At 43.5% G+C, this 121,896-nt stretch overlaps 17 protein-coding genes and 1 pseudogene across 17 annotated transcripts; 2 read left to right on the top strand and 16 right to left on the bottom strand.

Moving 5' to 3' along the window:
- Nucleotides 1-10,036: 10,036 nt before the first annotated feature.
- On the top strand, nt 10,037-10,993 carry LOC121451714 (olfactory receptor 7G2-like). The gene has a single exon (XM_041657433.1). The coding sequence runs from the start codon at nt 10,055-10,057 to the stop codon at nt 10,991-10,993; it is 939 nt and encodes a 312-aa protein (XP_041513367.1). The 5' UTR covers nt 10,037-10,054.
- A 20,920-nt stretch (nt 10,994-31,913) lies between these two features.
- LOC121451661 (olfactory receptor 7G2-like) lies at nt 31,914-32,852 on the bottom strand. The gene has a single exon (XM_041657358.1). It carries the CDS (start codon nt 32,850-32,852, stop codon nt 31,914-31,916), a length of 939 nt encoding a protein of 312 aa, XP_041513292.1.
- A 26,778-nt stretch (nt 32,853-59,630) lies between these two features.
- Nucleotides 59,631-61,172, bottom strand: LOC121451311 (pleiotropic regulator 1-like). The gene has a single exon (XM_041656779.1). It carries the CDS (start codon nt 61,170-61,172, stop codon nt 59,631-59,633), a length of 1,542 nt encoding a protein of 513 aa, XP_041512713.1.
- Nucleotides 61,173-63,776: 2,604 nt separating this feature from the next.
- LOC121451312 (pleiotropic regulator 1-like) lies at nt 63,777-65,318 on the bottom strand. Its single transcript, XM_041656780.1, has one exon. It carries the CDS (start codon nt 65,316-65,318, stop codon nt 63,777-63,779), a length of 1,542 nt encoding a protein of 513 aa, XP_041512714.1.
- Nucleotides 65,319-67,920: 2,602 nt separating this feature from the next.
- LOC121451313 (pleiotropic regulator 1-like) lies at nt 67,921-69,462 on the bottom strand. Its single transcript, XM_041656781.1, has one exon. The coding sequence runs from the start codon at nt 69,460-69,462 to the stop codon at nt 67,921-67,923; it is 1,542 nt and encodes a 513-aa protein (XP_041512715.1).
- A 2,600-nt stretch (nt 69,463-72,062) lies between these two features.
- Nucleotides 72,063-73,604, bottom strand: LOC121451314 (pleiotropic regulator 1-like). Its single transcript, XM_041656783.1, has one exon. The coding sequence runs from the start codon at nt 73,602-73,604 to the stop codon at nt 72,063-72,065; it is 1,542 nt and encodes a 513-aa protein (XP_041512717.1).
- Nucleotides 73,605-76,206: 2,602 nt separating this feature from the next.
- On the bottom strand, nt 76,207-77,748 carry LOC121451315 (pleiotropic regulator 1-like). The gene has a single exon (XM_041656784.1). The coding sequence runs from the start codon at nt 77,746-77,748 to the stop codon at nt 76,207-76,209; it is 1,542 nt and encodes a 513-aa protein (XP_041512718.1).
- Nucleotides 77,749-80,342: 2,594 nt separating this feature from the next.
- Nucleotides 80,343-81,884, bottom strand: LOC121451316 (pleiotropic regulator 1-like). Its single transcript, XM_041656785.1, has one exon. The coding sequence runs from the start codon at nt 81,882-81,884 to the stop codon at nt 80,343-80,345; it is 1,542 nt and encodes a 513-aa protein (XP_041512719.1).
- Nucleotides 81,885-84,486: 2,602 nt separating this feature from the next.
- LOC121451317 (pleiotropic regulator 1-like) lies at nt 84,487-86,028 on the bottom strand. The gene has a single exon (XM_041656786.1). The coding sequence runs from the start codon at nt 86,026-86,028 to the stop codon at nt 84,487-84,489; it is 1,542 nt and encodes a 513-aa protein (XP_041512720.1).
- Nucleotides 86,029-88,625: 2,597 nt separating this feature from the next.
- On the bottom strand, nt 88,626-90,167 carry LOC121451318 (pleiotropic regulator 1-like). The gene has a single exon (XM_041656787.1). It carries the CDS (start codon nt 90,165-90,167, stop codon nt 88,626-88,628), a length of 1,542 nt encoding a protein of 513 aa, XP_041512721.1.
- A 2,594-nt stretch (nt 90,168-92,761) lies between these two features.
- LOC121451319 (pleiotropic regulator 1-like) lies at nt 92,762-94,303 on the bottom strand. The gene has a single exon (XM_041656788.1). The coding sequence runs from the start codon at nt 94,301-94,303 to the stop codon at nt 92,762-92,764; it is 1,542 nt and encodes a 513-aa protein (XP_041512722.1).
- Nucleotides 94,304-96,897: 2,594 nt separating this feature from the next.
- LOC121451320 (pleiotropic regulator 1-like) lies at nt 96,898-98,439 on the bottom strand. The gene has a single exon (XM_041656789.1). The coding sequence runs from the start codon at nt 98,437-98,439 to the stop codon at nt 96,898-96,900; it is 1,542 nt and encodes a 513-aa protein (XP_041512723.1).
- Nucleotides 98,440-101,031: 2,592 nt separating this feature from the next.
- Nucleotides 101,032-102,573, bottom strand: LOC121451321 (pleiotropic regulator 1-like). Its single transcript, XM_041656791.1, has one exon. The coding sequence runs from the start codon at nt 102,571-102,573 to the stop codon at nt 101,032-101,034; it is 1,542 nt and encodes a 513-aa protein (XP_041512725.1).
- Nucleotides 102,574-105,167: 2,594 nt separating this feature from the next.
- LOC121451322 (pleiotropic regulator 1-like) lies at nt 105,168-106,709 on the bottom strand. Its single transcript, XM_041656792.1, has one exon. It carries the CDS (start codon nt 106,707-106,709, stop codon nt 105,168-105,170), a length of 1,542 nt encoding a protein of 513 aa, XP_041512726.1.
- Nucleotides 106,710-109,309: 2,600 nt separating this feature from the next.
- Nucleotides 109,310-110,851, bottom strand: LOC121451323 (pleiotropic regulator 1-like). The gene has a single exon (XM_041656793.1). It carries the CDS (start codon nt 110,849-110,851, stop codon nt 109,310-109,312), a length of 1,542 nt encoding a protein of 513 aa, XP_041512727.1.
- A 2,484-nt stretch (nt 110,852-113,335) lies between these two features.
- LOC121451324 (pleiotropic regulator 1-like) lies at nt 113,336-114,877 on the bottom strand. The gene has a single exon (XM_041656794.1). The coding sequence runs from the start codon at nt 114,875-114,877 to the stop codon at nt 113,336-113,338; it is 1,542 nt and encodes a 513-aa protein (XP_041512728.1).
- Nucleotides 114,878-117,477: 2,600 nt separating this feature from the next.
- LOC121451325 (pleiotropic regulator 1-like) lies at nt 117,478-119,101 on the bottom strand. The gene is made up of 2 exons (XM_041656795.1): nt 119,060-119,101; nt 117,478-118,998 (listed from the first exon to the last, which is right to left on the bottom strand). The coding sequence occupies exons 1-2, from the start codon at nt 119,099-119,101 to the stop codon at nt 117,478-117,480; spliced, it is 1,563 nt and encodes a 520-aa protein (XP_041512729.1).
- A 315-nt stretch (nt 119,102-119,416) lies between these two features.
- LOC121451284 lies at nt 119,417-121,027 on the top strand (annotated as a pseudogene).
- The last annotated feature ends 869 nt before the right edge of the window (nt 121,028-121,896 follow it).

Below are 121,896 nucleotides of genomic sequence, written 5' to 3' on the forward strand. Positions count from 1 at the left end.
GGACTATAGATATTATCCTTTGTTTTAAAAAAAAGAAGTGGAAGTGATGTGGAACAATTCTGTATTCTTTCAATTATGTTTTAAATAAATGCTGATTAGCCAGTAGCCAGGCAGGAAACATAGGCAGGCAACCAAACAGGAAGTAGAAGTGGGGCAATGATAACAGGAGAATTTTGGAAAGAGGAAAGACCATTCCTCTGCAGTCCTCAACTAGCCACAGAAGATGGAAGATGTGACTGCCTCACTAAAAAAAGTACCGAGCCATGTGGCTAACATATAAGAATAATGGGTGAATATAAGTTATAAGAGTTAATAAGAAGCCTGAGCTAATGGACCAATCAGTTTATGATTAATGTCAACCTCTGTGTGATTTCTTTGGGACTTAATGACCATGGGAACCAGGCAGGACAGGAAAACCTCAGTCAACAACCACACATCTAATGAAGTGCTTATATATATATAATCTGTGAAGGACCAAAAAAATGTTGAACATCAAGAAAACAAACTAATGAAAATAATGAGATACAGAACGAAGCAGAGTTTTCAAAACATGAAACACGAATGGCTTAGTATTCTTTGATGTGGGATTACCCTCTGCATACATTGGATATGTGTTATAACCATTGGCTAATAAAGAAGCCTATGATAGGACAGAATATATCAGGGCAAAAAATCCAAGCAGAGATAGATGTGGAAAGAATGTGGAGTCAGAGAGATACCATATAGCTGCTCAAGGAGAAAGATACTATAAACTTTCTGGTAGACCACCCTCACAGCTATACACAGATTAATAGAAATGGCTTAATTTAACACATAAGAGCTATCTATAAATACACCTGAGTCATTGGCCAAAATGTGTTTTATTTAATACAGTGTTTGTGTGATTATTTGGGTCTGGATGTCAAGGAAACTAAAAATCAGTCTCTGTTTACAATCCTTAATTATTAAGAAAATGATAGCAAAAACTATTTTGAAATTTTATAGTAGAGCAGAGAGACAGGCCTGGATCAATAATACACATGACATATCCTGCTGTCTAGAATGTAGTGTATGATGATTACTTATTCATTGTTGGTAGGAATGCAAACCTCTGCATCCACTATAAAATTATTTTGAGAAATGGGAATAGATTTACCTAAGGATTCATCTATTCCATTTTGGGGTTTAGACTCAAAGGATTATATATCCTACTACAGAGACAATGGTCTAGCCATGATTACTGATTGTCTATTCATAATAACCAGAAATTGGGAAAACCAAGATATCCATGTCATTGGATGAGTGGTTAATGAATAACACAATGGAATATTACTCAGATATAAAAAAATGAAATTTGCTGGTAGAAAAAATTATCTTGAGTGAGGTAAGGCAGATTCAAAAGACAAATGTGATATGTATCTGCTTAATTGTGCCTGTCCACTGTTAATTCTTTGATAAGCTTTTGGGGGATATTCAATCACAGTGTAAACCACAAGTCTGTATTTGCATTAATTAAAAAAATAATCTTGGGTCAGGAGGCTGAATTATTAACTAGTTGACAGACAGTAATCACTGACCATCAGAGGGCATCTGGAAGAGATGGGCACATCAGAAGTTATTTGGAGTAGAGATAATTTTTTCTCCATGTGGCAAATGATGCTTTCTTTTGGAGGTACCAATGGGGAGAGAAGTGTAACTAGGTGCTTCTCAACCTCTCTGAGCTAGGAGATTTTCACCTCAAACTTTGAATATTGAATCTGATTTACAAATAGAATGATAGAGATTTACCTAAAGTTATCTTTAGCTGCACCAGCAGAGCCAATACCTGTGGGAACAGAATCCCCACAAGGCTGCTCCCTGAGCAGCTGGGCCACTGCCAGAGAGGTTGGATGATAGCTGTGGAGTCACAATTGCTGACTGAAATAGCAGTAGAGTAAGGCACAATCACTAGAGATAAAACAACATTTGGTGCCCAATATTTTGCATGACTGCATGGACAGAGAAGTCACTCTAGCTGGCTTTGCCACATTTGCTGCCTGGGCCTCTCCACTTCAGCCCTAGCCAGGACCCTGGAAAGCAAGCTTGCCCTTGTATATTGTAGGAGGGGCTAGAGTTTGCTGCTGAAATCCAGCAGACTTACTTGATGAGATACCAGGGAAGTCCTTTAGGATAGTGCTAAAACATTTAAAAGCCCACCTTCAACCTGCTATTCCTTGTGAGCTTCATGGAGACCAATATTTTGTGAATATTAGAGTTCCCTTTTGCATTCCTAGCTGCCAGAAGGGAGCTGGCCTGCTAGCTGTCAATCCACCCCCATACCAATCTGTTGTTCCCTGCAAGCTCCATGGAGATCAATACTTGGTAGACATTAGAGCAGCCAGCAGGGAGCTGGCTTGCTAACCAACAATCCACCCCACCCCAATTTGCCCTTCCCTACAAGCTCCATGGATGCCAGTATTTGGTGGACATTAGAAGACTCAAATTGAAAAAGATGTTAAACTTTTGTTTATGCTAATGATATGATAGTGTATATAATTGACCCCCAAAGCACTACCAGAGAACTCCTACAGCTAAAAAAATACCTTCAGTGAAGTGGCAGAAGAAAAGATCAACTAAAAATAATCAGTAGCCCTTCTATACACAAAGGATAAAGAAGCTGAAAGGGAAATCAGAGAGACATCACATTTCACAATACCTACAAATCACATAAAATATCTGTGTGTAACACTAACAAAGGATATGAAAGACCTATTTGATAAGAACTTTAAGTCTTTGAAGAAAGAAATTGAAGAAGATACCAGAAAAATGAAATGATCTCTCATGCTCTGGATAGGAAGGATCAACATAATAAAAATGAAAATCTTACCAAAGGCAATCTATAGATTCAATGCAATCCCCATCAAAATTCCAGCACAATTCTTCATATACCTTGAAACAACAATATTCAACTTCATATGGAAAAACCAAAAACCCAGGATAGCCAAAACAATACAATAAAGGGACGAACACAACAAAGGGACCACTGGAGGCATTACCATCACCGACATCAAGCTCTATTTCAGAGCTACAGTAATGAAAACAGCTTGCTATTGGCATAAAAAACAGAGATGTTGACCAATGGAATATAATTGACGACCCGGATATTAGTCTACATACTTACAAACACCTAATATTTGACAAAGATGCAAAAAAGATGTAAAAAAAAAGATCTTCAAAATGGTACTGGCCCAACAGGATGTCAACCTGTAGAAGAATGAAAATAGATCCATGTCTGTCTCCATGCACAAAACTCAAGTCCAAATGGATTAAGGATGTCAATATAAATCTGATAACACTAAACCTGGTAAAGAAGAAAATGGGAAGTAACCTTCAATGCATGGGTACAGGAGACCACTTCCTAAATATAACCCCAGTAACACAGACAATAAAAGCAACAATAAATAAATGGGACCTCTAGAAGCTGAGAAGATTCTGTAAAGCAAAGGACACAGTCAATAAGACAAATAGACAGCCTACTAAATGGGAAAAAAATCCTCACCAACCCCATATCATATAAAGGAATGATCTTCACAATATATAAAGATCTCAAGAAATTAAACATTAAAATTCTAAATAAGCCAACTAAAAAGTGTTGTAGTGAGATAAACAGAGAATTCTCAGCAGAAGAATTTCAAATAGACAAAACATACTTAAAGACATGTTCAACTTCCTTAGCTATTAGAGAAATACAAATCAAAACAACTCTGAGATACCATCTTACTCCTGTCAGAATAGTGAAGATCAAAAACACCAATGATAGCCTATGCTGGAGAGGATGTAAAGCAAGGGGAACACTCATCCATTGCTGGTGTGAAAGCAAACTTGTGCAACCACTTTGGAAATCAGTGTGGCGGTTTCTGAGAAAACTGGGAATCAACCTACCTCAGGATCCAGCAATACTACTCTTAGGAATATAAACAAAAGATGCTCAATCATACTACAAAAGCATTTGTTTAACTATGTTTATAGCAGCATTATTTCTAATAGCCATAATCTAGCATCTAGGTTAGATGACTGATGAATGGATAAAGAAAGTGTGGCACATATACACATTAGAGTACTACTCAGCGGTAAAAAAAATAATGACTTCTTGAATTTTGCATGGAAATGGATGGAATTAGAAAACACTATCCTGAGTGAGGTAACCCAGAACCACCCCCCAAAAAAATATGGTATGTACTCACTCATTAGTGGATTCTAAACATAAACAAAGGGCATTGAGCATATAGTTCATTATCCTAGAGAAACTAAGTAATAAGGTGACCCCCCAAAAAAACATATATAAACCCATTTGGAAATTGAGAAAAAAATTGAGAGTGGAGGGGACAGGAGGTAGAAAGAAAGAAGGGGAAAAAGAGGGGTTGAGGATAACATGAAGGAATGGGATAGCCGAGATGGAAGAAAGACAGATAAGAGAGAAGGAAAGTGATATCCTGATTGAGGAAGCCATTATGGAGTTAGCAAGAATCCATTCTCTAGAAAAATTCCCAAGAACCCACAGGAATGACCCCAGCTAAGACCCTAAGCAGTAGATGAGAGGGTATCTGAACTGGCCTTACCCTGTAGTCAGACTGATGATTATCTTAAATATCACCATAGAACCTTCATCCAACAACAGATGGGAACAGGGGCAATGACCCACATTGGAGCACTGGACTGAGCTCTCAAGATCCAGTCAAAGAGTGGAAGGAGTGAGACTATGAGCAAGGAATTCAAGACCATGAAAGGTTCATCCACTGAAAATTTTGCTTTAGCTAATGATAGGTCAAAAACTCTAATTAGAGTAGGAGTGAACAAGCATGGGATCAAAAAGGCCCCTTTGAAGAAGGTTGATGGTTGGGACAGACTGTAGGGCCCCTGATAGTGACACTGTGACTTGTCTTCACTGCATATACTGACTTGGCATCCTGTATTCTTGTGAAAGGAGCAGGGGGCTGCTACTTGCCACCTGGCTATTTTACCCAAAATAATGACATGGAAACTGTATTCATTTAAACACTTCCTGGCCCATTATATCTAGCCTCTTAGCTAACTCTCACATCTTGCTTTAACCCATATCTGATAATTTGTGAATCACCATGGGGTCATGACTTACTGGGAAGATTCTAACCAGCATCTGTCTTGGGAAGGGGAATCATGACATCTGCCTGATTCTGCTTTCTTCCTCCCAGAATTCTTTTCTGTCTACTCCACCACCTAAGGGCTGGCCTATCAAAATGCCAAGGAAGTTTCTTTATTAACCAATGAAAGTAAAACATAGACAGATGACCCTCCTACACCATTTCCCCTTTTTATGTTTAAAAAAAAGAAAAGCTTTAACTTTAACATAGTAAAATTGCATACAGTAAAACAGTTATCAAGCAAGAATTACAGTTACAATATTTATATCTACTTTATCTTTTATCATAACTAAGAAAAACTATAACTATCTATTTATTCTTCAACTCCATCAAAGACTCCAGAAGAATATAGTACTACCTAAGTAAACAAGAAATAAGCAACTTCCAAACTCTAGAAGTGACAGAGATATCTCACTGCCTGGTCAGTTACCCAAAGTTCCTCTGTACTGTTGGGGCATCCATTTTCAGCCTACATACCCATAGTATCCAGCAGACATTTCTTTAGACAAATTCAGCAGTCCTCTCTCTATGAGTTCTTTGTGTTTAGTTTATGCATCAGTCCAGGATAGAGCAGTTTCTTGCCCAAATTGCTAACCAACTCCATAAGGAGCCTCTTCAATGCCCATCTTCCTCTTGAAGTAGATTGGTGCTGTCAGGAGGAGACGTGTCTCATATTCATGAAAAGCCCTAAGTTATTAAAACATTAAATGCCATATTCTGTAGTCTTTGAAAGATATGAAGAATGCCTATTTAACAGAAATATATCTCTATATATCAATAAAATCTAACTAATATGACTACAAGCTTGACTATTATTGATGATTATCCATTAACAACCTATATTTCCTAATTATACTTTACATTTTTAAACGAACTATACAATCACAATACCTTAATCAAGATCAGAAATACATATAACAAAATTGACCTTAAAATCCATACCAATCCAAATTATTTATATCTATATCATATCCCCCTTTAAATGTAAAAGAACATTTATAAACAATATTTGGGAATATGGATGTAGTTATTTCTCTCCAAACTTCTTCTTGCTGTATAGGGGCGCTGTTAATTAAGTCTTTCATGGTATAACCTGTCTGCTAGATTCATCTCAATCAGCAGTTGAGCAAAGTAATTTTTTGAGGGGTTCACAGCAACCTTTCAGGAAGGTTTGGTCTATCATACCATATTGGGATAGAAGCAATCCACAGGGTCTCATTCTCTTTTAAAACAAAAGAAGAATATCTTTTCCAAAGTATCATGTCCTTAGATCCAAATTTTGAAGTCAAGATAGCTTTATAATACACATGTTGGATTAGTTTAGCAGACCACATAATGAAATGTCTCTCTGTATTTAGCTCCTTCACAATCAAAAAATTTAAAGAAAACACAATAAAATACATAATCCATACTCTTTGTGAATTTTCCATTTTTACATGGCTTATTTTTCTTTATCTATTTTAATCTCTAACTATCTGTACTCTGTCACTTTAAAGATTTTACCATTTTTTTAACACATTAACTTTATTCTCTATTTTCTTTTTCTTCTCTCTCCCAAGCTACATACATTCATCCAACACTGTGTCCTGCAAGAGACAGAGGTCATGCTAGGAGCATAGCCCAGAAAGCTGGCATTTTAAAGCTGTGCAGCTTTTTTTCTTTGCCTCCAGGTAGGAGCCACATTCAGCAGTTTAATTCTGAAAATGAGTTTTTTATCTGAGTTACATCTAAATATGCCATGCAGAGCACTGCACAGCCTGGAAACATCTCTTTGTATGGCGGCAGAAATCCTATGGATATAAACATGTAGTAGGAAGGGCCTAGGACTTTACACAGAGGTGGATGCATGACCGTCTCTTAGGATTGGATGGGGTGTGGTAGGAGGGTCTGTGGAGGGAGAGGGAGGGTAGTGGGAGGAGAGGAGGGAGTGGGAATTTGGGGAAAAAAAGTTTAAATAAATTAAAAACCAACCAAACAAACAAAAAACATAGGGCATTTGAAAAAAGAAAAAGCTTTCCATTATTAAGAATGGGGAACATCACAATGCAGAGTGCTAGGACCCTATATAGTGCTACTATGGATGGGTTGGAAATGGAAAATTTAAATGAGGGGTTAAATGACAAACATAATGACATAATGTAGATTGTAGTTACTATCACCTTGGCAATTAGTAGTTTACCCTTCAAAAGTGATTTTGTAGTTGCCAAATAAGGTAATGGGACTGATAAGATACAAAACTTAGAAAGATTTGCCATTGATAATAATGTAATAGTTATCATTTTCCTTGTTACCAAATTCAATAAAATAAAAAAGGGGAAAAAAGAAAACAAATGTAATGAACAAATGGAGGAAGGTGGGAAGAGTGGATAGAGAAATGGTAAGGGGGTATAAGTCCAAATGCTTATGAGCAATCTAACCCATATATTGTATGTATCTTTAAAGGAATAATTGCTAATTTTGAAAATATACCTGTAGAAATTTCAGAAGTTTATCGTTTTGGAAATGTAATGTTATACTAATAATTTTCTTAATGAAACTGTACTGTTTTGTTCTTAGTTACTGTATAATGATAAGGCATATCCAAATGTACATGCTAATGACTAGACAGAGCTCAATGATAAACATTGTGGGTGAGGGGTTTTGCTTGATGTCTTTAGCCAAAAGAAGAAAATCATGTGAAGATATTCAGAAACATCCAAAAAATGAATAATCTCTTTTTGACCAAAGAGTATTATGTTGAGAAAAGTAAAAGCATAAATTCTCTAAGAAAATGTTTTGAGGTCTAAGGATATAGTTTTGGATTGGTAATACAAGTTAGAATCAGAAGTAGTAGGGGGATTTGAAGTCTTGTGTCTCTTAGGAAAGAAGTGCATTGAACCTCTCTGAGTTATTCATGTTTTCACTCCAGCCTTTGAATCTCAAGTCTTATTTATAAATGACATGATAGAAATTTAGTTAAAGCTACATTTAGTAGAAGTATCAGAGCCAGTGCCTATGCAAAATCATTTCCTGCCAAGGCTGCTGCCTGAGCAGCTGAGCTGTTGCCAGAGAAGCAGGCTGTTGAATGTGAAGTCATGGTTGCTGACTGAAAGAGCAGTAGAGTAAGGTACATGCACTATCCCAAAGATAAAACAACTATTAGTTGGATTCAATCAGTATAACCATAGAAGTTAAGTATGAAGAAATGGAAAAGGAAATGCAAAGGCCTCCCCCCAAAAAAAGGGAAAATAGAGTAGACATTTATAGACACATGGGGAAGTTTAGGACTGGAACAGGAGGATCAAATGAAGTGTGAGGACAGATGGGATGGCAAGTGAGTGCATAAAGAGGGGAATAGGTAAAACTAACAGATATTTGAGGTTGTATGGAAACCTAACAGAGTGAAACTTCCTAAAATATACACATATAAAAGAAAACTAAAACAAGTTAACATAAAACAGGGGAGAAAGAGCCAAAACTAGTCAGTTCTTGTCAGCAGATGAAATCTCAGTGCAATATATGAGTTATAGCTAATCAAGTTGTCTGCCAGAGGGTTCATATAAAAATGCCCAAACTATGCTGGGCGGTGGAGGCACAGGCCTTTAATCCCAGCCCTCGGGAGGCAGAGGCAGGATCTCTGTGAGTTCGAGACCAGCCTGGTCTACAATAGCTAGTTCCAGGACAGGCTCCAAAACCACAGAGAAACCCTGTCTCAAAAATAACCAAAAGAAAAACAAAAAAAAATGCCCAAACTATTGAGGCTATTAAAAATTCTCCCCACTATAATAAAATTATCAGACCTATGATGCACGGTGAAGATAATCTTGTTTAAGTTTTTATGATAAATGGGAACTTGGGCAGCTTCACTTTTCTATACATAAATAGAGCACACTTTTTTAAAAGAGAATGGGATCCAGGCTAAAAGAGAAAATGTAAAAGATAAAAAACATCTTCAGTTTGTGGAAGAACGTTGAAAAGAATGAATGACTATTATGAGGGCAGTGGTATGGTTCATGGATGCAAGCTAACGTGAGGGAGGAAACTCATTTTCATTCAACGGGTGTCAGGGTCAGAGAATCAAGTGTCAAACACTTTCCATTAGTGATATTTGAGGACTGGAACTCCTGGGTGTAGAACAGCAATTATATAGTTGTTCTAATGAGGAGCTTTGGACCTTGAGTCTCCAGAGATTAAGAAATCATGCATTCAGCTTGTGACCTACTCCAAACCACCTGAAAAGTCTTGAAATATCCCAGAATTGGTTCAGACTTAATTCATTTTTAATGAAGCACCTGTTCTGTCATGTAGTCTATTTGCATTTCTGCATTTCTAAGGGAGAGTTGTTAATTTGCAATGTACAGGTGAGTTATCTACAACATTCTTGTTGAAGCTAGACAAGAAATATAGACCCTACAATTAATTTCTAGAAAATAAAGAAGGCATTTTAGGAGATAATAAACATAGCAAGTTAGAACAGCATATAAAGAATAATTAGAAAGGATCCCACCCAGACGGACTTCTATTATCATCATAGTCCATCATTGATTACCCTGAATCTTTCTCCTGAAACCCAGTCTATGTCATTCTTTTGTTCTTACTCTATTTTAGTGGGGACTGCAGTTTCATTTAGAGTAGATAAGGCCCATTCTCAAATACAGCAACTCGTAATATGCATTTAGGCATGTATATACATTCTGTGATGATATTGGGTAGGATATTTTCTATATTTAAGGAACTAGTTAGCCACAACTAGGTGAGACAAACTGGTTGTTGTAGAACTACAACTGGTTTCCTCACATATCATTCCTGATGGTTAAATTGGAAAGATCAAGGCACATAAAAGATGGCTTTCTAACAAATATCATTTTAATGTTGCATGTAGTTCATGTGTTTTAATAACTTCTTACGACTCTTTCTCCTTAAGATTCACATATATCATGGATATTGAAAACAAATCTGTGACTTCTGAAATTTTTCTGCTTGGACTGACAGATGATACAGAACTGGAGTCCCTCATCTTTGGCCTTTTTCTAGGCATGTACCTCATCACAATCTTTGGAAATAGTCTTATAATATTGGCTATCTACTGTGATTCCCATCTCCACACCCCCATGTACTTATTTCTCTGTCATCTATCTTTTAATGACATGTATTTAGTCAGCATCACAGTTCCAAAGTTGCTGGTGAACATACAATCACAGGATCAGAGGATCAGTTATGCAGGCTGCCTTAGCCAGGGCTTCTTTGTTGCAGTTTGTACCATCTTAGAGTGTTTTCTGCTTGGAGTAATGGCCTATGACCGCTATGTAGCCATTTGTTACCCTCTAAGATACACAGTTCTGATGAACCCCTGCTTCTGTATTATTCTGGTTCTTATCTCTCTATTCATTAGCATTGTGAATGGTCTGTTGCATAGTCTGATGATACTAAACTTGTCTTTCTGCAATGACCTGGAAATCTTCCATTTCTTCTGTGAAATTGCACAAGTCATCAAACTGGCCTGTTCTGACAGCCTCATTAACAATATTCTCATATTTGTTACAGCTTCTATTTTTGCTGGCATTCCTCTGTTTGAAATAATTTTCTCTTATATTCACATTGTGTCTACAGTATTGAAAATGCCATCATCAGAAGGAAAATACAAAGCCTTTTCCACTTGTGGGTCTCATTTGTCTGTTGTTTGCTTGTTCTATGGGACAGGTTTTGGAGTATACATTACCTCAAAGGTAATTGATTCACCAAGGGAGATCGCAGTGGCTTCAGTGATGTACTCCATAGTTCCTCCAATGTTGAATCCCTTTATTTATAGTTTGAGGAACAGGGATATGAAGGAGGCACTGAAAAAAGTTATTGCTAGGATAACTTTCCTTCTGTGATTTGTGGTGAACCTTGGACTTGTGTTTCTAGAGTCAAAAAGACAGGATTGCAGCTGAGTCAAAATATGTGCTATCTCTTCTTTTCACCTGTCTTTCTTTGATTTTAGTTTCTAAAAACTGGACACTGAATTTAATTTTAATGTAATTCTATCTTATTCTATGTGTTTGGGTGTTTCGGGTATGTGTATGTAAGTGTATCACAGACATGCATAGTGTCCATATAAGCCAGAAGAGAGTGTCTGCTCACTTGAAGCCAAAGCTATAAATAAATGTTTTTTACCTTCCAAGTAGGATTGCATCCAGGTTCTCTAGAGGAGGAGGCACTTGTACAACCACTGAGCAATTTCTCTAACCCATTACAGTTTTGCTTTTATTTACATGCTTACATGCATGTGTGTGCTTGTGCACACACAAAGATATACATGCTACCTGTGTGAGACTAACCCCTGAGGCCAGAAGAAAACTTCAGATATCCATGAACAGAAACTATAGTGGTTGTGAGCTGCTCAAGTATAGTTCTAGAAAGTGAAACTCTGGAAAACAGCATGAACTCTTGCTCAGCTCACATTTACACACGGTTTTAATACTCTAAGCAGAATTTCTTCCAAGTTATCAAGAAAGTGGTAGTGAAGTAGAGTTTCCAATTTGAGCCAGTGTGTGTGTGTGTGTTCTATTTCTTGTGTACACTCCAATCGCTATTTTGGACCTAGGTCTGTGAATCAAAGAAATAGACATGGGCAATCTGTGAAGATATCACTGTATAAGTCTGTCTTTCTGCTCATTTTTCTTGATAAGATTTTTGTTGGTTGTTAAATAAGATATTTTAAGATGTTTGTAAGTTATTTGATATTCATCAATGTGTATTAAGACTTTTAAGCATTATTTGAGAATTTCATAGCCATGTTCAATATCTGTCTATTAAATATGCTCCTAGCCTTTTCTGAAATTTATTTCCTACTCTTGTAAACTTCATGCACTCTTGTTTTAAACCCACTGAATCCCATAGGCAACTCCAGAATAGGCATGAGTATAGAGACATACAGGCAATCCAACAAAGCCTACATCCCTGGAGAATGCTGTACATTTCTGAGAACATATACATTGAAAATATGAATATTGATACCTTTTTTAAAAAGCATGCCTGACTTAAAGAATATTCTGGAAGAAAGAATAAGGGTCCATCATCCTCATACAGTGAACACATATTTGACTGCGTTTTCCTTCAGTTTCCATAGGGGCAAGAAAATGCAACAGTTCTATCTCAGAATAGTGCTAGAGACACAGAAGTATAATCCATCTTTTGCTTAGTGATAAATTTTTTAGAGGTTAAACCAGATATCACTTTTCTAGTAGACTAGATGTGGAACCTGCAAGCATGTAAAAACTTGTTTCAACCAACATTTGCTTTTCTAATATGAGAATTGGTTATTTCTTATATGAAACATGAGAATAAGTTTACCTGCAGAAGTTGAAATTATTTATTTGGCCTCAAATACAATTATATGTTTTATTATAATGTAAAAGTATAGAAGATACAAAAACATATGAAACATGGTAATCAAGGGGAAAGATGTTGTGTTTCTATATTTGGCATTGATTATGGGTATCTGAAGATTGATTCATTGAAAAGTGCTATTTGCACATAGTGTAACACATCCTATCACCTTCATGAATCCACTTTATTGTCAACTTGACTGGATTTGGAAACATTAAGATACAACCCTGGATTTGCCTTTTCGGGCATATTGATAGTGTTTTAACTGTGGAGGGAAGATTCACTCTGATATTCCTGGGGGCTTGTGTCTTCAACTAAATGAAAAATGGTAAGGAAGAAACTCTCTGGCCACTGTCATCTCCTTTCCCTGCTTACTTTTGCACAGATGTGGGTGACCTCTATTGCCACACACATTCCACCATGTTGGACTATGTCTTAAAGCAACGAACCCCAAATATCCTTCCTCCTTAAGATTACTTCTTATTAGATATTTAGTCACAACAATGAACAAACTACTAACACATAACTCTTATAAATTTGTAATGAATTTTATAATATAAACTTGATTCATTTTGGTTTGAACTCCTAAGGTTGTAATAGAAAACAATTAATGAAACTGTCAATCTCAGTTAGGCTCAGTATCTGTGGGAGCCAAGTAATTATTAGATGTTAAGGTAACAAAAATGCTTTTTTCAGAGACATTACCATTGTTAATTAATAAACACATTTAATTCATTGTTGTGTTCTCTCTTATGCATCCATGTCTGTAATTGTATTGAGTTTAACAGTGACCCATTTGCTTTTAACTATTAGTAATGTACAGTGACAATAAAGTAAAAATCATTTTTATGTTGGTAGAAGTTTACATTTATTTTTTTCTGGTACTGTGTTTAAATCCATTTTAATATTTTCTTACACATATTCAGGATGAAATGATGTGTTGTATGTGGAGCTTTTTCCCTTTAGGTATGTGCAAAATGGACTAAGTGGTTGGCTCAACTATCTCCTGATTAGCCAATTCAGCTGTTAACCAATCATCATAATAACATATACATTTTTGTTAGGAATCTTATTCATGTGTTGTATTCAAATATTAATCAAATTTTCCCCAGATTATTATGTTGTGATCTTTTTACATAATATAAAATATTTATTTCCTATTTTGGTAAAATGTTATAACACTGTTCTCAAATTCACTATATTTTCTGTAATTTAAAAGAGGTTTTTATGTATTTGGAAGGCTAATTCTGTTACTCATCTAAATACTGAATCTTTGTTTTTAATATAGGTCTTCATTTTTAAATATATTTATATTTGTGAACCTCTGTTCAGGGAAATGCAGTGTCCATAGAGATCAGAGGAAGATATCTGATCCTCTGGAGCAACTGTTACAGATACTTGAGAGCCACCTGTTATGGGTACTGGAGCCAAAAACTCTTGTTCTTTGAAAGATTAACAAGTGCTTCTCACCACTGAGCCATTTCTACAGAATTAGAATGTAATCTTTATTAGCAAGACTCTATTTTTACTAGTTTTCTTTCTGCTTTAAGATCTATTTTATTATTGTGGTGTGTGTGCATGTATGTGTATGTGTGTCTGCCTGTCTGTTTGTTTTCAGAGGCCAGAAGTGTGCACTAAATAACCTGGAGGTAGACTTGCAATTTTGAACAATTTAAAGTGTGTGGGTGTTCAGAACTGAACTTCAGTCTATAGAAACAGCAGAGGGTGCTTTGATCTTTGAGCTATCTTTCCAGCTCACATAATATTTTTGATTAAACGATTTATACTATGACCATAATTTCTTCTTTCCATATTTCTGTTTTAGAGATTATGTACAGTACTTAGTACATACTAATCAAGCACTATATCATTGACCTTCATCACCAGGTCCACAGTGTTCAGAATATTTTTCTCATATCTCATGTCTTTTATATTCATAATGAACTAAGCTTTTAACAGATTCTTTTTTGGGGCGAAGAATTTTATTACACATCCCAGTTTAGTATGGAACTCACTGAGTAGTCTAGGCTGGCTATGTGCCAATGCCTCATTCTTCTAGGGATGAGCTGAAAAACATGGTGGAAATATTTTCCCAATATTTTGTAATGATAATTTTGACTTTAAAGATATTTACTGAAAGAAAAACAGAACCAAGTACAGGAATAAGATGGGCTCATGTGTGATCGGTTATTGTGATGAACACAGGCAGAAGGCAGTGAGGGAAAACAATGACACTGTGACACTATTCCTAGGGAGACATGAACATGGTGCAATTGACAGTATTTTGTTAAAGACTCAGGAAGCCTCAGTATTGAACATTTTACTTCCTCTATATATTTGTAGTTTTATTTTTTAGTGACAGAAATTGTTTAGAATTATTTCTATGGATCTGTAAAATATATTCAAATTAATTGTAATTATTAAGCAGATCATCTATTAAGTGAAATAGGATAATTCAAATACATAAAAATAAAATTCAAAAGCTCATTAGGGCATATATTAAATACATGTACTCCAAAATTGAAAAACCTGTACTAAATAGATGAGGTTTTGGACACACACAGGCAATCAACATTAAAGCATAAGTTTCTAAATAGAACAAACATATCTATGATAAAAAAAAACAATGATACTTACATAAGATTGAACAGTGTCATTCAGAAGGGTAAAAATTCTGTGAAATAATATATAAATCACCTTGTAAATCCCAGACTCATTTCTCATTGGGTATATGACAATGAATTTTATTACATACAATGTAAGCTACATAAAGCAAAAAATTAATAATGATTAGGTAGAGGTTAGAGAAGGTTACCCTTCTGAGTAATTTTAAAGTCGAAGTAAAATTTTATATTGATTCACACCTGGGCTTCAAGATAACACTTATGAGACAACCTCTTGTAATTTTCAAAATGTAAACATTAGAAAGAATGTATGAGGGCTGTGAGGGTGTCTCCATGGAGGAAACACTGCTCTTGCAAACCCCATAAATCCAAAGAAAAACCTGAGCAGATGTGCTGCTGTAATCCCAGTACTCAGAGATAGAGACAGGATATTAAACTTTCACCCCCCTTTCAAAGTATCTAACTAAACTAGATAGAACCAGATAACTCTGAGTTCAGCACGAGAACTTTTCTTAGTAGATAAAATGGAAAGTGATGGAAGAAGACACTCAACAGGAAATTCATGGGTCCCCTGTGCTCATGCACACAGCAGCATGAATGTTCAAACCTACATGAGTGTGCACACAATTTGTACATGCATACACATGTGTACACACAAAAACCATATTAACAAATGAAATACAGAACGATAAATTAATTTTAAAGTTCTATATTATAGTTAACCTATTACCTTAGTAACTGAATTTTATATAACATTATATTTATTTTCATTAAAGTATCAGAATATTTTAATGGTTTAACAGGTTTGTATAATATAAAAATTGGTTAAACATGGTGTAACTTCAATGATGAGAACACATTTTGTTATGTATATTTAAATAGATTTTTCTTTAAAAAATGAAAGCATAGAAATTTAAAATTCCTGGTTTATGGCTATTGAAATCTGAATCTCTAACTGCCTTCAGCAAGGATTTAAAATCTTAGTTTGACTGCTGGCCCTGAAACTATAAGAAATAGATCATATACTTAATATTTTTTCATTCATTTACTTATGCCTTGGTTTATGTGGAAGTTTTCAGGCATCAGCTCTCTCCTTTCACTTTGTGGGTCCCAGTGTTACAACTGAGGTTCTGAAGCTTTACCCACTTTTTTCCAGATTTACCCTTTTTGCCATATTTATTTTTATTTCTTTGTTTTCATTTGAGCTACACCACCTCCAAACAAATAAACATCACTTTTTAGTAAACAGAAACTATTATTAAAAATGGCAACTGGAGAAAAAATCAGAAATTAGTGGATCATGAGGATCCCAGCTGAGTAGATTATAGTTCATCTGTCCATGATCTGGGACATGCTTAGAAGAGGGAACAGAAATTTGTGCAACCCAGGATTGCAGGAAGTCTGCTGTGAAACAGCCTTTTCTTGAAATGGTTGCATAAACTAGGCCAAAAGAAAGCCCATGTTAGTGGACATGCTACCACAGAAGAGGAAGACTCTCATGGTTTCACTTAACTGAATAAAGAATTACAGGCTGAAACTGCTGAGGGAGGAAGAATTATCCTTCCTCAAGGAGAAGCCCCATGAATGGTATTCCAAAAAAAAAGTGGACATCCGTGAAAGCATCTATATATAAACAACAAAAATAGACTTAGCAGAATATATACATATATATATATATGCATACACACTCACTCACTCACTTATATATTTGAGAGTGAGGGACATGGAAGTAATTGGAGGGAAAGAATTTTTGAGGGACTTGGGGAAGGAAAAAAGGAAAAGCACTGTAACTATATTTTATTTTAAAATATATAAAATTTAGGAAATATTAATAATGAATAAATTACTTTATTATTAACACAAGAATTTAAAAAATAAGAGTAAACCAAATTTAAATCCATTGAACAGCATAAAATAATTAAATGAGAGACTAATAACATACAACGAAAACAGTATAAAAAAACCCAGTTTTTTAGCACTGGTTCTTTAAGAACCTAAACTGTTGTGGGAGGTCCTCCCACTCCTCCAGCCTATAGCAGCTGTGATACCAGCCCATTGGGGCGTGGTCTCTCTCCCTTTAAAAAAGCGGCCACTTCCCTCTCCACTCTCTCTTCACTTCCTGCTCTGCCTGCGACTAGACTCCCATCCTGGTTGCGTAGAGGGCTGTTGCCTGGGACAGTGATCTGTAAGTTTTTTCCCCTTTAAATAAATACCACCCTATTAATCATAATTCCAAACTGGTGTGGCATTGTTTGTGACTTACGCCTTCATTTTGGCGCCCAACGTTTGGTTTTAGAACCTCTCCTTTCCTGGCTCGGCTGCCAGCCGATGTTCGGCTAGGCGGGAGCCCTCCCTTCCTCAGCCACCATCTGCGCCTTGCAGCGGCGACCTTGGCCTCCCATGTAGATTTAAACTCCACAGGCCCGTGTAGTCTCTGCCCGCATGGTTTGCTCTTTTCTGAGTCGTTTTTAAATCTCCCTTGCAAGCACAGCTCTTAAGTGGCATGAACCAAAGCACATGGTTGCTGAAAGCTGCAACCCCTCAGGGTGACTCTGTCAGGTGAAGGCACAAGCGGCTACCAGGTTGCTCTTCTCTACCCCTGGATTCTGGGTTTCTGGTTCCGTCTCTGGAATTGATTTAATTACATTTACTTTGTTGAAAAACTTGCATTTTTCAGTTTTTTTTTATTGAGAAAAGGAAAAAAAAACAAATTTCCTCCTCCTCCCAGCATCCCAATTCCCTCCCCCTCCTCCCACCCTTCTCCCCATCCTCCCACCCTTCTCACCCTCCCCCCACTCCTCTCCCCTCCCTCTCCAGCCCAAAGAGCAGTCAGGATTCCCTGCCCTGTGGTAAGTCCTAGGTCCTCCCCCCTCCGTCCATTTCTAGGAAGGTGAACATCCAAACTGGCTAGGCTCCCACAAGGCCAGCACATTATGTAGGTTCAAAACCCCGTGCCATTGTCCTTGGGTTATCATCAGCCCTCATTGTTCGCCATGCTCAGAGAGTCCAGTTTTATCCCATGCTTTTTCAGTCACAGTTCAGCTGGCCTTGGTGAGCTCCCAATAGATCAGCTCCACTGTCTCAGTGGGTGGGTGCTCCCCTCGTGGTCCTGACTTCTTTGCTCATGTTCTCCCTCCTTCTGCTCCTCATTGGGACCTTGGGAGCTCAGTCCAGTGCTCCAGTGTGGGTCTCTGTCTCTATCTCCATCCATCACCAGATGAAGATTCTATGATGATAAGCAAAATATTCGTCAGTATTTCTCTAGGATAGGGTCATTTCAGGTTCCCTATCCTCAGCTGCCCAAGGAACTAACTGGGGACCTCAGCTTGGGGATCTGGGAGCCACTCTAGATTCAAGTCTCTTGCCAAACCTAAGGTGGCTCCCTTAACTAAGAATTGTGCTTCCGTGCTCCCCTATCCACCCTTCCTTTATCCCAATCCTCCTTTTTCCCCAAGTTCCCCCCATTCTCCCCTTCTCCCTTTTCTCTCCCCATCTTCCCTTACCCCCATCCCACCCCACCCCCAAGATCTCAATTTTCTCCCCGGCAATTTTGTCTACTTCCCATTGCCAAGAGGACAACTATATGCTTTTCCTTTGGTTCACCTTCTGACTTAGCTTCTTTGGGATCACCAATTGTAGACTCCGTGACCCTTGTTTATGGCTAGAAACCAATTATGAGTGAGTACATCCCATATTCATCTTTTTGGGTCTGGGTTACCTCACTCAGGATAGTGTTTTCTATTTCCATCCATTTGCATGCAAAATTTAAGAAGTCATTGTTTATTACCGCAGCATAGTACTCTAATGTGTAGATATTCCACACTTTCTTCATCCATTCTTCCATTGAAGGGCATCTAGGTTGTTTCCAGGTTCTGGCTATTACAAATAATACTGCTATCAACATAGTTGAACAAATGCTCTTGTCATATGATAGGACATCTCTTGGGTATATTCCCAGGAGTGGTATTGCTGGGTCCAGGGTAAGTTGATCCCGAATTTCCTGAGAAACTGAAACACCGATTTCCAAAGTGGTTGCACAAGATTGCATTCCCACCAGCAATGGATGAGGGTTCCCCTTCCTCCACAGCCTCTCCAGCAAAGGCTATCATTGGAGTTTTTTATTTTAGCCATTCTGACAGGTGCAAGATGATATCTCAAAGTTGTTTTGATTTGCATTTCCCTGATTGCTAAGGAGGTTGAGCATGACCTTAAGTGTCTTTTGGCCATTTGAACTTCCTCTGCTGAGAATTCTCTGTTCAGTTCAGTGCCCCATTTTTTAATTGGGTTAATTAGCATTTTAAAGTCTAGTCTCCTGAGTTCTCTATATATTTTGGAGATCAGACCTTTGTCTGTTGCGGGGTTGGTGAAGATCTTCTCCCAGTCAGTAGGTTGCCTTTTTGTCTTGGTGACAGTGTCCTTTGCTTTACAGAAGCTTCTCAGTTTTAGTAGGTCCCATTTATTCAATATTGCCCGTAATGTCTGTGCTGTTGGGGTTACACATAGGAAGCGATCTCCTGTGCCCATCTCCTGTAGGGTACTTCCCACTTTCTCTTCTATCAGGTTCAATGTGTTCTGACTGATAGTGAGGTCTTTAATCCATTTAGACTTGAGTTTTGTGCATGGTGATAGATATGGGTCTATTTTCATTCTTCTACAGGTTGACATCCAGTTATGCCAGCACCATTTGTTAAAGATGCTTTCTTTCTTCCACTGTATAATTTTGGCTCCTTTATCAAAAATGAGGTGGTCATAGGTTTGTGGGTTAAAATCCGGGTCTTCTATATGATTCCATTGGTCGACTTCTCTGTTTTTATGCCAGTACCACACTGTTTTCATTACTGTAGCTCTGTAATAGAGTTTGAAGTCAGGGATGGTAATGCCTACACACAATCCTTTATTGTATAGGATTGTTTTGGCTATCCTGGGTTTTTTGTTTTTCCGTATAAAGTTGATTATTGTCTATTCAAGATCTGTGAAGAATTTTGATGGGACCTTGATGGGGATTGCATTGAATCTATAAATTGCCTTTGGTAGAATTGCCATTTTTACTCTGTTGATCCTCCCAATCCAAGAGCAAGGGAGGTACTTCCATTTTCTGGTATACTCCTCAATTTCTTTCTTCAATGCCTTAAAGTTCTTGTCAAATAGATCTTTCACTTCCTTGGTTAGAGTTACCCCAAAATATTTTATGCTGTTTGTGGCTATTGTGAAAGGTGAAGCTTCTCTGATTTCCCTCTCTGCTTCCTTATTCTTTGTGTATAAGAGGGCGACTGATTTTTTGTAGTTTATCTTGTATCCTGCCACATTACAAAAGCTGTTTATCAGCTGTAAAAGTTCTTTGGTGGAGTTTTGGGGGTCGCTTACGTACACTATCATATCATCTGCAAATAACGAAAGTTTAACTTCTTCCTTTCCAATTCGAATTCCCTTGTTCCCCTTATGTTGTCTTATTGGTATTGCTAGAACTTCAAGTACTATATTGAAGAGGTATGGCGAGAGTGGACAGCCTTGTCATGTTCCTGAGTTTAGTGGGATGGCTTTGAGTTTCTCTCCATTTAATTTAATGTTAGCTGTCGGCTTGCTGTATATAGCTTTTATTATATTTAGGTGTGACCCTTGTATCCCTAATCTCTCCAATACTTTTATCATAAAGGAGTGTTGAATTTTGTCAAATGCTTTTTCAGCATCTAGTGAAATGATCATATGGTTTCTTTCTTTCAGTTTATTTATATGCTGGATTACATTGATAGATTTGCATATGTTGAACCAGCCCTGCATCCCTGGGATGAAGCCTACTTGATCATAATGGATAATTTTCCTAATGTGTTCTTGGATTCGGTTTGCCAGTATTTTGTTGAGGATTTTTGCGTCGATGTTCATGAGTGAGATTCGTCTATAATTTTCTTTCTTGGTTGAGTCTTTGTGCGGTTTTGGTATCAGAGTAACTCTAGCTTCATAAAAGGAATTTGGCAATGCCTCTTCTGTTTCTATATTGTGAAATACATTAAGGAGTATAGGTATTAGGTCTTCTTGGAAGTTCTGGTAGAATTCTGCATTGAAACAATCTGGTCCTGGGCTTTTTTTGGTAGGGAGGTTTTTGATAACCTCTTCTAATTCTTCGCAACTAACAGGTCTATTTAGATTGTTCACCTGGTCCTGGTTTAACTTTGGTATATGGTATTTATCTAAAAAAGTGTTCATTTCCTTTACATTTTCCAGTTTTGTGGCATATAGGCTTTAGTAGTAAGATCTAATGATTCTCTGAATTTCCTCTGTGTCTGTGGTTATGTCCCCCTTTTCATTTCTGATCTTATTAATTTGCATATTCTCTCTCTGCCGTTTGATTAGTTTGGATAGGGGTTTGTCAATCTTGTTGATTTTCTCCAGGAACCAGCTTTTTGTTTCATTGATTCTTTGGATTGTTTTCTGTGTTTCTATTCCGTTGATTTCAGCCCTCAGCTTGATTATTTCCAGTCTTCTACTCCTCCTAGGTAAGTCTGCTTCTTTTTTTTTCTAGAGCTTTCAGGTGGGCTGTTAAGTCTCCAATGTGAGCTTTCTCTGTTTTCTTTAACTGGGCACTTAGTGCTATGAACTTTCCTCTTAGGACTGCTTTCATTGTGTCCCATAGTTTTGTATGTTGTCTCTTTATTTTCATTCAATTTTAGGAAGACTGTAATTTCTTTTTTTTATTTCTTCCTTGATCCAGGTGTGGTTCAGTAGTTGACTGTTCAGTTTCCATGAGTTTGTAGGCTTTCTGGGGGCAGCATTGTTGTTGAATTCTAACTTTAATCCATGGTGATCTGATATGACACACGTGGTTACTAATATTTTTTTGTAACTGTGGATGTTTGCTTTGTTACCGACTATGTGGTCGATTTTTGAGAATGTTCCATGAGCTGCAGAGAAGAAGGTATATTCTTTCCTATTTGGGTGGAATGTTCTATAGATGTCTGTTAAGACCATTTGATTCATAACCTCCATTAATTCTCTTATTTCTCTGTTAGGTTTCTGTCTGATTGACCTGTCCATTGGTGAGAGGAGTGTTGAAGTCCCCTACTATTAGTGTGTGCGGTTTGATGGCTGCCTTGAGTTTTAGCAATGTTTCTTTTATGTCCGTGGTTGCTTTTATTTTAGGGGCATAGATGTTCAGGATTGAGTCTTCATCCTGCTGAACTGTTCCTGTTATGAGTATAAAATGCCCCTCTCCATCTCTTCTGATTAAGTTTGAAGTCAACTTTGTTAGAGATTAGTATAGCCACACCTGCTTGTTTCTTAGGTCCATTTGCTTGATAAGCCTTTCCCCAGCCCTTTACTCTGAGTAGGTGCCTGTCTTTGTGGTTGAGGTGTGTTTCTTGTAAACAGCAGAATGTTGGATCCTGTTTTCGTATCCAATCTCTTAGCCTGTGCCTTTTAATAGGTGAGTTGAGTCCATTGACATTAAGTGATATTAGTGACCAGTGGTTGTTAACTCCGGTCATTTTTTTAGTCATAGAGTTTGTGTGTTTCCCTTCTTTGATTTGTGTTGGTGAAGGGTCTCTAGATGTCTGAGTTATTGTGGTCATTGTTGGACTCCTTGGCTAGTGATTTTCCTTCTATTACTTTCTGTAAGGCTGGATTTGTGGCTGCGTATTGTTTAAATTTGTTTTTATCTTGGAAAATTTTATTTTCTCCATTTATGGTGAACGGAAGCTTGGCTGGGTATAGTAATCTGGGCTTGCATCCATGGTCTCTCAGTTTCTGCAGTACATCTATCCAGGACCTTCTGGCTTTTATGGTTTCCATGGAGAAGTCAGGTGTAAGTCTGATAGGTTTACCTTTATAAGTAATTTGGTCTTTTTCCTTTGCAGCTCTTAATATTCCTTCCTTATTCTGTATGCTTTGTGTTTTGATAATTATATGGCGAGGGGATGTTTTTTTTTTTTGATCCAGGCTGTTTGGTGTTTTGTATGCTTCTTGAAACTTCATAGGTATATCTTTATTTTGGTTGGGAAAGTTTTCTTCTATAATTTTATTAAATATATTTTCTGGACCATTGAGCTGCACTTCTTCTCCTTCTTCTACTCCTATTATTCTTAGGTTTGGTCTTTTTATTGTGTCCCATAATTCCTGCATATTTTGTGATGAGAGTTTTTTGGACTTGCTGTTTTCTTTGATCAGTGTGTTTATTTTCTCTATGGTATCTTCAAAATCTGAGATTCTTTCTTCTATCTCTTGTATTCTGTTGGTTATGCTTGTTTCTGTAGACTCTGTTCGTTTACTTAAATTTTCCATGTCCAGCTGGCCCTCTGATTGTGTTTTCTTCTTTGCCTCCATTTCAGTTTTCAAGTCTTGAACTGTTTCCATTATCTGTTTGATTGTTTTTCCTTGGTTTTCTAGGGTATCATTCACTGATTTATTCTATTCTTCAAATTTTCTGTTATATTTCTCATCCATTTCTATAAGGGCATTTTTTACATGCTATGTAAGGGCGTTGATCACTTTCATGAAGTCAATCTTTTCTACTTCTTCTTGATTAAGGTGTTCATGTCCTCCCATTGTGAGGTTGCTGGTTTCTGGTGGCTTCATGTTGCTTTTCAGCTTGTTGGGCGAATTCTTGCCTTGGCGTCTGCCCATCTCATCTTCCAAATGCTCCCTTATGGATCTTCTTTTACCAGATCAGGTCTCCTTGCCTACCCATCGCTGGCTCTCACCAATGTTGGCTTTCCTGATGCCGAGAGATCAGGTCTCCGTGCTGGTTGGGCAGATTGCAAACAAAGCACCTACCCTGCTTGCTGCAGGCAGGTCATATAAACAAAGGAACTCCCGCCCGCTTGGGTGCCCCGAGGATTCGGACCCAGTGCCCAGACAGGCTGGGCTGGGTGATGTTATGTGCGGAAAGGGGGTGGTGGGGCCGAAGTGCGGAGGTTTCTGGATGGAAGCTGGGTGGGCTAGGAAGAAAGAGGCGGTATGCAGGGAGTGGAGGCCCTGCAGAGAGCCCAAGAAGGATAGGGGCCAAGGAACCTCTGAGCTCCCCTTCCCAGGCTGGCGCCGCGGGGCCAGAAACTCACCCCAACGCTGGCTCTCCTGGTGCCGAGAGATCAGGCCTCCATGCTGTTTGGGCAGGTCCTGTTTGCCAGAATTTTATTGAGAATTTTTGCATCGATTTTCATGAGTGAGATTGGTCTGTAATTCTCTCTCTTTTTTTTTTTTTTGGATTTTTCGAGACAGGGTTTCTCTGTAGCTTTTGGTTCCTGTCCTGGAACTAGCTCTTGTAGACCAGGCTGGCCTTGAACTCACAGAGATCTGCCTGCCTCTACCTCCTGAGTGCTGGGATTAAAGGCATGCACCACCAACGCCCGGCTAGTAATTGTCTTTCATGGTTGGGTCTTTGTGTGGTTTTGGAATCAGGGTGACTGTACCTTCATAAAAAGAGTTTGGCAATGACTCTTCTGTTTCTGTTATGTGAAACACATTAAGGAGTATAGATATCAGCTCTTCTTGGAAGTTCTAATAAAATTCTGCATTAAAACCATCTGGTCCTGGGCTTTTTTGGTTGGGAGTTTTTTATGGCAGCTTCTATTTCCTCACGAATTATAGGTCTATTTAAATTGTTCACCTGCTCTTGATTTAATTTTGGTAAATGGTGCTTATATAAAAACTAGTCCATTTATTTTTCATTTTCCATCTTTGTGGCATATAAGCTTTTGTAGTAAGACCTAATGATTCTCTGAATTTCCTCAGTGTGTGTTGTTATGTCCTTCTTTTCATTTCTGATATTGTCAATTTGCATGTTCTCTCTGTCTTTTGATTAGTTTGGATAAAGTTTTGTCAATCTTGTTAACATTCTCAAAGAACCAGCTCTTTGTTTCATTGATTCTTTTGATCATTTTCTGTGTTTATATTTTGTTGATTTCAGCCCTCAGTTTGATTATTTCCAGTCTTCTACTCTTCAGGGTGAGTGTAGAGCTTTCAGCTTTGCTTTTAAGTCTCTAATGTGAGCTTTCACTGTTTTTTTAATGTGGGCACTTAGAGCTATGAACTTCCTCTCAGTACTGCTTTCATAGTGTCCCCTAAGTTTGGGTATGTTGTGTCTTTTTTTTTTGTTAAATTCAAGGAAGATTTTAATTTCTTTATTTATTTCTTTTCTGACCCAGGGGTGGTTCAGTTGTTGACTCTTCAGCTTCCATGAGTTTGTAGGCTTTCTGGGTTGGGAAGAAAGTAATGGGAGGAGAGGAGGAAGTGTAAATTTTTGAATGGAAAAAGAAGATATATTGCTATGGAAAAGAAGTTCTTCTCTTGTTCCCATAGAGGTTGAGAACCTATGGATTGTTTCAGACTGGTGTGGTTTGATGGAATAAGACACCCTGAAAGGTTGCCTTGAACATCCCTTAAAAATTTACTTCACTACAACTGCTGACTGTTATGAATCTAGCACATAGAATACACCATAAAAGATTTGATTAATAGCACCCCCAATCAACAGGGAGCAATATGAAAAAAACTATATTCCCAAATATTTTCTATAAATGTTTGTTTACATTTAAAGGGGGATATGATATAGATATGAATACTTTGCATTGGTGTGGATCTCAGTTTATTGATACAAACATAAGATCAATTATGTTATATGTATATGTATCCCTGATCTTGATTAAGGTATTGTGTTCATTTAAAAATGTAATGTATAATTAAGAATTATAAGTTAATAGATAATCATCTATAATAGTCAAGCTTGTAGTCATTTTAGTTAGATTTTAGAATTACAGAGATATATTTCAATTAGATAGGTAGTCTTCAAATGTTTCAGAGACCTTCAGAATTTGGCATTTAAAATGTTTTAATAACTTAGGACGTTTCATGTCAATGAGACACATCTGCTCCTGGTAGCACAAGCTACTTCAGGAGGAAGATGGGCATTGAAGAGGCTCCTTACGGAGTTGGTTAGCCATTTGGGCACAAAACTGCTCTTGCCTAGACTGCTTCATAGTATGCTGTAAAAACTGGACATGCAGAACCCACAGAGAGATGACTGCTGAACTTGGTTGCCCAAAGATGAGAGGATTAACAGAGTTCCTGATGCATGAAAGAGTAGCCCAGACATTCTTCAGTACACAGAAGTGACTTACAAACTGCCAAAACAAGCTGAACTGTCTTTAAAATTTCCTATTTCATGGAAAGTCTGCTGGATACTATGGGCCAGTAGACAGAAGATGGATGCCCTAACTGTACAGAAGAACTTTGGGTGACTGTCCAGGCAGTGAGATGTCTCTGTCAGTTCTAGAGATTTGGAATTTGCTTACAATGTACTTCCTGTTTACTTAAGCAATATTATATCCTTCTGGAGTCTTTAATGGAGTTGAAAAATTTATAATTATAGTTATAGTTTTCCTTAGTTATGATAAAAAATAAAATAGATATAAATATTATAACTGTAATTCTTGCTTGATACCTGTTTTTTTTTCTATGTAATTTTACTATGTTAAAAATACAACCTTCCTGTAGTGAGAGTGAGCAGGCCTGCTTTTTGTCCTGCCTGGCTCCTGCACAGCTAGCTTTACACCCGAAATAACAACATACAAATTGTATTCATTTAAACACTGTCTGGCCCATTAGTTTCAGCCTCTTATTGACTTATTCTCACATCTTGATTAACCCATTTCTAATAATCTGTGTAGCACCATGAGGTGGTGGCTTACCGGGAAAGATCCGTCTCAGGTCAAAGAATCATCGTGACTGCCTCACTTCCCTTTTTCCCAGCATTCTGTTCTGTTTACTCTATCTATCTAAATCCTGCCCTATCAAAAAGCCAAGGCAGTTTCTTTATTACTCAATGAGAGTAACACATAGACAGATGACCGTCCTCCATCACCATCCTTTTTATTTAAACAGAAAAGGGGAGGTAAGGTAGGATTTCCCTCTGTATACTGTGATTACCATTAATAAATAAATAAACTGCCTTGGCCTGTTGACATGGCAGAACTTAGGTAGGTGGGGAAAACTGGACTGAATCCTGGGAGAAGGAAGATAGAGAGGGAGACATCATGGAGCAACCACTGGAGAGAGACATGCTGAAATTTGCTGGCAGGCCACAACTTTGTGGCAGTATACAAATTAGTAAGAATGGGATAATCCACATGCAAGAGTTAGCTAATGAAAATGAATAGAAGACACGGATATTAATCCACATACCTTTGAACACCTGATTTTTGACAAAAAGCAAAAAATATCAAATGGAAAAAAGAAAGCACATTTAACAATTGGTGCTGGCATAACTGGATATCAACAGGTAGAAGACTGAAAATAAAATCATATCTATCACCATGCACAAAACTCAAGTCTAAATGGATCAAATACCTCAACATAAAGCCAGCTACACTGAACCTTATAGAACGGAAAGTGGGAAGTACTCTACAACACATGGGCACAGGAGACCACTTCCTATGTATAACCCCAGTAGCACAGACAATAAGGGTAACATTGAATAAATGGGACCTCCTGAAACTGAGAAGCTTCTGTAAAGCAAAGGACACTGTCACTAAAACAAAAAGGCAACCTATTGATTGGGAGAAGATCTTCACCATCCCCGCATGAGACAAAGGTCTGATCTCCAAAATATATAGAGAACTCAAGAAACTAGACTTTAAAATGCTAATTAACCCAATTAAAAAATGGGGCACTGAACTGAACAGAGAATTCTCAACAGAAGAAGTTCAAATGGCCAAAAGACACTTAAGGTCATGCTCAACCTCCTTAGGGATCAGGGAAATGCAAATCAAAACAACTTTGAGATACCATCTTACACCTGTCAGAATGGCTAAAATAAAAAACACCAATGATAGCCTTTGCTGGAGAGGATGTGGAGTAAGGGGAACACTCATCCACTGCTGGTGGGAATGCAAACTTGTGCAACCACTTAGGAAATAAGTTTCTCAGGAAATTAGGTATCAACCTACCCTAGGACCCAGCAATACCATTCTTGGGAATATACCCAACAGATACCCTATCATATTACAAAATTATTTGTTCAAATATGTTCATAGAAGCATTATTTGTAATAGCCAGAACCTAGAAACAACCTAGATATCCCTCAATGGAAGAATGGATAAAGAAAGTGTGGAGTATATATGCATTAGAGTACTACTTAGCAGTAAAAAACAATGACATCTTGAATTTTGTATGCAAATGGTTGAAAATAGAATACACTATTGTTAGTGAGGTAACCCAGAGACAAAAAGATGAATATGGTATGTACTTACTCATAAGTGGATTCTATCCATAAATAAAGAATATTGATCCTATATTTCATGATACTAGAGAAGCTAAATAAGAAGATGAACCCAAAGAAAAACATATAGTTATCCTCCTGGATATTGGAAGTAGACAAGATTGCCAGGCAAAAGTTTGGAGCATGGGCTGGAGGTGAGGTGGGGCTAAGGGGAGATGGGGCGAAAGAAAGGAGAAGGGGAGGATGGGGAGAGCTTGGGGGAATGGGATGGTTGGGATGGAGGAAGGGTGGATATGGTAGCAGGGAAGTAGATATCTTAATTAAGGGAGCCATTTTCGGGTTGGCAAGAGACTTGACGCTAGAGGGGTTCCCAGGTGTCCAAGGAGATGTCCCCAGCTTGTTTCTTGGGCAGCTAAAGAGAGGGTGCCTGATCTGGCCTTATCTTATAGCCACACTGATGAATATCTTGCATATCACCATAGAACCTTCATCTGGTGATGGATGAAGATAGAGACAGAGACCCACATTGAAGCAGTGGACTGAGCTCCCAAGGTCCGAATGAGGAGCAGAAGGAGGGACAACATGAGCAAGGATGTCAGGACCGTGAGGGGTGCATCCCCCCACTGAGACGGTGGGACTGATCCAATGGGAGCTCACCAAGGTCAGCTGGACTGAGACTGATGGAGCATGTGACCAAACTGGACTCTCTGAATGTGGTTGACAATGAGGGATGACTTAGAAGTCAAGGACAGTGGCACTGAGTTTTGATTTTACCGCATGAAATGGCCTTGTGGGAGCCTAGTCTGTTTGAATGCTCACCTTCCTAGACCTGTATGGAGGGGGGAGTACCTTGGACTTCCCACAAGGCAGGACACCCTGACTTTTCTTAGGTCTGGAGAGGGAGGGGTAGGGGGAGTGGAGAGTGTGAGGGAAACGGGAGGAGAGGAGAAGATGGAAATTTTTAATAAATAAATAAATAGATAAATAAACAAATAAATAAAAGACTAAGAGGAGATTTGCACATTTTAAGGGGAGCCCTTAAAATGTTTTATTCCATAATGCACAGCATTTTTCTGAGCCCTAATATATTATTTCTGCTTATGCTGATAATTTTTCAAACAGTGTTGTCAATTGTCCTGAAAGGAACACTGACAAGGTGGTGTGACCACTTTGTTCTATTGTTCGTTCAGAAAAATATGTAATGAAATGTAATACCTTCCTCCCTTTGGAGAGTAATGAAGAACAAAAGTAATCTGATAGAAAAAGTCTTAATTAGACACATCAGAATCAATTGTACCCATTTCTGTGAAAGTGTGCAATTGTACAGATGATCACCAAGTCTCCAGGAAGAGTATGAAAAATGAATAATTAAAAAAATAGTTTTATTGATTTCTCTTTCTTCCTTCTTAACTTCTGTCTGTTCAATGTGGCTTTGTTGTTGTGGCTTAATACTACATACATGAGGTTTATAATATTAAAGTAAATTAAAGAAAACATAGTTTTATTATTAAGATGATTATTGTTACTTAAGGTACTATTTGGTATGGATCATTTTTTTTCATTTTTTATCTGTTGTTTTATTCCAAATTTCATGTGAAGCACACTTTCACATTAAAAATTGTTAAAAAAAATAAAAAACATAAATTTCAATGCAAAAAAATCTTACTTTCTCCTCCTCTTGGGGCCTCATCTGGGTTGCATTTGACCTGACCTTAATGAGTGGGGCACAAATCAGTTAATAGGTTTGAAAATTGCCTCAGTACATTTAACAATTAGCCTCCATTTTACACTGATACAGACACATAAAATAATATGGGTCACAGCCAGAAAATAAAAGGAATTCAACAGAAAAAAAAAGCCCACAGAGTTCAGCTAAATACTAAATAAATGAGTTGAGTATGCTTTACTCAAAATAATAGATACCAAAGATGAACAGCTTTATTAAAAATGGTTCAATGTCATTCTAACATCCAAAAAATCTGTATAAATTTCATTGCCATATCACCTGAGTTAGAATGGCATCCAATGACTATCTATTTATAGCAAGAAATGGCAATGACACTACAGAGAAACTTGATTTTTTGTAATCCATTGTTGATTAATTTGCTAAATGCTTCTGAAATCAGTATGATGTTTCTTAGAAGCTATCAGGACAAGTACCATTTTGTACAACTATTCCAAAAATAAGTACAATTCTAAAGGAACATAGATACATGTTTATGAGGAATGTATGGATTTTCATTCAGTTGTACAATACAGCAGTTATATAAGAAATGAATAAGCAATTCTCAGTGGATATAATTGTAAAGGGAAAAAATGACACATAGACACAATAGAATTCTATTCCTCAAAAATTCATTTATAATTCTCTTAGGCAATATTAATTACATTAGAAGCTATCTTATCAAGTGAAAATTGAGACAAAAGCAATTGCCATATTTTCTCACTTACACATCAAAGGCAAAACTGATTTCACAGCAGATAAAATAATACTGATTATGACAAGTTTGGAAAGATATGGGTAAGTAACAGACAGAGAATGGTTAACAAATACATGAGTGTATTCACGTTAGATTGATTAACTTCTAGCATTCATTACTATGACTGACAAAAATGAATGACATAAACTCAAATAAGTTTCAATCTTATTGACGGAAATGAATGGTAAATATTGAAAGTAGCACTTTGCCAAATTATCATGATTTGATCATTACACATTTTCTACATGTGTTTAAATGTCTTCTTGTGTCAGTGTCTAGTGCATTGGGATCCTGGGTAAGGGTCTCGTGCAAATCAGGACACAGGGCATGCAGAGTATGAACTGTATAAGAAGCTTTATTTTGCATGGACTTTTATATAGACTGAAAAGCATTACCTCAACCCTCAAACTCCCCTTACTCATGTAGATGATCAAGAGATACTCTTACCTCACCCTGTATAAAACAATGTCTCAATAAAAAGCAGTATAAAGAATAAAAAGTACTATAAAGAAAAAAGTATAAAGAAGCAAAGCCCTTTCTTAACCTATTTCTGGGGGAGCATGATGAATTGAGCTCAAAAGCAACTACCTTATCAAAGGTACAGATTCTGACAGAACTTTGAGAAATGAACAGAGAAAGTTTGTTTCCATCTATGCTTGGTCTGCCAAGCAGTCATTTGTCAACTTCGTCTCATCTGTCCCAGGAGAAGCCTGCACTCTAAGCCAGTTCTGTGTCTCCACATTCTTGTACTTTACAAATATGTATAACTTTTACTTGTCGATAACATTAATATTCCATATATTGCTATATATACAAGTATATATACATATTAATGGACACATATTTACAAATACACATATATGCTCCACATTTATGCAATATACAGATACAGAAAACACCCACACATTTTGTCCCAGATTTTGAAACATGATAAATCGATAATAGAGTTGAGACAATTTTTCAAGCATACATAAATACAGGAAAAAAGGTAATAACACAAGATTAAATTTATTCCACATCATGCCATTCACTGAATTTGAAAGGATTAGTGAAGGGATAGTCAGAAATCCTCTTACAGTGATTTAACTATAGGAATTATTCAAAGAAGACAACATATTTATAGAAAAGAAGTCATCCTACCTATGAGTTTCTTCAAGGCTTGCTTCATATCTTTGTTCCTTAAGCTGTAGATGAAGGGGTTCAGCATTTGTGTCACCACAGTATACATCACTGATGCCGCTGCTGTTATCCTACGAGAGTTAGTTACTGCTGAGCTAATGCATACACCTAAACCTGTCCCGTAGAATAAAGAAACAACTGACAGATGAGACCCCGTGGTGGAAAAGGCTTTATATCTTCCTTGAACAGATGGTATTTTCAGGACAGAGGAGACAATTTCAGTGTAAGAGAAAATGATTCCAGCAAAAGTAATGCCACCAAATGTTAAACCTGCAATATATATCAGTACATTGTTGATGAATGTGCTAGAACAGGCTGCCTTGATGACCTGGGTAATTTCACAAAAGAAGTGGGGAATTTCCAGATCTTTGCAGAAGGACAGCCACAGCACCGTGAGGCTGAGAAGTAATGCATTTATAGTGCTACTGAGCAGGCAGAATAGGGTGAGTAGGCTACACATACGCCAATTCATGATGACTGTGTACCTCAAGGGGTAGCAAATGGCCACGTAGCGATCATATGCCATTGCTGCAAGGAGGCAGCATTCCAGACTAGCAAAAAGCATGGCAAAGCAAGCCTGGGTGAGGCATCCTGCAAAGGTGATGCTTAGGTTCTGTTCTTGGATGTTCTCCAGCATCTTTGGGATTATTGTGGTGCTTGTACAGAGATCAGTCAAGGAGAGGTTGCAGATAAAATAGTACATGGGAGTATGGAGATGAGAATCTGAAATAATGGACAAGATTATGAACAGATTCCCAATCATTGTGACCAGGTATATGGACAGAAACAATCCAAACATGACAGGTTGCAATTCTGGGTCACTTGAGAGGCCCAGGAGGAGAAAGTTAGTAACAGCTGTTTGGTTTGTGAATCCCATGGTTTTCAGATGCTGAAAAAAATAACATTGGTGATGATATGGAAAGAAATGACCATCACTTTAAAATTCAAGATATGATTAATGAAGTAAACATTATTTTCTCTCTTTGCATTGATAATTCTACTCTCCATTCATATGCACATATGTTTCTATTTGCTTCTCTCTCCTGTCTTTGTTATTTTTTTCCACTTAATTTCCCCCTTTTCAATCATCTGATTTTTTTAAAATTTTATTTACTCATACCTTCTATTCTATCATAGCATACTAAAGAAAAAGAATAGCATGGTGCATTGTATGAGGCTTTTTCATTGAAAAAAATTTAAAAACTATGATCAGTGGGAATCAAAAAAGAAAAATATACTCAATATAAACTAATACAATTACTATAAAATAAGATTTCAAGTTTAACGCATCTTATCTCAATTGTGACTCATAAAGATACACGTTGAAGTTTGTGATCTTCTTCAGTGTATTCCTTAATAATACCACAGAAAACTGTGAATCTTAGCCATGATTCGCTATAAAGGACGTGAGTCTTTAAAGAACATCATTTTAAATAAAGTGTTGTATAAGATGCCTCTAACATTTATACTGTGGTTTTGTTTTGCCTTTGGCATACCAAATGATACATTCCACTCATCCTCTTCCTGTCCTCATCTTGCAATCACTGAAAAGATTAACTTTAAAGCACTGGTACCAACGGAAAACATTAAGTCAAAAGCCTTCAGAAAGCTTGGGTGTCACCATGATTAAGCAGCACAACTTCTTTCCCTAATGTAAACTATGCTTCACAAGAAACACACATTTGGCAAAGAACCCACCTGTTGTACAGAACTGAAGTGATGGTACCTGAGTCGAGAGGCAGTCATGCTGACTACTAATCTGAGCTTGATTTCAGGTTGATATTTACAGCCTCTGTAGCTCCTTGGGGTTTTAACAATAAAATGCATTCATTAATAAAATTTTTTTAGTATCATATGATTACATGGCAGCACAAATCCTTATGGGAAAGACCTACCTGATGAAAAATTTTCTTCAGTTGATTAACTCAGGCAGAGGGCCAGATAGGAACCATGTTCTTCTGTTCCATGGTTTTGTGCTGACATTCATTAACATATTGTGCCAACTTCAATGCCTCCTAATTTAATTTTAATACTTGTGATAACAGCAATGTGAATAGTTTGATTACATCTTAGTTTATAAATATATTAACATATATATATATATATAAAGAATGAATTTCAGATTTGTGAATATGATCACATCATTGAGCGGCACAAATGCAAAAATTGGGTTAACTGGTATCTTATATGACTCAGAAAATATTTTTAAATTTCATTTTTCATTAAATAACATAATACACAGTATGTAATCAGTTACAAGTTGATAATTCATCCTTGCCATTTGGGTTTGGGGGTATATTTGACCTAAATAAGATGCACATATTTATTTTGTAAAATTCAACTTCTATCTATCATGATAGCCATGACAAAGTTTGGTTTATAAAGTTCATATATCAATATAAAATGAGACAAGAACATGCACAACATTGTGCTAATTTGGATATACCTGAAAATATTTTAAGAGGAGCAGAAGGAGGGAGAACATGAGCAAAGAAATCGGGACCACGAGGGATGCACCCACCCACTGAGACAGTGGAGCTGATCTATTGAGAGCTCACCAAGACCAGCTGGACTGTGACTGAAAAAGCATGGGATAAAACTGGACTCTCTGAACATGGCGAACAATGAGGGCTGATGAGACGCAAAGGACAATGGCACGGGGGGTTTAATCCTACATAATGTGATGGCTTTGTGGGAGCCCAGCCAGTTTGGATGTTCACCTTCCTAGATATGGACGGAGGTGGGAGGTCCTAGGTCTTACCACAGGGCAGAAAACCCTGACTGCTCTTTGGACTGGAGAGGGAGGGGGAAAGGAGTGGGGGGAGGGGGAGAAAGGTGGGAGGAGGGGGTGTAGGGGGGGAGGAGGGGGAGGGAAATGGGAGGTTGGGAGGAGGTGGAAACTTGTTTTTTTTTCTCCTTTTCTCAATAAAAAAAAAAGAAAAATATAAAGGAGTTGACTCTCAACCCAAAGCAATAATAGTTACTAGCTTTAGACCCATACAATGCCCAAACTGTAAGTAATACAGGGAAAATAATCAACAAACCATGTTTAGGTATAATGGCATTATATTTTAAATTGACTGAACATAATTAAACTCAAAATATACATTATTACCAGTATTTCATAGCACTTTCTTCAAATTTGAGCATGATTTAGAAAATTAAGCAAATATAAAATTCAAAATACCTTAATGCATTTTAATATATAGCAACAGAATGGGGGAAATCTAAAGAGAAATTATGGTAAATGTAAAATTTTCACTGAGACATGTAGTTTTGAACAAATATTTTGCCATCAAGAAAAAATGTAATTTATTGAATTTAATGAAAGTGAAAATTTTAAAATGCAATAACCTAATGATGCAATTTTTATATTAAGAAAAACAAGAATAAAGTCACACTTAAGTCAGTGACAGTTCAAACATTGTTATAAGAAACGAAATTATATTTACAAATTATATAGTACAAAAATGGATAGACTGGAAGGTACACTGAATGGGGCAACCCAGGCTCAGAGAAACAGAAAAAAAAACTTTTTTCTTTTGCTTATTTATTTGTTTATTTTTGTAAGTATATTTATTTTGGATGGAGGTTCAGGTCAGTAGAGACCAAGAGGTAGGAAAGTAAAAATGAGAATTCTAAAGAGCCTTAAAGCCAGGGGGAGGGAGTTGGTAAAACACATATGATATCAATGCAGGAAAAAGACAAAGTGGGGAAATATTAGCCTGCGTAGAACCAGTGAAAATAATATAAATATTTTATGATAAAATTAATTTTAAATAATTACAAACTTATATACCTGTATAAATAAATTCATGAATACAGATAAGAATCTGTGTAATACGGATCTTATAGCTTACAATATTTAAACTAGTTATATCAATAAATTACCTTTTTATCAAGCTACTTCAATAATAATGTGTTTCTTTTTATTTTAAATAATTCTGAAACATATAGGGAAAATTATGGAGTACTACAAAATATATGACTATGTAAGGACTTTTTGAGTAAGAAGCACCTGAGGTTGCTAAGAAAATGAAACCAATAATTTACAAATGGCTCAGTATAAAAGGGAAAAGCTTTTTGTATGGCAAATGAAACTGTCAATCAAGTGTATAGGTACTTTAGATAATGAGAGAAAATCATTGCCATGTATGCATCTAATATAATATCAATATCAAGATTATACAAATACAAACTTAACATTAAGAAAAGAATCAAACAAAAATAGACTATGATGTTGTGGTATGCACCTTTAATAACAGCACTCAGTAGAAAAAGACAGGTAGATTTCTATGTGTGTGAAGCCAGCCTAGTCTATATAATAGAGTTAGACTATGTCTCAAAAATGGGGAGGTATACTCCAGCCAGCGCAGCAGGTAGGCTAATTGAAGACCTTCACCTCTCCTTCTGGCCCTCCAAAACAAATATTCCAGTCTCATCCATACTTCTACAACCAAACATCTGTTGCAGCTGTACTTTGCCCCATCCTTCCCTCTTTAGGGGCTCCAACAAGTCTTCTCTTAACCTCAGTTCACCACCTCCTTGTTTTAGCCCAGTCCCTTACTCTAGAAGGCACTTCATGGGAACCCACAGGCCATACTGGGCAGAGGAAAAGGCAGACCAATTTAGTTCTGTGCATCTTCCTCTGTTTCTCCAAATTTAATTCCTCAGTTACTTTCCGAGTTCTGCAACAGACCTGCCACAGACTTCCTTCTCCACCGACATCCACCTCCAGTGCTTCACAAAGAATTTCCCCTACATGTTTTCCCCAACCCATGGCTTTGTCCCAGGCACAACTCCAGAAGGCACTCCCTGGAAGCCCACATGCCATGCTGACCACTGAAGAAAAGAGGCTAAATGCAGACCTTCACATTACCCAGTCTTATTTCCTGCTCTGCAGCACACCTTCTGTTGTGGCATCTTCTTTCTTTTTTTTATTTTTTTTATTATTATTGAAAAAATTTCCACTTCCTCCCCTCCTCCCTTCTTATTTAGCTTCTGAAGGATCACGGATTATAGGCTCAATGTCAAAACAACTTTGAGATACAATCTTACACCCGTAAGAATGGCTAAAATCAAAAACACCAATGATAGCCTTTGCTGGAGAGGTTGTGGAGAAAGGGGTACACTCATCCATTGCTGGTGGGAATGCAAACTTGTGCAACCACTTTGGAAATCAGTGTGGTGGTTTCTCAGGAAATTCAGGATCAACCTACCCCAGGATCCAGCAATACCACTCTTGGAATATACCCAAGAGATGCCCTACCATACTACAAAAGCATTTGTTCACCTATGTTCATAGCAGCATTATTTGTAATAGCCAGAACCTGGAAACAACCTAGATGCCCTTCAATGGAAGAACGAATGAAGAAAGTGTGGAATATATGCAAACTAGAGTACTACTCAGCAGTAAAAAACAATGACATCTTGAATTTTGCATGCAAATGGATGAAAATAGAAAACACTATCCTGAGTGAGGTAACCCAGGCCCAAAAAGATGAACATGGGATGTACCCATCTCCTTCCTTTTTATCCCAATTTCCAGAGGTCTAACTGGACATGGTAGTCTGTGGAAGTCTGTTTCCCCCCCTCTTGTGAAACCCTGTCATACTCCTGACCCATTCCCATTCCTAAGCATCACTCAATCTCCACTCCTAAGTGTCAGGTTCCAGTACACAGAAAACCATGTCACCAGCATCCTCACCCCACAGCACCCATGTTTATCAGGATCCCAGAAAATTTTTCTACCAAACACTACACAGCTTCCACACTCTTCTAAGAGCCATAGAGGAAACAGAAACCAAGTAACAAAACACTCACCCAACAAACACAAAAACAGATATCAGAACACAAAACTATAATCTTCCCAGTTCCAGATTTCTAGATGCCAGTCTGAAAACATAAGAAAGAAAAACAATATCCAGGACATTATGTCTCCACATATTGTCAGCAACTTTACCATAGCAGGCCTTGAGTATTCTCATACAGCTGAAGCACAAGAAAAAAATTTAAAACAGCATTTATGAATATGAGAGAGGTCTTCACAGAATAAATGAGCAAATATTTTAAAGAAATCTATGAAAACAGAAACAGTAGAGGGAAACGAATTAAATTGTTCGAGACCTGAAAGTGGAAATCAATAAAGAAAACCCAAATGAAAGGAAATCAGAAAGTGAAATATTTGCAAAGTTTAAAGAAAGCCACAGAGGCAAGCTTCACCAACCGAATAAGAAGAGATGAATGAGACAGGTAAATGTCAATCAAAATGACTCTGAGACTGCAATTTACTGTAGTCAGAATGGCTAAGATTAAAAACCCTAATGACAGCTTATGCTGGAGAGTGTGTGGAGCAAGGGGAAGACTCTGCCACTTCTGGTAGGAGTGGAAACTTTTACATCCACTTTGGAAATCAGTATGGCAGGTTATTAGTAAACTGGGAGTCAATCTACCTCAAGACCTAGCTCTACTACTCTTGGGGATATACCAAAGAACGCTCAATCATACCACAAGTACACTTGCTTAACTATTTCATAGTGCTATTATTTATAGCCAGAATCTGGTAACAACTTAATTCATCCTCAACTGAAAAATAAAGAAAACATGCTATATTTACACAATGTAGTATTACTCAGCTTTAAAAAAACAATAACATCATAAAATTTGAAGGCAAATGGATGAACTAGAAAAATTCATTCTGACTGAGTTAATCCAGACTCAGAAAGAAAAACATGGTGAACACTCACTCATACGTAAATATTGGCTCTAAAGTAAAGGATAAACATGCTATAATCCACATACCCATAAAAGCAAGCTAACAAGGAGGGCCCAAAAGAGAATGCGTGATTTTGACACTACTGGGAACTCTGCCAATTTCTCAACAGAGATGGAGGAGGAATGGATTGGGAAAGAGGGTAAAGGGGATGGGAAAGAGGAAATGAAAGGGGGGGAAATGGGAGGTTGTGTTTGTTATGTAAAATAAATTTAAAAAAATAACTAATAATGAAGTAAGAAGAGATGGAAGAGAGAATCTCATGCATTTAAGACACCATAGAAAAAACTGAATACCTTTGTCAAAGAAAATGTTTAGTTTAAAAATGTCCTGTATAAAATATTCAGGAAATCTGGGATACTATGAAAAGGACAAATCTAAGAATAATAGAATTAAAGTATTCAATATAATTATTCATTAGGGAAATGCAAATTAAACTATTTCAAGACTCTAGCTCATCAATTAGAGTAGCTGTTACCCAGAAAATAAATGACAGACTTGAACAGATATATAAACACAGAGAACACAAATAGAGTGCCAACTCCGACAAAGCAAGTAAACATTCCATTATAAGATCAAATTTAAGTACTATCTCCATACAAATGCAGCTGTACAGAAGTTACCAAAAGAAAAACTACAACCAGGAAAGGTTAACCAAACCCAAGAACACACAAGAAAGAAATGGTCTCAGAACAGGGAAATAAATCCACACTGCAACAACCTAACAATGGAAATCAGCAAACGCTGCTCATTGATAGTTCACAGCATCAGCGTTGTTAATTATCTAATAAAAAGACCCCAAATAACAGATTGGGACAAAGAACAATTCTCCCCCTTTTGATGCATCAAAGAAACACACATTAGCATAAAAAACAAATCACCTCATTGGTAAAAATGAGAAAAAAAGATATTCTAAGCAAAAGGCTCCAAGAAGCAAGCAGGTGTAGCCAGTTTAATATATGATAAAATAGACTTCAAACCACAACCAATGACAAAAGATATGCAAGGACACCATATATTTTTCAAAGGAAAAATTCTCCAGGAAGATGTTGCAATTCTAATATCTATGCACCTGAGTTTATAATAGAAACACTGCTAAGGCTAAAATCACATACTGACACATAGTGATAGTGGGAGACTGCAATACCCAGTTTGCCATTAGACAAGTCATTAAGAGAAAAATTAGAAAGAGAAATTCTGGAGCTAAATGTTGTCAAAAACAAAATGGACCTAACATATATTTTCAGAACATTTCACTCAAATATAAAAGGATATACCTTCTCAGCACCTCTGGGCACTTTCTTTAAAGTTGGCCTCATACGTGAAGACACAATAAGCCTCAATAGATATAAGAAAATTAAAATAACTCTGCATCATATTTGACCACCTCTGCTTAAAACTGAATATCAACAGCAATCAAAAACAAGAGAAAGATTAGAACCTCATGGAAACTGAGACACTCACATTGAATGAATAGAACAAGACAGAAATTAAAACTTTAAAAAACTAAATTATTGTGAACACACAGCATACCTAAAGTAATGGAACACAATGAATTCAGTTTTAACAGAAGAGTTCATAGAACTAAGCACTTACATTGAAAAACTCTTATATTAGCAACCGAAAATAGATTCTTTTCTCATACAATACATCCCAACCACAGTTTCCCCTTTTTTTTAACTCCTCCCTTCTTGCCCCCACCTCTCCTGTCCCACAGATCCATTCTCTTCCATATTCTCTTCAGAAAAGAGTAGACCTACAAAGGATGAAATCTAAACAGGATGAAACAGTATACAATATTTAAGATGGATGTTAAAAAGAAACATGCTATATTTACACAATGTAGTATTACTCAGCTGTAAAAAACAATAACATCATAAAATTTGAAGGCAAATGGATGAACTAGAAAAATTCATTCTGACTGAGTTAATTCAGACTCAGAAAGACAAACATGGTGAATACTCACACATAAGTAAATATTGGCTCTTAAGTAAAGGATAAACAATCTTTAAGCAACTATGCAGCAAATGAGGACAATGACCTCAAAATGTAAACAATGTATAAGTATCTTGATCAGAGGTTAAAATGTATAGTGCAATATAATAAATACATTCTAAAATTGTATCAATATACAAAATGTCTTAAGCAGCAGTAGAAGTATGCATGCATACAATATGACAAAATAAATTTGCCTAGGTGTATCAATACTGTAGACAGAAATAGGGACACATTCAGTATAATTTAAATTTGTATTAATATGCAAGAATCCATACAAATGTAAATTGCCTATAAATAATAGCTCACAAGTATTCACTTTATTACACACTAGTATTATTAGTGTGAGTAAGCTCATACTAATCTATTATCCCATCCAATTTCCCTCTTCTTTTCAAAAGAGATTCCTGAGCCTACATAATTTTCACCCCAACCTAAATCTCATACCAGTTATAATCAACTCCTAAATGATGACCCTAATCCTGAGAACAAACTTTGTTGGGAGAGATGATGTTGTCTTCTAGAATTACTTCCAGCTGTCATGAGGGTGATATACTTTCTATGGTATCCTGTGAAAGTAAAATGATGGTTAAGTTCCAAGATTACTGCCTGGTATAATTGCAAATAGACTCTGAGTATTCAGTATTGTCTTTCTGAAGATCCTATTTGGAGCTCTGGCCAGAACACTGTAAAAAGGTGCACCATTTCAGCTAATCAAGTTGGAACCACCTTGAGCAGCTGGTACTCAAAACAGGTCTTATAGTATTGCTATCAGCATCATAATGTCATATAAACCAGGAAGATTTGTTGTTGTGGGGCCCCATCTTCCTCCTGGAAACTTCAAAGATTACTGCAGAAAAATTCATTGCTCATCTTGGGAAATTTAAACATTATTTATACAGACATATATTCTATGGAAGGTATGATAGAGACAATAGAGACAAAATTACATATGAAGAAAAGTAAAATATTTCCTAAATTCTTTCTTCTCTCTGTCCCATACCAGATGGCCCTTGACATGAGAAAAAAACTCTGAATTACTTTTTAACAACACACTTGGATTTAGAGGACAGAGCCATTGTCATGACTATTATTATAGTAGGTATAACCATTATTATAGTATGTGCGCACACACACACACACACACACACACACATTCGGTGATTCTTATCCTTAAATGACCTGTCTTCCAAAGTCATAATTCTCCTTTCCTGATAATCCTATCTAGTTAATTATTGTTTCCTCTTTAGGTATTTATATGTCCAGGGTCTCTTGACATTTTGAAGATGAGTATTTTCCTGCAAAGACAAGAACAGAACTTTGTCCCAACCCTTATGAGTTTTCCTTAAGACCTGTATGGTTGTCACCCATGTGGATGAGCCATCATTTCTCCTCCTCAAGAGGTTTCTCTTTTTCAAAATGAATCTTTATTAATTTTGATGATATCATTAGCTATTCTTCTCCTGTGGAAGCAAGAGTGAAATCCCTTCCCCAAGTAGCACATCTCCTGTTCCCATTTTGGGGTCAACACTTCCTTGAAATACAACGGCTGATTTAATTCAGAAGTTCTTTCTATTATCCAATGTCTTTCTGCTGCTGTTGTTCATTTCTCATTAGTGTTAAGAAAATTCAAGGTTAATAAAGCACTATGCAATCTATTTCTGGGGGTATTTTCTATCCCCTTCTGTGTGTTTAGCATATCCTTTATAGCTCTATCTGATCTCTCTACAACTGCCTAACCTGTAGCATTGTAGTATTGTTTGGTGTAGCTGTGATATACTTTATATTATAATAAGCAAAAAATATTTCATTTTTCAAGACATATGCTGGACCATTATCTATCTTTATTTGTGAAGGTATGCTCATGATGGCCCTAACTTTTAATAAATGTATGATTACTAAATCAGTCTTTTCTGAGTTCAAAGCAGTTGCTGATTAAAAACCTAAATAAGTGTCAATGGTATGGTATAAATATTTTAATTTTCCAATATCTGCAAAGTGGAAAACATGCATCTGTCAGATTTTATTTCTTTGAGTACCCTTTGGGTTACTCCCTGTAGTTAATGGTGTTTGATTATAGAAAGAGCAATGAGGACATCTCTTAATAATCTCCTTAGATTGTTGTCATATAATAGGAAACTCTTTCTTTAAACCTTTGTTATTGACATGATGTTTCTTATGAAATTCTGAAAACTTCAGCACACTTCCAATCAAGAATTGATCAATTTCTGCATTACCTTGTGCTAGAGGACTGAGCAGACTCATATGGGATTGGTTGTGTGTTGTGTACATGAAATAGAGCCTATTCCTGTTTGTGTCTTGAATCTGTATGAATAATGAAGTTAATTATGTATCATCTTGTATAAATTCAGCAGTTTCAATATACAAGACAACTCTTTCTGCATATTGTGAGTTAGTAACTATATTGAGAGATTCTTTAAAATTCCTTAGTACTTTGAGACTTACATATAATTCTACTTTCAGACAAAATTATTAGGGCTTTGTTCCACCTTACTGAAATCTTCTGATTTGTAACCAGCCTTTCCTCATTTATTTACATCAGTATAGAATATATGGGCTCCAGTTAATGGTGTGTCACGTACAACGCATGGAAGGAACCAAGTAGTTTTCTTCATAAGGTTAACGCTATAACTTTTGGGATAAATGCCACTAATCTCTCCTAAAAAATTAGAACAAGTTCTTTGCCAAGGTTCATTGTCTTCACATAATTTTTAATTTAATCAGTAGTAAAAAGGCACTACAATCTCTGCTGGATCTATTCCTGCTAGTTGACGATGTCTCAAATTTTCTTTTATGATTATTTCAGAGACTTTTTCCACATAAGTTTTTAATTTTTTACTTGGCTTATGTGGCAAACATATTCTAAGATAATATCTTCCCTTTCCATTAAAATTTCTGTAGGGGAAATTCTGGAAGGCAATATGACTAGAATACAATTAAGACTTAGATTCACCCTATGCACACATGACTCCTATAATTTTTCTTCAACAACAATCAATTTCTTTTCAGCTGCAGCTCTTATTTCCCTGGAACTATTTAAGAGTTTGTCCCCATTTACAGTGTTGTTCAAATGAACTATTAGGTCAGGTATTATCCCAACACTTGTTCATAGACTGGAAATGTCTCCTAACAATCTTTGAAAATTGTTGATGGTCTGCAATCTGTATATCTTAATTTGTGCCTTTTGTGTTCTAATTTTCTGTAAACTTATTTTATAACCTAGGTAATTGACAGAATCTCCTGTCTGTATTTTTTTTCAGGAGAAATATGCAATCCTCATTTTGGCAAAATTTTCTTTACTTCTTCAAATATTCTCTCTAAAGTACCTACATTTGAATTAGATATGTAATGGTAAATTATAGATTTAGGAAATTGTTTACATATTATTTTCAATGGCTGACTTACAAAATATTTGCACAGGGTAGGACTATTGAGCATTCCCTGTGTTAAATGGTCCACTTGTATCTCTTACTAGACTGAGAATTATTATATGTAGGCACTGTGAAGGAAAACTTTTCTCTATCCTTTCCTTGTAAAGGTATAGTGAAGAAACAGTCTTTTAAACCAGTAAGTATAGGAGGCCATCCTTTTGGTAATAAAGAAGGCAGAGTAATTCCATATTGTAGAGTTCCTGTAGGTTGAATTACTTTGTTAACAGCTCATACATCTGTCATCATTTTCCATTTACCAGATTTCTTTTTAACAACAAATACAGGAGAATTCCAAGTGCCGGATGATTCTTCAATATGGTGAGCATCCAGTTGCTTCTGTACAAGCTGTTCTAAAGCTTGCAATTTGTCATTTGTTAACAGACATTGTTTGACCCATATTGGTTTCTTCATTAACCATTTTAAAGATAGGATTGTTGGTGCCTCTAAAGGTTTGCTAGTTGCTTTGTGTTCTTGTACAGCCAGAATGGCTCTTGTACCTTATAATATCCTTCCCAGAAATATAAGTATTTGGGACTTCAGGAATGTTAATCTGGGTATTCCATTGCTGTAGCAGGTCATGACCCCATAAATTCACTGCAATATTAGCCACATATGGCCTCAGCCTTCCTCTTTTCCTTCTGGCCCTATGCATTCAACCTATCTGGAGCTTTGTTTCAATTGAGATATGTTTCTAATTCATAGGAATTGAACATCTGCTTCTTGAAAAGGCCAATTTGGGTGCCAAAATTCTGGAGTAATAATATTCATTTCCACATCAGTATCTATCAAACCCAGAATTACAATGCCATTTTAGGTACTCTTAGCTTTCATCTATAAGGTTGATATTTTTATTTTTGCCATTTCCAGAGGAGACATTATTTCTAGGAATTCCTTATCTAAAATCCCTTCTCAAATGTCCTTTTCTACCACAATTAAAACATTTGGCATTTTGATGTCTCCTCTTTCTTTTGGAAATTGCTTCTCCTACACAAGACTCAGTACTATAGTTAAATGTCTCAATGGTCATTGTATGGAGGATCCATTCATTCATTGGTGCTGATCTAACCTTTTTGAATTCTAAGTTGGCATTTTCAGAGGCCAGAGATCAATAAGTACATGTCTAGTTTTGGGTCTGTTACTCCTACTTTTACAGCCTCAGTTAATCTTTGTAAAATGTCACTAAAGGATTTTCTGTGGCCATGTTTAACCCTGGTATATGATTCAATTAGATTTCCTAGTTCTTAAATCCTGTCCCAAGAATTTAAGGCTGCTTTGTGGCATAGAGACAAGATTTGTTCATTATAAAATGCTTTAGCCCGTGCATCAGCATAAGTGCCCTTGTCAAGAATTTGATTTTGGGAAGCCCCAAGATCTGCTTTTTCCTGTTGTTCTAAAATTTTTGCCTTGGGGTGCACAAACCCGGAAGCGGACCCCGGCGCACAGACCCCTTTGGCGGATGTGGGATAGTTCAAACCTGAAACAGTGAAGCCCACACTGAGAGCAATTTGCCACACTACAACTAAATCAAGTAGGTTTTTGGGGGCCTGGCCTGCAGAGTGGTAGACCTTTTATAGGTGAGGTCCACGGGCGAACAAGGAGCCTGGTCCTGTCCCTGAAGATCAGCCTGAGTGGGGAGAGTGTTCCTGGCCTGCTACGGGACACAGGAAATGGAACAGGGGCATTCCCCAACTCCCTTGACTCCCCGGTTAGCCTGCAAGGGCTGGTCCCCTCTGCTGGGGCTGCTCCTCCTCTGCTGTGACATCTCTCTCCCTGGCATATTGCAGCTTGCACCCAGGGGCCTCCTTCACTCCCCCTCCTTTCCGTGGGGCCACAGGATCACCCAGTTTAGCCTATTTGGGCGCTGGATAGGGAGCTTGGGGCAGAGGGCAATGGGAGTTTCCCTGTTTTGGTGGCTGGCCTGCAGAGGGGTAGGCCTTTTGTTGGAGAGGTTCCTGGCTAATGGGGAGCCTAGTCTGGTCCTGGTCCTGAAGACCCTTCTGAGTGGTGAAAGAGATGTTGGCCAGCGGCAGGACCCAGGAAACGGAGAGAAAGCATTTTGTAAGTGGGGCCCCTGGTCAGCAGGAAAACCTGTTCCTGTTTTAAAAGACCCATTAGATAGCATCAATAGGAGGAGATGGGCAGGCGCTAAGGCAAGAATTCACCCAACAATCTGAAAAACAACATGAAAACACCAGAACCCAATGATCTTACAACAGAAGGACTTGAACAACCTAACACAGAAGAAGTGGAAAAAAATGACTTTATGAAAGCAATAGAGTCCCTTAAACAACATGTAAAAATCGCCCTTATAGAAATGGATGAGAAGTATAACCAAAAGTTTGAAGAAATGAGTAAATGCGTAAATGATACCCTGGGAAACCAAGAAAAAATGATCAAACAGGTAATGGAAACAGTTCAATAATTGAAAACTGAAATGGAAGCAAGGAAGAAAACACAAACGGAGAACCAGTTAGATAGGGAAAATCTAGGTCAACGAGCAGAGCCTACAGAAACAAGTATAATCAATAGAATACAAGAGATAGAAGAAAGAATCTCAGATTCTGAGGACACCATAGAGAAAATAAACAAACTGATCAAAGAAAACAGCAAAGAAAACAAATTCTCATCACAAAACATTCAGGAAATATGGGACACAATAAAAAGACCAAACCTAAGAATAATAGGAATAGCAGAAGGAGAAGAGTCACAGTTCAAAGGCCCAGAAAATATTTTTAACAAAATTATGGAAGAAAACTTTCCCAACATAAAAAAAGATATTCTTTTGAATATTCAAGAAGCATACAGAACACCAAACAGACTGGCTCAAAGAAAAACATCTCCTTGCCATATAATAATCAAAACACTAAATACACAGGTTAAAGAAAGAATATTAAGAGCTGCAAAGGAAAAAGGCCAAGTAACTTATAAAGGCAAACCAATCAGACTTACACCTGACTTCTCTATGGAAACCATGAAAGCCAGAAGGTCCTGGATAGAGGTACTTCAAAAGCAAAGAGAACATGGATTCAAACCCAAACTACTATACCCAGCCAAGCTACTGTTCACTATCAATGGAGAAATCAAGACATTCCAGGATAAGAACAAATTTAAACAATATGTAGCCACAAATCCAGCCCTACAGAAAGTAATAGAAGGAAAATCGCAACCTAAGGAACCCAACATTGCCAACACTGCCTACAATAACTGAGGCATCTAGCGAACCTTCATTAGCACAACTCAAAGAAGGGAGACACACAAACTCTACTACCTAAAACAATAAGAATAACAAGAGTAAACAACCACTGGTCATTAATATCACTTAATATTAATGGGTTAAATTCACCTATAAAAAGGCACAGGCTAAGAGATTGGATACGAAAATAGGATCCAACATTCTGCTGTTTGCAAGAAACACATCTCAACCACAAAGACAGACATCTACTCAGAGTAAAGGGTTGGGAAAAGGTGTTTCAAGCAAATGGTCCTAAGAAAAAAGCAGGTGTGGCAATACTAATTTCTAACAAAACTGACTTCAAACTAAAATCAAACAAAAGAGATCGAGATGGACACTTTATACTCATAACAGGAACAATTCATCAGGATGAAGTCTCAATCCTGAATATCTACGCCCCTAATATAAAAGCAAACACTTTTGTAAAAGAAATATTACTAAAACTCAAGGCAGACATCAAAACACACACACTAGTAGTAGGAGACTTCAACACACCTCTCTCACCAATGGACAGGTCAATCAGACAGAAACCTAATAGAGAATTAAGAGAATTGTTGGAGGTAATAAAACAAATTGACTTAACAGACATCTATAGAATACTCCACCCAAATAGGAAAGAACAAACCTTCTTCTCTGCAGCTCATGGAACCTTCTTGAAAATTGACCACAGACTCGGAAACAAAGGAAACCTCCACAGATACAAAAAAAATATCAGTGTCCACCTGCGTCTTATCAGATCACCACGGACTAAAGTTAGAAGGCAACAACAATGCTACCCCCAGAAAGCCAACAAACTCATGGAAACTGAACAGTCAACTACTGAACCACACCTGGGTCAAGGAAGAAATTAAGAATGAAATTAAAGTCTTCCTTGAATTTAATGAAAATAAAGAGACAACATACTCAAACCTATGGGACATGATGAAAACAGTTCTAAGAGGAAAATTCATAGCACTAAGTGCCCACTTAAAGAAAACAGAGAAAGCATACATTGGGGACTTAACAGCACACCTGAAAGCTCTAGAAAAAAAAAAGAAGCAGACACGCCCAGGAGGAGTAGAAGACTGGAAATAATCAAACTGAGGGTGGAAATCAACAAAATAGAAACACAGGAAACAGTCCAAAGAATCAATGAAACAAAAAGTTGGTTCTTGGAGAGAATCAACAAGATCGACAAACCCCTATCCAAACTAACTAAATGACAGAGAGAAAACACACAAATAAATAAGATCAGAAATGAAAAGGGGGACATAAACACAGACACAGAGGAAATTCAGAGAATCATTAGATCTTACTACAAAAGCCTGTATGCCACGAAACTGGAAAATGCAAAAGAAATGGTTTTTTTTTTTTAGATAAGTACCATATACCAAAGCTAAACCAAGACCAGGTGAACGATCTAAATAAACCTGTTAGTTGCGAAGAACTAGAAATTGTTATCAAAAATCTCCCTTCCAAAAAAAGCCCAGGACCAGATGGTTTCAATGCAGAATTCTACCAGAACTTCCAAGAAGACCTAATACCTATAATCCTGAATGTATTTCACAATATAGAAACAGAAGAGTCATTGCCAAATTCCTTTTACAAAGCTACATTACCCTGATACCAAAATCACACAAAGATCCAACCAAGAAAGAGAATTACAGGCCTATCTCACTCATGAATATTGATGCAAAAATTCTCAATAAAATACTGGCAAACTGAACCCAAGAACACATTAGAAAAATTATCCATTATGATCAAATAGGCTTCATCCCAGAGATTCAGGGCTGGTTCAACATACGAAAATCTATCAATGTAATCCACCATATGGATAAACTGAAAGGAAAAAAAACCATATGATCATTTCATTAGATGCTGAAAAAGCATTTGACAAAATTCAACACCCCTTTATGATAAAGGTCTTGGAGAGATTAGGGATACAAGGGTCACACCTAAATATAATAAAAGCTATTTACAGCAAGCTGAAGCTACCATTAAATTAAACGGAGAAAAACTCAAAGCCATCCCACCAAAATCAGGAACACAAAAAGGCTGCCCACTCTCACCATACCTCTTCAATATAGTGCTTGAAGTTCTAGCAATAGCAATAAGACAACATAAGGGGATGAAGGGGATTCGTATTGGAAAGGAAGAAGTTAAGCTTTAGTTATTTGCAGATGATATGATAGTATACTTAAGCGACCCCAAAAACTCAACCAAAGAACTCCTACAACTGATAAACACATTTAGTAATGTGGCAGGATACAAGATCAACTCCAAAAAATCAGTGGCCTTCCTATACACTAAGGATATGGAAGCAGAGAGGAAAATCAGAGAAGCTTCACCTTTCACGATAGCCACAAATAGCATAAAATATCTTGGGGTAACTCTAACCAAGGAAGTGAAAGATCTATTTGACAAGAACTTTAAGGCACTGAAGAAAGAAATTGAGGAGGATACCAGAAAATGGAAGGACCTCTTCTGCTCTTGGATTGGGTGGATCAACATAGTAAAAATGGCAATTCTACCAAAGGCAATTTATAGATTCAATGCAATCCCCATCAAGGTCCCATCAAAATTCTTCACAGATCTTGAGAGGACAATAGTCAACTTTATATGGAAAAACAAAAAAACCAGGATAGCCAAAACAATCTTATACAATAAAGGATCTTCTGGAGGCATTACCATCCCTGACTTCAAACTCTATTACAGAGCTACAGTAATGAAAACAGTGTGGTACTGGCATAAAAACAGAGAAGTTGACCAATGGAATTGTATAGAAGACCCAGTTTTTAACCCAAAAACCTATGAACACCTGATTTTCGATAAAGGAGCTAAAAGTATACAATGGAAGAAAGAAAGTATCTTTAACACATGGTTCTGGCACAACTGGATGTCAACCTGTAGAAGAATGAAAATAGACCCATATCTATCACCATGCACAAAACTCAAGTCCAAATGAATTAAAGACCTCAATATCAGTCAGAACACACTGAACCTGATAGGAGAGAAAGTGGGAAGTACCCTACAACAGATGGGCACATGAAATTGCTTCCTAGGTATAACACCAGCAGCACAGACAATAAGGGCAACATTGAATAAATGGGACCTACTAAAACTGAGAAGCTTCTGTAAAGCAAAGGACACTGTCAATAAGACAAAAAGGCAACTTACTGACTGGGAGAAGATCTTCACCAACCCCGCAACAGACAAAGGTCTGATCTCCAAAATATATAGAGAACTCAAGAAACTAGACTTTAAAATGCTAATTAACCCAATTAAAAATGGGGCACTGAACTGAACAGAGAATTCTCAACAGAAGAAGTTCAAATGGCTAAAAGACACTTAAGGTCATGCTCAACCTCCTTAGGGATCAGGGAAATGCAAATCAAAACAACTTTGAGATATCATCTTACACCTGTCAGAACGGTTAAAATCAAAAACACCAATGATAGCCTTTGCTGGAGAGGCTGTGGAGGAAGGGGTACACTCATCCATTGATGGTGGGAATGCAATCTTGTGCAACCACTTTGGAAATCTGTGTTTCGGTTTCTCACGAAATTCGGGATCAACCTACCCCTAGACCCAGCCATACCACTCTTGGGAATATACCCAAGAAATGCTCGATCATATGACAAAAGCATTTGTTCAACTATGTTCATAACAGTATTATTTGTAATATCCAGATCCTGGAAACAACCTAGATGTCCTTCAATGGAAGAATGAATGAAGAAAGTGTGGAATATATACACAGTAGAGTACTAAGCTGTGGTAAAAAACAATGACTTCTCGAATTTTGCATGCAAATGGATGCAAATAGAAAACACTATACTGAGTGAGGTAACCCAGACCCAAAAAGAGGAACATGGGATGTACTCACTCATAATTGGTTTCCATCCATAAATAAGGGTCACGGAGTCTACAATTGGTGAACCTAAAGAAGCTAAATAAGAAGGTCATCCCAAGGAATAACATATAGTTACCCTCTTGCCTATGGAAAGTAGACAAAATTGCCGGGGAGGAAAGTGGTATCTTGGGGGTGGGGTGGGTTTGGGGTAAGGGATAGATGGGGAGAGTAAAGTAAGAAGGGGAGGATGTGGGGAACTTGGGGAAACAGGATGATTGGGATAAAGGAACGCTTGATAGAGGAGCATGGAACCACAATTCTTAGTTAAGGGAGTCACCTTAGGGTTGGCAAGAGACTTGAACCTAGAGTGGCTCCCAGGAGCCCAAGGCGATATCCCCAGTTAGTTCCATGGGCAGATGAGGATAGGGAACCTGAAACGACCCTATCCTATACTTTTCTAGAAATGAACGGAGGGGGGAGGACCTAGGACTTACCACAGGGCAGGGAACCCTTGCTGCTCTTTGGACTGGCGAGGGAGGGGGAGAGGAGTGGGGGGAGAAGAAGAAGGGTGGGAGGAGGGGGAGAAGGGTGGGAGGAGGGGGAGGAAAATGGGAAGCTGGGAGGAGGAGGAAACTTGTTTTTTTCTACTTTTCTCAATAAAAAAAAGTTAAACAAAAAGAAATACTGACGAATATCTTGCATATCACCATAGAACCTTCATCTGGTGATGGATTGAGATAGAGACAGAGACCCACACTGGAGCACTGGACTGAGTTCCCAAGGCCCCAGTGAGGAGCAGAAGGAGGGAGAAGATGAGCAAGGAAGTCAGGACCACTAGGGGTGCACCCACCCACTGAGACAGTGGGGCTGATCTATTGGGAGCTCCCCAAGGCCAGCTGGACTATGACTGAAAAAGCATGAGATAAAACCGGACTCTCTGAACATGGCGAACAATGAGGGCTGATGAGAGGCCAAGGACAATGGCACGGGGTTTTCATCCTACTTCATGTTCGGGCTTTGTGGGAGCCTAGCCAGTTTGGATGTTCACCTTCCTAGACATGGATGGAGGGGGGATGACCTTGGACTTTCTACAGGCAGGGAACCCTGACTGCTCTTTGGACTGGAGAGGGAGGGGGGGAGGAGTGAGGGAGGGGGAGAAGGGTGGGGGAGGGAGAGAATGGTGGGAGGAGGGGGAGGGAAATGGGAGGCTGGGAGGAGGGGGAAACATTTTTTTTCCTTTTCTCAATAAAAAAAAAGAATTAATAAACAAACAAAAAAACAAAGAAAAATAAATAAATATATATATATTCTGGAATTCAAAAAAAAAATAAAATAAAATAAAATTTTTGCCTCTTCTCTCAAATAGCATTTCTATTCAGTTGGGGCCCATCTTCCTGGACTGCTTAAACTAACTGAAGCCATTTGTGTAAGGTAGCCTTAATGCCTGGAGCCTATGTTGTTACCATCTCTCTAACAAATATGGAATGCAAGCCATAAGATAATACTGCTTGCTTAATTTATTTTTTAGATCACTCATTCCTATTGGTATCCATCTACCTTCTTTGGATCCTATTGGGCATTTAGAAGTTGATGCTTTTTCAGAGTTGGTTGCAGGGTAGGAAGCTAAAACCCTGGGTAAGTCATCTCTGACAACTACTGGTGATGTTGAATCTTGTCCTTGTGCCTTCTTTTCCTGCTCATCAGCTCCTATAATCTCCTCATTTTTTCTCAAACTTTTGTACTACTGTCTTTTGTCAAGCCTGGATCTCCTGGCCTGTATATATTTCTAGTAATTTCATTGAGGCACCCAGCCTCTAGTCCTCATTCTGTGCATGTGGTTCCAAGGCATGAAGTTTTTCTTTTAAAGATAACATATCATCCTTGGACATTATTTGGATAGTGTACAGATTGCCTTCCTGGAGAGATACTCTATCTACAAACCTTTTATAACTTTTTAACAGATATTGATTGTCAAATTCAGCAACGTGAATTCTTTCAGATAATTTCTCAGTACCTTTTGACATGGATTGAATTTTGTCTGTCAAATTAAAGCCATCCTTTTCAACGGTATTAAGTTAACTTTTGATTTTCAATGATATTAATCTTGTCTTCTAGCTGTCCATTATTAAACTGTAAATACTATATCATTTCTAAAGTACATTCTTGGCTCTGTTATCAAACCATTTCTTAAGGATATAATATGAAAATGCTTAGTCCCAATATCCAATAAATGGCTATATTGGAAAAACCATATAAGCCTTACAGAATACAATTCATAGTATAAGTAAAAAGTTTATTAAATTCTTGGATGGTAATACTGTCATTATATGACTTTCAAATTTATTAATCAAATAGTTAGCTTAGTTATGAGATTTCAGTAAATTGTTGAAGGTGTAATAATCTTTATTGTCCAGCAGGTTTCACAGTTTCAGCCACATGGCAAAGAGATGCAATTGGCTGTGTTGTGACTGGTGGTGACACAAACAGTCCTATGTACCACTTTGGTTTCCTGCCTTGGTGCCTGATAAATACTGACAAATATGATTTGCTTCACAAATTAAAAGCAATGAAATCAGTTCCATACAGGGAGCAAGGAGCCCAGAGTTCTAGAGCAGGGAACACAAACTGGAAGCTGCACAAGTCAATATGCATGGCAGGGAAAGCGGCAGTGTGGGGAGAAACATTCACAAGCCACTGTGCTTAGCTCTGCTGTGCCATGGTTTTGCAAAAAAACTGCTTAGTAGGTGAAATCAAGCCAGGTGGGCTGAGGTGGGAGACCTTCTGAGCCATGGACCTTTTGGGCCTTTTAGACTTGTCTACCCAGTAGATGTGAAGTTGGAATCCACCTTGAGCACCAGATGAAGATGAATTAAAATGAAATCCTACACTAGTTCAAAATTGAGTATAATAAAGGGTTATTTATTTAGGGGTAGACTCACAGATCACAGTCATCTGCATGAATGGGGAAACGGGAACAAAATCCAGCAACAAGAAGAGAGAGGGAGTGTGTACTTTAAATCAGCATTTATAGTATAAGAGTTCATGCCCAAGTGGGCTGGTAACTTAAAGGCTACTGGGTGAAGGATTTCCTACAGCACAATATGACAAATCAAAAGCATTTATATCAAGGATGGACAATGCATCCCAATAGAGGATAACAGTCTCAAGAGCAGGCAAAACAGTCAGAGATATACCCTCTCCTTCTGTTAGGAATTATACAAAAGAAAACACCAAATTAATAGTCATAACATGTACAGAGAGGACCTGGTGTAGACCCACACAGGAACTATGCTTGCCGTATCAGTCTATGAGGCCATGTGGGGCCTGTTTAGTTGCTTTGGTGGGCCATATTCTCTTTGTGTTCTCCATTCCCTCTGACTCCTATGATCTATCCTTCTACTTTTCTGTGAGGTTCCCTGATCTCAAAGGGGAGTAATCCAATGTTGATTACCAATTTAGACCCTGTCTTTCTGCCCGTCTCTTCATTCAGTCCAACCAGCTACTGGAGGAAGCCTTTCTGATGATGAGACCTATAATAGGATGATGATGACCATAATGTATTCATTATGCTGTATGAATACAGGATAATATTATTAGACATCATTTCAGTGATTTTTTTCCAGTCATGTTTGGTTCTACTCTAGGTCTTCTAGGTCTCAGGGATATACAGTCTATGGTTCAGGGTCATCTAGGTGGTATAGGACATGGGCTCCCTCTTGTGGTGAGAGTCTCAAGTTACAACTAACATTCGTCAGCCACTCCCACAAATTCTAATTCTAAAAGTGTATGTCTCTGAAGAAACTTGAGAAAGACTAGAAATAGAAAGGTTGTCTATGATCATTATCGGTTGAACTGATATGGTCTAAAGGAAAATTTTACAAAATAAATTTAGCATTAAAATAACCTCCAATTAAAATATCTAAAACATTCTTTACAGAAATAGAAAAAAATTGTGAGGGAAATAAAAACAATACTGGGGAGGACTTGCATTCCAGATTTCAAGCTATATAACAGAGCTATAGTGACAAAAACTGTATGGTCCTGGCACAAAGATAGTAATGTAGATAAATAAAAAACAGTAGCTGTATAGAAGAGAGATATGTGTGTATGAGGGATGTATGTGAAGGAAGAAGTATCTGGCTTTGTGGAGAGTGTAACTAATTGGGTGGAAAGGGGTGTGGCTGCATAAAGAAGAAGTATGAAGGCATATAGCTGCATGAAGAATGTGTGGAGAATGTAACTATATGAAATATATGTAACTGCATATAGAAATGTGTGACTGTGTAGAAAGTAGATATAGCTGGGGGAGAGACTGTGTTTAAATATGTATAACTGTTCAGGAGAGCTATATGTATGTAAAGCGAGATATGTAATTGCATGAAAAGTGATATAACTGTGTAGAAAGTTTGTCAAAAAAGAGAGATTATTCAAGATGAAGTAAAAAAGAAAGTTACCATCAGGAAAGTGTGTGATTTCCCCCGTTTTCTTAAGTTACTACCAGAAAGCATGTGTTTCCTTATTTACCCAAAAATAGAACAGTCTAGCCCAAAGATAGAGAAAAAATATTTTCCTAAGTTTGTCGTTGTTCTGAGAAGGCATTCTTTATGCTACCCTGGGTGCAGACCTGAGAATTTGCCTCCTGGGCTTCAACAGATAAGGACACATGATTTCTAGCTATATGCCTGACAAAAAAATTATATCCAAATCATTTTTTTTTTTTTTTTTTTTTTTTGGTTTTTCGAGACAGGGTTTCTCTGTGGCTTTGGAGCCTGTCCTGGAACTAGCTCTGTAGACCAGGCTGGTCTCGAACTCACAGAGATCCGCCTGCCTCTGCCTCCCGAGTGCTGGGATTAAAGCATATAAAGAACTCAACAAAGAGTCAATAAATGACTTAATGAAAAAAGAGCTAGAGATTTCAATAGATAATTTTCAATAGAAGAAAAACATGGCTAATATTCATGTCAAAAGTGTTTTTCATTTTGAACAATTAGGGAGATGACAATAAAATATCTCTGATATTTCATCTCAATGAAGTCATAATGATTAAGATCAACAAATCAAATGGCATCAAATGCTGGTGAGATGTGAGGAAAAAAGAAATCTCATTATTTGTTGACAGTAATGCAAACTAATACAGCCATTCTCAAAATCACTGGAGAATCCTCTGAAAGCTACAAATACATCCACAATGAGACCCAGGTGTCCCACTTCTTGACATATGTTCAAAGGACTCAAAATAGTACTTCACAAGTATCTGCTTCATATTGTCAATTACTGTTCTATTACCAAATGCTGGGAAACACAAACTACCCCCATACCCTTCAATTGGTGAATGGATAATGACAATGTTGTATGTATATATTATTAAATACCTTTCATTAATGAAGAAAAATTAAATTGTGAAGTGTGCAGGTTAATCAACAGAACTAGATAGTATTTTCAGTGACATAACAGGCCCAGAAAAACAAATGCTAAATGGTCCTTTTTCTGTAGTTTCTAGCTCAAAATCTTCATACATGCATATATAACTAATAATACTGCCAAAATGTGAAAATAAATTAAACAGAAGTAAAAAAAACTGCTGGGATATGATGGTGTATGTCTTTAATATCAGCACTAGGGAGGCATTGATAGATGGATCTCTGTGAGTTCAAGGCCAGCCTGGTCTACAAGAGCTTGTACCAGAATATACTCCAAAGCCACAGAAAAACCCTGTCTCAAAAAAACAAAAAAGTAAAAAATCTACATTGGCAGGAGGTGGAGGGTTTGAGAAGAGATCTATAAAACACTGGAGGGAAGTAGCTGAATAAAGGTGATATGCAGGGAGAAATGGAAAATATGTGTGAGATATTTAATGGAAAGCTATAATCAATGCCAGTACAAAAAGAGAAAAAATGAAGAGCTAAAAATAAAAATAAGACTTTTTGAAAAAGTCTTAAGGGGTCATCTGTTATTTATCTAAACTTACATGATAGATATATGTGTGCACATATGTACAGAGTTTAAATAAAATTATGAAACTTGAGATAATAATAATCTTCCCTGGGAGACATATACTATCTAACAAAAATCCAATTGCCAGACCTAGAAAATCCCTTTTGAGAGATTGGTAAGGGGAATCCAAGTACACTTAAAGTAATATAGACTACTTTTGTTTTCCTTTTGTTGCCTCCAAGAAGTAGAAGGAAGATGGAAAGACGGCTCAGTGGGTAAGAGCATTGCCTGCTCTTCCAAAGGTCCTGAGTTCAATTCCCAGCAACCACATGGTGGCTCACAACAATCTGAAATGAGATCTGATGCCATCTTCTGGCCTGCAGGCAGACACACAACAGAATATTGTATACATAATAAATAAATAAATATTTTTTAAAAAAGAAATAGAAGGAAGTGTTGAAGGAGTTGCGGGTTGTATTCCTGCCGCCCCAGCTCCTGGACGCCTGGCTAGCTTATGCCCCGAAATAACAACACAAAAACTGTATTCATTTAAACACTGCCTGGCCCATTTCTATTAATGTGTGTAGCCCTGAGGTGCACTAGCCTATGTCCATCCTGGGTCCATCTTCATCGCGTCTGCCTGGGAGAGTGGAGCATGGCCTCTAAGCTCACTTCCTCTTCCTCCCAGCATTCTGTTCTGATTACTCCACTCATCCTATGTTCTAACCTATAAAATGGGCAAAGGCAGTTTATTTATTAGCCAATGACCTTCCTCCATCAAGGAAGTTCCTATTACTGAAGATATCAGGCACTTTGGACACAGGGCTAGAATAAATCAAGTTTGCTCTCTGTAAGCTAGTACCAGAAGGTGCCATGTATGCGGTCAAGGGAGGGAAGTAAGTCAAATGTCCTAGTCAACTGTGATACATTTGAACCAAAACATTACTGCAAGTTATGTACATAGGCTCAGTAAGAGAATAAACACTTTGGAGGCAAATGACCTGCTGTCTACTTGGATGTAACACCTACTGAACGAGATTGAAACAATGGCTGGTACTAAAAGTCTAGTCAACCCTCTCATGACTTGTGAGGTTACAGATATCAGAAAAACCTTAATACAGACACTTTTCTAAATTAGTATTATTCCTAACTGCTTTTGAAAAGTTTATCCTTATAACTACAACACATGTATGTTCACAGCATCATCATCATCAAAGCTTCCTTTGATGGAGATGGAGACAGTTACAAAAGCCAAAAACAGATAAAAAGGCGATCTGATCCCTGTGAGTTCGAGGCCAGCCGGGTCTACAAGAGCTAGCTTGAGGACAGGCTCCAAAGCTATGGAAAAACCCTGTCTCAAAAAAAAAAAAAAAAAAAGGTTGGCCTGTGGGCATTTCCTGGTAATTAATTTTTTATCAGGGGGTGGCTCATTGAATTAGAAGATCCCAGTCCACTATACACAATAAGTACCATTGCTAGGCAGCAGCTGGTCCTGGCTTGTTTAAACTTCACTTACCCCAGGTTGCTTTCAGTCACAAGATAACACAGAAAGGAGAAGCAAAGCAGACACCAGGCAAGGACTCTACCAAGAGCTACACCTCCCGTCCTGAGGCAGCTCTTAAACCTATTATTTATGAATAGTGAGAGCTATGGAGGTGGCTCAGCCACAAAGTGCTCTTGTGAGGAAATGAATTTGGTTCATGGAGACTCTATTAAAAAAAAAAAACAAAAAAAAAAAAGTCAGGCCGGACAGACCATGCTTATAAAACCAGCCCCGGAGAGACACATTCTGAGAGCTTGCAGCCACAACCACATGTGAAGTTCCGGATCCATAAGAGACCCCACCTCAAAGAATAAGTAAGGGACTGAAGAAATGGCTCGATAGCACTTACTGCTGTTGTAATCGATGCAGGTTCAGTTCCCAGCACCCAGCGTGGCTCACAGCAATTCATAACCCAAGTTCCAAGGGATCCAACATAGTGCATATGCGGGGAAAACATTCATCCACATAAATCCTTTAAAACAAACAGGCCAGGCAGTGATAGCACAAGGCCTTTAATCCCAGCACTCCGGAGACAGAGGCAGGTGGATCTCTGTGGGTTCGAGCTAGTTCCAGGACAGCTAGGGTGGTTACACAGAGAACCCCCATCTTGAGAAACAAAAACAAACAAAACAAAGAGAGAGAGAGAGAGAGAGAGAGAGAGAGAGAGAGAGAGAAAACTGAAGGTAAACAGCACCCAAAGAACACCCTTTGGTTTCCATATTCTCACACACATGTATGTTCACCTACCCATAAAAAAGAATAAATTCCTCTTTTTATTTTTTATTTTTTTAAAATTTTTATTGATATTTGTTGAGCTCTACATTTTTCTCTGCTCGCCTCCTTGCCTCTCCCCTCCTCCCTTCAACCGTCCCCCAAGGTCCCCATGCTCCCAATTGACTCAGATTATCCTCTTGATAATCTCTGGTTTCCAGCTGACTGGGTGAGTTTCTTCCCTTGCAGTCTCGTCCTCCCTGTAAACTTTGATGGTTTTGTCAGCTTGTGCTGTTAGCAACCGGCTTTGTGACTGATCAAAAGCACAAGCAAAAATTCCTGAGTCACTGTCCAAAGACCCTGGCTGGACAGCAGCACGGACCCGCTGAAAATTGTAGCCAGTCCTCCAGTCCCAAAGGTGCATGGTGCCATTGTCGGCTCCAGACACAAGTACTCCGTCGGCATTGACTGCCAGCGTGTTGATGATGGCGTTGTGACCGGAGAGATTCTGAATGAAGCCTCCGTCAGGGAACTTCCACTGCTTTATGTTATCTGGAGACCCAGATGCAAATGTGTAATGTCGTGGATGTAAGACCACAGCCCTGACAGATTTCTTATGATTCGTCAATGTCACTCTTGTCTTTCCAGCCACCAGATCCCATAATCGTATTGTGGTATCGTGACTCCCGGTGATAATCTGTGGTTCTGCAGCCTGGCATCTCACGGTAGCAACTGCATTTGTGTGTCCGGACAACGTGTGCACACTGGCTTTAGTCCTCACGTCCCAGATGCGTGCAGTTGAATCTCGACTACAAGTCACCAGGACGTCGATTGTTGGATGCAAATCCAGACCATACACTGCACTTAGATGGCCATGATAGTGCCGTATAACCTTGTTGTACTCAAGATCCCAGCACTTCACTTGCTTGTCTTCTCCACAAGAGAACAAGTAGGGGCTCCTCGTGCTCACAATCACACCACGCACCGTGCTGATGTGCCCAGTCAAGGACAGCTTCAATTTGCCACTAGCCAAGTCCCAAATCTTGATAGTTCTGTCGGCAGAGCCGGTAACGAACCACTGATTGCCAGGTTCCACGGCAATGCACCGAACCCAGCCAAGATGCCCACTGATAACCCTACAGAGTTTCCACGGTGGGTGCCACTGGGGTTTGGGCATGGTAGGGGCTTTTTTAGCCAATAATGCAGAGTTCTTGGTATTGCCGGCCTCCATGATCACAGACTTCACTGCTGTGGGCTGGGAACGGTCAGAAGCTCCTGGGTGTCGGTACTCACTCCCAGCAGGTCCAGTACCATTTGCATCAGCTCGGGCCTGATTCGGCAGCGCCACAGCTAAGGACTGTGCGGCTGACTCACTGGGCATTCTCTGGACCTTGGTGGCGGCGGTCAGGGCAACACCGGGTCCTGGCGGGTATGGATGTGTACCTGTCACCAGGTATTCAACTTCTTGTCCTTGATTGGCAGGATACTGTTTATGGGGATATGACTCTGCCACGTTCTGAGGTCCCTTCTCCTTAAGGTTCTCTTTAGAAGTGGGCATATGCAAGACAGGACCATACTCATTACGAAGCTTGATTGCCATCTTCCGCTTGTGACTCTCTTCATCCAAAGGCACAGGTTTTCCATTATCAGCTACAAACATGTCATGGGTCCTCTTCAGTGACCTCCACACCAGTGTGTGTACGGAATGCTTCTGGACCTCCTCCACCATAGTCGCCATGGCTCAGCCCGCTCCTCCAGCAGCCAACTAACTCGATGCAGAATTCGCCGCCACTATTCTCCCTTAAAACTTCTTTTAAATGAAGATTTTTAGTCCGAGTATGGTGGCGATCCTGCCTCCAGGAATCCTCAGAATGAGACTGGCCGAGAGCTGTCTCCTCCTGTCTTATATCCCTCTCTAGGGCGGGGATTAAGGGCGTGTACCACTCCCGCCCAGTTTCTATGGCCAACTAGTCTGGCAACTTGGATTAAAGGTGTGTGATGTCACTGCCTGGTCTGTGAGGCTGACCAGGGTGTTTGTTTTACACTCTGATCTTCAGGAAAGCTTGATTTACTAAAACACAAATGAAATATCACTACAATAAGCAGTCTGACAGTGTGACTGCCTAGATCGAGTGCCCACCAGGGTACCACACGCTCCTCTGCGATCTCATCCATACTGCCTCAGACCAGCGTCTGAACCCATTTCTACTCACCCCAACGGGGAAATCATTGCTTTCCATGTTCACCTGAACTTGGAGTCAAACGGGTATCTAGAAATGTCAGAAATCAGAGGCAGAGTAGGCTGCCTCGGATGGACGGTTCATCTAGCTCATCCTTATTCCAGTCCTTACAGGTCACTCACAAGACTTGGGGCCCTGAAGGAACAGATCCTCTCGCCCAAGGCTGTGGGCATGGAACTGAGAGCTGCTGGGTTCCAGGCTACAAAGGGTGTTCCGAAGTTCTAAGAGGAAGTAAAATGACAAACCTACCATTAGCTAGACTGTGATGTGCATAAAATCAGGCCCTGGACATCCTGGAAACGACGCAAAGGCCTGGTTTGTATGTGCCCATGCACAGGTGCTTCTCACTGAGTACCTGTTTCTGACCCCAACTGCAATGAGTGAAGTAATGGGGAATGTAGTGGAACCTGTCCTGGAACTAGCTCTTGTAGACCAGGCTCTCCTTGAACTCACAGAGATCCACCTGCCTCTGCCCCCCTCTTGAGTGCTGGTTTCAAAGGCAGGAGCCACCACCGCCTGGCCCCGCTTACTATGTTCTTAAAACTTTGTGTTTCCTGGCTGTCTCTGGAAAATCCAAAGGCCAAGTAATCCAAGGTCAGGGCTCAAGGGTGCCCTTCCTTATTCCTTAGAATGTTTCTCAGTAGGTGGTCAAGATGAGGACAGGACAGTGAGGTGGGGGTAAAGGCACTGTGTGCCACACCAGCATACCAACCTGAGTTTGATATCTCGGAGAGAGAGCAAAATCCATGAAACTGGCCTCTGAGCCCCAAAGGTGCATTCATATATACAGAGTAATCACTTCTGTCAACTTAACAGTAAACTATTGTCACCTGGGATAGGAAACCACAACTGTGGGATTGCCTAAATCAGATGGGCCTTGCTGGGCGGTGGTGGTGCATGCCTTTAATCCCAGCACTCGGGAGCGGAGGCTGTCGGATCCCTGTGAGTTCGAGGCCAGCCGGGTCTACAAGAGCTAGCTCCAGGACAGGCTCCAACGCTATGGAGAATCCCTGTCTCGACAAAACAAAAAAACAAAAAAAGTTTGGCCTGTGGGGATTTTGTGGGGATTTTTTTTTAATGCGGGGAGGCTCATTGACTTAGAAGATCCCAGTCCACTGGACTCAGTACCATTCCTAGGCAGCAGCTGGTCCTGGCTTGTTTTAACTTCACTTACCCCAGGTTGCTTTCAGTCACAAGATAACACAGAAAGGAGAAGCAAAGCAGACACCAGGCAAGGACTCTACCAAGAGCTACACCTCCCGTCCTGAGGCAGCTCTTAAACCTATTATTTATGAATAGTGAGAGCTATGGAGATGGCTCAGCCACAAAGTGCTCTTGTGAGGAAATGAATTTGGTTCATGGAGACTCTATTAAAAACAAAACAAAAGTCAGGCCGGACAGACCATGCTTATAAAACCAGCCCCGGAGAGACAGATTCTGAGAGCTTGCAGCCACACCCACATGTGAAGTTCCGGATCCATAAGAGACCCCGCCTCAAAGAATAAGTAAGGGACTGAAGAAATGGCTCGATAGCACTTACTGCTGTTGTAATCGATGCAGGTTCAGTTCCCAGCACCCAGCGTGGCTCACAGCAATTCATAACCCAAGTTCCAAGGGATCCAACATAGTGCATATGCGGGGAAAACATTCATCCACATAAATCCTTTAAAACAAACAGGCCAGGCAGTGATAGCACAAGGCCTTTAATCCCAGCACTCCGGAGACAGAGGCAGGTGGATCTCTGTGGGTTCGAGCTAGTTCCAGGACAGCTAGGGTGGTTACACAGAGAACCCCCATCTTGAGAAACAAAAACAAACAAAACAAAGAGAGAGAGAGAGAGAGAGAGAGAGAGAGAGAGAGAGAGAGAGAAAACTGAAGGTAAACAGCACCCAAAGAACACCCTTTGGTTTCCATATTCTCACACACATGTATGTTCACCTACCCATAAAAAAGAATAAATTCCTCTTTTTATTTTTTATTTTTTTAAAATTTTTATTGATATTTGTTGAGCTCTACATTTTTCTCTGCTCGCCTCCTTGCCTCTCCCCTCCTCCCTTCAACCGTCCCCCAAGGTCCCCATGCTCCCAATTGACTCAGATTATCCTCTTGATAATCTCTGGTTTCCAGCTGACTGGGTGAGTTTCTTCCCTTGCAGTCTCGTCCTCCCTGTAAACTTTGATGGTTTTGTCAGCTTGTGCTGTTAGCAACCGGCTTTGTGACTGATCAAAAGCACAAGCAAAAATTCCTGAGTCACTGTCCAAAGACCCTGGCTGGACAGCAGCACGGACCCGCTGAAAATTGTAGCCAGTCCTCCAGTCCCAAAGGTGCATGGTGCCATTGTCGGCTCCAGACACAAGTACTCCGTCGGCATTGACTGCCAGCGTGTTGATGATGGCGTTGTGACCGGAGAGATTCTGAATGAAGCCTCCGTCAGGGAACTTCCACTGCTTTATGTTATCTGGAGACCCAGATGCAAATGTGTAATGTCGTGGATGTAAGACCACAGCCCTGACAGATTTCTTATGATTCGTCAATGTCACTCTTGTCTTTCCAGCCACCAGATCCCATAATCGTATTGTGGTATCGTGACTCCCGGTGATAATCTGTGGTTCTGCAGCCTGGCATCTCACGGTAGCAACTGCATTTGTGTGTCCGGACAACGTGTGCACACTGGCTTTAGTCCTCACGTCCCAGATGCGTGCAGTTGAATCTCGACTACAAGTCACCAGGACGTCGATTGTTGGATGCAAATCCAGACCATACACTGCACTTAGATGGCCATGATAGTGCCGTATAACCTTGTTGTACTCAAGATCCCAGCACTTCACTTGCTTGTCTTCTCCACAAGAGAACAAGTAGGGGCTCCTCGTGCTCACAATCACACCACGCACCGTGCTGATGTGCCCAGTCAAGGACAGCTTCAATTTGCCACTAGCCAAGTCCCAAATCTTGATAGTTCTGTCGGCAGAGCCGGTAACGAACCACTGATTGCCAGGTTCCACGGCAATGCACCGAACCCAGCCAAGATGCCCACTGATAACCCTACAGAGTTTCCACGGTGGGTGCCACTGGGGTTTGGGCATGGTAGGGGCTTTTTTAGCCAATAATGCAGAGTTCTTGGTATTGCCGGCCTCCATGATCACAGACTTCACTGCTGTGGGCTGGGAACGGTCAGAAGCTCCTGGGTGTCGGTACTCACTCCCAGCAGGTCCAGTACCATTTGCATCAGCTCGGGCCTGATTCGGCAGCGCCACAGCTAAGGACTGTGCGGCTGACTCACTGGGCATTCTCTGGACCTTGGTGGCGGCGGTCAGGGCAACACCGGGTCCTGGCGGGTATGGATGTGTACCTGTCACCAGGTATTCAACTTCTTGTCCTTGATTGGCAGGATACTGTTTATGGGGATATGACTCTGCCACGTTCTGAGGTCCCTTCTCCTTAAGGTTCTCTTTAGAAGTGGGCATATGCAAGACAGGACCATACTCATTACGAAGCTTGATTGCCATCTTCCGCTTGTGACTCTCTTCATCCAAAGGCACAGGTTTTCCATTATCAGCTACAAACATGTCATGGGTCCTCTTCAGTGACCTCCACACCAGTGTGTGTACGGAATGCTTCTGGACCTCCTCCACCATAGTCGCCATGGCTCAGCCCGCTCCTCCAGCAGCCAACTAACTCGATGCAGAATTCGCCGCCACTATTCTCCCTTAAAACTTCTTTTAAATGAAGATTTTTAGTCCGAGTATGGTGGCGATCCTGCCTCCAGGAATCCTCAGAATGAGACTGGCCGAGAGCTGTCTCCTCCTGTCTTATATCCCTCTCTAGGGCGGGGATTAAGGGCGTGTACCACTCCCGCCCAGTTTCTATGGCCAACTAGTCTGGCAACTTGGATTAAAGGTGTGTGATGTCACTGCCTGGTCTGTGAGGCTGACCAGGGTGTTTGTTTTACACTCTGATCTTCAGGAAAGCTTGATTTACTAAAACACAAATGAAATATCACTACAATAAGCAGTCTGACAGTGTGACTGCCTAGATCGAGTGCCCACCAGGGTACCACACGCTCCTCTGCGATCTCATCCATACTGCCTCAGACCAGCGTCTGAACCCATTTCTACTCACCCCAACGGGGAAATCATTGCTTTCCATGTTCACCTGAACTTGGAGTCAAACGGGTATCTAGAAATGTCAGAAATCAGAGGCAGAGTAGGCTGCCTCGGATGGACGGTTCATCTAGCTCATCCTTATTCCAGTCCTTACAGGTCACTCACAAGACTTGGGGCCCTGAAGGAACAGATCCTCTCGCCCAAGGCTGTGGGCATGGAACTGAGAGCTGCTGGGTTCCAGGCTACAAAGGGTGTTCCGAAGTTCTAAGAGGAAGTAAAATGACAAACCTACCATTAGCTAGACTGTGATGTGCATAAAATCAGGCCCTGGACATCCTGGAAACGACGCAAAGGCCTGGTTTGTATGTGCCCATGCACAGGTGCTTCTCACTGAGTACCTGTTTCTGACCCCAACTGCAATGAGTGAAGTAATGGGGAATGTAGTGGAACCTGTCCTGGAACTAGCTCTTGTAGACCAGGCTCTCCTTGAACTCACAGAGATCCACCTGCCTCTGCCCCCCTCTTGAGTGCTGGTTTCAAAGGCAGGAGCCACCACCGCCTGGCCCCGCTTACTATGTTCTTAAAACTTTGTGTTTCCTGGCTGTCTCTGGAAAATCCAAAGGCCAAGTAATCCAAGGTCAGGGCTCAAGGGTGCCCTTCCTTATTCCTTAGAATGTTTCTCAGTAGGTGGTCAAGATGAGGACAGGACAGTGAGGTGGGGGTAAAGGCACTGTGTGCCACACCAGCATACCAACCTGAGTTTGATATCTCGGAGAGAGAGCAAAATCCATGAAACTGGCCTCTGAGCCCCAAAGGTGCATTCATATATACAGAGTAATCACTTCTGTCAACTTAACAGTAAACTATTGTCACCTGGGATAGGAAACCACAACTGTGGGATTGCCTAAATCAGATGGGCCTTGCTGGGCGGTGGTGGTGCATGCCTTTAATCCCAGCACTCGGGAGCGGAGGCTGTCGGATCCCTGTGAGTTCGAGGCCAGCCGGGTCTACAAGAGCTAGCTCCAGGACAGGCTCCAACGCTATGGAGAATCCCTGTCTCGACAAAACAAAAAAACAAAAAAAGTTTGGCCTGTGGGGATTTTGTGGGGATTTTTTTTTAATGCGGGGAGGCTCATTGACTTAGAAGATCCCAGTCCACTGGACTCAGTACCATTCCTAGGCAGCAGCTGGTCCTGGCTTGTTTTAACTTCACTTACCCCAGGTTGCTTTCAGTCACAAGATAACACAGAAAGGAGAAGCAAAGCAGACACCAGGCAAGGACTCTACCAAGAGCTACACCTCCCGTCCTGAGGCAGCTCTTAAACCTATTATTTATGAATAGTGAGAGCTATGGAGATGGCTCAGCCACAAAGTGCTCTTGTGAGGAAATGAATTTGGTTCATGGAGACTCTATTAAAAACAAAACAAAAGTCAGGCCGGACAGACCATGCTTATAAAACCAGCCCCGGAGAGACAGATTCTGAGAGCTTGCAGCCACACCCACATGTGAAGTTCCGGATCCATAAGAGACCCCGCCTCAAAGAATAAGTAAGGGACTGAAGAAATGGCTCGATAGCACTTACTGCTGTTGTAATCGATGCAGGTTCAGTTCCCAGCACCCAGCGTGGCTCACAGCAATTCATAACCCAAGTTCCAAGGGATCCAACATAGTGCATATGCGGGGAAAACATTCATCCACATAAATCCTTTAAAACAAACAGGCCAGGCAGTGATAGCACAAGGCCTTTAATCCCAGCACTCCGGAGACAGAGGCAGGTGGATCTCTGTGGGTTCGAGCTAGTTCCAGGACAGCTAGGGTGGTTACACAGAGAACCCCCATCTTGAGAAACAAAAACAAACAAAACAAAGAGAGAGAGAGAGAGAGAGAGAGAGAGAGAGAGAGAGAGAGAAAACTGAAGGTAAACAGCACCCAAAGAACACCCTTTGGTTTCCATATTCTCACACACATGTATGTTCACCTACCCATAAAAAAGAATAAATTCCTCTTTTTATTTTTTATTTTTTTAAAATTTTTATTGATATTTGTTGAGCTCTACATTTTTCTCTGCTCGCCTCCTTGCCTCTCCCCTCCTCCCTTCAACCGTCCCCCAAGGTCCCCATGCTCCCAATTGACTCAGATTATCCTCTTGATAATCTCTGGTTTCCAGCTGACTGGGTGAGTTTCTTCCCTTGCAGTCTCGTCCTCCCTGTAAACTTTGATGGTTTTGTCAGCTTGTGCTGTTAGCAACCGGCTTTGTGACTGATCAAAAGCACAAGCAAAAATTCCTGAGTCACTGTCCAAAGACCCTGGCTGGACAGCAGCACGGACCCGCTGAAAATTGTAGCCAGTCCTCCAGTCCCAAAGGTGCATGGTGCCATTGTCGGCTCCAGACACAAGTACTCCGTCGGCATTGACTGCCAGCGTGTTGATGATGGCGTTGTGACCGGAGAGATTCTGAATGAAGCCTCCGTCAGGGAACTTCCACTGCTTTATGTTATCTGGAGACCCAGATGCAAATGTGTAATGTCGTGGATGTAAGACCACAGCCCTGACAGATTTCTTATGATTCGTCAATGTCACTCTTGTCTTTCCAGCCACCAGATCCCATAATCGTATTGTGGTATCGTGACTCCCGGTGATAATCTGTGGTTCTGCAGCCTGGCATCTCACGGTAGCAACTGCATTTGTGTGTCCGGACAACGTGTGCACACTGGCTTTAGTCCTCACGTCCCAGATGCGTGCAGTTGAATCTCGACTACAAGTCACCAGGACGTCGATTGTTGGATGCAAATCCAGACCATACACTGCACTTAGATGGCCATGATAGTGCCGTATAACCTTGTTGTACTCAAGATCCCAGCACTTCACTTGCTTGTCTTCTCCACAAGAGAACAAGTAGGGGCTCCTCGTGCTCACAATCACACCACGCACCGTGCTGATGTGCCCAGTCAAGGACAGCTTCAATTTGCCACTAGCCAAGTCCCAAATCTTGATAGTTCTGTCGGCAGAGCCGGTAACGAACCACTGATTGCCAGGTTCCACGGCAATGCACCGAACCCAGCCAAGATGCCCACTGATAACCCTACAGAGTTTCCACGGTGGGTGCCACTGGGGTTTGGGCATGGTAGGGGCTTTTTTAGCCAATAATGCAGAGTTCTTGGTATTGCCGGCCTCCATGATCACAGACTTCACTGCTGTGGGCTGGGAACGGTCAGAAGCTCCTGGGTGTCGGTACTCACTCCCAGCAGGTCCAGTACCATTTGCATCAGCTCGGGCCTGATTCGGCAGCGCCACAGCTAAGGACTGTGCGGCTGACTCACTGGGCATTCTCTGGACCTTGGTGGCGGCGGTCAGGGCAACACCGGGTCCTGGCGGGTATGGATGTGTACCTGTCACCAGGTATTCAACTTCTTGTCCTTGATTGGCAGGATACTGTTTATGGGGATATGACTCTGCCACGTTCTGAGGTCCCTTCTCCTTAAGGTTCTCTTTAGAAGTGGGCATATGCAAGACAGGACCATACTCATTACGAAGCTTGATTGCCATCTTCCGCTTGTGACTCTCTTCATCCAAAGGCACAGGTTTTCCATTATCAGCTACAAACATGTCATGGGTCCTCTTCAGTGACCTCCACACCAGTGTGTGTACGGAATGCTTCTGGACCTCCTCCACCATAGTCGCCATGGCTCAGCCCGCTCCTCCAGCAGCCAACTAACTCGATGCAGAATTCGCCGCCACTATTCTCCCTTAAAACTTCTTTTAAATGAAGATTTTTAGTCCGAGTATGGTGGCGATCCTGCCTCCAGGAATCCTCAGAATGAGACTGGCCGAGAGCTGTCTCCTCCTGTCTTATATCCCTCTCTAGGGCGGGGATTAAGGGCGTGTACCACTCCCGCCCAGTTTCTATGGCCAACTAGTCTGGCAACTTGGATTAAAGGTGTGTGATGTCACTGCCTGGTCTGTGAGGCTGACCAGGGTGTTTGTTTTACACTCTGATCTTCAGGAAAGCTTGATTTACTAAAACACAAATGAAATATCACTACAATAAGCAGTCTGACAGTGTGACTGCCTAGATCGAGTGCCCACCAGGGTACCACACGCTCCTCTGCGATCTCATCCATACTGCCTCAGACCAGCGTCTGAACCCATTTCTACTCACCCCAACGGGGAAATCATTGCTTTCCATGTTCACCTGAACTTGGAGTCAAACGGGTATCTAGAAATGTCAGAAATCAGAGGCAGAGTAGGCTGCCTCGGATGGACGGTTCATCTAGCTCATCCTTATTCCAGTCCTTACAGGTCACTCACAAGACTTGGGGCCCTGAAGGAACAGATCCTCTCGCCCAAGGCTGTGGGCATGGAACTGAGAGCTGCTGGGTTCCAGGCTACAAAGGGTGTTCCGAAGTTCTAAGAGGAAGTAAAATGACAAACCTACCATTAGCTAGACTGTGATGTGCATAAAATCAGGCCCTGGACATCCTGGAAACGACGCAAAGGCCTGGTTTGTATGTGCCCATGCACAGGTGCTTCTCACTGAGTACCTGTTTCTGACCCCAACTGCAATGAGTGAAGTAATGGGGAATGTAGTGGAACCTGTCCTGGAACTAGCTCTTGTAGACCAGGCTCTCCTTGAACTCACAGAGATCCACCTGCCTCTGCCCCCCTCTTGAGTGCTGGTTTCAAAGGCAGGAGCCACCACCGCCTGGCCCCGCTTACTATGTTCTTAAAACTTTGTGTTTCCTGGCTGTCTCTGGAAAATCCAAAGGCCAAGTAATCCAAGGTCAGGGCTCAAGGGTGCCCTTCCTTATTCCTTAGAATGTTTCTCAGTAGGTGGTCAAGATGAGGACAGGACAGTGAGGTGGGGGTAAAGGCACTGTGTGCCACACCAGCATACCAACCTGAGTTTGATATCTCGGAGAGAGAGCAAAATCCATGAAACTGGCCTCTGAGCCCCAAAGGTGCATTCATATATACAGAGTAATCACTTCTGTCAACTTAACAGTAAACTATTGTCACCTGGGATAGGAAACCACAACTGTGGGATTGCCTAAATCAGATGGGCCTTGCTGGGCGGTGGTGGTGCATGCCTTTAATCCCAGCACTCGGGAGCGGAGGCTGTCGGATCCCTGTGAGTTCGAGGCCAGCCGGGTCTACAAGAGCTAGCTCCAGGACAGGCTCCAACGCTATGGAGAATCCCTGTCTCGACAAAACAAAAAAACAAAAAAAGTTTGGCCTGTGGGGATTTTGTGGGGATTTTTTTTTAATGCGGGGAGGCTCATTGACTTAGAAGATCCCAGTCCACTGGACTCAGTACCATTCCTAGGCAGCAGCTGGTCCTGGCTTGTTTTAACTTCACTTACCCCAGGTTGCTTTCAGTCACAAGATAACACAGAAAGGAGAAGCAAAGCAGACACCAGGCAAGGACTCTACCAAGAGCTACACCTCCCGTCCTGAGGCAGCTCTTAAACCTATTATTTATGAATAGTGAGAGCTATGGAGATGGCTCAGCCACAAAGTGCTCTTGTGAGGAAATGAATTTGGTTCATGGAGACTCTATTAAAAACAAAACAAAAGTCAGGCCGGACAGACCATGCTTATAAAACCAGCCCCGGAGAGACAGATTCTGAGAGCTTGCAGCCACACCCACATGTGAAGTTCTGGATCCATAAAAGACCCCGCCTCAAAGAATAAGTAAGGGACTGAAGAAATGGCTCGATAGCACTTACTGCTGTTGTAATCGATGCAGGTTCAGTTCCCAGCACCCAGCGTGGCTCACAGCAATTCATAACCCAAGTTCCAAGGGATCCAACATAGTGCATATGCGGGGAAAACATTCATCCACATAAATCCTTTAAAACAAACAGGCCAGGCAGTGATAGCACAAGGCCTTTAATCCCAGCACTCCGGAGACAGAGGCAGGTGGATCTCTGTGGGTTCGAGCTAGTTCCAGGACAGCTAGGGTGGTTACACAGAGAACCCCCATCTTGAGAAACAAAAACAAACAAAACAAAGAGAGAGAGAGAGAGAGAGAGAGAGAGAGAGAGAGAGAGAAAACTGAAGGTAAACAGCACCCAAAGAACACCCTTTGGTTTCCATATTCTCACACACATGTATGTTCACCTACCCATAAAAAAGAATAAATTCCTCTTTTTATTTTTTATTTTTTTAAAATTTTTATTGATATTTGTTGAGCTCTACATTTTTCTCTGCTCGCCTCCTTGCCTCTCCCCTCCTCCCTTCAACCGTCCCCCAAGGTCCCCATGCTCCCAATTGACTCAGATTATCCTCTTGATAATCTCTGGTTTCCAGCTGACTGGGTGAGTTTCTTCCCTTGCAGTCTCGTCCTCCCTGTAAACTTTGATGGTTTTGTCAGCTTGTGCTGTTAGCAACCGGCTTTGTGACTGATCAAAAGCACAAGCAAAAATTCCTGAGTCACTGTCCAAAGACCCTGGCTGGACAGCAGCACGGACCCGCTGAAAATTGTAGCCAGTCCTCCAGTCCCAAAGGTGCATGGTGCCATTGTCGGCTCCAGACACAAGTACTCCGTCGGCATTGACTGCCAGCGTGTTGATGATGGCGTTGTGACCGGAGAGATTCTGAATGAAGCCTCCGTCAGGGAACTTCCACTGCTTTATGTTATCTGGAGACCCAGATGCAAATGTGTAATGTCGTGGATGTAAGACCACAGCCCTGACAGATTTCTTATGATTCGTCAATGTCACTCTTGTCTTTCCAGCCACCAGATCCCATAATCGTATTGTGGTATCGTGACTCCCGGTGATAATCTGTGGTTCTGCAGCCTGGCATCTCACGGTAGCAACTGCATTTGTGTGTCCGGACAACGTGTGCACACTGGCTTTAGTCCTCACGTCCCAGATGCGTGCAGTTGAATCTCGACTACAAGTCACCAGGACGTCGATTGTTGGATGCAAATCCAGACCATACACTGCACTTAGATGGCCATGATAGTGCCGTATAACCTTGTTGTACTCAAGATCCCAGCACTTCACTTGCTTGTCTTCTCCACAAGAGAACAAGTAGGGGCTCCTCGTGCTCACAATCACACCACGCACCGTGCTGATGTGCCCAGTCAAGGACAGCTTCAATTTGCCACTAGCCAAGTCCCAAATCTTGATAGTTCTGTCGGCAGAGCCGGTAACGAACCACTGATTGCCAGGTTCCACGGCAATGCACCGAACCCAGCCAAGATGCCCACTGATAACCCTACAGAGTTTCCACGGTGGGTGCCACTGGGGTTTGGGCATGGTAGGGGCTTTTTTAGCCAATAATGCAGAGTTCTTGGTATTGCCGGCCTCCATGATCACAGACTTCACTGCTGTGGGCTGGGAACGGTCAGAAGCTCCTGGGTGTCGGTACTCACTCCCAGCAGGTCCAGTACCATTTGCATCAGCTCGGGCCTGATTCGGCAGCGCCACAGCTAAGGACTGTGCGGCTGACTCACTGGGCATTCTCTGGACCTTGGTGGCGGCGGTCAGGGCAACACCGGGTCCTGGCGGGTATGGATGTGTACCTGTCACCAGGTATTCAACTTCTTGTCCTTGATTGGCAGGATACTGTTTATGGGGATATGACTCTGCCACGTTCTGAGGTCCCTTCTCCTTAAGGTTCTCTTTAGAAGTGGGCATATGCAAGACAGGACCATACTCATTACGAAGCTTGATTGCCATCTTCCGCTTGTGACTCTCTTCATCCAAAGGCACAGGTTTTCCATTATCAGCTACAAACATGTCATGGGTCCTCTTCAGTGACCTCCACACCAGTGTGTGTACGGAATGCTTCTGGACCTCCTCCACCATAGTCGCCATGGCTCAGCCCGCTCCTCCAGCAGCCAACTAACTCGATGCAGAATTCGCCGCCACTATTCTCCCTTAAAACTTCTTTTAAATGAAGATTTTTAGTCCGAGTATGGTGGCGATCCTGCCTCCAGGAATCCTCAGAATGAGACTGGCCGAGAGCTGTCTCCTCCTGTCTTATATCCCTCTCTAGGGCGGGGATTAAGGGCGTGTACCACTCCCGCCCAGTTTCTATGGCCAACTAGTCTGGCAACTTGGATTAAAGGTGTGTGATGTCACTGCCTGGTCTGTGAGGCTGACCAGGGTGTTTGTTTTACACTCTGATCTTCAGGAAAGCTTGATTTACTAAAACACAAATGAAATATCACTACAATAAGCAGTCTGACAGTGTGACTGCCTAGATCGAGTGCCCACCAGGGTACCACACGCTCCTCTGCGATCTCATCCATACTGCCTCAGACCAGCGTCTGAACCCATTTCTACTCACCCCAACGGGGAAATCATTGCTTTCCATGTTCACCTGAACTTGGAGTCAAACGGGTATCTAGAAATGTCAGAAATCAGAGGCAGAGTAGGCTGCCTCGGATGGACGGTTCATCTAGCTCATCCTTATTCCAGTCCTTACAGGTCACTCACAAGACTTGGGGCCCTGAAGGAACAGATCCTCTCGCCCAAGGCTGTGGGCATGGAACTGAGAGCTGCTGGGTTCCAGGCTACAAAGGGTGTTCCGAAGTTCTAAGAGGAAGTAAAATGACAAACCTACCATTAGCTAGACTGTGATGTGCATAAAATCAGGCCCTGGACATCCTGGAAACGACGCAAAGGCCTGGTTTGTATGTGCCCATGCACAGGTGCTTCTCACTGAGTACCTGTTTCTGACCCCAACTGCAATGAGTGAAGTAATGGGGAATGTAGTGGAACCTGTCCTGGAACTAGCTCTTGTAGACCAGGCTCTCCTTGAACTCACAGAGATCCACCTGCCTCTGCCCCCCTCTTGAGTGCTGGTTTCAAAGGCAGGAGCCACCACCGCCTGGCCCCGCTTACTATGTTCTTAAAACTTTGTGTTTCCTGGCTGTCTCTGGAAAATCCAAAGGCCAAGTAATCCAAGGTCAGGGCTCAAGGGTGCCCTTCCTTATTCCTTAGAATGTTTCTCAGTAGGTGGTCAAGATGAGGACAGGACAGTGAGGTGGGGGTAAAGGCACTGTGTGCCACACCAGCATACCAACCTGAGTTTGATATCTCGGAGAGAGAGCAAAATCCATGAAACTGGCCTCTGAGCCCCAAAGGTGCATTCATATATACAGAGTAATCACTTCTGTCAACTTAACAGTAAACTATTGTCACCTGGGATAGGAAACCACAACTGTGGGATTGCCTAAATCAGATGGGCCTTGCTGGGCGGTGGTGGTGCATGCCTTTAATCCCAGCACTCGGGAGCGGAGGCTGTCGGATCCCTGTGAGTTCGAGGCCAGCCGGGTCTACAAGAGCTAGCTCCAGGACAGGCTCCAACGCTATGGAGAATCCCTGTCTCGACAAAACAAAAAAACAAAAAAAGTTTGGCCTGTGGGGATTTTGTGGGGATTTTTTTTTAATGCGGGGAGGCTCATTGACTTAGAAGATCCCAGTCCACTGGACTCAGTACCATTCCTAGGCAGCAGCTGGTCCTGGCTTGTTTTAACTTCACTTACCCCAGGTTGCTTTCAGTCACAAGATAACACAGAAAGGAGAAGCAAAGCAGACACCAGGCAAGGACTCTACCAAGAGCTACACCTCCCGTCCTGAGGCAGCTCTTAAACCTATTATTTATGAATAGTGAGAGCTATGGAGATGGCTCAGCCACAAAGTGCTCTTGTGAGGAAATGAATTTGGTTCATGGAGACTCTATTAAAAACAAAACAAAAGTCAGGCCGGACAGACCATGCTTATAAAACCAGCCCCGGAGAGACAGATTCTGAGAGCTTGCAGCCACACCCACATGTGAAGTTCTGGATCCATAAGAGACCCCGCCTCAAAGAATAAGTAAGGGACTGAAGAAATGGCTCGATAGCACTTACTGCTGTTGTAATCGATGCAGGTTCAGTTCCCAGCACCCAGCGTGGCTCACAGCAATTCATAACCCAAGTTCCAAGGGATCCAACATAGTGCATATGCGGGGAAAACATTCATCCACATAAATCCTTTAAAACAAACAGGCCAGGCAGTGATAGCACAAGGCCTTTAATCCCAGCACTCCGGAGACAGAGGCAGGTGGATCTCTGTGGGTTCGAGCTAGTTCCAGGACAGCTAGGGTGGTTACACAGAGAACCCCCATCTTGAGAAACAAAAACAAACAAAACAAAGAGAGAGAGAGAGAGAGAGAGAGAGAGAGAGAGAGAGAGAGAAAACTGAAGGTAAACAGCACCCAAAGAACACCCTTTGGTTTCCATATTCTCACACACATGTATGTTCACCTACCCATAAAAAAGAATAAATTCCTCTTTTTATTTTTTATTTTTTTAAAATTTTTATTGATATTTGTTGAGCTCTACATTTTTCTCTGCTCGCCTCCTTGCCTCTCCCCTCCTCCCTTCAACCGTCCCCCAAGGTCCCCATGCTCCCAATTGACTCAGATTATCCTCTTGATAATCTCTGGTTTCCAGCTGACTGGGTGAGTTTCTTCCCTTGCAGTCTCGTCCTCCCTGTAAACTTTGATGGTTTTGTCAGCTTGTGCTGTTAGCAACCGGCTTTGTGACTGATCAAAAGCACAAGCAAAAATTCCTGAGTCACTGTCCAAAGACCCTGGCTGGACAGCAGCACGGACCCGCTGAAAATTGTAGCCAGTCCTCCAGTCCCAAAGGTGCATGGTGCCATTGTCGGCTCCAGACACAAGTACTTCGTCGGCATTGACTGCCAGCGTGTTGATGATGGCGTTGTGACCGGAGAGATTCTGAATGAAGCCTCCGTCAGGGAACTTCCACTGCTTTATGTTATCTGGAGACCCAGATGCAAATGTGTAATGTCGTGGATGTAAGACCACAGCCCTGACAGATTTCTTATGATTCGTCAATGTCACTCTTGTCTTTCCAGCCACCAGATCCCATAATCGTATTGTGGTATCGTGACTCCCGGTGATAATCTGTGGTTCTGCAGCCTGGCATCTCACGGTAGCAACTGCATTTGTGTGTCCGGACAACGTGTGCACACTGGCTTTAGTCCTCACGTCCCAGATGCGTGCAGTTGAATCTCGACTACAAGTCACCAGGACGTCGATTGTTGGATGCAAATCCAGACCATACACTGCACTTAGATGGCCATGATAGTGCCGTATAACCTTGTTGTACTCAAGATCCCAGCACTTCACTTGCTTGTCTTCTCCACAAGAGAACAAGTAGGGGCTCCTCGTGCTCACAATCACACCACGCACCGTGCTGATGTGCCCAGTCAAGGACAGCTTCAATTTGCCACTAGCCAAGTCCCAAATCTTGATAGTTCTGTCGGCAGAGCCGGTAACGAACCACTGATTGCCAGGTTCCACGGCAATGCACCGAACCCAGCCAAGATGCCCACTGATAACCCTACAGAGTTTCCACGGTGGGTGCCACTGGGGTTTGGGCATGGTAGGGGCTTTTTTAGCCAATAATGCAGAGTTCTTGGTATTGCCGGCCTCCATGATCACAGACTTCACTGCTGTGGGCTGGGAACGGTCAGAAGCTCCTGGGTGTCGGTACTCACTCCCAGCAGGTCCAGTACCATTTGCATCAGCTCGGGCCTGATTCGGCAGCGCCACAGCTAAGGACTGTGCGGCTGACTCACTGGGCATTCTCTGGACCTTGGTGGCGGCGGTCAGGGCAACACCGGGTCCTGGCGGGTATGGATGTGTACCTGTCACCAGGTATTCAACTTCTTGTCCTTGATTGGCAGGATACTGTTTATGGGGATATGACTCTGCCACGTTCTGAGGTCCCTTCTCCTTAAGGTTCTCTTTAGAAGTGGGCATATGCAAGACAGGACCATACTCATTACGAAGCTTGATTGCCATCTTCCGCTTGTGACTCTCTTCATCCAAAGGCACAGGTTTTCCATTATCAGCTACAAACATGTCATGGGTCCTCTTCAGTGACCTCCACACCAGTGTGTGTACGGAATGCTTCTGGACCTCCTCCACCATAGTCGCCATGGCTCAGCCCGCTCCTCCAGCAGCCAACTAACTCGATGCAGAATTCGCCGCCACTATTCTCCCTTAAAACTTCTTTTAAATGAAGATTTTTAGTCCGAGTATGGTGGCGATCCTGCCTCCAGGAATCCTCAGAATGAGACTGGCCGAGAGCTGTCTCCTCCTGTCTTATATCCCTCTCTAGGGCGGGGATTAAGGGCGTGTACCACTCCCGCCCAGTTTCTATGGCCAACTAGTCTGGCAACTTGGATTAAAGGTGTGTGATGTCACTGCCTGGTCTGTGAGGCTGACCAGGGTGTTTGTTTTACACTCTGATCTTCAGGAAAGCTTGATTTACTAAAACACAAATGAAATATCACTACAATAAGCAGTCTGACAGTGTGACTGCCTAGATCGAGTGCCCACCAGGGTACCACACGCTCCTCTGCGATCTCATCCATACTGCCTCAGACCAGCGTCTGAACCCATTTCTACTCACCCCAACGGGGAAATCATTGCTTTCCATGTTCACCTGAACTTGGAGTCAAACGGGTATCTAGAAATGTCAGAAATCAGAGGCAGAGTAGGCTGCCTCGGATGGACGGTTCATCTAGCTCATCCTTATTCCAGTCCTTACAGGTCACTCACAAGACTTGGGGCCCTGAAGGAACAGATCCTCTCGCCCAAGGCTGTGGGCATGGAACTGAGAGCTGCTGGGTTCCAGGCTACAAAGGGTGTTCCGAAGTTCTAAGAGGAAGTAAAATGACAAACCTACCATTAGCTAGACTGTGATGTGCATAAAATCAGGCCCTGGACATCCTGGAAACGACGCAAAGGCCTGGTTTGTATGTGCCCATGCACAGGTGCTTCTCACTGAGTACCTGTTTCTGACCCCAACTGCAATGAGTGAAGTAATGGGGAATGTAGTGGAACCTGTCCTGGAACTAGCTCTTGTAGACCAGGCTCTCCTTGAACTCACAGAGATCCACCTGCCTCTGCCCCCCTCTTGAGTGCTGGTTTCAAAGGCAGGAGCCACCACCGCCTGGCCCCGCTTACTATGTTCTTAAAACTTTGTGTTTCCTGGCTGTCTCTGGAAAATCCAAAGGCCAAGTAATCCAAGGTCAGGGCTCAAGGGTGCCCTTCCTTATTCCTTAGAATGTTTCTCAGTAGGTGGTCAAGATGAGGACAGGACAGTGAGGTGGGGGTAAAGGCACTGTGTGCCACACCAGCATACCAACCTGAGTTTGATATCTCGGAGAGAGAGCAAAATCCATGAAACTGGCCTCTGAGCCCCAAAGGTGCATTCATATATACAGAGTAATCACTTCTGTCAACTTAACAGTAAACTATTGTCACCTGGGATAGGAAACCACAACTGTGGGATTGCCTAAATCAGATGGGCCTTGCTGGGCGGTGGTGGTGCATGCCTTTAATCCCAGCACTCGGGAGCGGAGGCTGTCGGATCCCTGTGAGTTCGAGGCCAGCCGGGTCTACAAGAGCTAGCTCCAGGACAGGCTCCAACGCTATGGAGAATCCCTGTCTCGACAAAACAAAAAAACAAAAAAAGTTTGGCCTGTGGGGATTTTGTGGGGATTTTTTTTTAATGCGGGGAGGCTCATTGACTTAGAAGATCCCAGTCCACTGGACTCAGTACCATTCCTAGGCAGCAGCTGGTCCTGGCTTGTTTTAACTTCACTTACCCCAGGTTGCTTTCAGTCACAAGATAACACAGAAAGGAGAAGCAAAGCAGACACCAGGCAAGGACTCTACCAAGAGCTACACCTCCCGTCCTGAGGCAGCTCTTAAACCTATTATTTATGAATAGTGAGAGCTATGGAGATGGCTCAGCCACAAAGTGCTCTTGTGAGGAAATGAATTTGGTTCATGGAGACTCTATTAAAAACAAAACAAAAGTCAGGCCGGACAGACCATGCTTATAAAACCAGCCCCGGAGAGACAGATTCTGAGAGCTTGCAGCCACACCCACATGTGAAGTTCTGGATCCATAAGAGACCCCGCCTCAAAGAATAAGTAAGGGACTGAAGAAATGGCTCGATAGCACTTACTGCTGTTGTAATCGATGCAGGTTCAGTTCCCAGCACCCAGCGTGGCTCACAGCAATTCATAACCCAAGTTCCAAGGGATCCAACATAGTGCATATGCGGGGAAAACATTCATCCACATAAATCCTTTAAAACAAACAGGCCAGGCAGTGATAGCACAAGGCCTTTAATCCCAGCACTCCGGAGACAGAGGCAGGTGGATCTCTGTGGGTTCGAGCTAGTTCCAGGACAGCTAGGGTGGTTACACAGAGAACCCCCATCTTGAGAAACAAAAACAAACAAAACAAAGAGAGAGAGAGAGAGAGAGAGAGAGAGAGAGAGAAAACTGAAGGTAAACAGCACCCAAAGAACACCCTTTGGTTTCCATATTCTCACACACATGTATGTTCACCTACCCATAAAAAAGAATAAATTCCTCTTTTTATTTTTTATTTTTTTAAAATTTTTATTGATATTTGTTGAGCTCTACATTTTTCTCTGCTCGCCTCCTTGCCTCTCCCCTCCTCCCTTCAACCGTCCCCCAAGGTCCCCATGCTCCCAATTGACTCAGATTATCCTCTTGATAATCTCTGGTTTCCAGCTGACTGGGTGAGTTTCTTCCCTTGCAGTCTCGTCCTCCCTGTAAACTTTGATGGTTTTGTCAGCTTGTGCTGTTAGCAACCGGCTTTGTGACTGATCAAAAGCACAAGCAAAAATTCCTGAGTCACTGTCCAAAGACCCTGGCTGGACAGCAGCACGGACCCGCTGAAAATTGTAGCCAGTCCTCCAGTCCCAAAGGTGCATGGTGCCATTGTCGGCTCCAGACACAAGTACTCCGTCGGCATTGACTGCCAGCGTGTTGATGATGGCGTTGTGACCGGAGAGATTCTGAATGAAGCCTCCGTCAGGGAACTTCCACTGCTTTATGTTATCTGGAGACCCAGATGCAAATGTGTAATGTCGTGGATGTAAGACCACAGCCCTGACAGATTTCTTATGATTCGTCAATGTCACTCTTGTCTTTCCAGCCACCAGATCCCATAATCGTATTGTGGTATCGTGACTCCCGGTGATAATCTGTGGTTCTGCAGCCTGGCATCTCACGGTAGCAACTGCATTTGTGTGTCCGGACAACGTGTGCACACTGGCTTTAGTCCTCACGTCCCAGATGCGTGCAGTTGAATCTCGACTACAAGTCACCAGGACGTCGATTGTTGGATGCAAATCCAGACCATACACTGCACTTAGATGGCCATGATAGTGCCGTATAACCTTGTTGTACTCAAGATCCCAGCACTTCACTTGCTTGTCTTCTCCACAAGAGAACAAGTAGGGGCTCCTCGTGCTCACAATCACACCACGCACCGTGCTGATGTGCCCAGTCAAGGACAGCTTCAATTTGCCACTAGCCAAGTCCCAAATCTTGATAGTTCTGTCGGCAGAGCCGGTAACGAACCACTGATTGCCAGGTTCCACGGCAATGCACCGAACCCAGCCAAGATGCCCACTGATAACCCTACAGAGTTTCCACGGTGGGTGCCACTGGGGTTTGGGCATGGTAGGGGCTTTTTTAGCCAATAATGCAGAGTTCTTGGTATTGCCGGCCTCCATGATCACAGACTTCACTGCTGTGGGCTGGGAACGGTCAGAAGCTCCTGGGTGTCGGTACTCACTCCCAGCAGGTCCAGTACCATTTGCATCAGCTCGGGCCTGATTCGGCAGCGCCACAGCTAAGGACTGTGCGGCTGACTCACTGGGCATTCTCTGGACCTTGGTGGCGGCGGTCAGGGCAACACCGGGTCCTGGCGGGTATGGATGTGTACCTGTCACCAGGTATTCAACTTCTTGTCCTTGATTGGCAGGATACTGTTTATGGGGATATGACTCTGCCACGTTCTGAGGTCCCTTCTCCTTAAGGTTCTCTTTAGAAGTGGGCATATGCAAGACAGGACCATACTCATTACGAAGCTTGATTGCCATCTTCCGCTTGTGACTCTCTTCATCCAAAGGCACAGGTTTTCCATTATCAGCTACAAACATGTCATGGGTCCTCTTCAGTGACCTCCACACCAGTGTGTGTACGGAATGCTTCTGGACCTCCTCCACCATAGTCGCCATGGCTCAGCCCGCTCCTCCAGCAGCCAACTAACTCGATGCAGAATTCGCCGCCACTATTCTCCCTTAAAACTTCTTTTAAATGAAGATTTTTAGTCCGAGTATGGTGGCGATCCTGCCTCCAGGAATCCTCAGAATGAGACTGGCCGAGAGCTGTCTCCTCCTGTCTTATATCCCTCTCTAGGGCGGGGATTAAGGGCGTGTACCACTCCCGCCCAGTTTCTATGGCCAACTAGTCTGGCAACTTGGATTAAAGGTGTGTGATGTCACTGCCTGGTCTGTGAGGCTGACCAGGGTGTTTGTTTTACACTCTGATCTTCAGGAAAGCTTGATTTACTAAAACACAAATGAAATATCACTACAATAAGCAGTCTGACAGTGTGACTGCCTAGATCGAGTGCCCACCAGGGTACCACACGCTCCTCTGCGATCTCATCCATACTGCCTCAGACCAGCGTCTGAACCCATTTCTACTCACCCCAACGGGGAAATCATTGCTTTCCATGTTCACCTGAACTTGGAGTCAAACGGGTATCTAGAAATGTCAGAAATCAGAGGCAGAGTAGGCTGCCTCGGATGGACGGTTCATCTAGCTCATCCTTATTCCAGTCCTTACAGGTCACTCACAAGACTTGGGGCCCTGAAGGAACAGATCCTCTCGCCCAAGGCTGTGGGCATGGAACTGGGAGCTGCTGGGTTCCAGGCTACAAAGGGTGTTCCGAAGTTCTAAGAGGAAGTAAAATGACAAACCTACCATTAGCTAGACTGTGATGTGCATAAAATCAGGCCCTGGACATCCTGGAAACGACGCAAAGGCCTGGTTTGTATGTGCCCATGCACAGGTGCTTCTCACTGAGTACCTGTTTCTGACCCCAACTGCAATGAGTGAAGTAATGGGGAATGTAGTGGAACCTGTCCTGGAACTAGCTCTTGTAGACCAGGCTCTCCTTGAACTCACAGAGATCCACCTGCCTCTGCCCCCCTCTTGAGTGCTGGTTTCAAAGGCAGGAGCCACCACCGCCTGGCCCCGCTTACTATGTTCTTAAAACTTTGTGTTTCCTGGCTGTCTCTGGAAAATCCAAAGGCCAAGTAATCCAAGGTCAGGGCTCAAGGGTGCCCTTCCTTATTCCTTAGAATGTTTCTCAGTAGGTGGTCAAGATGAGGACAGGACAGTGAGGTGGGGGTAAAGGCACTGTGTGCCACACCAGCATACCAACCTGAGTTTGATATCTCGGAGAGAGAGCAAAATCCATGAAACTGGCCTCTGAGCCCCAAAGGTGCATTCATATATACAGAGTAATCACTTCTGTCAACTTAACAGTAAACTATTGTCACCTGGGATAGGAAACCACAACTGTGGGATTGCCTAAATCAGATGGGCCTTGCTGGGCGGTGGTGGTGCATGCCTTTAATCCCAGCACTCGGGAGCGGAGGCTGTCGGATCCCTGTGAGTTCGAGGCCAGCCGGGTCTACAAGAGCTAGCTCCAGGACAGGCTCCAACGCTATGGAGAATCCCTGTCTCGACAAAACAAAAAAACAAAAAAAGTTTGGCCTGTGGGGATTTTGTGGGGATTTTTTTTTAATGCGGGGAGGCTCATTGACTTAGAAGATCCCAGTCCACTGGACTCAGTACCATTCCTAGGCAGCAGCTGGTCCTGGCTTGTTTTAACTTCACTTACCCCAGGTTGCTTTCAGTCACAAGATAACACAGAAAGGAGAAGCAAAGCAGACACCAGGCAAGGACTCTACCAAGAGCTACACCTCCCGTCCTGAGGCAGCTCTTAAACCTATTATTTATGAATAGTGAGAGCTATGGAGATGGCTCAGCCACAAAGTGCTCTTGTGAGGAAATGAATTTGGTTCATGGAGACTCTATTAAAAACAAAACAAAAGTCAGGCCGGACAGACCATGCTTATAAAACCAGCCCCGGAGAGACAGATTCTGAGAGCTTGCAGCCACACCCACATGTGAAGTTCTGGATCCATAAAAGACCCCGCCTCAAAGAATAAGTAAGGGACTGAAGAAATGGCTCGATAGCACTTACTGCTGTTGTAATCGATGCAGGTTCAGTTCCCAGCACCCAGCGTGGCTCACAGCAATTCATAACCCAAGTTCCAAGGGATCCAACATAGTGCATATGCGGGGAAAACATTCATCCACATAAATCCTTTAAAACAAACAGGCCAGGCAGTGATAGCACAAGGCCTTTAATCCCAGCACTCCGGAGACAGAGGCAGGTGGATCTCTGTGGGTTCGAGCTAGTTCCAGGACAGCTAGGGTGGTTACACAGAGAACCCCCATCTTGAGAAACAAAAACAAACAAAACAAAGAGAGAGAGAGAGAGAGAGAGAGAGAGAGAGAGAGAGAGAGAAAACTGAAGGTAAACAGCACCCAAAGAACACCCTTTGGTTTCCATATTCTCACACACATGTATGTTCACCTACCCATAAAAAAGAATAAATTCCTCTTTTTATTTTTTATTTTTTTAAAATTTTTATTGATATTTGTTGAGCTCTACATTTTTCTCTGCTCGCCTCCTTGCCTCTCCCCTCCTCCCTTCAACCGTCCCCCAAGGTCCCCATGCTCCCAATTGACTCAGATTATCCTCTTGATAATCTCTGGTTTCCAGCTGACTGGGTGAGTTTCTTCCCTTGCAGTCTCGTCCTCCCTGTAAACTTTGATGGTTTTGTCAGCTTGTGCTGTTAGCAACCGGCTTTGTGACTGATCAAAAGCACAAGCAAAAATTCCTGAGTCACTGTCCAAAGACCCTGGCTGGACAGCAGCACGGACCCGCTGAAAATTGTAGCCAGTCCTCCAGTCCCAAAGGTGCATGGTGCCATTGTCGGCTCCAGACACAAGTACTCCGTCGGCATTGACTGCCAGCGTGTTGATGATGGCGTTGTGACCGGAGAGATTCTGAATGAAGCCTCCGTCAGGGAACTTCCACTGCTTTATGTTATCTGGAGACCCAGATGCAAATGTGTAATGTCGTGGATGTAAGACCACAGCCCTGACAGATTTCTTATGATTCGTCAATGTCACTCTTGTCTTTCCAGCCACCAGATCCCATAATCGTATTGTGGTATCGTGACTCCCGGTGATAATCTGTGGTTCTGCAGCCTGGCATCTCACGGTAGCAACTGCATTTGTGTGTCCGGACAACGTGTGCACACTGGCTTTAGTCCTCACGTCCCAGATGCGTGCAGTTGAATCTCGACTACAAGTCACCAGGACGTCGATTGTTGGATGCAAATCCAGACCATACACTGCACTTAGATGGCCATGATAGTGCCGTATAACCTTGTTGTACTCAAGATCCCAGCACTTCACTTGCTTGTCTTCTCCACAAGAGAACAAGTAGGGGCTCCTCGTGCTCACAATCACACCACGCACCGTGCTGATGTGCCCAGTCAAGGACAGCTTCAATTTGCCACTAGCCAAGTCCCAAATCTTGATAGTTCTGTCGGCAGAGCCGGTAACGAACCACTGATTGCCAGGTTCCACGGCAATGCACCGAACCCAGCCAAGATGCCCACTGATAACCCTACAGAGTTTCCACGGTGGGTGCCACTGGGGTTTGGGCATGGTAGGGGCTTTTTTAGCCAATAATGCAGAGTTCTTGGTATTGCCGGCCTCCATGATCACAGACTTCACTGCTGTGGGCTGGGAACGGTCAGAAGCTCCTGGGTGTCGGTACTCACTCCCAGCAGGTCCAGTACCATTTGCATCAGCTCGGGCCTGATTCGGCAGCGCCACAGCTAAGGACTGTGCGGCTGACTCACTGGGCATTCTCTGGACCTTGGTGGCGGCGGTCAGGGCAACACCGGGTCCTGGCGGGTATGGATGTGTACCTGTCACCAGGTATTCAACTTCTTGTCCTTGATTGGCAGGATACTGTTTATGGGGATATGACTCTGCCACGTTCTGAGGTCCCTTCTCCTTAAGGTTCTCTTTAGAAGTGGGCATATGCAAGACAGGACCATACTCATTACGAAGCTTGATTGCCATCTTCCGCTTGTGACTCTCTTCATCCAAAGGCACAGGTTTTCCATTATCAGCTACAAACATGTCATGGGTCCTCTTCAGTGACCTCCACACCAGTGTGTGTACGGAATGCTTCTGGACCTCCTCCACCATAGTCGCCATGGCTCAGCCCGCTCCTCCAGCAGCCAACTAACTCGATGCAGAATTCGCCGCCACTATTCTCCCTTAAAACTTCTTTTAAATGAAGATTTTTAGTCCGAGTATGGTGGCGATCCTGCCTCCAGGAATCCTCAGAATGAGACTGGCCGAGAGCTGTCTCCTCCTGTCTTATATCCCTCTCTAGGGCGGGGATTAAGGGCGTGTACCACTCCCGCCCAGTTTCTATGGCCAACTAGTCTGGCAACTTGGATTAAAGGTGTGTGATGTCACTGCCTGGTCTGTGAGGCTGACCAGGGTGTTTGTTTTACACTCTGATCTTCAGGAAAGCTTGATTTACTAAAACACAAATGAAATATCACTACAATAAGCAGTCTGACAGTGTGACTGCCTAGATCGAGTGCCCACCAGGGTACCACACGCTCCTCTGCGATCTCATCCATACTGCCTCAGACCAGCGTCTGAACCCATTTCTACTCACCCCAACGGGGAAATCATTGCTTTCCATGTTCACCTGAACTTGGAGTCAAACGGGTATCTAGAAATGTCAGAAATCAGAGGCAGAGTAGGCTGCCTCGGATGGACGGTTCATCTAGCTCATCCTTATTCCAGTCCTTACAGGTCACTCACAAGACTTGGGGCCCTGAAGGAACAGATCCTCTCGCCCAAGGCTGTGGGCATGGAACTGAGAGCTGCTGGGTTCCAGGCTACAAAGGGTGTTCCGAAGTTCTAAGAGGAAGTAAAATGACAAACCTACCATTAGCTAGACTGTGATGTGCATAAAATCAGGCCCTGGACATCCTGGAAACGACGCAAAGGCCTGGTTTGTATGTGCCCATGCACAGGTGCTTCTCACTGAGTACCTGTTTCTGACCCCAACTGCAATGAGTGAAGTAATGGGGAATGTAGTGGAACCTGTCCTGGAACTAGCTCTTGTAGACCAGGCTCTCCTTGAACTCACAGAGATCCACCTGCCTCTGCCCCCCTCTTGAGTGCTGGTTTCAAAGGCAGGAGCCACCACCGCCTGGCCCCGCTTACTATGTTCTTAAAACTTTGTGTTTCCTGGCTGTCTCTGGAAAATCCAAAGGCCAAGTAATCCAAGGTCAGGGCTCAAGGGTGCCCTTCCTTATTCCTTAGAATGTTTCTCAGTAGGTGGTCAAGATGAGGACAGGACAGTGAGGTGGGGGTAAAGGCACTGTGTGCCACACCAGCATACCAACCTGAGTTTGATATCTCGGAGAGAGAGCAAAATCCATGAAACTGGCCTCTGAGCCCCAAAGGTGCATTCATATATACAGAGTAATCACTTCTGTCAACTTAACAGTAAACTATTGTCACCTGGGATAGGAAACCACAACTGTGGGATTGCCTAAATCAGATGGGCCTTGCTGGGCGGTGGTGGTGCATGCCTTTAATCCCAGCACTCGGGAGCGGAGGCTGTCGGATCCCTGTGAGTTCGAGGCCAGCCGGGTCTACAAGAGCTAGCTCCAGGACAGGCTCCAACGCTATGGAGAATCCCTGTCTCGACAAAACAAAAAAACAAAAAAAGTTTGGCCTGTGGGGATTTTGTGGGGATTTTTTTTTAATGCGGGGAGGCTCATTGACTTAGAAGATCCCAGTCCACTGGACTCAGTACCATTCCTAGGCAGCAGCTGGTCCTGGCTTGTTTTAACTTCACTTACCCCAGGTTGCTTTCAGTCACAAGATAACACAGAAAGGAGAAGCAAAGCAGACACCAGGCAAGGACTCTACCAAGAGCTACACCTCCCGTCCTGAGGCAGCTCTTAAACCTATTATTTATGAATAGTGAGAGCTATGGAGATGGCTCAGCCACAAAGTGCTCTTGTGAGGAAATGAATTTGGTTCATGGAGACTCTATTAAAAACAAAACAAAAGTCAGGCCGGACAGACCATGCTTATAAAACCAGCCCCGGAGAGACAGATTCTGAGAGCTTGCAGCCACACACACATGTGAAGTTCTGGATCCATAAGAGACCCCGCCTCAAAGAATAAGTAAGGGACTGAAGAAATGGCTCGATAGCACTTACTGCTGTTGTAATCGATGCAGGTTCAGTTCCCAGCACCCAGCGTGGCTCACAGCAATTCATAACCCAAGTTCCAAGGGATCCAACATAGTGCATATGCGGGGAAAACATTCATCCACATAAATCCTTTAAAACAAACAGGCCAGGCAGTGATAGCACAAGGCCTTTAATCCCAGCACTCCGGAGACAGAGGCAGGTGGATCTCTGTGGGTTCGAGCTAGTTCCAGGACAGCTAGGGTGGTTACACAGAGAACCCCCATCTTGAGAAACAAAAACAAACAAAACAAAGAGAGAGAGAGAGAGAGAGAGAGAGAGAGAGAGAGAGAAACTGAAGGTAAACAGCACCCAAAGAACACCCTTTGTTTTCCATATTCTCACAGACATGTATGTTCACCTACCCATAAAAAAGAATAAATTCCTCTTTTTATTTTTTATTTTTTTAAAATTTTTATTGATATTTGTTGAGCTCTACATTTTTCTTTGCTCGCCTCCTTGCCTCTCCTCTCCTCCCTTCAACCGTCCCCCAAGGCCCCCATGCTCCCAATTGACTCAGATTATCCTCTTGATAATCTCTGGTTTCCAGCTGACTGGGTGAGTTTCTTCCCTTGCAGTCTCGTCCTCCCTGTAAACTTTGATGGTTTTGTCAGCTTGTGCTGTTAGCAACCGGCTTTGTGACTGATCAAAAGCACAAGCAAAAATTCCTGAGTCACTGTCCAAAGACCCTGGCTGGACAGCAGCACGGACCCGCTGAAAATTGTAGCCAGTCCTCCAGTCCCAAAGGTGCATGGTGCCATTGTCGGCTCCAGACACAAGTACTCCGTCGGCATTGACTGCCAGCGTGTTGATGATGGCGTTGTGACCGGAGAGATTCTGAATGAAGCCTCCGTCAGGGAACTTCCACTGCTTTATGTTATCTGGAGACCCAGATGCAAATGTGTAATGTCGTGGATGTAAGACCACAGCCCTGACAGATTTCTTATGATTCGTCAATGTCACTCTTGTCTTTCCAGCCACCAGATCCCATAATCGTATTGTGGTATCGTGACTCCCGGTGATAATCTGTGGTTCTGCAGCCTGGCATCTCACGGTAGCAACTGCATTTGTGTGTCCGGACAACGTGTGCACACTGGCTTTAGTCCTCACGTCCCAGATGCGTGCAGTTGAATCTCGACTACAAGTCACCAGGACGTCGATTGTTGGATGCAAATCCAGACCATACACTGCACTTAGATGGCCATGATAGTGCCGTATAACCTTGTTGTACTCAAGATCCCAGCACTTCACTTGCTTGTCTTCTCCACAAGAGAACAAGTAGGGGCTCCTCGTGCTCACAATCACACCACGCACCGTGCTGATGTGCCCAGTCAAGGACAGCTTCAATTTGCCACTAGCCAAGTCCCAAATCTTGATAGTTCTGTCGGCAGAGCCGGTAACGAACCACTGATTGCCAGGTTCCACGGCAATGCACCGAACCCAGCCAAGATGCCCACTGATAACCCTACAGAGTTTCCACGGTGGGTGCCACTGGGGTTTGGGCATGGTAGGGGCTTTTTTAGCCAATAATGCAGAGTTCTTGGTATTGCCGGCCTCCATGATCACAGACTTCACTGCTGTGGGCTGGGAACGGTCAGAAGCTCCTGGGTGTCGGTACTCACTCCCAGCAGGTCCAGTACCATTTGCATCAGCTCGGGCCTGATTCGGCAGCGCCACAGCTAAGGACTGTGCGGCTGACTCACTGGGCATTCTCTGGACCTTGGTGGCGGCGGTCAGGGCAACACCGGGTCCTGGCGGGTATGGATGTGTACCTGTCACCAGGTATTCAACTTCTTGTCCTTGATTGGCAGGATACTGTTTATGGGGATATGACTCTGCCACGTTCTGAGGTCCCTTCTCCTTAAGGTTCTCTTTAGAAGTGGGCATATGCAAGACAGGACCATACTCATTACGAAGCTTGATTGCCATCTTCCGCTTGTGACTCTCTTCATCCAAAGGCACAGGTTTTCCATTATCAGCTACAAACATGTCATGGGTCCTCTTCAGTGACCTCCACACCAGTGTGTGTACGGAATGCTTCTGGACCTCCTCCACCATAGTCGCCATGGCTCAGCCCGCTCCTCCAGCAGCCAACTAACTCGATGCAGAATTCGCCGCCACTATTCTCCCTTAAAACTTCTTTTAAATGAAGATTTTTAGTCCGAGTATGGTGGCGATCCTGCCTCCAGGAATCCTCAGAATGAGACTGGCCGAGAGCTGTCTCCTCCTGTCTTATATCCCTCTCTAGGGCGGGGATTAAGGGCGTGTACCACTCCCGCCCAGTTTCTATGGCCAACTAGTCTGGCAACTTGGATTAAAGGTGTGTGATGTCACTGCCTGGTCTGTGAGGCTGACCAGGGTGTTTGTTTTACACTCTGATCTTCAGGAAAGCTTGATTTACTAAAACACAAATGAAATATCACTACAATAAGCAGTCTGACAGTGTGACTGCCTAGATCGAGTGCCCACCAGGGTACCACACGCTCCTCTGCGATCTCATCCATACTGCCTCAGACCAGCGTCTGAACCCATTTCTACTCACCCCAACGGGGAAATCATTGCTTTCCATGTTCACCTGAACTTGGAGTCAAACGGGTATCTAGAAATGTCAGAAATCAGAGGCAGAGTAGGCTGCCTCGGATGGACGGTTCATCTAGCTCATCCTTATTCCAGTCCTTACAGGTCACTCACAAGACTTGGGGCCCTGAAGGAACAGATCCTCTCGCCCAAGGCTGTGGGCATGGAACTGAGAGCTGCTGGGTTCCAGGCTACAAAGGGTGTTCCGAAGTTCTAAGAGGAAGTAAAATGACAAACCTACCATTAGCTAGACTGTGATGTGCATAAAATCAGGCCCTGGACATCCTGGAAACGACGCAAAGGCCTGGTTTGTATGTGCCCATGCACAGGTGCTTCTCACTGAGTACCTGTTTCTGACCCCAACTGCAATGAGTGAAGTAATGGGGAATGTAGTGGAACCTGTCCTGGAACTAGCTCTTGTAGACCAGGCTCTCCTTGAACTCACAGAGATCCACCTGCCTCTGCCCCCCTCTTGAGTGCTGGTTTCAAAGGCAGGAGCCACCACCGCCTGGCCCCGCTTACTATGTTCTTAAAACTTTGTGTTTCCTGGCTGTCTCTGGAAAATCCAAAGGCCAAGTAATCCAAGGTCAGGGCTCAAGGGTGCCCTTCCTTATTCCTTAGAATGTTTCTCAGTAGGTGGTCAAGATGAGGACAGGACAGTGAGGTGGGGGTAAAGGCACTGTGTGCCACACCAGCATACCAACCTGAGTTTGATATCTCGGAGAGAGAGCAAAATCCATGAAACTGGCCTCTGAGCCCCAAAGGTGCATTCATATATACAGAGTAATCACTTCTGTCAACTTAACAGTAAACTATTGTCACCTGGGATAGGAAACCACAACTGTGGGATTGCCTAAATCAGATGGGCCTTGCTGGGCGGTGGTGGTGCATGCCTTTAATCCCAGCACTCGGGAGCGGAGGCTGTCGGATCCCTGTGAGTTCGAGGCCAGCCGGGTCTACAAGAGCTAGCTCCAGGACAGGCTCCAACGCTATGGAGAATCCCTGTCTCGACAAAACAAAAAAACAAAAAAAGTTTGGCCTGTGGGGATTTTGTGGGGATTTTTTTTTAATGCGGGGAGGCTCATTGACTTAGAAGATCCCAGTCCACTGGACTCAGTACCATTCCTAGGCAGCAGCTGGTCCTGGCTTGTTTTAACTTCACTTACCCCAGGTTGCTTTCAGTCACAAGATAACACAGAAAGGAGAAGCAAAGCAGACACCAGGCAAGGACTCTACCAAGAGCTACACCTCCCGTCCTGAGGCAGCTCTTAAACCTATTATTTATGAATAGTGAGAGCTATGGAGATGGCTCAGCCACAAAGTGCTCTTGTGAGGAAATGAATTTGGTTCATGGAGACTCTATTAAAAACAAAACAAAAGTCAGGCCGGACAGACCATGCTTATAAAACCAGCCCCGGAGAGACAGATTCTGAGAGCTTGCAGCCACACACACATGTGAAGTTCTGGATCCATAAGAGACCCCGCCTCAAAGAATAAGTAAGGGACTGAAGAAATGGCTCGATAGCACTTACTGCTGTTGTAATCGATGCAGGTTCAGTTCCCAGCACCCAGCGTGGCTCACAGCAATTCATAACCCAAGTTCCAAGGGATCCAACATAGTGCATATGCGGGGAAAACATTCATCCACATAAATCCTTTAAAACAAACAGGCCAGGCAGTGATAGCACAAGGCCTTTAATCCCAGCACTCCGGAGACAGAGGCAGGTGGATCTCTGTGGGTTCGAGCTAGTTCCAGGACAGCTAGGGTGGTTACACAGAGAACCCCCATCTTGAGAAACAAAAACAAACAAAACAAAGAGAGAGAGAGAGAGAGAGAGAGAGAGAGAGAGAAAACTGAAGGTAAACAGCACCCAAAGAACACCCTTTGTTTTCCATATTCTCACAGACATGTATGTTCACCTACCCATAAAAAAGAATAAATTCCTCTTTTTATTTTTTATTTTTTTAAAATTTTTATTGATATTTGTTGAGCTCTACATTTTTCTTTGCTCGCCTCCTTGCCTCTCCTCTCCTCCCTTCAACCGTCCCCCAAGGCCCCCATGCTCCCAATTGACTCAGATTATCCTCTTGATAATCTCTGGTTTCCAGCTGACTGGGTGAGTTTCTTCCCTTGCAGTCTCGTCCTCCCTGTAAACTTTGATGGTTTTGTCAGCTTGTGCTGTTAGCAACCGGCTTTGTGACTGATCAAAAGCACAAGCAAAAATTCCTGAGTCACTGTCCAAAGACCCTGGCTGGACAGCAGCACGGACCCGCTGAAAATTGTAGCCAGTCCTCCAGTCCCAAAGGTGCATGGTGCCATTGTCGGCTCCAGACACAAGTACTCCGTCGGCATTGACTGCCAGCGTGTTGATGATGGCGTTGTGACCGGAGAGATTCTGAATGAAGCCTCCGTCAGGGAACTTCCACTGCTTTATGTTATCTGGAGACCCAGATGCAAATGTGTAATGTCGTGGATGTAAGACCACAGCCCTGACAGATTTCTTATGATTCGTCAATGTCACTCTTGTCTTTCCAGCCACCAGATCCCATAATCGTATTGTGGTATCGTGACTCCCGGTGATAATCTGTGGTTCTGCAGCCTGGCATCTCACGGTAGCAACTGCATTTGTGTGTCCGGACAACGTGTGCACACTGGCTTTAGTCCTCACGTCCCAGATGCGTGCAGTTGAATCTCGACTACAAGTCACCAGGACGTCGATTGTTGGATGCAAATCCAGACCATACACTGCACTTAGATGGCCATGATAGTGCCGTATAACCTTGTTGTACTCAAGATCCCAGCACTTCACTTGCTTGTCTTCTCCACAAGAGAACAAGTAGGGGCTCCTCGTGCTCACAATCACACCACGCACCGTGCTGATGTGCCCAGTCAAGGACAGCTTCAATTTGCCACTAGCCAAGTCCCAAATCTTGATAGTTCTGTCGGCAGAGCCGGTAACGAACCACTGATTGCCAGGTTCCACGGCAATGCACCGAACCCAGCCAAGATGCCCACTGATAACCCTACAGAGTTTCCACGGTGGGTGCCACTGGGGTTTGGGCATGGTAGGGGCTTTTTTAGCCAATAATGCAGAGTTCTTGGTATTGCCGGCCTCCATGATCACAGACTTCACTGCTGTGGGCTGGGAACGGTCAGAAGCTCCTGGGTGTCGGTACTCACTCCCAGCAGGTCCAGTACCATTTGCATCAGCTCGGGCCTGATTCGGCAGCGCCACAGCTAAGGACTGTGCGGCTGACTCACTGGGCATTCTCTGGACCTTGGTGGCGGCGGTCAGGGCAACACCGGGTCCTGGCGGGTATGGATGTGTACCTGTCACCAGGTATTCAACTTCTTGTCCTTGATTGGCAGGATACTGTTTATGGGGATATGACTCTGCCACGTTCTGAGGTCCCTTCTCCTTAAGGTTCTCTTTAGAAGTGGGCATATGCAAGACAGGACCATACTCATTACGAAGCTTGATTGCCATCTTCCGCTTGTGACTCTCTTCATCCAAAGGCACAGGTTTTCCATTATCAGCTACAAACATGTCATGGGTCCTCTTCAGTGACCTCCACACCAGTGTGTGTACGGAATGCTTCTGGACCTCCTCCACCATAGTCGCCATGGCTCAGCCCGCTCCTCCAGCAGCCAACTAACTCGATGCAGAATTCGCCGCCACTATTCTCCCTTAAAACTTCTTTTAAATGAAGATTTTTAGTCCGAGTATGGTGGCGATCCTGCCTCCAGGAATCCTCAGAATGAGACTGGCCGAGAGCTGTCTCCTCCTGTCTTATATCCCTCTCTAGGGCGGGGATTAAGGGCGTGTACCACTCCCGCCCAGTTTCTATGGCCAACTAGTCTGGCAACTTGGATTAAAGGTGTGTGATGTCACTGCCTGGTCTGTGAGGCTGACCAGGGTGTTTGTTTTACACTCTGATCTTCAGGAAAGCTTGATTTACTAAAACACAAATGAAATATCACTACAATAAGCAGTCTGACAGTGTGACTGCCTAGATCGAGTGCCCACCAGGGTACCACACGCTCCTCTGCGATCTCATCCATACTGCCTCAGACCAGCGTCTGAACCCATTTCTACTCACCCCAACGGGGAAATCATTGCTTTCCATGTTCACCTGAACTTGGAGTCAAACGGGTATCTAGAAATGTCAGAAATCAGAGGCAGAGTAGGCTGCCTCGGATGGACGGTTCATCTAGCTCATCCTTATTCCAGTCCTTACAGGTCACTCACAAGACTTGGGGCCCTGAAGGAACAGATCCTCTCGCCCAAGGCTGTGGGCATGGAACTGGGAGCTGCTGGGTTCCAGGCTACAAAGGGTGTTCCGAAGTTCTAAGAGGAAGTAAAATGACAAACCTACCATTAGCTAGACTGTGATGTGCATAAAATCAGGCCCTGGACATCCTGGAAACGACGCAAAGGCCTGGTTTGTATGTGCCCATGCACAGGTGCTTCTCACTGAGTACCTGTTTCTGACCCCAACTGCAATGAGTGAAGTAATGGGGAATGTAGTGGAACCTGTCCTGGAACTAGCTCTTGTAGACCAGGCTCTCCTTGAACTCACAGAGATCCACCTGCCTCTGCCCCCCTCTTGAGTGCTGGTTTCAAAGGCAGGAGCCACCACCGCCTGGCCCCGCTTACTATGTTCTTAAAACTTTGTGTTTCCTGGCTGTCTCTGGAAAATCCAAAGGCCAAGTAATCCAAGGTCAGGGCTCAAGGGTGCCCTTCCTTATTCCTTAGAATGTTTCTCAGTAGGTGGTCAAGATGAGGACAGGACAGTGAGGTGGGGGTAAAGGCACTGTGTGCCACACCAGCATACCAACCTGAGTTTGATATCTCGGAGAGAGAGCAAAATCCATGAAACTGCCCTCTGAGCCCCAAAGGTGCATTCATATATACAGAGTAATCACTTCTGTCAACTTAACAGTAAACTATTGTCACCTGGGATAGGAAACCACAACTGTGGGATTGCCTAAATCAGATGGGCCTTGCTGGGCGGTGGTGGTGCATGCCTTTAATCCCAGCACTCGGGAGCGGAGGCTGTCGGATCCCTGTGAGTTCGAGGCCAGCCGGGTCTACAAGAGCTAGCTCCAGGACAGGCTCCAACGCTATGGAGAATCCCTGTCTCGACAAAACAAAAAAACAAAAAAAGTTTGGCCTGTGGGGATTTTGTGGGGATTTTTTTTTAATGCGGGGAGGCTCATTGACTTAGAAGATCCCAGTCCACTGGACTCAGTACCATTCCTAGGCAGCAGCTGGTCCTGGCTTGTTTTAACTTCACTTACCCCAGGTTGCTTTCAGTCACAAGATAACACAGAAAGGAGAAGCAAAGCAGACACCAGGCAAGGACTCTACCAAGAGCTACACCTCCCGTCCTGAGGCAGCTCTTAAACCTATTATTTATGAATAGTGAGAGCTATGGAGATGGCTCAGCCACAAAGTGCTCTTGTGAGGAAATGAATTTGGTTCATGGAGACTCTATTAAAAACAAAACAAAAGTCAGGCCGGACAGACCATGCTTATAAAACCAGCCCCGGAGAGACAGATTCTGAGAGCTTGCAGCCACACCCACATGTGAAGTTCTGGATCCATAAGAGACCCCGCCTCAAAGAATAAGTAAGGGACTGAAGAAATGGCTCGATAGCACTTACTGCTGTTGTAATCGATGCAGGTTCAGTTCCCAGCACCCAGCGTGGCTCACAGCAATTCATAACCCAAGTTCCAAGGGATCCAACATAGTGCATATGCGGGGAAAACATTCATCCACATAAATCCTTTAAAACAAACAGGCCAGGCAGTGATAGCACAAGGCCTTTAATCCCAGCACTCCGGAGACAGAGGCAGGTGGATCTCTGTGGGTTCGAGCTAGTTCCAGGACAGCTAGGGTGGTTACACAGAGAACCCCCATCTTGAGAAACAAAAACAAACAAAACAAAGAGAGAGAGAGAGAGAGAGAGAGAGAGAGAGAGAAAACTGAAGGTAAACAGCACCCAAAGAACACCCTTTGGTTTCCATATTCTCACACACATGTATGTTCACCTACCCATAAAAAAGAATAAATTCCTCTTTTTATTTTTTATTTTTTTAAAATTTTTATTGATATTTGTTGAGCTCTACATTTTTCTCTGCTCGCCTCCTTGCCTCTCCCCTCCTCCCTTCAACCGTCCCCCAAGGTCCCCATGCTCCCAATTGACTCAGATTATCCTCTTGATAATCTCTGGTTTCCAGCTGACTGGGTGAGTTTCTTCCCTTGCAGTCTCGTCCTCCCTGTAAACTTTGATGGTTTTGTCAGCTTGTGCTGTTAGCAACCGGCTTTGTGACTGATCAAAAGCACAAGCAAAAATTCCTGAGTCACTGTCCAAAGACCCTGGCTGGACAGCAGCACGGACCCGCTGAAAATTGTAGCCAGTCCTCCAGTCCCAAAGGTGCATGGTGCCATTGTCGGCTCCAGACACAAGTACTCCGTCGGCATTGACTGCCAGCGTGTTGATGATGGCGTTGTGACCGGAGAGATTCTGAATGAAGCCTCCGTCAGGGAACTTCCACTGCTTTATGTTATCTGGAGACCCAGATGCAAATGTGTAATGTCGTGGATGTAAGACCACAGCCCTGACAGATTTCTTATGATTCGTCAATGTCACTCTTGTCTTTCCAGCCACCAGATCCCATAATCGTATTGTGGTATCGTGACTCCCGGTGATAATCTGTGGTTCTGCAGCCTGGCATCTCACGGTAGCAACTGCATTTGTGTGTCCGGACAACGTGTGCACACTGGCTTTAGTCCTCACGTCCCAGATGCGTGCAGTTGAATCTCGACTACAAGTCACCAGGACGTCGATTGTTGGATGCAAATCCAGACCATACACTGCACTTAGATGGCCATGATAGTGCCGTATAACCTTGTTGTACTCAAGATCCCAGCACTTCACTTGCTTGTCTTCTCCACAAGAGAACAAGTAGGGGCTCCTCGTGCTCACAATCACACCACGCACCGTGCTGATGTGCCCAGTCAAGGACAGCTTCAATTTGCCACTAGCCAAGTCCCAAATCTTGATAGTTCTGTCGGCAGAGCCGGTAACGAACCACTGATTGCCAGGTTCCACGGCAATGCACCGAACCCAGCCAAGATGCCCACTGATAACCCTACAGAGTTTCCACGGTGGGTGCCACTGGGGTTTGGGCATGGTAGGGGCTTTTTTAGCCAATAATGCAGAGTTCTTGGTATTGCCGGCCTCCATGATCACAGACTTCACTGCTGTGGGCTGGGAACGGTCAGAAGCTCCTGGGTGTCGGTACTCACTCCCAGCAGGTCCAGTACCATTTGCATCAGCTCGGGCCTGATTCGGCAGCGCCACAGCTAAGGACTGTGCGGCTGACTCACTGGGCATTCTCTGGACCTTGGTGGCGGCGGTCAGGGCAACACCGGGTCCTGGCGGGTATGGATGTGTACCTGTCACCAGGTATTCAACTTCTTGTCCTTGATTGGCAGGATACTGTTTATGGGGATATGACTCTGCCACGTTCTGAGGTCCCTTCTCCTTAAGGTTCTCTTTAGAAGTGGGCATGTGCAAGACAGGACCATACTCATTACGAAGCTTGATTGCCATCTTCCGCTTGTGACTCTCTTCATCCAAAGGCACAGGTTTTCCATTATCAGCTACAAACATGTCATGGGTCCTCTTCAGTGACCTCCACACCAGTGTGTGTACGGAATGCTTCTGGACCTCCTCCACCATAGTCGCCATGGCTCAGCCCGCTCCTCCAGCAGCCAACTAACTCGATGCAGAATTCGCCGCCACTATTCTCCCTTAAAACTTCTTTTAAATGAAGATTTTTAGTCCGAGTATGGTGGCGATCCTGCCTCCAGGAATCCTCAGAATGAGACTGGCCGAGAGCTGTCTCCTCCTGTCTTATATCCCTCTCTAGGGCGGGGATTAAGGGCGTGTACCACTCCCGCCCAGTTTCTATGGCCAACTAGTCTGGCAACTTGGATTAAAGGTGTGTGATGTCACTGCCTGGTCTGTGAGGCTGACCAGGGTGTTTGTTTTACACTCTGATCTTCAGGAAAGCTTGATTTACTAAAACACAAATGAAATATCACTACAATAAGCAGTCTGACAGTGTGACTGCCTAGATCGAGTGCCCACCAGGGTACCACACGCTCCTCTGCGATCTCATCCATACTGCCTCAGACCAGCGTCTGAACCCATTTCTACTCACCCCAACGGGGAAATCATTGCTTTCCATGTTCACCTGAACTTGGAGTCAAACGGGTATCTAGAAATGTCAGAAATCAGAGGCAGAGTAGGCTGCCTCGGATGGACGGTTCATCTAGCTCATCCTTATTCCAGTCCTTACAGGTCACTCACAAGACTTGGGGCCCTGAAGGAACAGATCCTCTCGCCCAAGGCTGTGGGCATGGAACTGAGAGCTGCTGGGTTCCAGGCTACAAAGGGTGTTCCGAAGTTCTAAGAGGAAGTAAAATGACAAACCTACCATTAGCTAGACTGTGATGTGCATAAAATCAGGCCCTGGACATCCTGGAAACGACGCAAAGGCCTGGTTTGTATGTGCCCATGCACAGGTGCTTCTCACTGAGTACCTGTTTCTGACCCCAACTGCAATGAGTGAAGTAATGGGGAATGTAGTGGAACCTGTCCTGGAACTAGCTCTTGTAGACCAGGCTCTCCTTGAACTCACAGAGATCCACCTGCCTCTGCCCCCCTCTTGAGTGCTGGTTTCAAAGGCAGGAGCCACCACCGCCTGGCCCCGCTTACTATGTTCTTAAAACTTTGTGTTTCCTGGCTGTCTCTGGAAAATCCAAAGGCCAAGTAATCCAAGGTCAGGGCTCAAGGGTGCCCTTCCTTATTCCTTAGAATGTTTCTCAGTAGGTGGTCAAGATGAGGACAGGACAGTGAGGTGGGGGTAAAGGCACTGTGTGCCACACCAGCATACCAACCTGAGTTTGATATCTCGGAGAGAGAGCAAAATCCATGAAACTGGCCTCTGAGCCCCAAAGGTGCATTCATATATACAGAGTAATCACTTCTGTCAACTTAACAGTAAACTATTGTCACCTGGGATAGGAAACCACAACTGTGGGATTGCCTAAATCAGATGGGCCTTGCTGGGCGGTGGTGGTGCATGCCTTTAATCCCAGCACTCGGGAGCGGAGGCTGTCGGATCCCTGTGAGTTCGAGGCCAGCCGGGTCTACAAGAGCTAGCTCCAGGACAGGCTCCAACGCTATGGAGAATCCCTGTCTCGACAAAACAAAAAAACAAAAAAAGTTTGGCCTGTGGGGATTTTGTGGGGATTTTTTTTTAATGCGGGGAGGCTCATTGACTTAGAAGATCCCAGTCCACTGGACTCAGTACCATTCCTAGGCAGCAGCTGGTCCTGGCTTGTTTTAACTTCACTTACCCCAGGTTGCTTTCAGTCACAAGATAACACAGAAAGGAGAAGCAAAGCAGACACCAGGCAAGGACTCTACCAAGAGCTACACCTCCCGTCCTGAGGCAGCTCTTAAACCTATTATTTATGAATAGTGAGAGCTATGGAGATGGCTCAGCCACAAAGTGCTCTTGTGAGGAAATGAATTTGGTTCATGGAGACTCTATTAAAAACAAAACAAAAGTCAGGCCGGACAGACCATGCTTATAAAACCAGCCCCGGAGAGACAGATTCTGAGAGCTTGCAGCCACACCCACATGTGAAGTTCTGGATCCATAAGAGACCCCGCCTCAAAGAATAAGTAAGGGACTGAAGAAATGGCTCGATAGCACTTACTGCTGTTGTAATCGATGCAGGTTCAGTTCCCAGCACCCAGCGTGGCTCACAGCAATTCATAACCCAAGTTCCAAGGGATCCAACATAGTGCATATGCGGGGAAAACATTCATCCACATAAATCCTTTAAAACAAACAGGCCAGGCAGTGATAGCACAAGGCCTTTAATCCCAGCACTCCGGAGACAGAGGCAGGTGGATCTCTGTGGGTTCGAGCTAGTTCCAGGACAGCTAGGGTGGTTACACAGAGAACCCCCATCTTGAGAAACAAAAACAAACAAAACAAAGAGAGAGAGAGAGAGAGAGAGAGAGAGAGAGAAAACTGAAGGTAAACAGCACCCAAAGAACACCCTTTGGTTTCCATATTCTCACACACATGTATGTTCACCTACCCATAAAAAAGAATAAATTCCTCTTTTTATTTTTTATTTTTTTAAAATTTTTATTGATATTTGTTGAGCTCTACATTTTTCTCTGCTCGCCTCCTTGCCTCTCCCCTCCTCCCTTCAACCGTCCCCCAAGGTCCCCATGCTCCCAATTGACTCAGATTATCCTCTTGATAATCTCTGGTTTCCAGCTGACTGGGTGAGTTTCTTCCCTTGCAGTCTCGTCCTCCCTGTAAACTTTGATGGTTTTGTCAGCTTGTGCTGTTAGCAACCGGCTTTGTGACTGATCAAAAGCACAAGCAAAAATTCCTGAGTCACTGTCCAAAGACCCTGGCTGGACAGCAGCACGGACCCGCTGAAAATTGTAGCCAGTCCTCCAGTCCCAAAGGTGCATGGTGCCATTGTCGGCTCCAGACACAAGTACTCCGTCGGCATTGACTGCCAGCGTGTTGATGATGGCGTTGTGACCGGAGAGATTCTGAATGAAGCCTCCGTCAGGGAACTTCCACTGCTTTATGTTATCTGGAGACCCAGATGCAAATGTGTAATGTCGTGGATGTAAGACCACAGCCCTGACAGATTTCTTATGATTCGTCAATGTCACTCTTGTCTTTCCAGCCACCAGATCCCATAATCGTATTGTGGTATCGTGACTCCCGGTGATAATCTGTGGTTCTGCAGCCTGGCATCTCACGGTAGCAACTGCATTTGTGTGTCCGGACAACGTGTGCACACTGGCTTTAGTCCTCACGTCCCAGATGCGTGCAGTTGAATCTCGACTACAAGTCACCAGGACGTCGATTGTTGGATGCAAATCCAGACCATACACTGCACTTAGATGGCCATGATAGTGCCGTATAACCTTGTTGTACTCAAGATCCCAGCACTTCACTTGCTTGTCTTCTCCACAAGAGAACAAGTAGGGGCTCCTCGTGCTCACAATCACACCACGCACCGTGCTGATGTGCCCAGTCAAGGACAGCTTCAATTTGCCACTAGCCAAGTCCCAAATCTTGATAGTTCTGTCGGCAGAGCCGGTAACGAACCACTGATTGCCAGGTTCCACGGCAATGCACCGAACCCAGCCAAGATGCCCACTGATAACCCTACAGAGTTTCCACGGTGGGTGCCACTGGGGTTTGGGCATGGTAGGGGCTTTTTTAGCCAATAATGCAGAGTTCTTGGTATTGCCGGCCTCCATGATCACAGACTTCACTGCTGTGGGCTGGGAACGGTCAGAAGCTCCTGGGTGTCGGTACTCACTCCCAGCAGGTCCAGTACCATTTGCATCAGCTCGGGCCTGATTCGGCAGCGCCACAGCTAAGGACTGTGCGGCTGACTCACTGGGCATTCTCTGGACCTTGGTGGCGGCGGTCAGGGCAACACCGGGTCCTGGCGGGTATGGATGTGTACCTGTCACCAGGTATTCAACTTCTTGTCCTTGATTGGCAGGATACTGTTTATGGGGATATGACTCTGCCACGTTCTGAGGTCCCTTCTCCTTAAGGTTCTCTTTAGAAGTGGGCATGTGCAAGACAGGACCATACTCATTACGAAGCTTGATTGCCATCTTCCGCTTGTGACTCTCTTCATCCAAAGGCACAGGTTTTCCATTATCAGCTACAAACATGTCATGGGTCCTCTTCAGTGACCTCCACACCAGTGTGTGTACGGAATGCTTCTGGACCTCCTCCACCATAGTCGCCATGGCTCAGCCCGCTCCTCCAGCAGCCAACTAACTCGATGCAGAATTCGCCGCCACTATTCTCCCTTAAAACTTCTTTTAAATGAAGATTTTTAGTCCGAGTATGGTGGCGATCCTGCCTCCAGGAATCCTCAGAATGAGACTGGCCGAGAGCTGTCTCCTCCTGTCTTATATCCCTCTCTAGGGCGGGGATTAAGGGCGTGTACCACTCCCGCCCAGTTTCTATGGCCAACTAGTCTGGCAACTTGGATTAAAGGTGTGTGATGTCACTGCCTGGTCTGTGAGGCTGACCAGGGTGTTTGTTTTACACTCTGATCTTCAGGAAAGCTTGATTTACTAAAACACAAATGAAATATCACTACAATAAGCAGTCTGACAGTGTGACTGCCTAGATCGAGTGCCCACCAGGGTACCACACGCTCCTCTGCGATCTCATCCATACTGCCTCAGACCAGCGTCTGAACCCATTTCTACTCACCCCAACGGGGAAATCATTGCTTTCCATGTTCACCTGAACTTGGAGTCAAACGGGTATCTAGAAATGTCAGAAATCAGAGGCAGAGTAGGCTGCCTCGGATGGACGGTTCATCTAGCTCATCCTTATTCCAGTCCTTACAGGTCACTCACAAGACTTGGGGCCCTGAAGGAACAGATCCTCTCGCCCAAGGCTGTGGGCATGGAACTGAGAGCTGCTGGGTTCCAGGCTACAAAGGGTGTTCCGAAGTTCTAAGAGGAAGTAAAATGACAAACCTACCATTAGCTAGACTGTGATGTGCATAAAATCAGGCCCTGGACATCCTGGAAACGACGCAAAGGCCTGGTTTGTATGTGCCCATGCACAGGTGCTTCTCACTGAGTACCTGTTTCTGACCCCAACTGCAATGAGTGAAGTAATGGGGAATGTAGTGGAACCTGTCCTGGAACTAGCTCTTGTAGACCAGGCTCTCCTTGAACTCACAGAGATCCACCTGCCTCTGCCCCCCTCTTGAGTGCTGGTTTCAAAGGCAGGAGCCACCACCGCCTGGCCCCGCTTACTATGTTCTTAAAACTTTGTGTTTCCTGGCTGTCTCTGGAAAATCCAAAGGCCAAGTAATCCAAGGTCAGGGCTCAAGGGTGCCCTTCCTTATTCCTTAGAATGTTTCTCAGTAGGTGGTCAAGATGAGGACAGGACAGTGAGGTGGGGGTAAAGGCACTGTGTGCCACACCAGCATACCAACCTGAGTTTGATATCTCGGAGAGAGAGCAAAATCCATGAAACTGGCCTCTGAGCCCCAAAGGTGCATTCATATATACAGAGTAATCACTTCTGTCAACTTAACAGTAAACTATTGTCACCTGGGATAGGAAACCACAACTGTGGGATTGCCTAAATCAGATGGGCCTTGCTGGGCGGTGGTGGTGCATGCCTTTAATCCCAGCACTCGGGAGCGGAGGCTGTCGGATCCCTGTGAGTTCGAGGCCAGCCGGGTCTACAAGAGCTAGCTCCAGGACAGGCTCCAACGCTATGGAGAATCCCTGTCTCGACAAAACAAAAAAACAAAAAAAGTTTGGCCTGTGGGGATTTTGTGGGGATTTTTTTTTAATGCGGGGAGGCTCATTGACTTAGAAGATCCCAGTCCACTGGACTCAGTACCATTCCTAGGCAGCAGCTGGTCCTGGCTTGTTTTAACTTCACTTACCCCAGGTTGCTTTCAGTCACAAGATAACACAGAAAGGAGAAGCAAAGCAGACACCAGGCAAGGACTCTACCAAGAGCTACACCTCCCGTCCTGAGGCAGCTCTTAAACCTATTATTTATGAATAGTGAGAGCTATGGAGATGGCTCAGCCACAAAGTGCTCTTGTGAGGAAATGAATTTGGTTCATGGAGACTCTATTAAAAACAAAACAAAAGTCAGGCCGGACAGACCATGCTTATAAAACCAGCCCCGGAGAGACAGATTCTGAGAGCTTGCAGCCACACACACATGTGAAGTTCTGGATCCATAAGAGACCCCGCCTCAAAGAATAAGTAAGGGACTGAAGAAATGGCTCGATAGCACTTACTGCTGTTGTAATCGATGCAGGTTCAGTTCCCAGCACCCAGCGTGGCTCACAGCAATTCATAACCCAAGTTCCAAGGGATCCAACATAGTGCATATGCGGGGAAAACATTCATCCACATAAATCCTTTAAAACAAACAGGCCAGGCAGTGATAGCACAAGGCCTTTAATCCCAGCACTCCGGAGACAGAGGCAGGTGGATCTCTGTGGGTTCGAGCTAGTTCCAGGACAGCTAGGGTGGTTACACAGAGAACCCCCATCTTGAGAAACAAAAACAAACAAAACAAAGAGAGAGAGAGAGAGAGAGAGAGAGAGAGAGAGAAAACTGAAGGTAAACAGCACCCAAAGAACACCCTTTGTTTTCCATATTCTCACAGACATGTATGTTCACCTACCCATAAAAAAGAATAAATTCCTCTTTTTATTTTTTATTTTTTTAAAATTTTTATTGATATTTGTTGAGCTCTACATTTTTCTTTGCTCGCCTCCTTGCCTCTCCTCTCCTCCCTTCAACCGTCCCCCAAGGCCCCCATGCTCCCAATTGACTCAGATTATCCTCTTGATAATCTCTGGTTTCCAGCTGACTGGGTGAGTTTCTTCCCTTGCAGTCTCGTCCTCCCTGTAAACTTTGATGGTTTTGTCAGCTTGTGCTGTTAGCAACCGGCTTTGTGACTGATCAAAAGCACAAGCAAAAATTCCTGAGTCACTGTCCAAAGACCCTGGCTGGACAGCAGCACGGACCCGCTGAAAATTGTAGCCAGTCCTCCAGTCCCAAAGGTGCATGGTGCCATTGTCGGCTCCAGACACAAGTACTCCGTCGGCATTGACTGCCAGCGTGTTGATGATGGCGTTGTGACCGGAGAGATTCTGAATGAAGCCTCCGTCAGGGAACTTCCACTGCTTTATGTTATCTGGAGACCCAGATGCAAATGTGTAATGTCGTGGATGTAAGACCACAGCCCTGACAGATTTCTTATGATTCGTCAATGTCACTCTTGTCTTTCCAGCCACCAGATCCCATAATCGTATTGTGGTATCGTGACTCCCGGTGATAATCTGTGGTTCTGCAGCCTGGCATCTCACGGTAGCAACTGCATTTGTGTGTCCGGACAACGTGTGCACACTGGCTTTAGTCCTCACGTCCCAGATGCGTGCAGTTGAATCTCGACTACAAGTCACCAGGACGTCGATTGTTGGATGCAAATCCAGACCATACACTGCACTTAGATGGCCATGATAGTGCCGTATAACCTTGTTGTACTCAAGATCCCAGCACTTCACTTGCTTGTCTTCTCCACAAGAGAACAAGTAGGGGCTCCTCGTGCTCACAATCACACCACGCACCGTGCTGATGTGCCCAGTCAAGGACAGCTTCAATTTGCCACTAGCCAAGTCCCAAATCTTGATAGTTCTGTCGGCAGAGCCGGTAACGAACCACTGATTGCCAGGTTCCACGGCAATGCACCGAACCCAGCCAAGATGCCCACTGATAACCCTACAGAGTTTCCACGGTGGGTGCCACTGGGGTTTGGGCATGGTAGGGGCTTTTTTAGCCAATAATGCAGAGTTCTTGGTATTGCCGGCCTCCATGATCACAGACTTCACTGCTGTGGGCTGGGAACGGTCAGAAGCTCCTGGGTGTCGGTACTCACTCCCAGCAGGTCCAGTACCATTTGCATCAGCTCGGGCCTGATTCGGCAGCGCCACAGCTAAGGACTGTGCGGCTGACTCACTGGGCATTCTCTGGACCTTGGTGGCGGCGGTCAGGGCAACACCGGGTCCTGGCGGGTATGGATGTGTACCTGTCACCAGGTATTCAACTTCTTGTCCTTGATTGGCAGGATACTGTTTATGGGGATATGACTCTGCCACGTTCTGAGGTCCCTTCTCCTTAAGGTTCTCTTTAGAAGTGGGCATATGCAAGACAGGACCATACTCATTACGAAGCTTGATTGCCATCTTCCGCTTGTGACTCTCTTCATCCAAAGGCACAGGTTTTCCATTATCAGCTACAAACATGTCATGGGTCCTCTTCAGTGACCTCCACACCAGTGTGTGTACGGAATGCTTCTGGACCTCCTCCACCATAGTCGCCATGGCTCAGCCCGCTCCTCCAGCAGCCAACTAACTCGATGCAGAATTCGCCGCCACTATTCTCCCTTAAAACTTCTTTTAAATGAAGATTTTTAGTCCGAGTATGGTGGCGATCCTGCCTCCAGGAATCCTCAGAATGAGACTGGCCGAGAGCTGTCTCCTCCTGTCTTATATCCCTCTCTAGGGCGGGGATTAAGGGCGTGTACCACTCCCGCCCAGTTTCTATGGCCAACTAGTCTGGCAACTTGGATTAAAGGTGTGTGATGTCACTGCCTGGTCTGTGAGGCTGACCAGGGTGTTTGTTTTACACTCTGATCTTCAGGAAAGCTTGATTTACTAAAACACAAATGAAATATCACTACAATAAGCAGTCTGACAGTGTGACTGCCTAGATCGAGTGCCCACCAGGGTACCACACGCTCCTCTGCGATCTCATCCATACTGCCTCAGACCAGCGTCTGAACCCATTTCTACTCACCCCAACGGGGAAATCATTGCTTTCCATGTTCACCTGAACTTGGAGTCAAACGGGTATCTAGAAATGTCAGAAATCAGAGGCAGAGTAGGCTGCCTCGGATGGACGGTTCATCTAGCTCATCCTTATTCCAGTCCTTACAGGTCACTCACAAGACTTGGGGCCCTGAAGGAACAGATCCTCTCGCCCAAGGCTGTGGGCATGGAACTGAGAGCTGCTGGGTTCCAGGCTACAAAGGGTGTTCCGAAGTTCTAAGAGGAAGTAAAATGACAAACCTACCATTAGCTAGACTGTGATGTGCATAAAATCAGGCCCTGGACATCCTGGAAACGACGCAAAGGCCTGGTTTGTATGTGCCCATGCACAGGTGCTTCTCACTGAGTACCTGTTTCTGACCCCAACTGCAATGAGTGAAGTAATGGGGAATGTAGTGGAACCTGTCCTGGAACTAGCTCTTGTAGACCAGGCTCTCCTTGAACTCACAGAGATCCACCTGCCTCTGCCCCCCTCTTGAGTGCTGGTTTCAAAGGCAGGAGCCACCACCGCCTGGCCCCGCTTACTATGTTCTTAAAACTTTGTGTTTCCTGGCTGTCTCTGGAAAATCCAAAGGCCAAGTAATCCAAGGTCAGGGCTCAAGGGTGCCCTTCCTTATTCCTTAGAATGTTTCTCAGTAGGTGGTCAAGATGAGGACAGGACAGTGAGGTGGGGGTAAAGGCACTGTGTGCCACACCAGCATACCAACCTGAGTTTGATATCTCGGAGAGAGAGCAAAATCCATGAAACTGGCCTCTGAGCCCCAAAGGTGCATTCATATATACAGAGTAATCACTTCTGTCAACTTAACAGTAAACTATTGTCACCTGGGATAGGAAACCACAACTGTGGGATTGCCTAAATCAGATGGGCCTTGCTGGGCGGTGGTGGTGCATGCCTTTAATCCCAGCACTCGGGAGCGGAGGCTGTCGGATCCCTGTGAGTTCGAGGCCAGCCGGGTCTACAAGAGCTAGCTCCAGGACAGGCTCCAATGCTATGGAGAATCCCTGTCTCGACAAAACAAAAAAACAAAAAAAGTTTGGCCTGTGGGGATTTTGTGGGGATTTTTTTTTAATGCGGGGAGGCTCATTGACTTAGAAGATCCCAGTCCACTGGACTCAGTACCATTCCTAGGCAGCAGCTGGTCCTGGCTTGTTTTAACTTCACTTACCCCAGGTTGCTTTCAGTCACAAGATAACACAGAAAGGAGAAGCAAAGCAGACACCAGGCAAGGACTCTACCAAGAGCTACACCTCCCGTCCTGAGGCAGCTCTTAAACCTATTATTTATGAATAGTGAGAGCTATGGAGATGGCTCAGCCACAAAGTGCTCTTGTGAGGAAATGAATTTGGTTCATGGAGACTCTATTAAAAACAAAACAAAAGTCAGGCCGGACAGACCATGCTTATAAAACCAGCCCCGGAGAGACAGATTCTGAGAGCTTGCAGCCACACCCACATGTGAAGTTCTGGATCCATAAGAGACCCCGCCTCAAAGAATAAGTAAGGGACTGAAGAAATGGCTCGATAGCACTTACTGCTGTTGTAATCGATGCAGGTTCAGTTCCCAGCACCCAGCGTGGCTCACAGCAATTCATAACCCAAGTTCCAAGGGATCCAACATAGTGCATATGCGGGGAAAACATTCATCCACATAAATCCTTTAAAACAAACAGGCCAGGCAGTGATAGCACAAGGCCTTTAATCCCAGCACTCCGGAGACAGAGGCAGGTGGATCTCTGTGGGTTCGAGCTAGTTCCAGGACAGCTAGGGTGGTTACACAGAGAACCCCCATCTTGAGAAACAAAAACAAACAAAACAAAGAGAGAGAGAGAGAGAGAGAGAGAGAGAGAGAGAGAGAGAAAACTGAAGGTAAACAGCACCCAAAGAACACCCCTTGGTTTCCATATTCTCACACACATGTATGTTCACCTACCCATAAAAAAGAATAAATTCCTCTTTTTATTTTTTATTTTTTTAAAATTTTTATTGATATTTGTTGAGCTCTACATTTTTCTCTGCTCGCCTCCTTGCCTCTCCCCTCCTCCCTTCAACCGTCCCCCAAGGTCCCCATGCTCCCAATTGACTCAGATTATCCTCTTGATAATCTCTGGTTTCCAGCTGACTGGGTGAGTTTCTTCCCTTGCAGTCTCGTCCTCCCTGTAAACTTTGATGGTTTTGTCAGCTTGTGCTGTTAGCAACCGGCTTTGTGACTGATCAAAAGCACAAGCAAAAATTCCTGAGTCACTGTCCAAAGACCCTGGCTGGACAGCAGCACGGACCCGCTGAAAATTGTAGCCAGTCCTCCAGTCCCAAAGGTGCATGGTGCCATTGTCGGCTCCAGACACAAGTACTCCGTCGGCATTGACTGCCAGCGTGTTGATGATGGCGTTGTGACCGGAGAGATTCTGAATGAAGCCTCCGTCAGGGAACTTCCACTGCTTTATGTTATCTGGAGACCCAGATGCAAATGTGTAATGTCGTGGATGTAAGACCACAGCCCTGACAGATTTCTTATGATTCGTCAATGTCACTCTTGTCTTTCCAGCCACCAGATCCCATAATCGTATTGTGGTATCGTGACTCCCGGTGATAATCTGTGGTTCTGCAGCCTGGCATCTCACGGTAGCAACTGCATTTGTGTGTCCGGACAACGTGTGCACACTGGCTTTAGTCCTCACGTCCCAGATGCGTGCAGTTGAATCTCGACTACAAGTCACCAGGACGTCGATTGTTGGATGCAAATCCAGACCATACACTGCACTTAGATGGCCATGATAGTGCCGTATAACCTTGTTGTACTCAAGATCCCAGCACTTCACTTGCTTGTCTTCTCCACAAGAGAACAAGTAGGGGCTCCTCGTGCTCACAATCACACCACGCACCGTGCTGATGTGCCCAGTCAAGGACAGCTTCAATTTGCCACTAGCCAAGTCCCAAATCTTGATAGTTCTGTCGGCAGAGCCGGTAACGAACCACTGATTGCCAGGTTCCACGGCAATGCACCGAACCCAGCCAAGATGCCCACTGATAACCCTACAGAGTTTCCACGGTGGGTGCCACTGGGGTTTGGGCATGGTAGGGGCTTTTTTAGCCAATAATGCAGAGTTCTTGGTATTGCCGGCCTCCATGATCACAGACTTCACTGCTGTGGGCTGGGAACGGTCAGAAGCTCCTGGGTGTCGGTACTCACTCCCAGCAGGTCCAGTACCATTTGCATCAGCTCGGGCCTGATTCGGCAGCGCCACAGCTAAGGACTGTGCGGCTGACTCACTGGGCATTCTCTGGACCTTGGTGGCGGCGGTCAGGGCAACACCGGGTCCTGGCGGGTATGGATGTGTACCTGTCACCAGGTATTCAACTTCTTGTCCTTGATTGGCAGGATACTGTTTATGGGGATATGACTCTGCCACGTTCTGAGGTCCCTTCTCCTTAAGGTTCTCTTTAGAAGTGGGCATATGCAAGACAGGACCATACTCATTACGAAGCTTGATTGCCATCTTCCGCTTGTGACTCTCTTCATCCAAAGGCACAGGTTTTCCATTATCAGCTACAAACATGTCATGGGTCCTCTTCAGTGACCTCCACACCAGTGTGTGTACGGAATGCTTCTGGACCTCCTCCACCATAGTCGCCATGGCTCAGCCCGCTCCTCCAGCAGCCAACTAACTCGATGCAGAATTCGCCGCCAGTATTCTCCCTTAAAACTTCTTTTAAATGAAGATTTTTAGTCCGAGTATGGTGGCGATCCTGCCTCCAGGAATCCTCAGAATGAGACTGGCCGAGAGCTGTCTCCTCCCGTCTTATATCCCTCTCTAGGGCGGGGATTAAGGGCGTGTACCACTCCCGCCCAGTTTCTATGGCCAACTAGTCTGGCAACTTGGATTAAAGGTGTGTGATGTCACTGCCTGGTCTGTGAGGCTGACCAGGGTGTTTGTTTTACACTCTGATCTTCAGGAAAGCTTGATTTACTAAAACACAAATGAAATATCACTACAATAAGCAGTCTGACAGTGTGACTGCCTAGATCGAGTGCCCACCAGGGTACCACACGCTCCTCTGCGATCTCATCCATACTGCCTCAGACCAGCGTCTGAACCCATTTCTACTCACCCCAACGGTTAAATCATTGCTTTCCATGTTCACCTGAACTTGGAGTCAAACGGGTATCTAGAAATGTCAGAAATCAGAGGCAGAGTAGGCTGCCTCGGATGGACGGTTCATCTAGCTCATCCTTATTCCAGTCCTTACAGGTCACTCACAAGACTTGGGGCCCTGAAGGAACAGATCCTCTCGCCCAAGGCTGTGGGCATGGAACTGAGAGCTGCTGGGTTCCAGGCTACAAAGGGTGTTCCGAAGTTCTAAGAGGAAGTAAAATGACAAACCTACCATTAGCTAGACTGTGATGTGCATAAAATCAGGCCCTGGACATCCTGGAAACGACGCAAAGGCCTGGTTTGTATGTGCCCATGCACAGGTGCTTCTCACTGAGTACCTGTTTCTGACCCCAACTGCAATGAGTGAAGTAATGGGGAATGTAGTGGAACCTGTCCTGGAACTAGCTCTTGTAGACCAGGCTCTCCTTGAACTCACAGAGATCCACCTGCCTCTGCCCCCCTCTTGAGTGCTGGTTTCAAAGGCAGGAGCCACCACCGCCTGGCCCCGCTTACTATGTTCTTAAAACTTTGTGTTTCCTGGCTGTCTCTGGAAAATCCAAAGGCCAAGTAATCCAAGGTCAGGGCTCAAGGGTGCCCTTCCTTATTCCTTAGAATGTTTCTCAGTAGGTGGTCAAGATGAGGACAGGACAGTGAGGTGGGGGTAAAGGCACTGTGTGCCACACCAGCATACCAACCTGAGTTTGATATCTCGGAGAGAGAGCAAAATCCATGAAACTGGCCTCTGAGCCCCAAAGGTGCATTCATATATACAGAGTAATCACTTCTGTCAACTTAACAGTAAACTATTGTCACCTGGGATAGGAACCACAACTGTGGGATTGCCTAAATCAGATGGGCCTTGCTGGGCGGTGGTGGTGCATGCCTTTAATCCCAGCACTCGGGAGCGGAGGCTGTCGGATCCCTGTGAGTTCGAGGCCAGCCGGGTCTACAAGAGCTAGCTCCAGGACAGGCTCCAACGCTATGGAGAATCCCTGTCTCGACAAAACAAAAAAACAAAAAAAGTTTGGCCTGTGGGGATTTTGTGGGGATTTTTTTTTAATGCGGGGAGGCTCATTGACTTAGAAGATCCCAGTCCACTGGACTCAGTACCATTCCTAGGCAGCAGCTGGTCCTGGCTTGTTTTAACTTCACTTACCCCAGGTTGCTTTCAGTCACAAGATAACACAGAAAGGAGAAGCAAAGCAGACACCAGGCAAGGACTCTACCAAGAGCTACACCTCCCGTCCTGAGGCAGCTCTTAAACCTATTATTTATGAATAGTGAGAGCTATGGAGATGGCTCAGCCACAAAGTGCTCTTGTGAGGAAATGAATTTGGTTCATGGAGATCCATAAGAGACCCCGCCTCAAAGAATAAGTAAGGGACTGAAGAAATGGCTCGATAGCACTTACTGCTGTTGTAATCGATGCAGGTTCAGTTCCCAGCACCCAGCGTGGCTCACAGCAATTCATAACCCAAGTTCCAAGGGATCCAACATAGTGCATATGCGGGGAAAACATTCATCCACATAAATCCTTTAAAACAAACAGGCCAGGCAGTGATAGCACAAGGCCTTTAATCCCAGCACTCCGGAGACAGAGGCAGGTGGATCTCTGTGGGTTCGAGCTAGTTCCAGGACAGCTAGGGTGGTTACACAGAGAACCCCCATCTTGAGAAACAAAAACAAACAAAACAAAGAGAGAGAGACAGAGAGAGAGAGAGAGAGAGAGAGAAAACTGAAGGTAAACAGCACCCAAAGAACACCCTTTGGTTTCCATATTCTCACACACATGTATGTTCACCTACCCATAAAAAAGAATAAATTCCTCTTTTTATTTTTTATTTTTTTAAAATTTTTATTGATATTTGTTGAGCTCTACATTTTTCTCTGCTCGCCTCCTTGCCTCTCCCCTCCTCCCTTCAACCGTCCCCCAAGGTCCCCATGCTCCCAATTGACTCAGATTATCCTCTTGATAATCTCTGGTTTCCAGCTGACTGGGTGAGTTTCTTCCCTTGCAGTCTCGTCCTCCCTGTAAACTTTGATGGTTTTGTCAGCTTGTGCTGTTAGCAACCGGCTTTGTGACTGATCAAAAGCACAAGCAAAAATTCCTGAGTCACTGTCCAAAGACCCTGGCTGGACAGCAGCACGGACCCGCTGAAAATTGTAGCCAGTCCTCCAGTCCCAAAGGTGCATGGTGCCATTGTCGGCTCCAGACACAAGTACTCCGTCGGCATTGACTGCCAGCGTGTTGATGATGGCGTTGTGACCGGAGAGATTCTGAATGAAGCCTCCGTCAGGGAACTTCCACTGCTTTATGTTATCTGGAGACCCAGATGCAAATGTGTAATGTCGTGGATGTAAGACCACAGCCCTGACAGATTTCTTATGATTCGTCAATGTCACTCTTGTCTTTCCAGCCACCAGATCCCATAATCGTATTGTGGTATCGTGACTCCCGGTGATAATCTGTGGTTCTGCAGCCTGGCATCTCACGGTAGCAACTGCATTTGTGTGTCCGGACAACGTGTGCACACTGGCTTTAGTCCTCACGTCCCAGATGCGTGCAGTTGAATCTCGACTACAAGTCACCAGGACGTCGATTGTTGGATGCAAATCCAGACCATACACTGCACTTAGATGGCCATGATAGTGCCGTATAACCTTGTTGTACTCAAGATCCCAGCACTTCACTTGCTTGTCTTCTCCACAAGAGAACAAGTAGGGGCTCCTCGTGCTCACAATCACACCACGCACCGTGCTGATGTGCCCAGTCAAGGACAGCTTCAATTTGCCACTAGCCAAGTCCCAAATCTTGATAGTTCTGTCGGCAGAGCCGGTAACGAACCACTGATTGCCAGGTTCCACGGCAATGCACCGAACCCAGCCAAGATGCCCACTGATAACCCTACAGAGTTTCCACGGTGGGTGCCACTGGGGTTTGGGCATGGTAGGGGCTTTTTTAGCCAATAATGCAGAGTTCTTGGTATTGCCGGCCTCCATGATCACAGACTTCACTGCTGTGGGCTGGGAACGGTCAGAAGCTCCTGGGTGTCGGTACTCACTCCCAGCAGGTCCAGTACCATTTGCATCAGCTCGGGCCTGATTCGGCAGCGCCACAGCTAAGGACTGTGCGGCTGACTCACTGGGCATTCTCTGGACCTTGGTGGCGGCGGTCAGGGCAACACCGGGTCCTGGCGGGTATGGATGTGTACCTGTCACCAGGTATTCAACTTCTTGTCCTTGATTGGCAGGATACTGTTTATGGGGATATGACTCTGCCACGTTCTGAGGTCCCTTCTCCTTAAGGTTCTCTTTAGAAGTGGGCATGTGCAAGACAGGACCATACTCATTACGAAGCTTGATTGCCATCTTCCGCTTGTGACTCTCTTCATCCAAAGGCACAGGTTTTCCATTATCAGCTACAAACATGTCATGGGTCCTCTTCAGTGACCTCCACACCAGTGTGTGTACGGAATGCTTCTGGACCTCCTCCACCATAGTCGCCATGGCTCAGCCCGCTCCTCCAGCAGCCAACTAACTCGATGCAGAATTCGCCGCCACTATTCTCCCTTAAAACTTCTTTTAAATGAAGATTTTTAGTCCGAGTATGGTGGCGATCCTGCCTCCAGGAATCCTCAGAATGAGACTGGCCGAGAGCTGTCTCCTCCTGTCTTATATCCCTCTCTAGGGCGGGGATTAAGGGCGTGTACCACTCCCGCCCAGTTTCTATGGCCAACTAGTCTGGCAACTTGGATTAAAGGTGTGTGATGTCACTGCCTGGTCTGTGAGGCTGACCAGGGTGTTTGTTTTACACTCTGATCTTCAGGAAAGCTTGATTTACTAAAACACAAATGAAATATCACTACAATAAGCAGTCTGACAGTGTGACTGCCTAGATCGAGTGCCCACCAGGGTACCACACGCTCCTCTGCGATCTCATCCATACTGCCTCAGACCAGCGTCTGAACCCATTTCTACTCACCCCAACGGGGAAATCATTGCTTTCCATGTTCACCTGAACTTGGAGTCAAACGGGTATCTAGAAATGTCAGAAATCAGAGGCAGAGTAGGCTGCCTCGGATGGACGGTTCATCTAGCTCATCCTTATTCCAGTCCTTACAGGTCACTCACAAGACTTGGGGCCCTGAAGGAACAGATCCTCTCGCCCAAGGCTGTGGGCATGGAACTGAGAGCTGCTGGGTTCCAGGCTACAAAGGGTGTTCCGAAGTTCTAAGAGGAAGTAAAATGACAAACCTACCATTAGCTAGACTGTGATGTGCATAAAATCAGGCCCTGGACATCCTGGAAACGACGCAAAGGCCTGGTTTGTATGTGCCCATGCACAGGTGCTTCTCACTGAGTACCTGTTTCTGACCCCAACTGCAATGAGTGAAGTAATGGGGAATGTAGTGGAACCTGTCCTGGAACTAGCTCTTGTAGACCAGGCTCTCCTTGAACTCACAGAGATCCACCTGCCTCTGCCCCCCTCTTGAGTGCTGGTTTCAAAGGCAGGAGCCACCACCGCCTGGCCCCGCTTACTATGTTCTTAAAACTTTGTGTTTCCTGGCTGTCTCTGGAAAATCCAAAGGCCAAGTAATCCAAGGTCAGGGCTCAAGGGTGCCCTTCCTTATTCCTTAGAATGTTTCTCAGTAGGTGGTCAAGATGAGGACAGGACAGTGAGGTGGGGGTAAAGGCACTGTGTGCCACACCAGCATACCAACCTGAGTTTGATATCTCGGAGAGAGAGCAAAATCCATGAAACTGGCCTCTGAGCCCCAAAGGTGCATTCATATATACAGAGTAATCACTTCTGTCAACTTAACAGTAAACTATTGTCACCTGGGATAGGAAACCACAACTGTGGGATTGCCTAAATCAGATGGGCCTTGCTGGGCGGTGGTGGTGCATGCCTTTAATCCCAGCACTCGGGAGCGGAGGCTGTCGGATCCCTGTGAGTTCGAGGCCAGCCGGGTCTACAAGAGCTAGCTCCAGGACAGGCTCCAACGCTATGGAGAATCCCTGTCTCGACAAAACAAAAAAACAAAAAAAGTTTGGCCTGTGGGGATTTTGTGGGGATTTTTTTTTAATGCGGGGAGGCTCATTGACTTAGAAGATCCCAGTCCACTGGACTCAGTACCATTCCTAGGCAGCAGCTGGTCCTGGCTTGTTTTAACTTCACTTACCCCAGGTTGCTTTCAGTCACAAGATAACACAGAAAGGAGAAGCAAAGCAGACACCAGGCAAGGACTCTACCAAGAGCTACACCTCCCGTCCTGAGGCAGCTCTTAAACCTATTATTTATGAATAGTGAGAGCTATGGAGATGGCTCAGCCACAAAGTGCTCTTGTGAGGAAATGAATTTGGTTCATGGAGACTCTATTAAAAACAAAACAAAAGTCAGGCCGGACAGACCATGCTTATAAAACCAGCCCCGGAGAGACAGATTCTGAGAGCTTGCAGCCACACCCACATGTGAAGTTCTGGATCCATAAGAGACCCCGCCTCAAAGAATAAGTAAGGGACTGAAGAAATGGCTCGATAGCACTTACTGCTGTTGTAATCGATGCAGGTTCAGTTCCCAGCACCCAGCGTGGCTCACAGCAATTCATAACCCAAGTTCCAAGGGATCCAACATAGTGCATATGCGGGGAAAACATTCATCCACATAAATCCTTTAAAACAAACAGGCCAGGCAGTGATAGCACAAGGCCTTTAATCCCAGCACTCCGGAGACAGAGGCAGGTGGATCTCTGTGGGTTCGAGCTAGTTCCAGGACAGCTAGGGTGGTTACACAGAGAACCCCCATCTTGAGAAACAAAAACAAACAAAACAAAGAGAGAGAGAGAGAGAGAGAGAGAGAGAGAGAGAGAGAGAAAACTGAAGGTAAACAGCACCCAAAGAACACCCTTTGGTTTCCATATTCTCACACACATGTATGTTCACCTACCCATAAAAAAGAATAAATTCCTCTTTTTATTTTTTATTTTTTTAAAATTTTTATTGATATTTGTTGAGCTCTACATTTTTCTCTGCTCGCCTCCTTGCCTCTCCCCTCCTCCCTTCAACCGTCCCCCAAGGTCCCCATGCTCCCAATTGACTCAGATTATCCTCTTGATAATCTCTGGTTTCCAGCTGACTGGGTGAGTTTCTTCCCTTGCAGTCTCGTCCTCCCTGTAAACTTTGATGGTTTTGTCAGCTTGTGCTGTTAGCAACCGGCTTTGTGACTGATCAAAAGCACAAGCAAAAATTCCTGAGTCACTGTCCAAAGACCCTGGCTGGACAGCAGCACGGACCCGCTGAAAATTGTAGCCAGTCCTCCAGTCCCAAAGGTGCATGGTGCCATTGTCGGCTCCAGACACAAGTACTCCGTCGGCATTGACTGCCAGCGTGTTGATGATGGCGTTGTGACCGGAGAGATTCTGAATGAAGCCTCCGTCAGGGAACTTCCACTGCTTTATGTTATCTGGAGACCCAGATGCAAATGTGTAATGTCGTGGATGTAAGACCACAGCCCTGACAGATTTCTTATGATTCGTCAATGTCACTCTTGTCTTTCCAGCCACCAGATCCCATAATCGTATTGTGGTATCGTGACTCCCGGTGATAATCTGTGGTTCTGCAGCCTGGCATCTCACGGTAGCAACTGCATTTGTGTGTCCGGACAACGTGTGCACACTGGCTTTAGTCCTCACGTCCCAGATGCGTGCAGTTGAATCTCGACTACAAGTCACCAGGACGTCGATTGTTGGATGCAAATCCAGACCATACACTGCACTTAGATGGCCATGATAGTGCCGTATAACCTTGTTGTACTCAAGATCCCAGCACTTCACTTGCTTGTCTTCTCCACAAGAGAACAAGTAGGGGCTCCTCGTGCTCACAATCACACCACGCACCGTGCTGATGTGCCCAGTCAAGGACAGCTTCAATTTGCCACTAGCCAAGTCCCAAATCTTGATAGTTCTGTCGGCAGAGCCGGTAACGAACCACTGATTGCCAGGTTCCACGGCAATGCACCGAACCCAGCCAAGATGCCCACTGATAACCCTACAGAGTTTCCACGGTGGGTGCCACTGGGGTTTGGGCATGGTAGGGGCTTTTTTAGCCAATAATGCAGAGTTCTTGGTATTGCCGGCCTCCATGATCACAGACTTCACTGCTGTGGGCTGGGAACGGTCAGAAGCTCCTGGGTGTCGGTACTCACTCCCAGCAGGTCCAGTACCATTTGCATCAGCTCGGGCCTGATTCGGCAGCGCCACAGCTAAGGACTGTGCGGCTGACTCACTGGGCATTCTCTGGACCTTGGTGGCGGCGGTCAGGGCAACACCGGGTCCTGGCGGGTATGGATGTGTACCTGTCACCAGGTATTCAACTTCTTGTCCTTGATTGGCAGGATACTGTTTATGGGGATATGACTCTGCCACGTTCTGAGGTCCCTTCTCCTTAAGGTTCTCTTTAGAAGTGGGCATATGCAAGACAGGACCATACTCATTACGAAGCTTGATTGCCATCTTCCGCTTGTGACTCTCTTCATCCAAAGGCACAGGTTTTCCATTATCAGCTACAAACATGTCATGGGTCCTCTTCAGTGACCTCAACACCAGTGTGTGTACAGAACGCTTGCAGTCAATGCCAATGGAGTTCTTGTGTCTGGAGCTGGCAATAGCACCATGCACGCACCTTTGGGAGTGGAGAACTGGCTACAATTTTCAGTGGGTCCATGCTGCCATCTTTTCTGTGTCTTGGGACAGTGACTCAGGAATATTTGCTTGTGCTTTTGATCAGTTGCAAAGCTGATTGCTAACAGCACACGCTGACAAAACCATCAAAGTTTACAGAGGGGACGAGACCGTGTCGGAAGAAACTCACCCAGTCAGCTTGAGAACAGAGATTATCAAGAGCAAGAGATTTTAGTGGGCACTGTCTTCATGTCTGTCCTCCTGTTACTAGCTTTTTGAGACAATGTCTTGTATTATTTGCATTGCACTATGTTGAACTTTTAAAAGTTTGTAGGTCAGCCTCTCCCTCGTTGCTGTTATGGTGGCAGCTCCACTGCTCTCCAAGTCTGAATATCTGAAGCCTTACTTCCGGCCAGGAAGGAGTTTCAGAGTCCCTTTGGAAAAGGCACATTAAAGGACCAAAGCCGGGAGGCACCACTGCCAAGGGATTGCAGATTGTCGATGATGATGTGGGCTGGGCTGCTATCTCTACTTCTAAGCCAGAAAAGGAGGTGTAAGACGATGGAGATTTGCCTGTGGTAGCTGAGTTTGTGGATGAGAGTCCAGAAGAGGTAAAGCAGATGGAGGCTTTCTGCTCCAGTGCCAAATGGAAGCTCCTGGGAGACCACAGTAGTGATGGACATTTCCATCATGATGAATGAGATCCAACTTCTCCTAGGAGGGCCCATCATTATGCCCCAGATCCCTTTCCCCCAAGGAGATTCCGTCATGACTCTGACACCTCTCTTCCTAGAAGGGTCTGCCATGCCTCACATGCTTCTCTGCTCAGGAAGCCTTCAGGTGTATCCCCTAGCAGAGGCCATACTGGTTCCTCGGGTGTCTCTCCACCCAGAAGGGGCCATAACCACTCCCCTGACACAGCCACACATAGGAGGACTTTTGACACTTCCTACCCACAGCCTCTCAGGAGGGCCCGTCATGACTCCCTGGATTTGGAGCTGCCCAGAACTAAGAGTAGTAAAGCTGCATCCTCTAGCAAGACTGTACTTCAGAGGGGGCGGGACCATCTCACTTGTCTCTGTCTAAGGTCAGCAAGTGTGGGCAGGACTCTGACCTTTCTCAGCAGAAACAGCAGCTTGATCCTCAAGGTGTCTGCAGAAAAGCCTCTGATTCAGACCTTTGTCCTCCATGGCAAACACAAAATCCAGGACACCAGAATTATGACTCAGATCTGTCACTATCACGGAAGAGACAGATTCGGCAGAGCTTCGATTCTGACCTCTCTCCACCCTGGAGAAGACAGAGGACCAAATCTTCTGATGCAGATCTCTCTCCTCCTCGATGGAGTCCCCGTCCTGGGAGGAAGACTGCATGCATGTATTCTGGAGCAAAAACTGGTCTGGTGCCCGATGTCCAGCAGGAGCAGCAGGAACTCCAGAAACAGGACAGAGACACCACAGCCCTTGGAGCTCAGTTTGAATTTGCTGAAACTGTATTTCGAGACAAGTCTGGTCGAAAGAGGAATTTGAAGCTGGAACACCTGGAGCAGAGGAGGAAAGCAGAGAAGGACTCAGAACGAGATGAGCTCTATGCCCAGTGGGGTAAAGGGCTTGCTCAGAGCCAGCAACAGCAGCAGAATGTAGAAAATGCCATGAAGGAAATGTTGAAGCATCTGGCCCGCTATATCCATGATGAAGATCTGGATCGGATGCTGAGAGAACAAGAAAGAGAAGGGGAACGGATGGCCAACTACATTAAGAAGAATAAGGCTGAGGAAAACAAGCACAAGAAGGCGAGGCCTCGCTATAATGGTCCTGCACCTCCTCCCAATAGATTCAGTATCTGGCCTGGCTAACGCTGGAATAGAGTGGACAGATCCAATGGCTTCGAACAGAAGCGCTTTGCCAGGCTCGCCAGCAAGAAGGCTGTGGAGGAGCTTGCCTACAAGTGGAATGTGAAGGACATGTAGCTTCTCTGAGGCTGTGTGGTGCTGTGGTGGTGGCACAGGAAAGCCTGACATCCAGCTCTAATGCTTGTCTTGCTAGACACAGACCAGCAACTCGCGGTCAGTTCTGACCTTTGGACTAGGCACCTACCCTTGCCTGTGTCCATGTTGTCTGTTGACTGACTGACAGTGACTTCTCTATCCCAGGGCTTGTTCTTTGCCTGTTCTTTCCATTTTATTTTTAAAAATAAACATATTTATTTCTTGTAAAAAAAACAAGTAAATAAATAAAATTTTTATGTCTAAGATGTGTGTGGTAGACATGCCTTTAATCCCAGCACTAAGGAGGCAGAGGCAGGTGTATCTCTGTGAGTTCAAGGCCAGCCTGGTCTATAATTTCAATTCCATTTGAGAGTATCTGAGAACACAGCCGTCGGGCTACCATGCTGGAAAATGGCTGACTGAGAAGCTCTTTTCTCATGTTCAGCCAGAAATTATACCCACAGATCCTCTGCAAAGATAGTCCCTACGGGGCCTGGGTTTCTCTGCTGGCTTCAAACTCATTGATATCACCTGCCTCTGCTTCCTGAGTGCTGGGATTAAAGGTGTGTGCTCCCACCGTTGACCATTAGCCCACTGATTTTTAAATTTATTCTCACTTCAGCTTTCAGGATATGGTCAAAAGCAAGAACCAGATTCTTTGCCAAAATAGAATGTGAATGGCCTCTAGCTCAATTCTCAGCACAGTCCTTCTCTCTGAATCCTCACAGAGAGGAAAGGAAGAGGAAGAGAAAGAGAGACAAAGAGAAGAGAGAAACAGAGAAGAGAGAGAGAGGAGAGATTGAGAGAGAAAAAAGAGAAGAGGGAGAGAGAAAGAAAGAAAGGAAGAAAGA

This window comes from Microtus oregoni, unplaced genomic scaffold (assembly GCF_018167655.1).
Source record: "Microtus oregoni isolate MIOR12 unplaced genomic scaffold, Mior012 000008F_ref0000371, whole genome shotgun sequence".
Classification (NCBI taxonomy): domain Eukaryota; kingdom Metazoa; phylum Chordata; class Mammalia; order Rodentia; family Cricetidae; genus Microtus; species Microtus oregoni.

Excerpts from the sequence above, each read along its gene's own strand:
- LOC121451714 (XM_041657433.1), top strand. The coding sequence starts at position 10,055 with ATGGATATTGAAAACAAATCTGTGACTTCTGAAATTTTTCTGCTTGGA.
- LOC121451661 (XM_041657358.1), bottom strand. The coding sequence starts at position 32,852 with ATGGGATTCACAAACCAAACAGCTGTTACTAACTTTCTCCTCCTGGGC.
- LOC121451311 (XM_041656779.1), bottom strand. The coding sequence starts at position 61,172 with ATGGTGGAGGAGGTCCAGAAGCATTCCGTACACACACTGGTGTGGAGG.
- LOC121451312 (XM_041656780.1), bottom strand. The coding sequence starts at position 65,318 with ATGGTGGAGGAGGTCCAGAAGCATTCCGTACACACACTGGTGTGGAGG.
- LOC121451313 (XM_041656781.1), bottom strand. The coding sequence starts at position 69,462 with ATGGTGGAGGAGGTCCAGAAGCATTCCGTACACACACTGGTGTGGAGG.
- LOC121451314 (XM_041656783.1), bottom strand. The coding sequence starts at position 73,604 with ATGGTGGAGGAGGTCCAGAAGCATTCCGTACACACACTGGTGTGGAGG.
- LOC121451315 (XM_041656784.1), bottom strand. The coding sequence starts at position 77,748 with ATGGTGGAGGAGGTCCAGAAGCATTCCGTACACACACTGGTGTGGAGG.
- LOC121451316 (XM_041656785.1), bottom strand. The coding sequence starts at position 81,884 with ATGGTGGAGGAGGTCCAGAAGCATTCCGTACACACACTGGTGTGGAGG.
- LOC121451317 (XM_041656786.1), bottom strand. The coding sequence starts at position 86,028 with ATGGTGGAGGAGGTCCAGAAGCATTCCGTACACACACTGGTGTGGAGG.
- LOC121451318 (XM_041656787.1), bottom strand. The coding sequence starts at position 90,167 with ATGGTGGAGGAGGTCCAGAAGCATTCCGTACACACACTGGTGTGGAGG.
- LOC121451319 (XM_041656788.1), bottom strand. The coding sequence starts at position 94,303 with ATGGTGGAGGAGGTCCAGAAGCATTCCGTACACACACTGGTGTGGAGG.
- LOC121451320 (XM_041656789.1), bottom strand. The coding sequence starts at position 98,439 with ATGGTGGAGGAGGTCCAGAAGCATTCCGTACACACACTGGTGTGGAGG.
- LOC121451321 (XM_041656791.1), bottom strand. The coding sequence starts at position 102,573 with ATGGTGGAGGAGGTCCAGAAGCATTCCGTACACACACTGGTGTGGAGG.
- LOC121451322 (XM_041656792.1), bottom strand. The coding sequence starts at position 106,709 with ATGGTGGAGGAGGTCCAGAAGCATTCCGTACACACACTGGTGTGGAGG.
- LOC121451323 (XM_041656793.1), bottom strand. The coding sequence starts at position 110,851 with ATGGTGGAGGAGGTCCAGAAGCATTCCGTACACACACTGGTGTGGAGG.
- LOC121451324 (XM_041656794.1), bottom strand. The coding sequence starts at position 114,877 with ATGGTGGAGGAGGTCCAGAAGCATTCCGTACACACACTGGTGTGGAGG.
- LOC121451325 (XM_041656795.1), bottom strand. The coding sequence starts at position 119,101 with ATGGACCCACTGAAAATTGTAGCCAGTTCTCCACTCCCAAAG. Across the intron at positions 118,999-119,059 it reads CCAGTTCTCCACTCCCAAAG|CGTTCTGTACACACACTGGT; the intron begins GTGCGTGCATGG and ends ATTGACTGCAAG.